At 32.3% G+C, this 144,179-nt stretch overlaps 11 protein-coding genes, 1 long non-coding RNA gene and 2 other non-coding genes across 20 annotated transcripts; 11 read left to right on the forward strand and 3 right to left on the reverse strand.

Moving 5' to 3' along the window:
- The first annotated feature begins 16,609 nt into the window (after positions 1-16,609).
- Positions 16,610-17,506, forward strand: LOC131183165 (uncharacterized). Its single transcript, XR_009151314.1, has 2 exons — positions 16,610-16,775; positions 16,983-17,506. It is a non-coding gene; the product is annotated as an uncharacterized LOC131183165 (long non-coding RNA).
- A 3,683-nt stretch (positions 17,507-21,189) lies between these two features.
- On the forward strand, positions 21,190-23,077 carry LOC110662168 (putative glutamine amidotransferase GAT1_2.1). Its single transcript, XM_021821056.2, has 4 exons — positions 21,190-21,418; positions 21,540-22,270; positions 22,353-22,559; positions 22,662-23,077. Exons 1-4 carry the CDS (start codon positions 21,331-21,333, stop codon positions 22,911-22,913), a joined length of 1,278 nt encoding a protein of 425 aa, XP_021676748.2. The 5' UTR covers positions 21,190-21,330; the 3' UTR covers positions 22,914-23,077.
- A 4,008-nt stretch (positions 23,078-27,085) lies between these two features.
- Positions 27,086-41,173, forward strand: LOC110662167 (LEAF RUST 10 DISEASE-RESISTANCE LOCUS RECEPTOR-LIKE PROTEIN KINASE-like 1.3). 4 transcript variants are annotated; one of them, XM_058153335.1, is made up of 5 exons: positions 34,013-35,116; positions 39,063-39,095; positions 39,186-39,506; positions 39,618-40,513; positions 40,843-41,173. In XM_058153335.1, the coding sequence occupies exons 1-5, from the start codon at positions 34,291-34,293 to the stop codon at positions 40,864-40,866; spliced, it is 2,100 nt and encodes a 699-aa protein (XP_058009318.1). In that variant the 5' UTR covers positions 34,013-34,290; the 3' UTR covers positions 40,867-41,173. The 4 variants fall into 4 exon arrangements, with proteins under 4 accessions (XP_021676747.2, XP_058009318.1, XP_021676746.2 ...); XM_021821055.2 differs by lacking the exons at positions 34,013-35,116; positions 40,843-41,173 and adding an exon at positions 27,086-28,043 and having other exon boundaries at positions 39,618-40,774; XM_021821054.2 differs by lacking the exon at positions 40,843-41,173 and having other exon boundaries at positions 34,015-35,116; positions 39,618-40,774.
- On the forward strand, positions 28,050-29,956 carry LOC131183167 (LEAF RUST 10 DISEASE-RESISTANCE LOCUS RECEPTOR-LIKE PROTEIN KINASE-like 2.7). Its single transcript, XM_058153336.1, has one exon. It carries the CDS (start codon positions 29,099-29,101, stop codon positions 29,933-29,935), a length of 837 nt encoding a protein of 278 aa, XP_058009319.1. The 5' UTR covers positions 28,050-29,098; the 3' UTR covers positions 29,936-29,956.
- Positions 41,174-42,628: 1,455 nt separating the features above from the next.
- Positions 42,629-43,437, forward strand: LOC110662161 (uncharacterized). Its single transcript, XM_021821046.2, has 2 exons — positions 42,629-43,049; positions 43,361-43,437. The coding sequence occupies exons 1-2, from the start codon at positions 42,629-42,631 to the stop codon at positions 43,435-43,437; spliced, it is 498 nt and encodes a 165-aa protein (XP_021676738.2).
- A 6,504-nt stretch (positions 43,438-49,941) lies between these two features.
- On the forward strand, positions 49,942-78,419 carry LOC110662169 (uncharacterized). 2 transcript variants are annotated; one of them, XM_021821059.2, is made up of 5 exons: positions 49,942-50,734; positions 53,290-53,326; positions 76,660-76,896; positions 76,986-77,033; positions 77,733-77,807. In XM_021821059.2, exons 1-5 carry the CDS (start codon positions 50,430-50,432, stop codon positions 77,805-77,807), a joined length of 702 nt encoding a protein of 233 aa, XP_021676751.1. In that variant the 5' UTR covers positions 49,942-50,429. The 2 variants fall into 2 exon arrangements, with proteins under 2 accessions (XP_021676751.1, XP_058009320.1); XM_058153337.1 differs by having other exon boundaries at positions 49,947-50,734; positions 77,723-78,419.
- Positions 62,979-63,086, forward strand: LOC131183612 (small nucleolar RNA R71). Its single transcript, XR_009151654.1, has one exon. It is a non-coding gene; the product is annotated as a small nucleolar RNA R71 (small nucleolar RNA).
- LOC131183168 (uncharacterized) lies at positions 70,885-73,706 on the forward strand. Its single transcript, XM_058153338.1, has one exon. The coding sequence runs from the start codon at positions 72,134-72,136 to the stop codon at positions 72,872-72,874; it is 741 nt and encodes a 246-aa protein (XP_058009321.1). The 5' UTR covers positions 70,885-72,133; the 3' UTR covers positions 72,875-73,706.
- Positions 78,420-79,298: 879 nt separating the features above from the next.
- Positions 79,299-81,938, forward strand: LOC131182832 (LEAF RUST 10 DISEASE-RESISTANCE LOCUS RECEPTOR-LIKE PROTEIN KINASE-like 2.4). Its single transcript, XM_058152167.1, has 2 exons — positions 79,299-80,889; positions 81,895-81,938. Exons 1-2 carry the CDS (start codon positions 80,412-80,414, stop codon positions 81,936-81,938), a joined length of 522 nt encoding a protein of 173 aa, XP_058008150.1. The 5' UTR covers positions 79,299-80,411.
- A 288-nt stretch (positions 81,939-82,226) lies between these two features.
- LOC110662171 (LEAF RUST 10 DISEASE-RESISTANCE LOCUS RECEPTOR-LIKE PROTEIN KINASE-like 2.1) lies at positions 82,227-95,206 on the forward strand. The gene is made up of 3 exons (XM_021821060.2): positions 82,227-83,553; positions 93,662-93,700; positions 93,804-95,206. The coding sequence occupies exons 1-3, from the start codon at positions 82,728-82,730 to the stop codon at positions 94,979-94,981; spliced, it is 2,043 nt and encodes a 680-aa protein (XP_021676752.2). The 5' UTR covers positions 82,227-82,727; the 3' UTR covers positions 94,982-95,206.
- An 8,511-nt stretch (positions 95,207-103,717) lies between these two features.
- Positions 103,718-103,824, reverse strand: LOC131183607 (small nucleolar RNA R71). The gene has a single exon (XR_009151649.1). It is a non-coding gene; the product is annotated as a small nucleolar RNA R71 (small nucleolar RNA).
- A 15,551-nt stretch (positions 103,825-119,375) lies between these two features.
- LOC110662172 (delta(7)-sterol-C5(6)-desaturase) lies at positions 119,376-124,034 on the reverse strand. The gene is made up of 3 exons (XM_021821061.2): positions 123,607-124,034; positions 121,125-121,430; positions 119,376-119,997 (listed from the first exon to the last, which is right to left on the reverse strand). Exons 1-3 carry the CDS (start codon positions 123,824-123,826, stop codon positions 119,702-119,704), a joined length of 822 nt encoding a protein of 273 aa, XP_021676753.2. The 5' UTR covers positions 123,827-124,034; the 3' UTR covers positions 119,376-119,701.
- A 494-nt stretch (positions 124,035-124,528) lies between these two features.
- LOC110662173 (uncharacterized) lies at positions 124,529-127,482 on the forward strand. The gene is made up of 4 exons (XM_021821062.2): positions 124,529-124,867; positions 125,693-125,747; positions 125,815-126,004; positions 127,040-127,482. The coding sequence occupies exons 1-4, from the start codon at positions 124,730-124,732 to the stop codon at positions 127,080-127,082; spliced, it is 426 nt and encodes a 141-aa protein (XP_021676754.2). The 5' UTR covers positions 124,529-124,729; the 3' UTR covers positions 127,083-127,482.
- Positions 127,483-128,330: 848 nt separating this feature from the next.
- On the reverse strand, positions 128,331-135,138 carry LOC110662174 (plastidic glucose transporter 4). 3 transcript variants are annotated; one of them, XM_021821063.2, is made up of 14 exons: positions 134,883-135,138; positions 134,460-134,745; positions 134,235-134,349; positions 133,947-134,014; positions 133,448-133,580; positions 133,263-133,362; positions 133,071-133,183; positions 131,466-131,559; positions 131,188-131,341; positions 130,459-130,605; positions 130,285-130,358; positions 129,355-129,443; positions 129,133-129,247; positions 128,331-128,805 (listed from the first exon to the last, which is right to left on the reverse strand). In XM_021821063.2, exons 2-14 carry the CDS (start codon positions 134,737-134,739, stop codon positions 128,623-128,625), a joined length of 1,665 nt encoding a protein of 554 aa, XP_021676755.2. In that variant the 5' UTR covers positions 134,740-134,745; positions 134,883-135,138; the 3' UTR covers positions 128,331-128,622. The 3 variants fall into 3 exon arrangements, with proteins under 3 accessions (XP_021676755.2, XP_021676756.2, XP_058009322.1); XM_021821064.2 differs by having other exon boundaries at positions 134,887-135,113; XM_058153339.1 differs by lacking the exon at positions 129,355-129,443 and having other exon boundaries at positions 134,883-135,114.
- Positions 135,139-144,179: the final 9,041 nt, after the last annotated feature.

The raw sequence follows: 144,179 nt of genomic DNA on the forward strand, positions 1-144,179 counted from the left end.
GATTAATGGGGTTGAAATTACTTTGTCGTGATGTACAATACGGCATTGATTGAAAATTTTATGTCATGATCTAAGTTGTGTTATTGATTGACAACATTATGATTTATAAATTATTTTGATAAAATGGTATTATAAATATTGACATCAATTTCATGAAATGTGACTGTGAAAGGGTTTAAATATTTGTTTATTGATGTATGCTTTTATATTTAACAATTTAAAATTTTTATTATGCACCACTGAATATAATACTCAGCGATGGCTTTTTCTTGCTGTCGCAAATAGGGGGAAAGATAAGGCAACAGAGTGAGCTACTTTTAGCTGCAGTGAAGCGATCTTGCTGTGAATCTTGTAAGAGTATAAAATTTTATACCCTTGTAGATTTATTTTGGTATAAATTAGTTGTTCATATATATTGTAGAACTTTATGAGCAGTTGTACCTTAAAGTTTGTATTAATAATATCTTTGGTTTTCCTTTTTGTAAATTGAGACTTTTATACGTAATTTGAGTTAAATTAAATGACCGTGAGGTTTATTGAAAATATGTTGCATTGTGTTGATTGAGGTGAATTATGTTGGAAATTATTGGAGTTGTGGTTAAAATACACATTGGGAGTGTTTTTAACAGGTTTTGAAGAACTGTTTTATCAAATTACAGCTGACATTCTGTCGAAATTTTTATAAAATTTTCAAAATATTGAATTAATCAAAATTCAAACTTGTGACCTAAACTCCAATTAAAGACTTTTAATAGTTATTCAACTTCACTTTACATCTTAATAATGAATTGAATTTGGTTTAAAATCCCTTGCAGTATATTTAATGAGTTATTGGTAGGTGAAATTCGGTAATTCGTTAGGTATACTACGGGATCATGTTACGCCTTACGGAGGGGTAAGGTGTGACATGTTTTAGTGGTATCAAAGCCATGTTTTGAATGAGTTTTGAACTATGCATTTGAATTATTTTCTTTGATAAGTACAACTGCTCAAGTGTTCTTAATTGATACATATGATATATTTACATCATGAATATGAACTAATGAGGATAATCCTCCTTGTGTTGGCTGACAGGGAGTAGAGAATCTCTATAAGTGAAATGGAGGAAGGAGACCGCTCTGTTGAGCAATCAGTTGAGGCTGAGGCACAAGAGGAAGCCCCAGCTTTATAGAATGTTAGTGGGTCAGTTACACTAGCTCCACCCATGCCACAGTTTCCTGCTCTGTTCACTCAGCAGATGGCTGCATTATTTCAACAAATGGCCGGAAGTATGCCCACCCAAGTCCCAACTCAAACACCAGCAGTGCAACCCTAACCTCTAGCCAGACAGTATGATAAGTTAATAAAGTATGGGGCTACTGAATTCAAGGGAACTGTGGATCCGCTAGAAGTTGAGCAGTGGTTGGAGAGAATGAAAAGGGTGTTTAAGAAGCTACACTGTATAGAAGAATTAAAGTTCGAGTACACTGTTTCTTTGCTGCAATGGGATGCATATGAGCGGTGGAAGACCATCCCCCACAGTCTAGTGTAGCCTCCAGTCCTCACATGGTTGGATTTTCTGAGGAAATTTTGGTAGAAATGGGTCCCTGACACATATGTTGACATGAAGTTGCAAGAATTTCTGAGCTTGAAGCAAGGGGACAGAAACAGTGGTAGAATATGAAAGGGACTTCTCCAGGCTGAGTCACTATACAGGAAGCCTGCTTGCCACTGCTAGAGACAGATGTGAACGTTTTGAGATCGAGTTAAGGCCTAGTTTGAGAATGCAAGTAGTTGGGTTCAGACATCAGAATTTTTCAGAACTGATTTCGCAAGCTCTGGAACTAGAGAGAATTGAATTGGAAGGGGTACCTAAAAAGGGTACAGAAGAGAAAGAGAAAAGTGGAAAGACTATTGGTCAAGCTTCTAATAGTGGGTCAGGAAAAAGAAAAAAATTTGGAGGATCCAATTCACGTAAGTCTGGTAGAGGCAGATCTTCTGGACAGAGACCATCCCGATTCGGTTAGCAAATTCAGCAGACACCCAGAAATGCCCTGTCGGTTCAACTTTGTGAAACTTGTGGTAAGACACACAGTGGGGTATGCTATAGAGCCACAGGAGCATGTTTTAATTGTGGAGGGACTGGTCATTTTGCTAAGGATTGTACGAGTGCTCACCGTTCTGGACCACCTGCTATGTCAGAGATATCAGCCCAAGCTTTTACACCCAAAGGTTCACCATCAGTTAGCAGAGGCAGAGGTAGAGGTAGAGGTAGAGGTAGTACACCTAGTAGCCAGAGTACAGTAAACCAGCCAAAACAGGGGAGTACTTCAGTCAGAGTGTACACTATAAAATAGAGAGAAGAGGCCGAAACTTCTGACTTAGTTACTGGTACTTTCTTAATCTTTAACCAAGATGTGCATGTATTATTTGACCCGGGGTCTACACACTCTTATGTCAGTGCCAGCATTGCTTGCTTTACTGTTGTCCCTTATATGAAAATGGATTTTGAGGTGTTAGTGACTAGTCCTTTGGGACAAGAGGTTAGGGTAAACAGGATGTATAAGGATTGTCATTTGATGATCCAAGGACATACTTTTTTGTCAGATTTGATAGAAATGCCCTTCAGAGATTATGACATCATCTTGAGCATGGTTTGGTTAGCCAGACATTATGCTATGATTGACTGTAGACTAAAGACAATCACTTTTGGCCTTCCTCAGTATGGTGATGTGGTAATATATGGGGAGAGGCAGTTATTGCCATCAAATCTCATTTCAGCTATACTAGCTAGAAAAATGATTCGAAAAGGGTGTGAAGCATATTTGGCCCATGTGAGAGACACTCAGGTAGGGAGTCCAGCAGTGAGGGATATTCCTACTGCATGTGACTTTCCGGATGTGTTTCCTGAAGAATTACTAGGGCTACCTCCGGAAAGAGAAGTGCAATTTGAAATAGAGGTTATGCCTAGTGTGGACCCAATCTCCATTACCCCATATAGAATGGCACCTGCTGAAATGAAAGAGCTGAAGGTACAGTTACAGGAATTGCTTGATAAGGGCTTCATTCGCCCCAGTGTGTCACATTGGGGAGCACCAGTCCTGTTTATTAAGAAGAAAGATGGTACTCTCCGTCTGTGCATCGATTACAAACATTTGAATAAGGTGATAATAAAGAACAGATATCCATTGCCCCGCATAGATGATTTGTTTGATCAGTTGAACGGTGCAGCTGTGTTCTCCAAAATTGACTTAAGATCCAGGTAATATTAGTTGAAGGTGCAAGAGCAGAGCATTCCAAATACTGCTTTTAAAACTTGATATGGCCACTATGAGTTTCTGGTTATGCCATTCGGGTTAACCAATGCTCCAGCTACTTTTATGGACCTGATGAACACTATCTTCAAGCCATACCTAGATCAGTTTGTTGTGGTATTTATTGACGATATCTTGGTGTATTCTAAGAATGCAGAGAAGCATGACAGGCACCCTAGGATTGTGCTACAGACTCTAAGGGAGAAACAGCTGTATGTTAACCTATCGAAGTGTGAATTTTGGCTGAAGGAAATTTTTTTCTTGGGGCACATTGTATTAGCTGAAGGTATAAAGGTAGATCCCAGCAAGGTTAAAGCAATCCTTAATTGGAAGCCACCCAAGAATGTTACAGAAGTTCACAGTTTTATGGGTTTAGCTGTGTCACACCTTATCCCTCTGTAAAGTATAACATGATCCCGCAGTATACCTAATGAATTACTGAACTTCGCCTATCGATAACTCATTAAATACACTATAAAGAATTTTAAATCAATTTTCATTTCTTTTTAAAGTGGTGGAAAATTTTGAACAGGTATTAAAAACCTTTAATTGAAGTTAATTCATAATCAAATTTTTAATTAATTTAAAATTTTTGCAATTTTTACAAAAAATTCATCAGAGTGCCGCCTATAATTTGGGAAAATAGTTCGTTAAAAACCTGTGAAAATACTCCCAATATATATATCTCAACCCCAAACTCTGATATTTTCAACTTAACTCAATCTCAACAACACAATCTCAAGCAATTCATTATAAAAAAAAATAATTTTCAAACATAAACTCAGGAATTTTCATAGCTGGGGAATAGCAGTTTCATATTACAAGAATTTACATTGATCAACAACAAAATTTCAAAATTTTTGTTTTACAACTGCTCATGTCTTATGTACATACATACAGTTACATATACATCGAAATAACAATTTACAAGGGCATAATTTATATACCCGGAAGTAATACAAAAATTCTGATCACTTCAGTCTCAAGCAGCTTACTCTGCTACTTTATCCGTTTTTTTACCTACGACAATAATAAAAAGCTATCATTGAGCCATTGACTCAGTGGTGCACAACTTAAAGAAAATAATAAATTAAACAGCAAATAAATCACACTTGTTCAAATTAAATCAATTGAGATGTTAACACATATAAAATCATATTTTATTTTTAAAGCCAGAAAATTTCTTAAAATAAATCAAATCACAGAACAATTTCTTTTGAAATGTCTCGCAGCTTAATCATGACCCAATTATCCAATTCATCCCAGTAGCCAAAGGCTAATAAGGAATACCAAGACTAGGTAGCACAAATATATGAGTAATCATTCAATTCATCCTCAACTGGCACATACCTCAACACTTCAGCCAGAGAGAGAATTCAAATCAATTCATCCCACTAAGCAAGCTAATGAGGAATTCAAACAAATAATCACGATTGCTGTGGTTTTAAACCATTTCAACCAATTTTCAAACATCAAAATAGCCATTGATCCACATTTAAACTAATTTCCCAACATTTGGGCCAACAAGACATAAATTGTATTATTTCAAATATTTGATATAAATGAGGTCATAAATTAAATAATTTAATTTCAGAATTCATTCAAATCAAAATCCAAATTGAAATTTGAAAATGAACTAGTTGTTGTGCACAAACATCAAATGAGTCACCTCTTGGCCTTGACTCACTTTTTCTTGATCCTTCCCAATGTCTCTTTCTACTGTAACACAAAATTTTAAAATGTTTCAGTACTCATTCAAATCACTTCTAGTAAGTAATCCAACAATTAAATTTTTATAGACTTAATCTACACAATACGATTTATAAAATTTGGGTCCTTTACATTTTTAGTTATTGTGGTACTATTCATTTTACTATTCAAGTCAAAATATTAACTTTTTTCATCTTTAATAGGTATGTTAATTCTAAATTCACCCATATACCACATTTTGAGTTACAATTATGTTAGCATTGATTGCCAATTAAAATTCCAAACTCTCTAAGTGAAACTTTAAATTTTCAATTTTTGTCTCTTGGGTTTACTATTCCATTAGCCTATGCTACAGTGAAAATTTGGCTAACTTTCCTTCATCAAAGTTGTTCTTTAGTGTGTCTAGTTTATTTCTCCTTTTGAATCACTTCATTTGGAGTTTTGTAGCTCAAGTTATGGCTATTTAACCATAACTGGCCGGATTGACTAAAGTCCAGATTTCTGGGTAAGTTTAGGGTTCTGGCAGTTTTAGTGAACCAAATTTGGTTGGCAATTTGATTTGGTTCTAGTCAGAATTTGGGTTTGGTTTCTTCATGAAAGTTGTTCTACTATGTCATATCTTTCTAATGGTATAAAAATCAGGTTATTTGGACCTTTCTATGCTAAGTTATGAGCATTGGAATAAGTACTGTTCATATGGTCAGTTTTGCCTAGTGGCAGGACACCTAATCCATATTTGACCAAATTTTTCACCCACTTGTAGTCAGTTTTAGGGCAAGGTTTCTACATGAAAATTGTTGCATTAGATCTAAAGTTTCATCTTCAATTGGTCTCACACCAATTGGAGCAACAGAATTCAATTTATGGCCACCTAAGTGGACCAAGGTCAAACTATCTAGATTGGGGCAACACCACATTCACATGTCAATCCAATCTATACATTCAATCAAACTTCTAACCACACCAATTGATCAATTTAAGCATCAATTAGGTCAATTGGGCATCAACTTACCAAAATCTCCAATTTTGTACTAAACCCTAATGTCAAGAACCCTAATTTCACCAATTAGCTCAATTCATGAAATTAAACTATTCCAATAACCTCTACACACTCAATTGGACCTATATACATGATTAATTGAAATAAAACACACCATCTTCCCCAACATCCCATGGCTGCTAAAATTTCATTGTTTCCATAACATGTCATTTTTGTTTTATTTTACCCAAATTCTAACTTAGTTGAAGTGCCTAAGCATGAATATAGAGAGAGATTTGAAAGAACTATCACTAACCTCTTTGTTGGATTTTCCCAAGTCTTTAATTCTCCAAATCTCTTCTTCCTTTTGTTCCCAAATTGCCTAGCAAGGTCCAAAAGCAAGATTTACTTAAGGAATTTATGAAATTTATGACTCAATTTAAGAAGCTTTAAAGTAAGCTTCAATGGAGGAAATGAAAAAAAATGAGAGAGAGGAGAGAGAGATGAGGGACGGCCAAACGTAGAAGATAATGGGCATTTTTTTTTCCTTTTAATTGTCTTTTTATGTAGGCATTATCCCAAGTTAAAAAAAATTAGAAATTAAAATTATTAATCGAGTCATGCTTACATAAGCTTGATGATGTCATAAAGCTTTTTCATTTGAAATTTTCTTTTTCTTTTTCTTTTTCTTTCACATACCGCTTCACTTTGAATCTATGTTTCATAATTTTAATTTTCCACATTTTATTGGACATTTAGGCTATGAGTCACCTCTAAGGGTGAATTGACCAAATTGCCCCTTACCGGTCTGATCTATTTTTCCAATAACAATGTATTGCTTCCTGAACCCTGATTCAATTATTTGACATTGTTCTCAAGTCTTTTTCGTGGTTTTCACATTTTCCATAGCTTCGCAATAATTCTTAGGCCTGGGGTGTCACAATGTCCCACTCAAAAATAGGGCAGTGACTGATCTCGCAGTCACTTTCCGGTACGGTCACCCATCACTGTGGCCTTAGCTCATTTAACTTTTTATACTTTATTTTTCTTATTTCCATTTTTCCTTCATATAATTTCTATTAATTTTTGTTTATAGTTTTTCTAGGTGACTTAAATATGGTTCTAAGCCTCTTAACTGTCCGGACCGGCACTGGTCACCAGAACAATGAAATGTATAGAACTTATGAACATAAAGGTGTTAAAAGTTGGTTACTATCACCGTTTTGTGAAGGGATTTTCTATGTTAGTATCTCCACTGACCAAGCTACTTCGGAAAGATGTAAAATTTTAGTGGACTGATAAATGCCAACAGGGTTTTAATGAGTTGCAGAGATGTTTGACCGAAGCTCCAGTCCTGACTTTACCTACTTCGGGTAAAGAATACACTGTTTATAGTGATGTTTCTCACAATGGGTTAGGCTGTGTACTAATGTAAGACCAAAATGTCATTGCTTATGTATCACGTCAGCTGAAGCCACATGAGAGAAATTACTCTACATATGACTTGAAGCTAGCAGCTATTGTATTTGCTCTGAAGATCTGGAGACATTATCTGCATGGGAAAAAGTGTTATATTTACACAGATTATAAGAGCTTGAAATATCTAGGCACACAAAATGAGTTGAATTTGAGATAGAGTAGATGGCTAGAACTGATTAAAGACTATGACTGCTTGATAGATTATCAGCCAGGAAAAGCAAATGTAGTGGCAGATGCCTTAAGTCGTAAGACTATGGCTAGTTTAAGGGTTTCTCCTTTGTCTATAATGCATGAGTTAAGAGCACTACATGCAAATCTGGAGATAGATGAGGAAGGGCAGATGATAGCCGCTTGGCAAGTGAAGCCAATGTTGATTGATAAAATAAAAATAGCTGCACAGAATGATGAAAAGTATCCGAAATTGATGGAAGAGACTCAGAATGGTAAGAAGCCAGATGTTACAGTGAATGATGATGGCTTACTGTTATACCAGGGCAGAATGTGCGTTCCAAATGACGTGGAATTGAAGCAAGTCATTATGAAAGAAGCACATGATTCTCCTTTTGCTATGCACCCTCGTGGTACTAAAATGTACAGAATGGTGAAAGAACATTATTGGTGGAATGGGATGAAAAAGGACATAGCAGAGTATGTGGCCAAGTGCTTAACTTGTCAGCAAGTAAAGGCAGAGCATCAAGTGCCAGCTGGTTTGCTACATCCACTGCCAGTACCCGAGTGGAAATGGGAAAGAATCACGATGGATTTTGTGATGGGACTTCCGAGAACACAGAAGAATCATGATGCAGTATGGGTCATTGTGGACAGATTGACCAAATCTGCTCACTTTCTGCCTGTGAGGATGGATTATAGCTTGGACAAATTGGCTAAACTGTACCTGGATGAGATAGTGAGACTTCATGGAGTGCCAGTATTGATTATGTCAAACAGAGATCCAAGGTTCACTTCTAAGTTCTAGGGTAGTTTGCAAAGAGCCCTAGGAACTAGATTGAACTTCAATATGGCATTCCATCCACAGGCAGATGGCCAGTCTGAGAGGGCGATTCAGATATTAGAGGATATGCTACGAGCTTGTGTAATTGAGTTTAAAGGTAGTTGGGATATGCATTTGCCTCTGATTGAGTTCGCTTACAATAACAGCTATCAATCAAGCATAGGAATGCCTCCTTATAAAGCTCTGTATGGTAGGAAGTGCAGAACTACTCTGTGTTGGGATGAAGTGGGTGAAAGGAAACTAATTGGCCCAAAAATTATTCAGCAGACAGAGGAGAAGATTAAGCTTATCAGATATCAACTCAAGGCTGCATCAGATCACTAAAAGTCCTATGTTGATTTGAAAAGAAGAGACATTGAGTATACAATGGGTGACAAGGTATTCCTCAAAGTTTTCGCTTGGAAGAGAATTATGAGATTTGGCAGAAAGGGAAAACTAAGTCCTCACTTCATTGGACTATATAAAGTTCTAAAAAGAATGGGTCCTTTGGCATACCGATTAGCACCACCTCCAGAGTTGGAAAAGATACATAATATCTTTCATGTATCTATATTAAGGAGGTATCGATCAGACCCCTCTCATGTGTTACCAGTAGAGGAGATTGAGGTGAATTCAGACCTCACTTATGAGGAAGAACCCATAGAGATTCTGGCATATGAGATGAAGCAGCTGAGGAACAAACAGATACCACTGGTGAAAGTGCTGTGAAACCACCATTCAGGCTAAGAAGCTACTTGGAACATGAGGAGGACATGAGGAGGCAGCACCCATAGTTGTTCAGAGACTAACACCAGGTAAAATTTCGAGACGAAATTTATTTTAAGGGGGGAAAGAATTGTAACACTCCTATGTTCAGTAGTTCCGTACATTCCACTGTTCCAGTGACCAGTGTCTGCCCGGACAGTTGGGATGTGTAAAACCATCTTTAAGTCACCTAGAAAAGTCATGAATGAGAATTAACAACAACTACATGAAGGTAAAATGGAAATGAAGAAAACAAGGCATAATGGGTTAAATGAGCCGAGGCAACAGCGATGGGTAACCGAACTGGGAAGTGATAGTAAGTTCAGCCGCTGCCCTATTTTCGAGTGGGACCTTATGGCACCCCAGGCCTAAGGATTATTGCAAAGTTAATGGTATTGTGAAAATCACAGAAAATAATAGAGAACCAGCTCAAATAATTGAACCAGAGTTCCGAAAGCAATTTAATGCTATTGGAAAGACGGATCAGACCGATAAGGGGCAAAATGGTCAATTCACCTTTAGATTTAACTTTTGACCTAAATGTCCATTAAAATGTAAGAAATTAAAATAATGAAAAATAGAATTAAATTAAAGAGGTGAATGGAAGAAAAGAAAACAAAAAGAAAAGAAACTCAAAAAGTAAAAGCTTTATGACATCATCAATGATGTAATAAAAATTTATAATTTAAAATTTTGAAATTATGAATAAATGTTGACATAAAAGACCAAATAAAAAAAAGAGAAAAATCATTTCTATCTTCTTCTAGCCATCCACTCTCTCTCTTCTCTCTCTCTCATTTTCTTTCTTCCACCATGAAAGCTCATCTCAAGCTTTTATAAACCCAAATTTTAGCCATAAATTTCCTAACTCCCTAAAGTAAAACTTGTTTTTGAGTCTTGATTTGAAGATTGAAAGTGAAAAGAAGGGAAAATTGAAGAGTTTGAGAAGAGGAAAAGAGCTTGAAAGAGGTTAGTAAAGATTCTTCCAATTTTCTCTCTATATTCAAGAGTAGGCACTTAAATTAAGTTATAATTTGTTGAAAATGAAACAAAAATGACAAGTTAGGGAACCCTATGAATTTAGGCAGCCATGGGGTATTGGGGGAAATAATGTGTTTTTATTCAATAAATCATGTATACAAGACCAATTGAATGAGTAGGTGTTTGTGATACACTTTAGTTTCATGAATTGTGACAATTAGAAATTAGGGTTCTTAGCACTTAGGGTTTTGGTTGGAAATTAGGGATTTTGGTAAATTGATGAACAATTGACAATGTTGATGCTTAATTTGGTCAATTGGTGTGTTTATGAGTGTAATTGAATGCATGGAATTAAATTGAAGTATGCAGGTGTAATGCCCAAATCTGGACAGCTTGACTCTTGCCCATTCAAATGGCTATAACTGATATTCTGTTGCTCCAATTGGTGTGAGGCCAATTGGAGATGAAAGTTAAGACCCAAAGCAACAATTTTCATGTAGAAACCTTGCCCTAAAACCAATTACAAGTTGGTGTAAAATTTGGTTAAATACAGATTAGGTACCCTGCCACTGGACAAAACTGACCATATGAATAGTATATATTCAAATGGTCATAACTTGGTGTAGAAAGGTCCAAACGACCTGATTTTTATACCATTGGAAAGCTTAGAAATAGTAGAACAACTTTCATGATGAATACAAATCCAAATTCTGACCATAACCTAGTCAAATTGCCAACCAAACTTAGGTCACCAAATCTGCTAGACCTAAATTTGCCCAGAATTTCTGGGTTTTGACCAATCTGGCCAGCCTTAGTAAAAATAGCATAACTCGAGCTACAAAACTCTAAATGAAGTGATTTAAAAAGGGAATTAAACTAGACACAATAAGGAACAACTTTAGTGTAGGAAGTTTAGCCAAATTTCCACTATAGATTGGTCTAACGGAACAGTAAATCCAAGTGACCAAAACTGAATTTTTGGAATTTCTCTTAGGGAGTTTGGAATTTCAATTGGCAACCAATGCCAACATAATTGTAACCCAAAATATGATATGTGAGTGCAATTAGAACTAGTATACCCCTTCAGTATGAAAAAGTCAACATTTTACCTAATTAGCCAAATGAATAGTAATCACCATAATAAAAAACACAAAGAATTTGACTTATGAAAACTTATAAGTCAAATTAGTGTACAAATATTCAATTGTTGGACTTATTATTAGAAATAATTTGGATAAATCTTGAAACACATTAATTTTGTGTTTCAGTGGGAAAGGAGCATTCCGAAGAAGGAAATAGATTGGAGTGAATTAAGGAAAAGCTAATATATGAGATTTGTGCACAATAATTTTTTATTTCTTGCTGCTACTTGAAAATTTATTTGAATATGTATAGTGAACAATTTGTATTTATTATAACTTTGAGAAATGCTGTGTTGCCTATTTTACAAATAAAATATTAGAATGAAAACTGCTTAGTGCTTTGCATAGAATGTTTGAATAATATGATTTTGAATTTGGTTTTGGATTCACACTTGGCATGGCAATATCATTGTGTTCCTCTTGAAGGAGTGGAAGCATGAAAATTATTAGATTAGAACATTAAATTCAAAAATTTTCTTCTAGGGTCTCATGCATCATACAAGATTCATTATTTACCTAATTGATTTCAATGTTCAATTATAAATTAAAACACTTTTAATATGTATTAGGATCTACATTTGCCATTTAAGATTTTTGAATTAATAAATTAATTCATTAGAACCCTAGATTAATACAAGAACATGTGAACTAACTTTTTGATGCATTGTAGATGTGTTTGGTACCTTTGTAAAGCACGTAGGACCCCAGATGTTGTCCCTCTAGCTTGTCCACACCAAGATCACTAATGACAGCCCCTTGAACAGCTTCTTAAGCCTTTCCAACCAATTAGAAAATAGGGATTTGCCTTTAGAGAGGTTGTAGATGTATATAAAACATTAGAAATAATTTCTAGCAATTTTAATTCAAGAGAATATGGGCAATTCTCTTTGAATTGATGAGAGATGAAGAAGAAAGGAGGAAGAGAGAATAGGGGTGGCGACACCTTTTTGATAAAAATCAGAATTGTGTTTTATTCTTTCATCCTTTCCCTTTTATAATTAGGCCATCACTTAAAAACCTTGCCACATGTCATCTTCTGATTGCATTTTAGTTTAATTGACCCAATCACATTATGCTAAGTGTCTAAACTAGATTTAATCTTGACTTTAATCATCTTACATGATTAGAAGACAAATGGCAAGCTTATATGGTGCCATGTGTCACCATCTCATGGTGCCATATGTCACCCTATAAAATGACCAAATTACCCTTGTGTTTCAATTTTGAGTTCTCAACCCAAAATAATTATTTCTCATCTTCTAATCAATTTATATCAAATATAAACTAATTAATTAATTAATCTCTATTAATTAATTTCTCATAATTAAATTCATATTTAAACACTTTAAATATAAATTTAACTTATACTATACATCCAATAACCTAAATTTGGTTTCAAGCCTTGCTAGGGACTTTGCAATCTAATTGCAAACCAAATATATTTAATTAATCAATTAAACTCTTTAACTAATTAATTAAATCATATTTAACTTGGTGATTACTTGTGCATGTGTGTGACTCACTAGGCTCATCACTAATTGGCAATAAGATATGATATCAACTCTTAATATCATCAGAACTTTTTCTTACCATAAATGATTTCTCTAAATCATTTTAGGCACCTCATAGACTATGGTTAACACCTAGCATAGCATGCCATAGCCACCCAATTAGTAATAAGGAATACCTTAAATGAACCTATAATCATATGTTACCATGCACTAAAATCTCTCTATTACAAAATCTCAATTCGAGCTGGAGTCATGGTTTATGTCAAACCCCATTTGCTATGAATATTATGTTCTCTTTTAATTCTAATTTTTTATTAAAAAGATTTTATCATCAGAAACTCTTTTCTGATTAAATATGTCTGTCCTAGCCAAGAACTTAAAACATCAAGAACAATTAAATGAATATAGAATTTTATCCCTATTTACTTAGGGTAACAGATTCCATCTTGATCAATACCTACCTCCATATATAACTAGTAGGAGCCAACACATGCCCATATACCCATACACAGTACAAGTATGAAAGCATTATCAAACTCAAACCACCTATATACAAGATAACTATGTTATCTCAGGTCTAAAGGTTATATGCACTGATATGATTTATGATAATGCATTGACAAGAGTAAACTCCACGTGCTTGTCATAAGTGTCACTAGTTCGGCCTACTTATCATGTATAAGTGTCTATCATGTTTGTTATATGGCATGAGACTCACCATTCCATCTTATTTATATCTCATATAAATACCTTGGGAACAAATATGAATACAATCTTTCTGGATAAGTCATGTCCTGTATGAAGTATCCTCGATTGTGAACCAATTTATGATACTTTGTGCTAGAAATACTGTCACTCATATTCTTAATAACTTAAGAATAGAATTTCTAATAAAATATCAATTGACCTTTTCTATTACACATAAATATATTATATAAAAGAAAAAGTGAAATTATCTTTTTATTAATAAAACATGTATAAGATACATACTAAATGATATGCTCTAGGGCATACTACTAACACTTCCTCCATTCATGGGGTTGAGATTGACTATGTTCCTCCCTCTCTGACTTGCCAGTCTGAGATTGAGATTGGATGAGTACTCATATAGCTAGCTAGCCACCTACCTCATTGATTTCGATAAGTAGGGTTGAGATTGCTTTGTCGTGGTGTACAATACGACATTGATTGAAAATTTTATATCATGACCTAAGTTGTGTTATTGATTGGCAACACTATGATTTATAAATTATTTTGATAAAATGGTATTATATACATTGACATCAATTTCATGAAATGTGACTGTGAAAGGGTTTAAATATTTGTTTATCGATGTATGCTTTTATGTTTAACAATTTAAAATTTTTATTGTCCATCACTGAGTATAGTACTCAGCGATGACTTTTTCTTTTTATCGCAGATAGGGAGAAAGATAAGGCAGCAGAGTGAGCTGCTTTTAACTGCAGTGAAGAGATCTTGCTGTGAATCTTATACGGGTATAAAATTTTATACCATTGTAGATTTATTTTGGTGCAAATTAGTTGTTCATATGTAGTGTAGAATTTTATGAGCAGTTGTACCTTAAAGTTTGTATTAATAATATCTTTAGTTTTCCTTTTTGTAAATTGAGACCTTTATATATAAATTGAGTTAAATTAAATGACCATGAGGTTTATTGAAAATGTGTTGCGTTGTGTCGATTGAGGTGAATTGTGTTGGAAATTATTGGACTTGTGGTTGAAATACATATTGGGAGTGTTTTTAATAGGTTTTGAGGAACTATTTTCTCAAATTACAGTCGATAACTGCCAAAATTTTTATAAAATTTTCAAAATGTCGAATTAATCAAAATTCAAACTTGTGACCTAAACTCTAATTAAAGACTTTTAATAGTAATTCAACTTCACTTTACATCTTAATAATGAATTGAATTTGGTTTAAAATCCCTTGTAGTATATTTAATGAGTTATCGGTAGACGAAATTCTGTAATTCATTAGGTATATCATGGGATCATGTTATACCTTACGGAGGGGTAAGATGTAAAATGTGACAACATCTTTTTATTATTAACTCTAAATGCTCTAGCTAGGACAGAATACAAATATCGATTTCTGCAGTTTTACCCTTAAAATTCTTTTGCCTGGCTTTAGTTATTTATTTTTATTTTTTGTCAGGCGGAAAAAGACCATTGGTATTTATTAAAGTGATCGAGTTGAAGCTGCTACATCTATCATGGTTGTTGGTAGGCTAAAAATTATACAATTAACTTTTCAAATATAAATTACTTCCAATAGGGTTACTTCTATTTTCATATAGATTTAAAAAATACTAAATTTTGTTTAATTTTTTTTAATATTTCTTTATTTATATTGCTTCATTAAAAATTAAATAGCTTATATTATTAAATATTCTTTAAATTAACAAATTATTTTTTCAATGTATATTAAATAGTACATATTAATAAATTAATAAATACTTTCTATGTTTCATTTATTTAATAATCTATCTCAAATTGTAGACCAGGTTACTTTTTAAAATTGAAGTTTAATACCATCGTTCATTTTTAATTTATTGTTTAAGATTTTTTGCATAATGATTAAAAATTAATCAAATCACCTAAATTATAACAAAATCCTCTTAATCTATTTAAATTACTCTTTATCTCACATAATTAAGAAAAAAAAATGAGAAATAAAAAATTATATAAATAATTATTATACTAAGTAAAGATAATAGCAAAATTGACAAAAAAAATTAATGCACCGTAATATTTTTAAAGTGACAAATAGTTTTAGACAACGAATTTTGAAAATAAATTAAAAAAAAAAATCTATTAGTTCTAAGAATAATTTAGTAAGATGAGTTATTTTTAATTTTAAATGGGGCAAATATGAGAGGAGGGTATATTAAAAAAATATTAAATAAAATTGTTTTAATTATATTAATTATATTTTTTAATTCATGTAAAAATAAAAATTTTTGGAAATGGAAGAGTAAATTACTAGCTTTGTCCATTTTTTATCTATTACATTTAGATTTTGCATGGCGATCAAGAAAATAATTGGATAATTTTTTTTTATAAAAAAATATTAGTAATTGATTAAATTACCCTTTATCTTACATAATTATTATTTGTGTAAATATTTAATATATTTAATAAAAATACAAGATAAAATTAAAAAAAATAATATTATTTTTAATATAAATACGATAAATAAAAATAAATAAATAAAATATTATTTAAAAAAGTGATATATAATTTAAAATAAATAAAAAAACAAACATATCCTTACGAGGGAGAGAGGGAAAGAACACATAATCATTTGAACATTTTAGATTGCCTCTATTTAAGTTCAAGTGTTTCCGGATTTACAATAAAACAACAGACCACCGATTGAGGAATTTTATTTTTTTAATTAATTTGGCAGAGATAAAAAATTGGAATGGATTGGTGAGATTTATGCGAAAAATTATATGTTATTGCAGTGGTTTCATATAAAATAATTTTATATGAAATAATAAGTCAATTAAAATTAAATATACCAATGATTATACATCCTATAAATATAAAAGTGAGGCTTAAAAAGAAAAATTATCAATTAATTTTATTTTTAATTATGTTAATTTTTTAATGACCTGTCATTCCATGTATTTGTCTTACATGGGAATCACATAGCCACTATAAAATTTCTCGATTTATAGAGCCCATGAATATCTCTATACAGATCATATACAATTATTTTATAATATTATTAAATTAATTAATTTAACAAAAACTTTAACATTTAAAGTACATATGTGGTGGAGTACTATCTACAGTAATAATAGGCGTTGCCCAAGAAAGAATCGAGCAACGCTAATAGCCTTTTGGTCGAACAGGCTTGCTCCTAACCTCCTCTAGATTTGCTTTTTCTTCTTCTAAGGTTAGCTCTTACTCCTGCCATATTCTACGGTTTTCTCCTGCCCTTCTGGGCTGCCTTCCCCATTCTCGGTTAGTGGGTCCCCTTCCCCCCTACTGGGATGGGTTGTAAATAGTTTTTGGTTGGTCTAGTGGGCAGCAATGATGAAGATGGAGGGAAATCTTGGTTGCCAATGGTTTTTGTGCTCTCTGATTTTGCTTTTGCTTGCAGATTAGGTATGTGTCTTTGAATCGCCGAGGAGATATAGCTTCATCAGTTGATCCGAAGAAAAGAACCCCGAGGGTTCAAGTCTCGGTAACCCATCCTAAACCATCGCCTCCCTCTCTGGCCAAAAGAGAACAAGATGCTATAAGGGCTCTTTCTCTTCTTTCTCTATTTTCGCCTCCACTACGGTGCGCGATTCTTGGATCCATAAGGGCTTTGCTTTTCATCCCCTCTTGTTGGGTATTGTTATGCTTCTAGTTTGCTTAGATTCTAAAGGTCAATAAACAGCTCTGCGGGCTCTACTAATGCTTGAAGAGCTGTTTAATTCTGTGTATGAACTTCTTGCTGACGTCCCAATCTTAGGTGTAGAAGAAAAGTGGTGCAAGCTTACCATCCTTGGTCTTCATTGTGCCTGATCTAGGATTCCTCAATTGTAGGCCTTGGGCTTTGTTTAGTGTTTGTGGGTTTTAGGCCTATTAAATGTGTTTTCTGCAATATTTGATTGGAGTGGAGGTTTTGATTTAACTGTAGATACAGTTTATAATTGTTAATTAATAATTATTATTATTAATTGATAATTGCTAATTAATAATAATTAATTTATATTTAATATTTGATAAAATTATATTTAATTGTTAATATTATTATGTAAAATAAATAATAAAGGCATATATTATATAATTTATTTTATTTTTAAAATAAAAATAAAAATATTAATATATTATATTATTTATTTTATTATTAAATTAAATATATAATTTTTAATTTAATATATTATATTATTTATTATATTATTAAAATAAATATTTAATTACTGATTTAATATATTATATTATTTATTTTATTATTGAAATAAAAAAATAATTAAATTTTTTTAAAAATAATTAAATAACTTTAAAATTGTAATTATCAAAATAATAAAGTAATTATTATTATGGATAAAAAAAACTTATAACTAATTTTAAGTTTTTAGATGTAAAAAATGTATTTTTTCATGATAAATAAGTATTTTATATTTTATGTTATTAATAAAAATATTTTAACAAAGTTGCATTAATTAAGATTTTAAGATTGTAAATAAAAAAATAAAAGTATTAATAATATTAATATTCAAATTACATGAAAAATAATAATATAATTTAAATAAAAAATAAAATCAAATCAGCTATTAAGAAATAGCTCTAAAAATAGAACTAATGCAAACTGCAACTGATAGGTATCATATCAGTTACTCATCAATTATCAACTCTATTTTCTTTAATTTACCAAGCATTCTAATTCACCTATTTGAATGTCTATTAACTATTAATTACGCTTAAAAGGTGAGTCAAACACCCTCTAAGTGTTTGTATTGTTTTTTTTTACGTTTCTATTATGAGCCTATAATACTTGACTAATCAATGAAATAATCTTCTATCTTTGAAAAAAAAAGAAAAAAGGAAAACGAGTCTCACAGCTTCAGGATTATCTAATAAAAAGAGTTAAAATACTACTCAATGGATAATTGATTAGCACAAATTAAGGGAGAGGCACAGCAGAATTAGCGCAGTTTTTGTGTTTTAATCATTTTCCAAAATAAACAAGAAATTTTATTTAGCATGAATTCATGCACTTTAATTCTAAAGTATGCTGGCATGGGTCTACTTATAACTGTTGCGTCTACAATGATTTGTCATTTATTATAACGAGTTTCAAATCTTATCATAATTAACGATGAAATCCATTCGTGGAACATAAACAATGAATCAATTTTTTTTTTTTTTTTATAAATTTTGGTATAATAAAATCCTATCATCCTTATATATATATATATATATATATATATATAAAATGCTCCCGTTATTTTTGTCGACGTTTGAAATCCCTAATTGAGGAAAAACCTATGAATTATTGTCAAATTAATGAAACAATCCATTATTTAATCGTGACAACTCTATATATTTTGCAGTCCGCCATACATTTGTGTTGGTTTGGTTGGTCTTCTAGAGTTAGATTTTTGGTCTTTTAATTACTCAGTGTTAATCATAATTGCAATTTTTTTTTCAATTCATTAGATAAGTTTAGTCGAAGTGTACGTATAAATTTTGAATTTGAATTCTCAAACATAACTTATCATATTTGAACAATCTCATTTCTTAAATCTAAAATAAATAGTTGAGTTTTACTAAAAATTATAATTTAATTTTTTAAATAATAGTATTAATTATACATGTGAAGGTAAATTCCCTATTATTCATTTTAAATTCAATGATTGAAATCATTCAAACATGACAAATCACATTTGAATAAACATAAGTTCATAAATTTCGCTTATTGAAATTTTTTTCTTTTTTTTTTTTTTTTTTGACTTATATGAGACACGAAAAGTTGCGTAATCACTTAAAGATTATATTCTGTCCTTTGAAGAACTCCCAACATAAATAAAAATAATAAACTCATGAGAGACTTAAATTAAAGAAGAAGTTTGTCGTCTTGTGATAAGACTAAGGAATTGTTAGATTTTAAATTACAAGCGAAATTTAATTAATTAAAATAAAATTCTAACATTTTATTTTTTAAATTTGTTAATTATCTTGTTTATCATTTCGTTTAATTAAAGTGGTTGATCAGACTTTATCATTTTTAATTTCTTTTTATATGTAAATAAATATTATTGGGAGTTATAAATTAGTTTTTATATGATTGTAAAGATTTATTTTTTTTTTCTTTTATTTGAGTCTGGACATCACGGACTATATCTATATGAAATAATAAGTAGATGAAGGCGGTACCAAATTTCTACTTGCCAGGCTGTATGACACATGGACATGGAAAGACACGTGGGGTGCATCGAACAGGGTCCTCGTTGGTGATAGTCACGTGGGCGTGCTGCATGGATGCATGTTTAAATTCATCGTAAGGAAACCTAGGAGGCCTGAGGAGTCATGAGAATTAAGAGCTCACTTCACCAGTATCCCAGGCACAAGCTCACCTAACCTAACCCAACCCCACCACCTTTTCTTCTTTGGATTTTCCTCAATATTATTTAATATTCTTGTATTATGGTCGAGAAAGCCGATTCTTCGCTAATTATTGAACGTATTAAAATCTTAATTCAAATCTTTACTCCAACATTGAGATGAAAAATTATCTCTCATGGATGAATTGATTGTGGTATCCATATCCTCGACATCATGAAATTCACTATGGCTCACTAACAAAATTTTTTTATGGGATGAATTAAATGAGGAGCTTGGTGGTGGTCTATAATTCTGTGGGGAGATGGCTTGACTTGCATTAATTATTTATAAAGCCAAGAAACGATTCGATTTGTATTCCTAACATGCCTCACCCAGAATACTCTGACAAAAAGTGGGTAAGTAGGGCAGTGACCAACCGACTCCACATCATATATTCTGATCCAATTAAAACCATTGAAGGTCTAATATTCCCATCCCAGGTCATCTCCTCCTCAGCATTGACCCGTCTTAGACGTACCTCCCCAAGATAATTAACACTTGCTTTCCAATCTCTTTAATTACTTTCCAGTATATATTAGCTGTAACCAATTTTCCTTTTCCTGTAATCATATTACATTGCATGCTATCCAAGCCAACTTATTACTATTACTGTTACCCTTCTAATTTTGTCAATATAGTTAATCTTGGCACCCACAAGTTTAGCTTATTGTAAGTCACCTATTAATTTTAGTACGATTTCAAATTCCAATTCTCCTCTTCATATATAATTTAATTAAAAAAATAATCAAAATTTCAAATTCTAATTCTTTTATATTATAAAAATAACATTGAATACTACTAATCTAAAAATATGACCTCATCAATTACATACTTTAAAACCATATTACGATAAAAAACTGTAAAATGAGCACATGCATTTTCATCCAAAGCCACTTCACCTTTGTTCTATCCTCATCCAAAATTGTATATTAGAGATTAATTGAAGTAAAAAAGAAAAAAGAAAATCTAATATTAGAATGGAAACTAATTCATACTATTATCTGATTATATTAAATAAAATTACATTCATGCTGACATAAGTGATGATAACTACAAATGTTTTCCTTTTTTGGGTTATTAGAGATGATAACTATATCAAAACCCACTAGCAAAATTTTATATACTAAACCCTAGTTCTTGGAAATGTGAATTCAACGAGGCGCCACGACTATGCGCACGTGTTACGCACTCCCTCTTTCTAGAGCATAAACAATTAGACACCTTATCTTCCTCCATTTGTAGCGTATAAATAGCTAACAAAGCTTAATGAAAACCAATTTGTTAAGATTGGATCCAACTTTAGTTCAGAACTAATAATCTTACACACAGTTCCACACTTTGCTTTCTTTACTTTCATGGCTTCTGATCTCTCTGTGATCCTCCCTCGTGTCCTCATCGTCTCTAGACGTAGCGTTCGAAAGAACAAATTCGTAGATTTTGTGGGTACGTAGGTTGATTTTCCATTTTGAATCCTCCATTATTTCTGTCTTTAATGTATAGAATATATACCCTCCTGCATTTTTTGCAATGTTTATTGATTTCTTCTTTTGCTATAATATTTCAGGTGAATATCATCTTGATCTTATAGTAGGCTACGGTGCCGTACCAGTTATTGTGCCTCGTGTTAGTGGGGTGCATATGTTGCTGGACAGTTTCGAGCCGATCCATGGTGTTCTTCTTTGTGAAGGAGAAGATATTGATCCATCTCTGTATGAATCTGAAACCACTAATCTTTCACCAGAAGAGTTGGAAGAAATCAGGAGGCTGCACGCAAGCGATACAGCTATTGACAAAGAGAAAGATTCAATCGAATTAAGGCTTGCTAAACTTTGTCTGGAAAGGAACATACCTTACTTGGGAATTTGCCGGGGTTCACAGGTTCTAAATGTTGCCTGCGGGGGTACCCTTTATCTAGACATAGAAAAGGAGGTATCAAACAAGTGTGTGGAGCCCAAAAGAGTGAAGCACATTGATTATGATAATTATGATGGGCATAGACATATGGTTAAGGTAGTTGAGAGCAGCCCTTTGCACCATTGGTTCAAGGATTCTTTGGAAGAAGGTAAAATGGAGATTTCTGTTAATAGTTATCACCACCAAGGCGTTAAGAGTTTGGCCCAAAGATTTGTGCCTATGGCGTTTGCACCTGAAGGACTGATTGAGGGATTTTATGATCCAGATGCCTATAACCCTGAAGAGGGTAAGTTTATAATGGGACTCCAATTCCATCCAGAGCGAATGAGGCAGGCAGATACCGATCATTTTGATTATCCAGGGTGTCCAAAGGCTTATCAGGTATCTATGTGACCAAATTTAATAAATTAATGTATAATTGGTCCATGTTTTTGGAGTAACATAAAGATATGCACGTATACAGGAATTTGTGAAGGCAGTGATTGCCTATCAGAAGAAGCTTAATAGCACCATATCTGTGCCAAAGCCTCTAAAGCTAAATCAAGAAATGGAGAAGAAAAGAAAAGTTATACTCAGAAGCTTCTCACTTGCAAGAAATATGTACACCACTGGCCAAGAGCTGCACCCATCAAAAGAATCAGAACTGAAAGCTGGAGCAGAATTTCTAGAGGTAAATATTATATATATTTGATAATGAAGTTGTTAATTAGATTCTTTCCGGAATTTTATTTTTATTATACATATCATTTGATTTATTATATATGTATTGCAGTCCAACACAGCTCTGAGCTTCCAACAAGAGAATAGGTTAAAGCAGATAGGAGCAACAGTGAGAAACGGTGGATCCTACATTGAGAGATTGAAGTTGAATGAGGAAAGTGAAAGACTAGCAAAAAAAGTGATGGGGAAAAAGTCAGTAGAGCAGTTGTCTGATCTCTTGTCTTTCTACCACATGATGGGCCAGATTTGCTCTGAAGTCCTGGAAAGAAAGCTTAATGGCATTTTCAGTGAGATTGCTTCCTGATATATCGACTTTTTCTATTAATTCATCACAGTTCACAGGAATCCCCTTGCTTTCCTATCCTGTGTTTTCTTTCCCGTTTCTTTTTCACATGATATGAGTGATGATGCAAAAGAGCAATCGTATTTATTCATAAATAATTATAAGAAGCTTGCTCATTTGCCTAATTAGTCCTTTCTTGATTAATTATTGACTTAACATGATTTAGAAGATTGTTAAGAGAAGTGAAAATATACTTGAAAGGGAAGGATTTTACAAGTGAGGAATAATGTCCACATGCGAGTACTGTTCGCGGACGCAGGCACTATTATAACAATATGTACATTGTTGTTTTTATCAACAAAGAATATTATTAGAATATCTTATCCACCTAACACTAATAAATGGATATAAAATGGGTGATTGGGATTTTTAAATAAATTGATGGAATTCTTATACTTGATGGAATTCTTTACTCACCTGGAGATAAATTTTAATTTCGTGATATTATTATAATATCAATGTATATTGAGAGGTTTGGAGAATTTACATCCAAGTCTTTAAAGCGGGCACAAAAAGAACTCTCTCAAAGACACTGATCATATGGGGCAAACTAAATAATATTTCAGTAGTTTCTTTCATCAGAGTTCTTTAGTGCAACATAATTTTATTGGGCTACAAATAAATTGAAATTTCACTATTGTAGCATTATTAGATTTGTTTAGTCTATAAAAGTTAATAATAATTACATTATCATAATATATAATCTTAATATAAATGCATTTTATTTATTTTTAATTAATTTCATCATTATTTAATTATTTATTTCACAAATATAAATTGCATATTCCCCAAAGCAAATGATTTTGATTTTATTAGGAAAAAAAAAATTATACCACCCTAGTCCTATATACTCAATGCATGTTTGAAAATTGTTAATTTTTAAATTTACCGATTTATAGTCATAATTCATAATATTATCAATATGATTTCGACTGTTAAAACAAAGTTCTCCATCGTGATTTTCATCATGTAACGATTAAATTACAAGAAAAAGGTAATTTTAAATTTTCATAAAATTAATCAATTTGATAAGCACACAAACATATAGATAACAATAATTAATAAGTTTTAATTCAATAGTATTAGAGTAATTTTAGGTAAAAAGTCTATTTTTAACCCTTAAAGTATAGACCAATAGTTATATAAGTCATTACAACGTTTTGGAATCTAAATAAGCTTTTTAAGTTTTAAAAAAGTTCAAATAAGTCCTTTAAATTTTTAAAATAGATCAAATAAGTTCTTTTACTATTTTGAAGATAAATAAATCCTTTACTTTTTAAAAATATATTAAAAAAAATTAACTATAATCCTCATCAGTAATCCTGTGTATCTAATTTACAATATCATAGTAAGTATCTAGTTCATTTTGAAGCATATAATTAATAAGTTATTTTTCACCGAATGATTTAAGAAACTTCTCTATGGTTCAAAAAACTTTTGTAGATAAGCTTCTTGAATATTTTATAAATAACAACTTATTAATCTGCTTTAACATGTGGCATATTTCCATTAGTATATTATAAATCAAATACACAAGATTGCTGATGAGGTATCCATTACTAAAAGATCTAATGCATAGCCTTACCTGGATTTATAGCCTTACCTGGATTTATATTAAAGATAAATTATATTTCAGTTTTTTTATTTATTTTTAAAAGTTAAAAATTTTATTTATTTATAAAATAGTAAAATGACTTATTTGATATATTTTTAAAATTTAAATGACTTATTTAATATAATTTTTAATTTTTCAATTTATTACATAAATATTTATAATAACTAATAACTATAGCACCTCAGTCCCAAAACACAGTTTGCGGTGAAGCCACTTAGATGGGGTTAGACAGAATTTTTTTTTTAATGTATTTATCTATTTTTCTCATTTTTCTTTTATTATATTTTATTCATTCTTGTTAAACCTAAATCAGCTGGTCCGAAAGGTTTAACTAGCAATCTTAACCAGATTTAATTTGATTTAACCCTTAAACTCTTTTATAAAGGAAAAAAAAAAAAAAAAACCTTACACTCTGATTTTTAAAAAATTGAGTCGATATAAATTGACTAGATAATCAATAAATTGAAAATTCTGTAAAATTTGAATCTAGTAATTTAGTCTGATTATGAAAAAATTATATAATAAAATTGATGTATATACAATAATTTTATGGTAATCGTTGATTATGATAGATTTCACATTGATTTCACAATGATTAATGATTATAATTAAATCGTTAAATGTACCATAATTGTATCAAATATAAATTCTTGATTATGAATTTTATTTAAAAAAAATACAAAATTATAAAATTTTTCTGTACATTATAAAAATTATAAATACCCTCTATATAGAGTCATATAGGGAAGCTTCGTGGCTCGTACAAAATGTGCAAACGTGAAATTGAAACTAGCGCAAATAGCCTTCTTCCACTCCCTCCTTTAAAACCTTGTTTTTTCCCTTCTAAAAATCATAATTTCAAGACGACCTGACTCTCCTGTCCACTCTCCACATTCCAAAGAGATTTTTTCCCATAGTTTTGAAATTTGGAACTTTTCAGCCAGATCCAACAGTGAAAATAAATCGTGAGTCTATTAATAAAATGATTTAGTTCACTTTTAAAACTTGAATATCGTTAAAATAAAATAAAAAAATTGACAAATCAGTTAATATCGATTCGACCTATTGTTGGTTCAACGGGTTGAACATGTCTTCATTATTATTTCCATTAAGCCAATTTAATTAAAATTGTTAAATCCTTATATTCAAAAGATAAAAAAAAAAAAAAAAAATACAGCTCAAATGTTCAACCCTTTTGTTCTTTAATTTTTAAGTCATTATTATATTATAATGACTTATTTTAAATATGATTTGTATGAAAAAATTATATTATATTTATTTTTTAATTAAATATAATATAAAATATTATTTATTGATATTTATATTAAATACGATAATTTGTATTAGATTAATAATATTATCATATAGAATTTTATGCTGTAGTTCAGTTCGAACTTGGATCAACTCTAATTGAATTTTAAATTTTAACCCTCTGCCTTCACTAGCTTTTATACCAGGCCGGACATGAAAACCATTTTTTTTTTCCCTTCTTTTCTATTACCTCCATCTTCAAGCTAAGGCTGGAACCTGGAATTAGCAAGTCTATTTATTGCTTGTGTTTACACTAAAAAAGTTTTTTTTTATGTTCAAGTCATGATTAATTAAATTAATTTTTTTTATATTAATGTCATTAATTTTATTTTATTAATTTAATTATGGGACCTAGGAAATATTTATTAACTGATTTTGGTGTAGATAATGTGGAGAAAATTAACTAATAATAGGAAGACAAGGAGTTAGGAAAAGTTATAAGCTGTAGCTATAAATAATTATTGCTGTGCTACAGGAAGAGCCCCTATTACTCAATTAATCGAACAGCAAACTAATCAATTTAACAAGACTCCGATAGTTTTTTATCATTTATTTTATCTTTCATTTAATTTTCTAAGTCTTATATTTAATTTCCTTCAAATTTAAATGTAATTTTCAAGCAAGCAATATAAGTTGCTTTCAATTTGTTATAAGATTTCGATAAGCCCAAATAAGTGTATTTAAGTTTTTACAATTATTTAATTAAAAGTTAGAAATGCACTAACTGACACATTTTTTAAACAGTTAGCCTCGCAGAACCAGCTTGATATCCTTCTCTATAAACATTTTCTGACCCTAATATCCGAATCTCGATGAGGAAACTATATACAGGAATGAACGAAATTTAAGATTAATTAACTCCAACGAATACAAATTTCATAAATTTGCAATATTTTTTAAATCGAAATATGGTTCATGGTAGTTGTGTATTTTATAAAAGACTTTAATATTATTAGCATTAGGTGTTTGGAATTGGATAAACAGGTGGAAGTTGGGATACATTAAAATTTCTTTGTCATTGCTTTTATTGTAATTGAATGCGCCGATTCTTCTTCTTCTTATCAAGGTTCAATTGGCCTTGGCCCTTGGGCCCTTAGACACTAGAAAATATAATAAACTATTCCTGTCCCATGACTATGAAACGCGAGTGGAAATATGCTTACACGTATTTTAAGTCAACAACAGCATTCAATAATCCTTTGCCAAACCAAAAAAAAAAATTAAGGCATTCAATAATCTCAAGTCTCAGATATCTTTGGATTCTTTTCTTCCAGTTTCTGTCAATTTTATTACTTTAATTCCCGTTCAAATGTACCATTTCTGTAGCTCCTGAAAAGCTGAAAAAACCAAACTCTAGCTCAGTCATCTCTATTTTCATTCCAGGCCTGAAATGAATTTTTCACTTTTCCCATTCCCTCCATTTCTGTGGCTTCCAATTTTTGTGTTCTTGTTTGCTACTAGAATTCCTTGTTGTTTAAGCAACCCTGACTTCTACGCTTCCTGCAATACCTCTCAGTTCGTCTGTGGCAGTATTGCCGCTGGTTTTCCTTTCTGGGGGAAAGACAGACCAGATGTCTGTGGAATTCCAGGCTTGAAGCTCAAGTGTAAGAATGATACCCCCACAATTGAGATCAAAGATGAAACGTACCGTGTTTTGGAAATCGATGAGCAAAGTCAAACTCTGAGAATTGCAAGAGAGGATTACATGGATGGACTCTGTCAACCTCAATTAAAGAACACCACGCTTGATCCTCAGCTTTTTGAATATGTTCCCGGTTACAAGAACCTTACAATTATTTATGGTTGCCCGATAACTGTAGTACCAGCACTATTCAATTGCCGCATAAGTGGATCTGCGTCTCCAGAAGGTTATGTGTTACCGGATGCTGTTGGCCCTGGATATTGTTATCGCAGTGTCTTTGTGCCTGTTTCTGAATTGAATTTGGCAACGGCAATAATCAGTTTGTCAAGTTTAGAAGGAAGCTTAAAACAAGGATTCCAGGTGAAATGGAAAGTGGATGACACAACATGTACCAATTGCATCGGGTCCAAAGGAGTTTGTGGTTATGATCACTTGTCTAAAGAAACAACTTGCTATTGTCTCGGTCAATTTATACCAACAAAAACATGCACTTCTTCGCCGGATATTGTTCCTGATATTCCAGGTATTCATCTATTAGCACACTTCATTAGTTACTTTCCAGTTTTCTTTATTTATTTTATTGAGACTATTATAGAGAATCAAACTCTGAAACTAGACTGAATTAACAAGGAATATTTAGGCTTACGTATGGTAGAGGCAATTAATGGCCACCCCTCCATTACTAAATTATAGTTGTTCAATTGTTTTCAATGGTGTCGCTATCTTACCAAGTAGTCAAAAGAAATTTTGGTAGCAGATTTTTGTCAATTTCTATCACAGCACAGAAATTTGTGTTTCTGGCATCAAGCATTTTACTTGTTGCTGACTGGGGAAAATTATCCAATGGCAATGACCTTTAACACAGTATAATACCCATAGCTAAGGTCAAGTAACATGTTTAATCAAGAACATCTAAAAAAGACTATTATATTATACTATAACATAAAAGTTGAGTAACTCTTCTATTTCCTACCTTTGAATTATAAAAATTCAAAATTATGCAAGTTAAATAGTTGAAAGTTGTAGGATGCAGAATCAATAGTCATGCACTTTTTTTTTTATTTATTGATATCTATTTTTACACTCCAACTAGGATGTTTGGTTGCTCCCTGTGTCCTGGATTTGGTGATTCTGGCTAAATTTTCATTTTTGACTTCTAATATTACGGTCATTTTTTTAACTTTTGCGGTCGGAACTTATTAGTCCTAGAATATTACACCAGAGGATATGGTCTTTACTTTGTCCCATTATCACGTTTGTTAGCTACTAAAGATACTGACATTAGCATTTCTTTGCCATGTGCTCAACAGAGGATTTTTCTTGGTTGTTTTTGCTGAGTTGCTCATAGTTTGACTCTTTCCAGTCTCTTTTAGTTAATAACGAGCAGAAATTCCAAAACAGGATTCAAAAGCTCCCATTTTGACATAATCAGAACTAAAATTTCATAATGATCACTTGTTGATGTCTGGTTATTCATGCAGACAAGAAATGGAATTCATTTGATTTGCAATTTCCAATCATCCCTTTCCTAGTATCCTTTATGTACCAGGCCTTCAAGCCCTTTTCCTCTCGCTAACTATGCAAACCAATACCTTTCTTTTCCTTTTCCTCATTTTTCTCATCTCAACCAACATTCAGACATCCTTTTGTGCTGATGATTATAGATATGCTAACTGTAATCAGGCATTTGAATGTGGAAACATTCAAAATATTGGTTATCCTTTCTGGGGTATAAACCGAGCAGGTTACTGTGGTCAACCAGAGTTTGAGCTCAAGTGCCAAGACAATGTGCCAATGATCAAAGAGGCATCTAATACCTACAGAATTCTTGACATCAGCCCTGAAAATCAAGTCCTTACAGTAGCCAGGGAGGATTTTTACTCCAGTATTTGTCCTGATCACTTCTATAACACCTCCCTAGATTCCGCTATCTTCAGATATGCCCCAGACCTCAGGAACGTGACCTTACTCTATGGTTGCTCTTCTACGCCCAAAGCTCCGTTCTCAGAAATTCTTCGTCAACCTGATTGCTTCGTAAACGGAACAAACATCAACGTTTTCACCGTCACTGGAGATTTGCCATTCAATCCGTGCAATAGCAGTGTCATTGTCCCCATTCCGGAAACAAGTGCTCAGGCCTTAGACAACAATAGAATAACAATTAATGATGCACTAAAGGAGGGGTTTGGATTGCAGTGGCAAATAAGTAATGATCAATGCAATAGGTGCATTGATTCTGGTGGGAGTTGTGGATTTAATAGGACTACAAATGAGTTTGTTTGTTTTTGCCAAGATCAACCCACCGCAACTTCATGTTCTTCCTGGCCAGGTGCGTGTCTCCTTTTCTTAATGTTTCGTATGGCCAAAGCCAATGTTTCATTTAGCAGCCACAGATTGCAATACCTCTGCAAGTAATGATTAATTTGGTTTTGCTCACATTGGTCGCTTTCGCACCCTAGAAAAGTCCTACTTTTCCCTTCTAACTCAAGGTTTGGCAATGCTATGGCCTATGAGTTGTTTCAACTTTCAACCCCATTATTTTAGTGCTCTTTTAAAATTAGTTCTCTACTAAAATTATCGCCACGCTTCGCTCGCAAGAGGCAATTCGTCAAATATCTTCAGAACTTGAAATTTGGCAGGGAATTAAAAAAAATTAATAAAATAAATCCAGCGGTAGTATCTTTTTGTTCTGTTTTTAATTAAAGATTATGAAGGAGAAATGTAATACTAACCGTAAAGAAGAAGAAGAAATTATTAGGTGTATATATATCTCTAATAATTATATAAGATTCACTTTTTATATTATAAGAGTACTCATTTTTTATGAGAGAGAGCACTATTTTCTAGTGCTCTCAGTATATCTAATAATTAACTATTGTACGAGAAATTATTAGGTACATCTGATATACATATAACATATCTCACAATTATATATGATCCACTCTCTATATTATAAGAGAGCTCACTTTTCTGTAAGGAAAAAAGTACTACTTTTTAGTGCTCCCAATATATTTAATAATTAGTCATTATATGAAAAATTATTAGGTATACTAAGTGTACATGCACCATCTCTTATAATCATATAAGACTTACTCTCTATATTATAAGAGAGCTAACTTTTCTATGAGAGAGTACTATTTTTAGTATTCTCAATATATTTAATAATTAGTCATTATATAAAAAATTATTAAGTGTACCTAATGTGCATATGCATCATTTCTCACATCCATGTAGTTAGAGATTTTGAAAATGTGTAAATAAAGAGATTCTGTTAGATTATGAGGGGTTGTTCTTCTTTAACTCCAATTGGCTTTCAGATTAGGCAGCCTTGATTTGCAGTGGGAAACATAAGATTTGACTCCAACATACTTAAGATTACTTACCTCTCATAAATATAAAATTTTTTTAAATATTTATACAAAAAAAATCGGAATTTTTTTTTTAAAAAGATATAAAGAATAAATTTCTCATAAATATTATTTTAAAAAAATCACATAATATGAAAGAGGCTACATAAACGAGGTTCTCACCTTGTCGTTCTTTTACTCTCTGGGCTAACGGTAATTTTATGCAAGATATTTTACATAAAATGATAATTTAATAAGAATTGAAAATATTTATATATATATAAATAAATAAATAAATAAAAGTGAATCTTTTAAAATTATAATTATCAAATAACTATATAATAATTTTTTTTATTTTTAAAATTTAACAATTATTTTTATTTATGTGTAATTCATTCACTAATTTATCATTTCATATAAATTTGTGTATATGGTCTCATTGTGTTATGATATAATTTTTCCTAACTATTGCCATTAAAGCTGTACAAATGATCGAATCATAATAATTAAAAATTAAAATATAAATAAATAAAATTTGAATTCAATTGAATTTACATATACAACCCAGTAGAATTATTTAATTGCTTTAAATAATTCAATAATTTAGTTTTTTTATTATTGTCCCTTTTCAATAACAGAACAATAATTAACAGGCAAAATAAGGGTTAATTATTTTATGAGTTTTTAACATTGGATGATATAAAAATATAGTTTAACTTTTAACCCTATAACATCTAAAATTTTCTTTGAAGGTTAAATGTTAACTTGGAAATTAAGTTAATAAAATTTAATAAATAGAATAACATCATGCTTTATTTAAAGGTTTTTTTTTTTATTAATCTGTATTAAATATTATTAATTATTATACTATTAATTATTATTCACTCTCTTAATAATTACTCTTTTAAAATTTATAGGAGTAAAAATCTTGTACCAAACACTTCCTTAGAGTTTAATAATAAGGCTTGACTCTTGGGCATTAAGCTTGTCTTTTGGGTTGGAGTGACTAGGTTTAAGAAACATGATTGAACTTAAAACAAAATCTATATAAATATAATAAAATTGATTTCAAAATGAATTTCATGAGAAGTTACACTCTATTAATTTTTTTTTTCATATTTATCTATTTTACCCTTATTTCCCTAACAATTTTACAATATCAATTGATAATATATAATGATATGTAAATTCCAATAGATCTATAACACATTTAATAAAAAATATATAATAATAATTAAATTTTAATTAATATTAGAAAAATTATGGGTCATAATTATAAATTATATAAACCAAAGTGATCTTTTGATTTTCCACATAATTATAAAATTATGTACTTAATTTTTTATAATAAAAAATTTATGATAATAATTACAATTTAATTAACATTAGAAAAATTAAAAATCATAGTTATAAATTATATAAACCAATATCATGTATCAAAAATCAAATTAGTCACCTCTTAATGCATATAGAAAATACAATGCATGTTCAATCAAGATTTTCTCTTAAATTTACTAAATGATATTGTAATAACCAATGCATTAAAAAAAAAAAAAGAACAATTTGCACAAATATCACTAAGATAATCTTTATCTTATAAGAATTTATTTATATAAATTTTAATGGTATTTTATTATTTATTTTTTATATTTATTTTAATTTATATTTATTATTCATATTTATTTTTTTTATATATTTTCATAATTTTTTATAATTTTAAAATTTTGATCCACGGTTATTTTGATTTTTTTATTAAATTAATGAAATCAAAATTCTTTAAAAATAATAATTAAAATTGAATAAAAAAACCAAATTAAAACTATTCAATTTGTTTTTCGACAATAAACAAAAGCATGGCAACTAATTTAATTCTTTACGTGCCTCCCACTGGGAGGGCCGGATGGGGGCCTATTTGTGATTCAGTGGGCTCAGTTAGCTTCAATGAAGCTATATAAAAATGGCCGAAGCATTGAAAAATTCTTAAAATTGGGGTGAATAATTAATTTCACCCCAACATCTGATTTAAGTTAACTGACCCAAGTGTGTGTTCTATTAAAAAAAAAAAAAAAAAAGAAAACTGAACCCTTGAGGCTTCAATAACTAACCATTTCCTGACATCGCGAATTTTTGCCGTTTATTATAAAACTTTCACAACTAGTTCTCCATCTTCTCTCAAATTCACTCTCATATGCAGACGAGACACCATCACCAATTCACTCTCAAACTTTCCTTGCCGTAGAGTTTTTATTTTCAGGGAACTACCACCATCACCAATTGTGTTCTGAGTCGCTTTGTTATGGAAGGAGGGGCTAGTTTCAGAAACCTATCATTGTCTACTTCTCCAAACTCTGCGAGGTTTTAATTTTATGATGCAAGATTTGAAAATCATCAAACACATTTTCTGGAAGTCTATTTTCTTTTGCAAGAAACTATTGGTGACAACAAAAGAAAGGTACTTTTTTTCTTTTTCTTTTTAAAAAATTTACATCATCTAGAATTTTACTTCTTTATATTAAATTAAAATTTATTTATCATTATTATAATATATTAAAAGTTATTTTAGTATTTAACAAAATAAATGTTTTATTAATAAGAAATTATTCAATATTTTAAAAATATGTTCGATCTCTTTCATATATAGGGAACTTACCCCACAAAACCCAGATGAAAGGCAGCATTCATCCCATCTCTTTGAAATTCGTCTTCTTGGATAGTTCCTTTCACATCATGAAATTAGTCCTGCTTCTAGTCTTCCATTTCATATTTACCAATCACACCAACCAAACTTTTGTACAACAAAGAAAAACATTTATTTGGGGCAGGACATTGTATTATTATATATATGTGCTGATGTGTATAGCTAAGTTTTTCTTAATTAACTTACAAGTCGTAAACATACTTTACAAAAAAATAGATTAAAATATATCAAAAACGTAGGTCTTAGTTTATTGACTTTATTGGTTTCTGAATTATAAAATCTTTACAAAATGTATTTCGAAATTCTTAATTTTCAATATACGATTAGGCTAAATTTTCTAAGTGGCTGTTTTATTTTGACTCTCCAAGAGGCCCATTGAGCTTCCGCGTATTGAGTTTTGCAGCTATCTTTTGAGGATTCCTGCGACAAAAGCTTGGAAAATAAGGTGCTTAGTCACTGCTGCAAATATTATTTCCAATTTGTATACCAACCAAGTCCAATATTAAACCATTCAATAGAAGCTTCCTCTGCTAAATTTCACGCCCTTCTTGGTCAATTGCAGCCGATTTCATTATGTGAGCAGAAATTTTTTTATCTGAAATTGCAAGCTTTCTGCCTTTCTTAGCATTTTTGTCAAATTTCAAATTAGATTTCCTTCTTCTTCTGTCATATGTAAACTGCTTTCAAATTGTTTGTGATCTCCATCTCCCTGTCTGCCTCTGAAAATGGAACCCCATCTCTTCCCAACCATGCCTTTGATTTTCATCATAACCATAATGTTCCTCTGTCCTCTGTTTGTGTCTGCTGTTGATGAGCGACATCAGAACTGCACCGCAACATTTGATTGCGGAAACATCACAAATATCGGCTATCCCTTTTGGGGATCGAACCGACCTGATTATTGCGGCCACCCGAAATTCTGGCTTAATTGCACTGACCAAGAGGCGCTGATCACCATCAAGAATTTAACTTACCAAGCTCTTGAAGTCAACAGCGAGGCATATAATCTTAAAGTTGCTAGAAGAGATTACATAGGAGGCATCTGTCCAAACCTCCTTTTAAACACCACTTTGGATTTTTCCTTTTTCAGTTATGCTTCCGATATTCAGAATATAACCCTATACTATGGTTGCCCCCAGCTGCCATCATTTTTAAATCCATTAGCCGGAATTCCAGGGCTTTCCACTCAGTTCACTTGCACATTAAACAACAGCGACAGCGGAGGTTTTTATTTAACTAGGAACCTAGGTAACTTCAGTGCTACAATACTCAACAACTTGGGATCCTGCGCCAATAGAGTTATTGTTCCGGCGACTCAATCATCCGTTAGCACTTTAGAGAGCGGTCTAACCCAGGATAATTTGGTTATAGCTCTGGAAAAAGGTTTTGGGTTGCAGTGGGATGCGAATAATTCCGTTTGTGAGACGTGTAATTTGTCAGGTGGATCGTGTGGTTACAACACGAGTACTAGTTTATTTGCTTGTTATTGTGCTGATCAGCCTCAGCAGTTTAGTTGTGGAGTATCTGCACCAAATCAACCAGAATCATCAGGTGCGTCGTCTCAATTTTTTTTTTCCTCGAAATATCACTCATTAGAATACTTAGGTATAGCTATTGTCATAAATGCTTTTTAATGGGTACTAAAAGCTAGATAGAAAGCTCCCATGAAGATGCATTTTTCCAGGCTAGGGGATGCACAACTAAGATCAAACATTGAAATTGTTGCTGGGTATGGCATCCTTGACTGTTCTTCCATCCAACCACCCCAGAATTGAATCGGAAGCTAGAACCGTTCCTTTGATTAATTAATTAATTAATTAATTAATGAGTTGGTAGAGAGAGCAACACATTAGGCAACATTCAAACGTTCATCAAACTTAAGCCCATACAAAATTTGGCATCCGTTTTACATTAGGATAAGCCAGCTGAAATTTCCTTATAGCTTTTAATTTAGTAAAAAGCATATATGCTTCATCCCGAAACTATTCATAATTAACTTGTGAAATTTATGAAGTTCTACATTGGAGGCAACTCAGCCCTGCTCCAATTCTAATCAAGATTTTTTTTTTTTAATCTGATTTAGATCAGATTGAAGACTTCAACTCCATAGACGGAGTTTTAAGATTTCTGCTGCTATATAAAATTTAATAATACATTACCATCCCATGTGTGTCATATGGATTGATACATAATAATTTGCTAACAATAACTTGAATATTACTTCACTGGCACGATAAATTTGCCAAGTCTTATTATAGTTTTTAAAAATTAGAATTTGCCATGTTTTAGTTTATCCTATCTATAATAAAAATCACTCAAATTAGAAAACATAGATGAGCATATATTTAATTTATTTTTCCCCATCAGAGTGGTTTCTGTAATCACTAACAACTCCACCTGCCTTCACACTTCACAGTTGCTAGTAAATTTCAACGCGTCATTATCAATCCTAATGATGAATTATAAACAGTATAGCACCTCTACCAGTGCTTGTGAATTCCTATTGATGATGGTTATTGCTAATTTGCTAACAGTAATTACTAATTTCTATTTTTATTGATATCACCACTGCTCTGATCACTGCATTGTTATTGTTGTCATTGATACACCAACATTAATTAATCCTTGCTAATAAGCCATCTCTGCCATCCAACTTTTTACGGCCATCATAACCATTAATAATATAGATCATAGTCTGTAATTTCGAGTTTAATAAGTTTTCAATTGTTCTACTAGCACATTTTCTTCCCCCACCATAGTTTCAAGTTGGGTTGAACTTACATTAAAATATAGGCCCATCCACTGTTTCCGAGGAGTTGGGCTTGGCAGGGTATTGACTTGAACCACAAGTTGTTTTTGAAATTTTGATAATCGGAATTTTCTTATAAAATTACTTCCACATAATGTGAATCGGGAATTAATTTAAGGATATTGCATAAGATATTTGCTATGATAAATTATTCTTACTTTTATGCTGTTTTCATCCTAGAAATTTAATATCATACTTTCACTAAATAGACTTAGACCTTACAAAGGAAAAAGAAATTTAATTTAATTAGGCTATTTTGCTGTAAAAATTAACAATTTTCTTTTGTATTAAAACAATTGTTCTTTGAATAGAAGCCTTGAACATGTTAATGCTTCTTCTACATAATGCTTATGCATTCACAAATTTAATAATCAAACTGGAAATAGAAAACTATTTTTGTTTGACTAGTAATAGTAGTTATCTAGATTCTAACTTTTCTTCTTGTGTAATTTAATTATATTATTAATATTTTATTTTTTTGTCAATGATGAATATGTGTTTTCTAAAATAATATAACATTGTCAAATATGACTGCTAATTTTGTACATCATTTAGAATATATTGTATTTTGACCAAATCAATTTTACTAACAACTAATAAAATTTCACAAAACTTCATATACTCTGAACTTGGCTGGGCTGAACATGACATCAGCTCTACCCTATTAAAATGAGATAGTAGTTCAGCTAAACTCCACTTCTGTACCACAACAATTATGGAATAACATATCAAAAATTTTTTACATCAGCTCTGTTAAAGATGCCAATTATTTATTTAGTTAATAATTGGCTGTTTATATTATTTTATTTATTCAGAAGGTTATATGGTGGCTGTGGAAAGGTTGTTCAATTTTGGGCATCCAAACACACCAGAAATTTCAACAACCATTGCGCTTGACATATGTGTATTCCAACCACTACTATATTAAACATATTTATATATATATTTCTTGCTTTTGATTTCAACCATCCTCATCAATTATTTAATTATCCAAACCCAAATAAGCAGACAAAAGATTAATGGAGAAAAATAGAAAAACACTTGGACCCGAGCCGCCATTTGCAGGTTGTTGCATGGATTCGTCAATTTCTAACCACGAGCCTCCGTGTAAGAGAACCTTAAAACACATCACTTTGGGTCCAAGTCAACCGAAGGCAGCCATTACCGTCTATGCTCTAACTACTCCATCACCCCATCATTATTTTTCTATGCCTTTTCACACACAACTCTCGTTCCTTCTTCCCCTCCACCAATGCAGCCGCTCACCTCCCTCACCTTCACCATCACCATTTTCATTTTCTTCGTCGACTTTATGGCGTCGTTTCCCTCCAATGACACTCTCTCCGGCTGCAACCAGACCTTCTCTTGTGGGAATATCACAGACGTCTACTACCCTTTCTCTGGCGGCCCACGTCCGCCATCCTGTGGCTTGCCTGGCTTCCAACTTACTTGTGCTGACGATTCCACCACTCTTCTAACAATTAACTCGCTGACTTACAGAGTTATCCAATTGGACCAAATCAGACAGACTATGATTCTGTCGCGATCAGACCTCTACAATTCTACATGCACTCAGCAATCAGCTAATACCACTTTCAATGGCACCCACTTCAGTCTGGCCTCCAACAATGAAATGCTTTCTCTGTTTTATGGTTGCAACGATTCTATCATACCAATTAAGGCTGAAAACTTATTCACTTGTGAAGTAGACGGGAAGAAAGACGCGTATTACTTGTTTGGTCCGGTTCCCAGTGATCCCATTTTGAATATATTTCAGTGCACTGTTACTATGACGGTGCCAATTCTTGTTAGTTTAGTCCATATTCTTGAGGCTAATAGGTCCTTACTTGGGGAGGTTCTGAGGGAAGGGTTTAATGTGAGTTATAGGAATCCTTACGCTGGTGATTGTGCCAAGTGCTATCGCAAGGGTGGGTTTTGCGGGTTCGGTGCAAGCTCTGATAGTTTCCGTTGCATTTGCGGTGATCGGCCTTGCCCAGGTAAAAAATGACTGGCTTTTCACTAACCAAGGTATTTTCTCTTGATTTAGAGAAGAAAAAGAAAATTGGAGAGTTGAATTCTTTTTTTTTTTTTTTTTTTGTGAATTGGGAGAAGAATTCAACTCACCTGTACCATTTTACCCTCTTTTTGGAGATTGAAATCTGTACACAACTTGAAATTTGCTATAGAGGCGCCATTGCAACATATATTGCGGAACAGAAAGAAAATTTTTTAATTAGAATCCTTGATGCAATTACCTGTTTTTGGAATCTGAAATTAATCCTTTGTTATTTCATTATATTCGTTGGTCATTCTGAAGATTGGCTTAAATTTCACATTCTATCTGCTATTTTATTCAGTCAATAAGTATAGGTAAAGGCACTATGTCTAGGATTGATTCATTAATTGAAGAACATCAGTCTAGTAGAAAGTTAAGAGTTCTCTTTTGTTTCATTTTTAATATATGACTCTATGCCCTGCATCTTTTGCAGTAGCAGGCTGTTTGAACCAGTAACATGCCTATGATCTGATTGAATTCAATAATCATTTTTTTTTTAAAAAAAACCAACAATCAAAAAACTCATTTTAGAAGGAATGGTCATTCTTTCTGACCAAATAATTTCCTTAAATTTGTTTCATTTGGGTCATTCACGTCTTAACTGATGTTTTTCGATCTTATGGTTGTTGCAGGAGGGAAATCTAGCAAAGTTGGACTTGGAGTAGGTATAATTTCATTTCCCTACAAACGCATTTTTATGAAGGCTAGTAATGCAGAAAGAAAATCTTAGCGATATATTTTTTTACCATTTCCAGGAATCGGTATAGCAGGTGCAGCAGCTGTCTGTATTGGTTTGGGGTGTTGGTTATTGCTTATCAGACAACGCAGGAAAAGAATTGCTGCCCAAACAAAGAGTAAAGGCCAGCCTACACCTCCTTCAAGCAAAGGCGAGCCTGCACCAATAATTAATTTCTCTCAAACCACCCCTACTTATCCCTCTTTAAATTCTGACCTTGAAAAGGGAAGTACCTACTTTGGAACTCGGGTATTCAGCTATGAAGAACTTGTTGAAGCCACGGACAATTTCAACCCTTCGAAGGAACTTGGTGATGGAGGCTTTGGCACTGTTTATTATGGTTAGAAGATGAAACCGATTTTATGTTGTGTTGTTAGCTGTACAACTTAGCATCAAATGCTTTTTGGTGTAACTTTTCTTGATTGTTGTTTTGAATGTTTTGATTGATTAGGTGTTCTCAACGATGGGCGTGTGGTTGCTGTCAAGCGTCTATTTGAGAACAATATGAGGCGAGCTGAGCAGTTCATGAATGAAATTGAGATCCTAACTCGTTTAAGGCACAAGAACCTTGTGTCACTGTATGGATGCACCTCAAAACGTAGCCGAGAATTGATCCTTGTCTATGAATATGTTCCTAATGGAACTGTTGCTGATCATCTTCATGGAAACCGGTCCAAGTCTGGTTTGCTCTCTTGGCCTGTTCGGCTGAGCATTGCCATAGAGACAGCTGATGCCCTAGCTTATCTTCATGCTTCAGATGTCATACACCGTGATGTCAAAACCAACAACATTCTGCTAAACAACAATTTCCAAGTGAAAGTGGCTGATTTTGGATTGTCACGGTTGTTCCCCAATGATGTAACCCATGTCTCAACTGCTCCACAAGGCACACCTGGCTATGTTGATCCAGAGTATTATCAGTGCTACCAACTCACAGATAAGAGCGATGTTTACAGCTTTGGTGTGGTCTTGATTGAGCTGATATCATCTTTACAGGCAGTGGACACTAACAGGCATAGGCTTGACATCAATTTGGCCAACATGGCAGTTAACAAAATCCAAAATCATGCAGTAAATGAGTTGATAGATCCATGTCTTGGTTTTGAAAAGGATTCTGCAGTGAGGAAGATGGCAACATCAGTTGCAGAATTGGCTTTCCGATGTCTGCAACAGGAGAGGGATATGAGGCCTACTATGAGAGAAGTCTTAGAGGCACTGAAAAGAATTGAGAAAGAAAATTTTGTATCAGAGAAAGCGGATGTTGTGGATATTAAGGAGGATGATGTTGGGCTTTTGAATAATGTACCTCCATTTTCACCAGACTCGATTGGGACGACTGACAAATGGGTTAGCAGCTCTACTACTACTACTACTACTAATACTTCTAGTAGTTGAGATTTGCCATCCTTTTTTTTTCCCCCCATTGAGTGGGTTAAAGTGTCACTATCTTTCCATTTGCTTGGTTTTGTTTTTAGTAGACTAAGTTCAGGCAGTGTACATATTGAATCATCGATAACCAGTCGCAATGTTATTCTTCAATGGGATGTATTTGTACCTCTTTAATGGTGGTTTTGAATATAATATACATTTGAGTTTTGACTCGGAGAAGTAATTTGCACTTGAACCTGGTGGAAGACATTCTAAAATTTTGTTCCTTTGTGTATCTTTTGTAACAGGGGAAGATGATGAGAACGCTGTGACCAGAGTTCTTGCGAGCTAGGATGGCAATATTTATCAGTAATTTTGGTAAATATGATTCCAGTTTTGTGATCTCCAGAGCAATTGCTCATGTTTGAGGCTTTTTCTGCTACAAAATTTGCTCCTTTTCGTCAATAAGTAGCGCTGCAAGGCACACTAACAATCCTTAATAATGGGAATCCGTCGTCCTCGCTGGTCTGGGATGCAGCAACCGGGAGATGTACAACCTTTTTTTTTTTTTTGAGCTCTCAAGTTTCTGTATCTGTATATAATTGTGATTAATTAATTTTACCAGAGTTTGTCCCTTGATTTTTTTTTTTTTAACGGGAAAGTTAATAATCATTCACGAAGAGGAACATCCATAAAACCTATCCTGATCAATCATATCAGCTAACTGGGAAGGTGGATTGGTAAACCAACCGGCACAAGAAAGCCTAATCTTACATTGTAAGCAAGCCAATTAGCACAACAATTAGCAATTCTAGGAATGTAGCCAACTCTTGATGTCATGAACAATAGCCTCTTAACTCCCAAGGTGTCGGAGCTGAGGAGGAAGCCTGCAACTTAGTCAAAAGGAGAGAGTCTGTTTCGAAAAACACCGCAGAAAATCCTTGGGATATGGCAAACTGAAATGCAGCTGAGGGAAAAGCCTTCAGCTACTAGAGGGAAGAGACAAGTAAAAGTGGTAACACATCCATCAATGACATACCCGAAGTAATTTCTAATAATAACTCCAAACCCAGCAGAAGACTACCTGTCAAACGAAGCATCAACACTAATTTTAACAGCATCCCGACGAGGAGGACTCCAAAGAACTTGATGAGGCAATCGAGGGATGATCGAAGATGGCAAAGAATGATGTTGATGGGCAACCATATTTTGCAACTCATCATCGGCATTCTGAGCCTTGGTAATAGTGGACATGGGGTCAGGTTGAATGGAGTCAAAAACAGCATCATTTCTCGCCTTCCATATATACCAACACATCAAACCAGCCAAAGCAAGCCGTCTACTGTCAACTGAACTCAGAAAATTAATAAGATTCTGCCACCGATCAACAAAAAAAGCCAAAGCCATTTCTTGAGGAGAGAAACCCAACATGGAACCGAACAAAGAATCTTTAGCATGGTCACAGAAGAATTCGAAAGTTTCCAATGATAACCACAAATGGGTCAAGCAAGAGAGTCCGCACACTTTCTGTTGAACAGATTAGTTCTTTGCAGCTAGAGAGTTGGCACTTGCTCTCCATGTGAGCAAGATTCTGATACGTTATTGTTACCTGTCCATTTAATGTGTATTGGAGAAAATAACATTATCATTAATTTATTTCTTTCCATAATAAAATTTACTAATAATAATCATAAAAACTTTTGGACTTGCACATGTAATTCTCAAAACCTAAGACTTAATTATATAAAATCATCCTTAAAACAAACCCAAATTAAAATTCCATTTTCGATACTTCGCTGGACTCATTCAGCTTAAAGTTCCAAATCCACCACAGAATGCCACGTGTGCACACGCAATAAGAACTTACAGTTCCAAAGACCCATCCGAAAAGACACAAAGCAACCCACACAGAGACCCATCCTCATATATTCCAAACCCGCTCTTATTCTTATTCCCATCACTGGTTTTTGTTATTTTTCCAATAAAATTTCAATTAGGAATTTAAAATCAAATGGCAAATACATTAATCTCTCTCAGATCTCACTTCCTCTGCTAATCAGATTTTCAATTGGTACCCAGCAATCGACGGATTCAATGGCCTCCCTTCACAAATTCAAGCTCCTCGCCACTCAATGTGCAGTAGCCGGAAGCCCTACGCAAAGTCCCACTACCAGCCCTGTAATCCACCTCCGCCGCCGCAAGACACTCCGCATGCTTCTCTCTCGCTCCGCTGACCATCACCGCCGCCGGCTTCCCCGCCGTGATGAACAGCCCGAGCTCCAGAAAGATTCGCCGGAAAAGAAGAAAGTTAGAAGGAAATTGAAGGACTTGTTCGTTTCGTCGCCACCTTTTGAAGATAAAGAGAAGGATAATCCGGATGGTGCTGATGGTGAAGTAGAATTGTTAACCGTTACCGATAGTGATGATGGCAGTGGTGGTGGTAGCGCTGGAAGTTTTGGAGGTGGAGGTTTGGCTGCTCGGCGCGGTGGAGGTGGCTCGCTGAGACCAGTAACGGGTATGTTTAGGTATAGGTTACTGAGGAGAGCTTGGCGGCCAGTGCTGGTAACCATCCATGAGTAGAGAAATATCTGGAAAAAAAAAATCAAATCGGGTAATTGATAATAATTTTCCAATTTTGTTTATTTCATAAGGCATTTTAGAATTTTTTTTTATTTTAATTTTTCTGTTAATATTTATTTCGTTATCATTTAATTTATGTAAAAAAAATTTTATAAATCCGAAGTGAAAAAATAGGTGTTAATATCTTGCTAACGTGTACCGGTGCTGTTGACTTGTTGCTGGCATAAGCGTTAAATGTTCACACAGCGGCTATGGAAAGTGGGTGCAGTGTCAAGTCGGCGCATTTTAGCATGAGTGAGCATTTGGACGATAACGGACGATGAGAAATTTGGGCGTTTTAGGGTTGTTGGAATTGGACAGCATTGAAATAGGGCAGCTCAGAGTCATTTTCAAAACCGTAATAAAAGTAATAAGTATAAATTTAATTTCTAATTTAAATTCAGTAAAAAAAAAGAATAGAGTAGTCTAGAAGAAAATAGAGAAAGAACAAGAAAGTGCTTTTTATCATTCTCTACACATTTTGATACAAAAATATAGGGATTTGAATTAATTGGGTTGATTCTCATTTATTTGTATATAATTATTTAATTTAAGAAGGTGCTATTGATCATGAGGACGAGCACCAGACAGAGATATGTGAGAATTAATAATTTTTAATATAAAGTCTGTCTGAGTTGCAGCTTCCATGTGTTGGTGGTCGTGGATGTTTCATAATTGGGTGAACTGTTGATACTTTAATTGCGGGGTTGCATCTGGCAAATGGTGGTCTGTACTTTTGAAATAAATCTTGCCATTTTTAATGTGGTCCACATTTACCAATTTTGGGGTTTAAATATAGATTTGATTTAATTTTGAGGTTAAAGGTACATTAAGATAATATTTTGGGTTAGTAATTAAAATATCTGGAATAAAAAGTAGAAACTTTTAGGGAAAAAATGTCACATGTTTTTTAACAGAAGAAGTTACTATAATTCATTGCATAAAAATCCAGAAGACAAAATTACATAATTTAAGGTCCAAAGTATAAATCACATATAAAATATCCAAACACAACTAGCCAGCCCATCAAGAAAGACCTATGGTTCCTAGAGCTTGTGCGACACCACCAAAGTCAGGAACAATTAGACCAATGATACACACAGGAGGCTAGAAAAGGGGAGATTCCTTCCACCAAAAGTCATACATGGTTGGGCAAGGCCAACCAAGGCCAAGAGAGAAAAATCCTATAGCCCGATCAAACGTAACAATGCCTCCAGGAGGATACACAGGGCGCTCTAGCTCTAGGACTCAGGAGAAAAGAGACTCAGAGATTGTAGCATCTCAGTCTCAACTAGCCATGGGAACCATCAACCACTTTTCTACACCTATGCAAATTAGCTTTATACTATGTTGATAATTTTTAGATAATATTGTTATTTTTCAAGAGATTTCTCATTCTATTTAATCTAAGAATAGTGGGGTTGGTTATATAGTTTTGAAGATTGATTTTGCAAAAAAACCTATAACAAATTTTTTTTTTTTTTTGGCTATTTATTGAAGTTAATCTAGAAGATGTTGGTTTCTCTTCGAATTGAATTAGAAGAATCACGACCTGTGTTACTTGGTGTTCTATGTCTATTCTTTAAAATGAGGAAAGTTAATAGTTTTCAATTACAGAGGGATGTCCGACAAGGCAATCCCTTCTCTCATTATTTCTGTCTTTGTGTATTGAATTCCTCCCTCATATTATTAATATTGTTGTGGCTGAGGGTATTTGGAAGCCTATAAAAATCTCTCACACGTCTTGCTTTGTTTCATATCTCTAATTCAATCATATTAAAATAATTTCTAAAATTATACTCAAAATCAAATGAAAAAAAAAAAAGACATAAACTCTGTTTGAAGTTCTTTTTGGCAATTGCCTACCGACACTTAAGGGCTATTAACTTGGGAAGACCAAGGTCCGCTCGTTTGTTGCTTTGAAGGAAGCTAAACAACTTTGGCTCTTTGCTTTCCCTTTGCTTGTTTTACATTCACAGGACGTTAAACTGCAAAGTTCAGCCTGGCTATATTATATAATAATATAATAAGGTTAATGGTAAAATTATACACAAACTTAGCAAGTAATGCAATTATTGTAGTTGAAATTAGTTTTTTAGAGGTATAATATGCTTATGAGGACATGTTAATCATGTTAAAAATTACATTAAAATATTAAAGATTAAAAATGTTACTTTTATGGTACATTTTAGGCCTACTTTATTAAAAAAAAATCTAAACTTTTTTTTTTTGTGTTTTTGTTATTTAATCCAATTTTAAACTTCATAAAAATTTTATCTAAATTTTTAAAAATTTTAAAATTATTATAATTTTATCCAATTTTTTTAAATATATTTAACACTTTATTTATAACTGATTCAACTTACCATTGTTATAACTACTTTCAAACTTTATTTTGATATTCTTAAATTAAATGATTTTAGTCACACTCTCTCTCATCACTGTTGGATGCTCAATAATTATTAAAATGAAATTATAGAAAAATTGGTGAATATGGTAAAATTGAATTTTTAATGGTACCTATAAACAAGGATAAAAATGGAATTCAAAGTTCAATTTGTCAAAATTGAGTAAAATTTTAATAATTTTTAGAAATTTGATTAATTTTACTAAAATTTAAATATTTGAATTAGATTATCGATTATTTTTTAATGAGGCCTATATTTTATTTTTTTTAATGAATGGTCATTTTTTTAAAATATATTTCTTTCCCTAAAAGCACGTCTCAAATAATCCAACATATTATAGGCCATCAATTATATTACATATTTAATTACGTTATTTGATAATATAAAAAAAAAATTTACGTAATAGAATGATAATTATATAATATAATTAATTATATTTAAATTAACATAATAATTATTATATACAAAAAATAAACATATAATCACTTGTTTTAATTGTTTTGTTTTTTTTCTTAATTTATTGTCAATACTATCACTGTTATTATTACTTAGCCACTAATACTATTACCGCTATCATTCATACTCTGTCACCACTACCACTACCACTAACACCACCATCACTTTACCACTATTATTACCATTTAGCTATTGTCATGTCACCTCTACCACTAGCTAGCCACTACTATTACCACTATCTTATCTTGTCGCCATGATTACCACCACTATTTAATTAACGTTGTGAGTACCACTACCACAACTTAGCCATCACTACCACTTCACTACCAATTACTGCATACATTTTACCACTTATTATTAATATTATAAATAAATTAAATATTAAAATAAAAATTATTATTACATCATGCTACTTATATTTTTATTTTGTAATCAAATAGAAAAATATAATGACAGTTATATTACATTATAATTTTAATTATATTATATAATTGATTATATTAAATTACGTTACGCTCTATGAAATATAACTATAGTTCTAAATTTTAATCCGTCTTCTAAAGACTTAAGATTTGTTTGATATTGTTGTTGAAATTGCTATTGAAAAATTTACTTTTTTAAATATACATGTTAGAGAGTATTAAAAAATAATTTAAAATTAAATTTGATATGTTTTAGTCATGAGAATATTAAAATAATAAAATAATTTTTTTCAAATTGTTTTTTTCAATAATATCTAAAATGATACTTTTATTCAGAAAAACAGTTTTGACTTTTAAAAGCAGTGCCAAACGCTAACGGGTGAAACTATATATTTAGAGAATGATTGACACCAAAATTAAAATATTAATTGTTTGCAGCAATTTCTTCTCTAATACTACAAATTTTTTTTAAGAATAAAAAACAATTAAGAAATATTTGTGTGCAATAATTATTAGCTAGGTAGTATTTACTATGTTCTTTAAAAATAACAATAAAATAATCAAATTTAATTTTGGTTTCAATAAAAATATGCACTGCATATTACTAAAGTATAGTATAATTCTGCATATGAAAAATAATTTTGCAAATACAAGTAGATTATATGACTCTCATACTTAATTAGCTCACAAAAAATTTGTTAAATCTCTATAAAAAAAAAATAATAATAATTTTAGTTAAAACAAACCATATAATGTAACATTGTTTTATTAAGAACAATTTTAGAGCATTTATTAATGCAATTTAAAATTCGATAAACGTGCTAAGAGGTAGGAATAAATTCAATGACCATGTATCTAATTAATTAGCCCCAAGCAAGTTACAACCACAACAAAAGCCCAAAACTATTAATTTGATCTGCTCATATTGTGAGCCCAAACCCAAACGTTAACACAATCTCATATATTAAGCAATTTTTGATTTTTTTTATCTGAATTAGTAAAAAAGTTTCAATATCAAAATAAAAAAAAAATTGAGTTTTTTTTCATTTTTAGATTTAAATCAAGTAATCAATAAATTTAGTACATAAATTTTAATTTTTTTAATTAAATTAAGTTTAAATTAAAACTTTTAAATTAATTTAGAAAAAAAATTAAAAAAAATTAAATATGTTTCTCCTAAAATTGATTTTATTCAATTTACACATATCAAAAACACATATAACTTTTCCTCACGTGTGAACTAGATTGCGGGCATGCCAGAGAGACATACGATCCCAATATGAAATAAATATACACCAATTTGACGTTTGAACAGAACGATTGATGGAAAGAAAATGATCGAATATTCTCTTGATTCTTTAACTTCACTATGATGCACTTTATTAGGATCTTTACTTATTCAATTTTTGAGATAATTGAAGAGAACTTGATTGTTTAAGAAAACTTAACATGAGATTTGTGCATTGAAAAGTTGAAGTATGATTGAAAAGTAAATTGATCATTGCTAAAAATATAAATATTATATTGAAAAAGTAATTTGAGTGCTTGACTGAAAATTAAATATATGCATTGAAAAAGTAATTTGATTATTTTGTGGGAAAAATATGATTGAATATTCTCTTGATTCTCTAACTCCACTATGATGCACTTCATTAAGATTTCTATTTATTCAGCTTTTTAAATAGTCGAAGAGAACTTGATTGCTTAAGAAAACTTAATAGGAGATCTGTACATTAAAAAGTTAAAATATGATTGAAAAGTAAATTCATTGTTGCAAAAAATGTAAATATTACATTAAAAAAGTAAATTGAGTACTTGACTAAAAATTAAATATGTGCATTGAAAAAGTATTTTGATTGCTTTGCAAGAAAAGTAAATTAATCGCTTTGCAGAAAAATAAATATATGTATTGAAAACGTAAATTGATTGTTTTATAGAAAAGTAAATTAATCACTTGAAAAAGTAAATATGTGCATGAAAAGTAAATGAGCGCTTGACAAGAAATTAAATCATTACTTAGAAAGTGAATTGATTGAAAAAATAAATGAGCTAATTGCTTAAAAGGAAATATGGACAAAAAAATTATAATTTAGGTTGAAAATTAAAAAAGTAATTTATAACAATTGAAATATGTGTAAAGAAAATATAAATTGATCACTTAAATTAAAAATAAAAGATTGATTATTTGGCTGAAAAAATAAAAAACATATTAAAAATGTAAAAATTGCTAAATTATAAAAAAATTAAGCTAAGACGTTGTATTTGTCAAGTGTTATTGATTGGTTATGTCTTTGTTACTTTGCCTAGTATATCAATTTATAAAGAAATTTTGTTTGGTGTCTACTATCTTCTCCACTTTTCTCTTTTCATTAGCTCACTACTTGCAACTTTCATTAACTACTTGTAATCACTTTCAACTTCCACAACCACCCACTCATACTACTTTTTCCCCTTATCTACTTATTCACTACTCTATTTTTCATGTATATTTTTAATAGATACTTTCAGATATTAAATAAATAACACCCACTTGTATTACTAATTATTTAATTAGTCGGACTTCACATAATTAATAATCAATAACTGTTGGTCTCCTATCAGCTTAAATTATGAGTTAGTCACATTAAATTAATAATTTAATTTAATATTATAGACTTATTAATTAATTGATGTTTAAAAATATTAAAATTAAACTGTGTAAACAAAATCCCAACTTGACTTTGGGGCCGATCCACCATTTCTGTCTTCATTTTCACTCCACTTTCTGGAGAAGGTTTATAAGATTTTGTTAACACTCACTTCATGTCAATTGGAAAACGACCCTTAAAACTCATGTGCTACACGAAGGATCAACTTAACAAGAAAAGGAGAGAATTTTTTTTTTCCAAGATAATGAAACAAGAAATTCCGAAGGTTTTATAATTTGATTATTACCAAAAAGTCGAGTAATTAACTTGTTATATATGTACACCAGCATGCATTAAAAATTCTTAATCAATAAGCATCCACATTCCACTAGTTCAACTATGTATTGATATTGATTTTCACCTCTTAATTTGAAAGGATCGAATAAATTATAAAAAAAAATTAATATAAAATATTTTCATTGAAAATTATTACATAATAATAATAAAATCATTTAGTTATCAATTTAGTCTATTTTATTTATTATTTTTTAAATAATAAAGTATATTTTAAAAGTAAAAATAAATAAAAATGAACATTTTTGTTTAAAATTGAAATAATGACTTTTCTAAAATATAGTATTATATATGACTTTTCTGAAATTACAACTTTATAATACAATCACCTCGTATGATACATGAAAAACTCTGTTCCTTAAGGAGAAGTCGGATAAGTCAGCTATACAAATTATTTTTTAAAAGATTTTATTTAATTATAATCATGATCAATTATTGAATGTTAAAAAAAAAATCCTAATTTATTTATGAAAGAATTTATTTAAATTAATTATATTGTATATCACCACTCTGTACATATACTCTAATAATAACAGCACACTATAGTGTCGTTTCGGTATGGAAGGTATCGTCCTCAGGCGACGGTCTGTACTGAGTCTTAAAAACAGTCCAAAATGATAATGGAATGCTGATTGTTCAAAAAGTTGGAATTCCTTGCCCAATTTTGACGCGATTCTTTCTTCATTTAGTTCTACGCGCCGCCCTGTCACTGGCACGCGCCGCCATCTTCCATTTGTGCCCTTTTCCCTTTCTTTCCCTTCTTTTTTATCTTCTTTCTGTCTACTTTCTCTATTTTTCTTTTCTCGTTATTTATACTATCTTATTTTTCATTTCTCTCTCTAATCACCATCCCTGCCAACTCCACCGATACCACCATAACCAGCAGCAGTAGCACCACTTCTCCCTGATCACCATCTCTCTCTGGTTTCTGAATTTGTCTAAGATCTGAAACTTTAGAGGAGGGAACGCAGCAATAATTTATGAATCCACAGCTTCTGATGATTACAAGATGGGCGGAGTCACCTCGTCAATCGCTGCAAAGTTCGCTTTCTTCCCGCCAAATCCTCCCTCATACACTGTCATAGCAGACGAGTCCACCCCCGGCAGGCTAGTAATTCCAGAGGTCCCGAGGACAGATGAGGTGGATGTTCTGAAACTCCGGACTCGACGGGGAAACGAAATCGTGGCCGTTCATATAAAGCATCCCAGAGCATCAGCAACTCTGCTATATTCGCATGGAAATGCTGCTGATTTGGGACAGATGTTTGAGCTTTTCGTCGAATTGAGTAAACGCCTTCGCATTAATCTCATGGGGTATTATTAACTTCTCTTCTTTTATTTTCTTTACTTTTAATATGATTTTTTTTTTTTTTTAAGGTCGATGAGCGGTCATGTTAGACTAGATAAGGATAAGGAGAATATTAGAGAAAATGTAGGAGCAGAGAAGTTTAGAGAAGTTTAGAGTGGTTTGATCATTTAAAGCCTAGCCTAGACTCTAGTTAGACAAGTAGAGTGGAGAAAGTGAATATACAGCTGATACTAAATTTTTTTTTTTTATGAAAGTTTAGTTGAGTTGAGTTTACTTGGTCACGGAAAGTGTAGACACATGGTGTCTCCGGTTAGACAAGTAGAGTGTAGAAAGTAAATCTATATATAGCTGATACTAATTTTTTTTTCGTGAAAGCTTAGTTGAATTGAATTGAATTGATTTGAGTTGAGTTGACTTGAGTTTGACCATTGATCATAGATCTCACCATAATTAACTGTCAGAGTGCAGTGCAGTGTATTCCTTGTATATATGAGGATTTCATTGTACCAAATAAATTCTCATTAATTAATTGTTCTGAAACAGTTAATTAAGTTATTGGAGAGACTTTCTGCCTGCAAATGTAGAAGAAGAAAAGTTCTTTTAATTTATTTGTTAACGAAAGAATTTTGGTTTTTCAAATCTGCAAACTTATTCGAGGGAGTTTCTGTTGCAATCGTTGCTTTGTGTAATGGGGAAGTTAACTATATTGGAAAGTGAAATCAAGAAATACAACGTTGGAAAAATGAGTTCTAGTTTTGTCAGTGCTATTGGTGGGGCTATAAACAAACTGAGCCGTTTACGAGTTGCTTTTATAAGTATTCAGAGTCTGTATCATATTAATATCAAAGTTTTTATGGATGAGAAATTCTAGAAGCTTTACCCATTTTTAGGATGTGTTGAGAAAATGGACTAGACCTAACTCAATTTTAAAAGCTGGCTAAAGGGAGGATTGCCGAAGTCTATATAGTTAGCACTCTTGCCTTATATCTGGCTGATGTGGGACAACAAGGTTGGCCTTGATACCATGTATCAAGAGGAAGGAGTGACCAAGGCTTTATAAGGACACATTATCTCTATTCCAAAGCGATATGGGATATTAACCAAACACCTCTAGCGTGAAATACTCATGGGTTGCCCAACATCATTTAGGAGACTCTGATATTATCCTAAAAAAATGGGTTGAATCTAACTCACTCTTAAAGTTAGCTTAAAAGTTAGCTCAAGGAGAGGAGTGCCTAAGGCTTTATAAGGGGCACATTACGATGTGAGATATTAACATGATGGAACCCCTAAGCTAGGTGTAGTGGTCATAAGGCCTTAGGTGTGAATTGTGATTCCAAAGACTTTTAGAAGTATGGCCCAAAACTTTCAATCTTTTCTTCAAATTATCAAGCAATGAAGAGTGAAATGCAGATCTGCAATTTATTTTACCAAACTCATGAGTGAAAACCTAATTCCTTTTTCTACTATCAATTACCATGAAAATTTCTCTAAACTAGAGAAATTTATTATGCTGTTTTATAGAAGCTGGAAGCATCTCTACATCTACCTTTGGCCATAATTTTTTTTTTTTTTGGTAATTTTAACTCCTAACTAAATCCTATCCTTGCACAATCCTTAATCAACCAGCATGATTCCTCCTCAATTGGATGCCCATAGGAATTTTAACACCTTGAGAGATTGCTAGAAAGGTATTCTCATTGCTGTCTAAAGACCTTCTGTAAGCAGTGTGAGAGATGTGGTTACTTGACAATTGGCATTTGATCTTGGATGTGTTGTCTCTCCACTTCCTTGGCTGGATAATGAGAAACTTCATTCACTATTGGAGAAAAAAAAGGGAATCTAGTCTGGCAGAGTAGAATCTGTTCAAAAAGGGCTACCTTATTATCTATTGAGAATTTCAAGATCTTTTTCTACCTTATTGTGAAGGCTGATGGTTCTTCTAGTGAATGTTGTTTTTGTGTATAGGGATTCCATAAGAAGTTAGAAAAAGTTCGACTTGATGATATATTTCCTGATATTTTCACTTTGTTTAGTGCAAAGTAAAATATTAGCATTCAGGGTCTATGTATTGCAAATGATAGCAATAAAACACCATCTTACAGTTGATTTTATGATAGTGTTCTTTTTCCCTCTGCTTCTTCTTCTTCTTCTTCCTCCTCATTTTTTTTTTCAGATTGCAGAACTAATATGAGGTCTGCCTTACAAATAATAACTGCTTCGTGTCAAACTATGTCTGACTAATGAGATTGGCCACATATAAAACACATATTTTGTGTTAGTTCTGTTACCGTTCCCTAATATTAATTTGATAAAAACTATGAGACTGTTCCATGTATTAAATGCTTACACTGCTAAATTTTTTGATGAATATGTATAGTAATCTGATCGGCCATGCACATAAAACACACATTGCCTCCAACAAAAACAGAATGCATTTTGCTTCAAAAGCAGACTAATATCCATATTCTTGATGGTTTTTTACCCCACTTTTGGAACTTGTAATACATTTGTTTGGCTATCGGCTAATTCCTTCTCCTGTGTGCATGGTCTTATCCAGATATGATTACTCTGGCTATGGACAATCAAGTGGAAAGGTTAGATTCCAAGCTTCCCCATGCTTAGTTCCTAATGATTGACTGGGAGTTTTATGCATGCTATATTCGCTTTACAAAATTCATGTGCCTTTTTGAATATCTGTCTTTGATCGCATACTTAGATGTCTTTGTTTTTAAACACCCTTTGCAATTTGAAGGTTTTTATCAATATTTGAAGCACATAGAATAAGGTCATTTTATTTTGTCTTTGACTCGTTGCACTTTTGATGTGGCCCAACCGCAAGTGCACGGGTCGTACAAGTAATACAGTAAAGATATCGTTCCCACGAGGAGTTGTGTTAATGATTGAATTTTTGATATAAAAAGTTGACTAAATTGAGCTAATTTCGAAATTAAAACAATAGATTGAATGGGTATTGGAGTATGAAATCTATATGTGCAAAATTAATAATCTATTCAACTATGTAATGATTTAACTAAAATTGCATCAAATTGAGATAAGCAAGTTCAAATATAGAAAGATTTAAAATGGCAAGCAATTAAATTCAATAGAAAATTAACAATGGTAAAAAGGCGATTCCGGAGTTTGGGATTTCATATTCGAGCTATTTTGGGATTTTAAATTGGTTATCCAATCTTGTGAAACTAATGGGTTTTAAGGATATTAATTCTTAAATCCTTTGAATTCCCTTTCGAGTGAGACAAAGAGTGCCTTAATCAATCTAGTCCTACTTTTGTGGACTTAGAATTAATTAAAACCCATTAAGTTCTTTAATTAATCTGTGAATCCTCTTAATCCTTAGCCTATTTCTAGGTCTAAGTTAATTAAGTCCAATTTCTTGATTATCTATCACAAGGCCTTCTCCTTTCGGTGCTTCAACCATGGATTAAGAACATTACTTAATGGGATCCTACACTAAGCATGTCATTAAGCACACAAGAAATGAATAAAACTCATTAAGACCACAAAATATGGATTACCCAATCAAAATCCACAAAATATCTCAAATATTACAACTCTTACTCCAGAATCAAATTGAAACTACTCACTATCTATAATGTTTACAAGAAAATCTGAGTTTATATGAAAATAGGCTTTAATCTAAGCTAAGAAACAAGAAATTAAACACTAGAAATGTAGGAAAAATGTAAGGAAGGAAAGAAATCTGCAAATCTTGGTTGAAAATGGTGTGGAAGGTGAAAGTGACTCTTCAAATTCTGCCTCTCCTCTTCCTTTCCTTTTCTGCTCCTTATCTCCCCCTCTAAAATGGGAAAATGAGACTATTTATAGCATTTTTCTGACATGGAGCCCTAAAATGGTATGTTCTAGGAGGAATTATCTGAGGGAATCTTCTGCCAGCTCATTAATGAACTCTTTATGGGACTGCATAAGTGGACTGCATAAGTTATGCAGTCCCTTATGCGATTTGATGATCTGGTTCACTTATGCGAAACTGCATGACTTGGTGCATAGGCTATGCACAATTCCGTGAAGGTGCATAAGAGAGGCGAGAATGTGCATAAGCTATGCAGTCTCCTTATGCACATTTCGGTTGGTTCTGGAACAGTGATTTTTCTCCTTATGCAGATCTGCATAGCTTATGCGGCAAGTTATGCACAATTTGGTCAATGCATATTTCAGCTTGAAAACTTGTTTTTGACATCTTTGGCTGTAGAAGTCACTCCTCAGTGGCCAAATTTCTCTTCAGTCCTTCAAAAACACCATTTTTCCTACAAAACAAAGTAAAAATTACAAATTAATCCAAAATCTACAATTATGAAAAACTAACTAATTAACTAATGAAATTAGCTAAAAATGACTAATAATCAAATAAAATGGTTATGAAATTAGACCTAAATGACTATGCAAAATGTATGCATCAAATACCCCCAAACTCAAGCTTTTGCTTGTCCTCAAGCAAACTTTAAAATGTGATGCAAAAATTTTAGGGGTGCCTTATCCAAAGAGTTATGAAAATCACCCATTAAGGTAACTTAACACCCTTTTAGCCATACCAGCAATCCATATACCCATCATTCAAAATGCAAAGAATTTAATGCTTATCCAAGCTTTCACCGCTTAGCCATCAAGTCAATTATCATTCAAAATCCCCAAATCAACCAATCAAGAGAGAGAGTCATGCTCAAAAGGAATTCTAGAACAATCAATAGTCAAAGTGTCTCTATATGGAATGATGGAATTGAATGAGTGAATGAATAGTTTTCCAATCCCATAGGCAAATTCCCTACTCCCATCTCCACTAATGTAGCAAGTACTATCTAGAAATCAAAGGTCTTTTTAGGGATGTAATGGGGCCATGGGGTTCAAAATGAGGCTAAGAAGAAGAATGGGTAAAAAAGGATTCAAAGCATGAGAATATTTCCAATCTTAACAACATAAGGTACACTTCTTATTTTATTTTTTTCTTTTTTTTTTTCTTTTTTTGTATATATGGAGGAGAGAAGTACACAATGAGAATTGTCAAGTGCTAGCATAGTTTACAAAACACAAAATGGAGGGACATTTTGATACTTTAAACTTGTATTTTGCATTTTCTTTTGATGATTGTCCCTAAAAATGCCACCCCCAAACTCATTTCTTTTAATACTTTGGGTGGATTTCTTTCATTTTGAATGGCAATAGTGAAAAGCACATATACTAGCACTTTTACAAGATGACAAGCATTTCTTCTCCCTTTTATTGTATATTTTTTTTTTATTTTTATTATTATTTTTTTTAGAAAGTGTACCTAATATTCAATATTATTCTCATGAAAATGGTTGGAGTGTTTGGTTCATTGGCTAGATAGCAATAAGGATTTCAAGAAAAATTAGGGATAAAAAGGCTCAAAGGGGTTTTCAAAGGTCAATTTTAATTAGGAAAAAGGGCCAAAGGTTTAAAATGAGAAGGTTTAAATCAAAGAATGCCTAATCATCTCTCTTTTCAAGTACAAGCTGGTATTTCGCCTTGAAAGGTTTAGAAAATTTGTTCTAGGATTGGTGAGACATCATTTGACTACCTTATATCCAATAACTCCCTCTAAACACTCCAATCTCTAAAGGACTAGTTGGGTGGCTTTTTGGCTAAGAAGATATAGGCAAGGGATAGACATTTCAAAACCTTGCACCTCTTAGGAAACTTTCAATCCACAAACCCAACTAAAAGGTGAGTCAAATCACTCTCATAGGCAGCTTTTCAATACTCAAGGGATTTGGCAAAAGATTTTAATGCATGGTGCATGATTCTTAAAATGAGTAATGCATTAACTAAATGGAGGAAGTCTATTTGTATGCAATGTGTACAATTTCTAAGTGATGTATAATGTGTGTGTAAATGTGTTATGTATATGTATGTGTGGATGTATATGTAAAATATTTACAATATATGTAAATGAAATGGGATGAGATGTTCCTATACTCAAAATGTGAAAAATGAAGCAAAAATCAGAATGTGCACCCCCAAACTCAAAATTGGACATTGTTCTCAATGTCTCATGCAAGGCATTATCAAATGTCAAGGCAAATAGTAATTACCAGGAATTGTAAAGATTAAGAGCAAAAAGAAAGAGTTACCTGGTATAGAGCAGATGAGAATTCAAGAGATAATGGGAATGCATGAAAAGCTGCACAGGTTATGCAGAGTAAAGTGCTGTCCAGAATAGGTGCATAAGTAGGGTGCATAAGCCGTGCGGTTCTGCATGAGTGGCTATAAGGGCTGCACAGGCTATGCAGGACATTTGCATAAGGGGATTACAGCCTGTGCAGTTCTGCATAAGTATCAGAAAGGGTTGCACAGGCTATGCAAAACAGTTGCATAAGGAAATTCATAGCCTGTGCAGTGTATACAAAAGTTGCTGCATGAGGATTGGCAAGGGAAAATGTACAACCAGCAGTAGAAGCATTAAAATATATACAGAGTATGGGCAAATATGTACAAAAGGGTAATAAGTGCAATGAAAATCAAAGAAGACTAATGTAATAGCTATCCAATAAAACTTCAAGAAAAACAGAATTTAAAACAAACTAATTCAAAACAAACATAATTCAAAGCAAACTATAAATGTATGAACATATTTACAAAGAAAAGGTCCTACAAGATTGAACAAAAGTAAAACAGAAGCTAATCTAGTTCTATTGTTTTGCCCTTGTCCAAAGATGTTGCTAAGGGGATGGTGGCTGCCACTGTCGAAAATGATGGTCTTTGGAGGAGGTGATGGAGGTGGGGTGGCATGCCCAGAAAGATCATGAGTTGCTTCACCATTTCCTTCAATTCTTTCTGCTTGTCCCTGGTTTCCATGACAAGGTCAAATAGGTGATCATGACGATCCTTGAGTGTATCAAGACCAGTGTCAAGCTTCCTATCCACAAAGTATATATCATCACTAAGCCTGTCAAGATAGGTGAATAAGGCTTTAGTGTTGAATGCAGGAGGGGCTGTGGATGAGGAAGGTTCAGCTGTAGGAGGTATGGGCTGAGCAGAAGCTGCTGGGGTCTCCTGTGCAGGTGGAGGGGGTGGGGTAGGTGTAGTAGGGTGCTGTGGGACTGATGGGAAAGGTTGGGTTTCTGGTTGTGCAATGGGCTCAGTTTCTGCTGCAGGTTGGGCAGTATCAAAATATGACAAATTGAACCCTGTTTTGGTTAAGTGTGCAGTATCAAAATATAAAGTGTCCACAAGTGCTGGTATTGAGTGCTCTGCAGGATTAAAACCAAAATGCTTGGCTATGACAGTTATGAGCCCACCCAAAACAATGTCACCTATGGATTTGGTGGCAATATGCAGCACATGCTCACAAAAGAAATAACCAGGAGAAACCTTAACTTTGTGAAATGCACACCATAACATAAATAGTTCAGATTTCCCCACAGCACCAGAACTAGTCCCTCTGCCCAATATGGTGCTAGCAATCAGCCTATGAATAAACCTAAGTGCAGGGTCAAGTATTTGGGAGGTTTTTGATCTTCCAGCAGAGAAAGTTTGAGGTTGGTTTGTGATAATTCTCCAAAATTGGGCAGCATTCCAAATACCCTTGTTGGCTACCTCTACTCCAGTATGTGGCACTCGAAATAACCCATCAATTGCAAAACCAAAAATGCTATGAAATTGGTCCAATGACAGCTCTCTATTTTGCCCCAAGCATCTAAATTTCATAATTGGCTTATGGTCTACATCATGCAATTTAAGGGTAGCAGAGAGTGAAGAAATAAACTCCAAAACTAGAGCTGGGTAAACAATCTCCTGCTTATGCACAAATTCCATCCAACCCATACCATCAAGATATGCAACTACATTGTCAAATAAACCAAGAGATTGTAGAGAATCGGCAGAAATATACCTAGTGGGTTGTACCCTCCTATCCTTGAGTCTCTTAAAAGCTGCCTTTTGAATTGTATCAGGAAGAGGCCAAGGTAGCTTTGATACCTGTGAAGCTACTGAAATTGTCTTTTTGCTGGAAGAGGGTGTGGAGGCTGGAGCTTTTGGCTTTTTGGGTGGTGGTTCCGACAATGGGGTAGGTGGTTCTTTGCGTTTGGATAGAGGAGGGGTAGAGGACATGGGTCGCACAGATTTTGACCGGATTTTTCGTTTGTACGTGGTTGTGAGAGGTGGTGGGGGTGTCGCTTGTGGAGGGGAATCGGGATTGGGAGGTATCGTTGACAATGGTGAAACCTGGAGAGGGGAAACTGGACGGGAATGGGGAGGCGACTCCATGGGATCCCGATAGTGAGAATGGAGGAGGTGAGGGAAAAGAAGAAAATTGAAGAAGAAGGAGAATTAGGGCAAATGTAGTGAGAATCGAAATGGAGAAGAAGGTGTGAGGAGGAATTATGCGGGAATGAGGATTGTGAGAGGGGAACAGTGAACAGGGATATCGGGGGGTGAAGGTGGGAAAGAAAAAAAAAAAAATTTTGCCGAAAAGAAAAGTTTGATTTAAACGGGTTTTGTAAAATCTGCATAAGGGGAAAGTGAATGTGCATAGCTTATGCAAGTTTCGCCTTGTTTTGAAGTTCAGAAAAATATGTCATGCGGAAGTGCATAAGCTATGCACTCTCCTTATGCACCTCTCGGCAGCTTTTGGAATTTGGGAAGTGAAGTTATGCGGGAGTGCATAAGTCATGCACTCCCCTTATGCACCTCTCGGCAGCTTTTAAAATTTGAAATTTTCGGTTATGCAGTAGTGCATAGGTTATGCACTCTGCTTATGCAGGTCTCGGCAGCTTTTGGTGTTTGGGGTTGGTGGTTATGCAGTTGTGCATAAGCTATGCATTCTGCTTATGCACTCTTCGGTGGATTTTGAGATTCAGAGTGTGAGGTCATGCAGAAGTGCATAAGCTATGCACTCTGCATATGCACCCCTCGGCAGGTTTGGAATTTTTGGGTTTTTGGTTATGCAGAAGTGCATAAGTCATGCACTCTGCTTATGCACCCCTCGGCAGGTTTGGAGATTCAGATTTTTTGGTCATGCGGGAGTGCATAAGTTATGCACTCTCCTTATGCAAACTTCGGCAGAGAGAGAAAATGAAGAATTTGAAGTTATGCAAATGTGCATAGGTCATGCACTCTGCTTATGCAAGTTTCTAAAGATGTGAAATTTGACAAAATTAGGCTATGCAGAGTTGCATAAGCTATGCACTCTCCTTATGCACTTGCAATAAAGGTGAAAAATGGCAAGAATTGTGGTTATGCAGGATTGCATAAGCTATGCAGTTGCTTATGCACAATTCAACAAGATTAAGATTGCAATGGAACATGAATTGCAACTGTGAAAAATACCCTAAAATGAGGAAATATAATTCTATGAAGCATAAACCATGAGAATTTTCACCAAAAACACATCAATATATACAAAGTTCATCAAAAATGCATCACACAAGCATGTAGATATGGATCCTACATAAAAGACCTTTGAGAACTATGCCATTTTGACTCAAATTGAGCAAATCAACATTTTGCACATTAAAACTCAATAAAATCTGCATAAGGTTGCATCTATTCACAAATGATGAAATGAAGTCTCCAAGTTTTGCCAAGAAAATGCACCATACCTACCTTGAATCCTACAAACCAAAGAAGCTCAAAACTGCAAAAATGATTCACTTACCACCATATTAGCATTATAAGCATATATACTTAAAAGTCACACACCCAACCTCACCAAGAACATAAGCCATCTACTGCAGACACCCTCTCTGTTGCAGATTTCATTTTTCCTCTGCATAAACCAGATTGCAGCTTCTGCAGTTCACCAACCTTTCTTCATTGATATACATTCAACCTCACCAAAAATACAAGCCATTTGCTGCAGACACCCTTTTTGCTGCAGATTTCATTTTTCCTCTGCATAAACCAAATTGCAGCTCCTGCACAGGTTATGCAGCAAAAACCAATCAGTTTTTGGGAGAATTTGAAGGACAAAATTTTCAAGTTAAGAATCACTTCCCCAACAGTTCACCAGCCTTTCTTCATTGAAATACATCTACAAGGGACAAGCTTTAACAATGTCAAAAATTGAATTTGGGGGGGATTCAAGATAAAAAAAAAAAATCAATGAAAATGAAAGTAAATCAGCAAAAGCAAAATAAAAGAACTTGGGGTGCCTCCCAAGAGCGCTAATTTATAGTCCTTAGCCGGACTCTTTTCATGTTTCATGGTGGCTGAAATTGGAATTTATTGCCTCTGTTTTCAATAGGTGCTTCAATGAATCTATACTTCATTTTCTTTCCATCACATGAGAAGATCCTTGTTGCTTTGTCTAAAAATCCGACCATTTCTTTCTTGACAACCTTTGGTGCATCTTTTTCTTTGAGAGATGGTTGCTTTACTTCACTTTTCTCCACTTGCTCAACTTGAAAGATTGGTGCCATAGGACAAGGTGGATTACTATTCAAATCTTGTGCAAATGTAGCCTCTTTTGGATTTTCATCATTGATACTCCCTTCATGGATAAGACAACTTTCAAGAGAAGCCTTCGGATAGCTTTTTCTAAAGTGCTCTTTTACTAACTCATCAACTATATCAATTCTCAAACAAGAGTCTACATCTTCATGTTGCTTCTTCTTATCATTGCCAATGTTGAAGACTAAATGATCCTCTCCGACTCTTAGAGTAAGCTTTTCACCTTTCACGTCAATCAAAGCACCAGCTGTAGCTAGGAAAGGCCTCCCCAAAATGATTGGGATATTAGAATCCTCTTCCATGTCCAAGATGACAAAGTCAACAGGTATATAGAATTTCCTAACCTTCAGAGGCACATTCTCTAAAATCCCTTCAGGATACTTAATTGATCTATCAGCTAACTGAAGAGAAATGTGGGTTGGCTTAAGATCTCCCGTGTTGAGCTTCTCATAGATGGAGAGGGGCATAAGGCTAACGCTAGTCCCTAAATCACATAAAGCTTTTATAGAACATGATTCCCCAATGTGGCATGGAATTGAAAAACTCCCTGGATCCTTGAGCTTTGGGGGAAGTTTCCTTTGGAGGATAGCACTACATTCTTCTGTCAAAGCTACAGTTTCATCATCTTCAAGTTTCCTCTTGTTTGAGAGAATTTCTTTTAGAAACTTAGCATAAGAAGGCATTTGGGAAAGAGCATCAATAAAAGGCACATTTATGTATAGCTTCTTCAAAACCTCTAAGAACTTCCCAAATTGCTTATCAAGCTTGGCTTTTTGAAATCTCTGTGAAAAGGGAAGCTGTGGTTTGTAAGGCTCTGGAGGTATGTATTTCTCTTCCTTCTCTTCAAATTCCTCTTTACATTTTTCTGCACTCTCTTGTTTTTCACTCTCATCAGTTCCTTTCTCATTTTCTCTCTTCTCACTGTTTTCACTCTTCTCATCATTTATAACTTTCCCACTTCTTAAAGTAATAGCTTGACACTGCTCTCTTGGGTTTTCTGGTTGACTTGGAAGTTTTCCAAAAGATTTAGCACCTGAGGAAGATGCTTGTTGTGCAATCTGGTTTTCCAGCATTCTGTTGTGTGTTTGCATCTGTTCCAGCCTTGCTTTCATCTCTCTCATCTCCTCATCATGCTTATTTTGGTTAGCAAGAATCTGTTGCAATAAAGCTTCAGTGGTGGAATTTCGTTCTTGCTGTTTTGGTGGAGGGTTCATATTTTTCTGCTGAAAATTAGGCAGTGGTTGCCTATTTTGCTGATATGGAACTCCTTGTTGCTGATGTGGTTGAAAATTCTGATTTTGAACTTGATTTTGCTGATTTCCCCATGAAAAGTTGGGATGATTCCTCCAATTTGGATTGTAAGTTTGAGAATAAGAATTCCCCATTTGTTTGTTTCCATAATTACCAACATATGCTGCTTGTTCTCCATAATCTACTCCACAGCTGGTAGTTTCCTCTGCATAAGCCACTTGTTGTGAACTTCCAGCTGATGATGATGAACTAACCAACATACTCAGATCTTCCATCTTCTTAGCAAGGACATTTGTAAGTGCATCAAACTTTGCATTAATCATGTTGAATGGATCAAGATCATACATTCCAGCAGCTTGCCTTTTTTGAGTTGGAGCTGGTCCTCTTGGACTACTCCAAAGATGAGTATTCTTTGCAATTTTCTCCAATAGCTCATAAGCTTCATCTTCATGCTTCATAATAAATTCCCCTCCTGTTTGAGCATCAATAATCCCTCTGATTGCAGGAGTGACATTTGTGTAAAAATTCTGATTTATCATCCATTTTGGAATGGCATGATGTGGGCATAATCTCTCTAATTCCTTCCATCTCATCCATGACTCATATAAAGTTTCATCTTCTCTTGGTCTGAAAGCTGTCATTTGATTCCTCAACTCTTGAGTTTTTCCAGGTGGAAAATATTGTGCAAGAAATGCATCAGTGAGTTGCTCCCAATTTGTAATGGAGTTGTGAGGTAAAGAGTCAAGCCAATCCAATGCTCTATCTTTCAAAGAGAACGGGAATAGCTTCAATCTTGCTGCATCATCTGACACTCCAGGTTGTTTTTGCATGTCACAAATCATAGCAAACTTCTTCAGATGAGTATGTGGATTTTCAGAAGGATGCCCTCCAAATTGAGAATTCTGAATCATTTGAAGGACTCCAAAATCCATCTTGTAACTATTTGCATCAATTCTTGGTCTTGCTATACTCTCTCTCAAGTCATCAAAACGTGGAAAAGCATGATCCATCATACTTCCCCTAGGCACGTTTGCATTAACAACTTCTTCTCCTTGGGCTTCATTTTCATTGTTTTGACCATTTCCAGCATTACCAACACCAATTCTAATTCTTTCATCAGCCATGTCTGCTTCTAATTCAGTTTCTCTCAAAGCTTCTTTCCTTCTTCTGGTTTCTTTCTTGTTGGCTTTACAAAATTTCTCAATTTCAGGATTGAACAATAAGGATGTGTCACTTGTGCTTCTAGCTCTTCTCATAAAAGGTTAAAAGTACCTGAAAAAAAGAACAAACAAACACAAAATGAAAATATAACAAAAATAGAACTATAAACAACTAAAATAATCAAGAATTCAATCTTAAACAAACAACTCCCCGGCAACGGCGCCAAAAACTTGATGTGGCCCAACCGCAAGTGCACGGGTCGTACAAGTAATACAGTAAAGATATCGTTCCCACAAGGAGTTGTGTTAATGATTGAATTTTTGATATAAAAAGTTGACTAAATTGAGCTAATTTCGAAATTAAAACAATAGATTGAATGGGTATTGGAGTATGAAATCTATATGTGCAAAATTAATAATCTATTCAACTATGTAATGATTTAACTAAAATTGCATCAAATTGAGATAAGCAAGTTCAAATATAGAAAGATTTAAAATGGCAAGCAATTAAATTCAATAGAAAATTAACAATGGTAAAAAGGCGATTCCGGAGTTCGGGATTTCATATTCGAGCTATTTTGGGATTTTAAATTGGTTATCCAATCTTGTGAAACTAATGGGTTTTAAGGAGATTAATTCTTAAATCCTTTGAATTCCCTTTCGAGTGAGACAAAGAGTGCCTTAATCAATCTAGTCCTACTTTTGTGGACTTAGAATTAATTAAGACCTATTAAGTTCTTTAATTAATCTGTGAATCCTCTTAATCCTTAGCCTATTTCTAGGTCTAAGTTAATTAAGTCCAATTTCTTGATTATCTATCACAAGGCCTTCTCCTTTCGGTGCTTCAACCATGGATTAAGAACATTACTTAATGGGATCCTACACTAAGCATGTCATTAAGCACACAAGAAATGAATAAAACTCATTAAGACCACAAAATATGGATTACCCAATCAAAATCCACAAAATATCTCAAATATTACAACCCTTACTCCAGAATCAAATTGAAACTACTCACTATCCATAATGTTTACAAGAAAATCTGAGTTTATATGAAAATAGGCTTTAATCTAAGCTAAGAAACAAGAAATTAAACACTAGAAATGTAGGAAAAATGTAAGGAAGGAAAGAAATCTGCAAATCTTGGTTGAAAATGGTGTGGAAGGTGAAAGTGACTCTTCAAATTCTGCCTCTCCTCTTCCTTTCCTTTTCTGCTCCTTGTCTCCCCTCTAAAATGGGAAAATGAGACTATTTATAGCATTTTTCTGACATGGAGCCCTAAAATGGTATGTTCTAGGAGGAATTATCTGAGGGAATCTTCTGCCAGCTCATTAATGAACTCTTTATGGGACTGCATAAGTGGACTGCATAAGTTATGCAGTCCCTTATGCAGTTTTCGGCTGATTCTGGTTCACTTATGCGAAACTGCATGACTTGGTGCATAGGCTATGCACAATTCCGTGAAGGTGCATAAGAGAGGCGAGAATGTGCATAAGCTATGCAGTCTCCTTATGCACATTTCGGTTGGTTCTGGAACAGTGATTTTTCTCCTTATGCAGATCTGCATAGCTTATGCGGCAAGTTATGCACAATTTGGTCAATGCATATTTCAGCTTGAAAACTTGTTTTTGACATCTTTGGCTGTAGAAGTCACTCCTCAGTGGCAAAATTTCTCTTCAGTCCTTCAAAAACACCATTTTTCCTACAAAACAAAGTAAAAATTACAAATTAATCCAAAATCGACAATTATGAAAAACTAACTAATTAACTAATGAAATTAGCTAAAAATGACTAATAATCAAATAAAATGGTTATGAAATTAGACCTAAATGACTATGCAAAATGTATGCATCAACTTTCATCTTTTTACCTCTTTCATTTTTTTGGATAAATTTTCCGTTTCTCATCTAGAAGATTGAATGATCCTGAATTATTTCTCTTCTCTATTATAATTAACATTTTCAAAGTTTACATGGAATCATGGACTTGATACAGTTCGTAGATGCATATCATAGGCAAATATTATTGCACATTATCACATGTATTATTAATGGGACCTACCAGATTCATAATTTTATCTCTCTCTTTCTCTCTAACTCTTTCTCTCTATTTCTCTCTCTCTCTCACACACACACACACACAAGCATTTAGAGAAGTAGATATCTTATTTATGCTAACTAGATTCCGAAAGGGATGGGAACAATCTTCTGAGGCATTATTATGGGAATGACTTGTCTCAATTTAAGAGATTTATCATTCTAATTTTCACTTCATATTTTAATGTTAACCATAACTTGGTCCTTATTAATGAATTCTAATCCCTTCACTTTTCCCTTATGGAACTTCAGTATTCATTTTGATTTCAAATTATGGTGTTTAATTACTTGTATGAAAGTTTTTCAGTTCCTTCTCTCTCTCTTATATGGAATTTAAGTGGCATGCCACTGCTTAGCAAAATTTCTTGAACATTTGTGTACTGAAAACTTGAATTTCTTGTTAACTCTAAAATCAAATGGTTTCACTTTTTAAGCCTTGATAGCTAAACATTGAATTATGTATGCCATAGCTAGAATAATTTTGATGTTGGACTGCAAATTAAAAGCATGGCATGAGATATCTGTTGGAATCCTATTAGATTGTAAATCCCTAAATTAAAGGGATTGTATTGTATTTCTTCTTTCCTTCTTGTAGTTATCTTCCTCTTTTATTAGTTTCCTACAATATCTAGACTTCTTTTATATTCAGGAATGTTGTATATAAATAGGAAGAGTGCAAAAGGTAAATATATACTAAAATAAAAAACTCTTTTCTCCAAGAATTCTTCTCAACATGGTATCAGAGCATAGCCACCCTTTAGTGGCGTAATTTGCTTTTGAAAGGAACTAGGGTTTCTAAGTGCGTAAACTTCTAAGCGACCTGTAGAAGGAGATTGAGCTGTCACCACTTACCCTAGGAGGAAGCTCAACCTTCGATCGGTCTGTCACCAAAGACTCGTCACTGTCCAACGAAGTGTGTGGCCTCACACGCCGACACAAGATCTCAGTAGTCTTCCACGTGCTGGTAAGTGAGCCCCTCTTTCGGCCACTTTTTCTGGCCGAACCTTCTTTCGGTGGTCTCCCCTGACTATCGCACCTCTACCCAACCTGTTCCTCTCGCCTGGTTTGCACCTTGATACCTGGACCTATTTGTTTTTTACCCTATACTGCTACGTCTTTTTTTTTTTTTTTGTATTGTTATCCTACTGTTCCTTTTTCTGATGGTTGAGGGAAAAAAGGGAAATTTCAAAAACCAAGATAGGTACTATGACTGATAATCCTTCTTTACAAATCAATCTCATAAAGCTTGACAGTACTATCTATCTTGCATGGTCAAGATTTTGTTTGTTGGTCATTCAGGCTAGAGGACTGCATGGATATGCCATCGGGGATAAAACAAAACCGAAAGTTGAGAGTACCACTTATAGTCAATGGGAATCAAAGAATTCTCTTGTTTTTGTCTTGGCTTATAAATTTGATGCAACCTCAGATAGCCTGTGGATATTTGCTATTGAACAGTGCAGTAGCTATTTGGAATGCAGTCTCCCAAACTTATTCTCACATGGGCAATGATGGACAGATCTATGAGCTTCATAGTATGAAACAAAGAGAGATGATCATTGCTTAGTACTTTGCTGAACTAATTGGTTTGTGGTTGGAACCATAGTTATCAAAGGCTCAAGGCGCACCAAGGCGCTAAGGTGTCTTGGAGCCTAGGCGCAAGGCGCAGGCGCGCGCCCGAGAGAGTCAAGGCGCAAGAATAAAAAATATATATTAAAAATAAAAAAAATTATAATTATGCTATCACACCTCAAATAACATAAAACTATATAATAATAACTAACAAATATGCAAGTAATAATTAGTTTATAATCCAAAAGAGATAAAAATAAACTACTAAAAGTTAAAAACACTAATAAGCAACTAAAAATTAAAGTTTAATAAACTAGCAAACTACTAAATGTTCAATCCACATCAATAGAAATATCAAAATCCTCTTCATCTTCTTCATCATCTTCATTATTCTCTTCATACTCATCTTCCAAATCAACATCTTCTTCAACATCATCATTTTCTTCCTCGTCTTCAAGAAGTGAAGAAGGAGAGAGCATGAAAAGAAAAAAATGAAAAATTGCAGCTGCTGTAATAGTGCAGAAACCAGAACAGAGAGAGCATGGCATTGGCAGCAAAAAAAAAAAAGATGCAGAAGAAAAAAATGTAGAGTAGAAACAGTGCAGGAACAGTGAAGAAAAGAGAGAGAGAGCATGGCAGCAAAAAAAAAATGCAGAAAAAGAAAGTGCAGTGCAGAAACAGTGCAGGAACACTGCAGGAGAGAGAGAGAGAGAGGGGGAGAGAGAGAGAGAGAGAGAGAGAGAGAGCATGGCAGTCTAAAAAAAAAAAAAAGAGAAGCAGAAAAAGAATACCCAGCACAGGAGAGAGAGAGAGAGAGAGAGAGAGAGAGAGAGAGAAAGCATGGCATTGGCAGCAAAAAAAAAAAAAAAAGGAAACATTGAAACAGAAAAAAAAAAAATGCAGCACAGGGGAAGAGTGCAGAGGAGAGTGAGAGGAGAAGAAGAAGAAGAAGAAGAAGAAGAAGAAGAATAAGAAAAAATACATGCCAGGTTTGTTTGACCGCTCCCTTCACTCCTCTTCTTCTCCTTCTTCTTCTTGTTCTTCTTTTCTTCTTTTTTTTCCTTTTTGCTGGCTGCTGGCTGCTGGCTGCTGGACAAACTTGAAAAAAAAAAAATCCTAGCAGCCTAGCACCTTGCCTCATTGGGGCGCGCCTCGCGCCTCGTGCCTCGGTGAGGTGGTGCGCCTTGGTTGTCCGAGGCGTTTGGGGCTGCGCCTGGTGCACCTTGCGCCTGAGGCGCGCTTGTGATCACAGTGGCTGGAACTAGACCATTACCAAGACTTTCAAGCCACCTGTATTACTGATACTGTTAAATTCCAAAAATTAATTGAGAAAGAACGGATCTATGACTTCCTTGCTGGGTTAAACATAGAGTATGATCAGATTTGGGTCCAAGTGCTTGGTAAGGATCCCATGCCTTCCCTAAGGCAAACTTATTCATATGTACAAGAGGAGGAAAGCAGGAGAAGTGTCATTATCCACTCTTTACCTACGGATAAGGTAGGGTTAGTAGTTGCTTCCTCTTGAGAATAGTCACATGTCTCTCTTAAGTGTCTATCAGATAAGGATCATTTACATTGTGATTACTGTGAAAAATCAAGGCATACAAAGGAACATTGCTGGAAGCTATATGGTTGCTCATCCAAAAGGCAAGGAGGTAAACGGATGAGCTCAGCAAGACAATAAGCAAATGTTTTTGAGATAGTGGATTTTTCTGAAAACAATGCTCCTACTGCCACCACTAGAATCTTCTCCAATGAAGAAGTACAATCCCTGAGACGTTTGCTATCATAGCTAGAATCTCAAACTGCCACAGTTGTCTCTTCTAATTTTGTTAAATGCCAAGTGGCAAACTTAGATTCAATCTTGACTTTGATCATCTTACATGATTAAAAGACAATTGGCAAGCTTATGTGTAGTTCCATGTGTCACCATCTCATGGTGCCACATGTCACCCTGTGAAATGACAAAAATACCCTTGTATCTTAATTTTGAGTTCTCAACCTAAAATAATTATTTCTCTTCTTCTAATCAATTTATATCAAATATAAATTAATTAATTAATCTCTATTAATTAATTTCTCATAATTAAATTTATATTTAAACACTTTTAAATATAAATTTAACTTATACTATACATCCAATAATCTAGATTTGGTTTCAAGCCATGCTAGGGACTTTGTAATTTAATTGCAAACCAAATCTATTTAATTAATCAATTAAACTCTTTAATTAATTAATTAAATCATCACTAATTGGCAATGAGATATGATATCAACTCTTAATATCATCAGAACTTTCTTACTATAAATGATTTCTCTAAATCATTTTAGGCACCTCATAGACCATGGTTAACACCTAGCATAGCATGCCATGGCCACCCAATTAGTAATAAAGTTTACCTTAAATGAACTTATAATCATATGTTACCATGCACTAGAATCTCTCTGTTACAAAATCTCAATTCGAGCTGGAGTCATGGTTTATGTCAAACTTCATTTGCTATGAATATTATGTTTTCTTTTAATTCCAGTTCTTGATTAAAAAGATTTTCTCATCAGAAACTCTTTTCTGATTAAATCTATCTGTCCTGGTCAGGAACTTGAAACATCACGAACAATTAAATGAACATAGGATTTTATCCTTATTTACTTAGGGTAACAGATTCCATCTTGATCAACACCTACCTCCATATATAACTAGTAGGAACCAACACATGACTATATACCCATACACAGTACAAGTATGAAAGCAGTATCAAACTCAAATCATCTATATACAAGATAACTGTGCTATCTCAGGTCTAAATATTATATGCACTAATATGATTTACGACAATACATTGACAAGAGTAAACTTCATGTGCTTGTCATAAATATCACTGGTTCGGCCTACTTATCATGCATAAGTGCTTATCATGTTTATTATATGGCATAAGACTCACCATTCGATCTTATTTATATCTCATATAAATACATTGGGAACAAACATGATTACAATCTTTCTGGATAAGTCATGTCCTTATTGTGAAGTATCCTCGATTGTGAACCAATTTATGATACTTTGTACTAGAAATACTGTCACTCATATTCTTAGCAACTTAAGAATAGAATTTCTAACAAAATATCAATGGACCTTTTCTATTACACAGAAATATATTATGTAAATGGAAAAGTGAAAATACCTTTTATTAATAAAACATGTACAAGATACATACTAAATGATATGCTTTAGGGCATACTACTAATAGATTTGCACCCAGTTTAATGCACAGGTCAAGATTCTAAGAACTGACAATGAGACAAAGTATATGAAGAAAGTCTTTCAGTCTTATTTAGAGTCTCATGAAATCCTACATCAAACTAGTTGTGTGAATTCAAGTGCATAAAATGGAGTATCTGAAAGGAAAAATAGGCATTTACTTGAAGTGGCTTGATCACTCATGCTTACAATGAACCTTTCCACGTCATATTGGGGGGATGTTGTTCTTTCTGCAGTATATCTTATTAATCGAATGCTCCTTCACACACTAAACTTTAAGACTCCTTTGGAAGTTCTTAAGGATAAGAATTCATATGCTATTCCTCCAAAGGTTTTTTGGTGTGTTTGCTTTGTTCATAGGTAACTTCGCCTAAGTAGTTTGTGCTTAGCCGGTCCCAAGCCCGGATAAAGGAGGAGGGTTGCGGTAGGTGACAACCAGCGTAAAAATTTCGTCACACCCTATGATATGGATTCAAATGATATAAACGTTGGGGCGTCCTCTACTAACGACGCACTACATCGGAGCCCGGTGTAGTGATAAATATGCAAGGGTGTAGGGCGTTCACCGAAAGCGACACGCCATGCCGGCGCCCGGGTGTGGTGTTAAGTGAGCAAGGGTTCCCACATCATGGACGGGTGTGGGTAAAGAAGTTAGTCCATAGGACAGATAGTAAAGCAAATAGTGGAACAGAACACAAGATAGACATAGAAAATAATAGAAGATATCATAGAAGGAGACCAATTAGGAAGGAGCAGGATAGGAGGAGTATCAGGGTTGGTACTTGGAATATTGGATCACTTACAGGAAAATTAATGGAGCTTGTGGATACCTTGGAAAGGAGAAGGGTGAATATTGCTTGCATTCAGGAGACTAAATAGGTAGGAGAGAAAAGCAAGGAAGTGGGTAATTCAGGGTACAAACTGTGGTTTACCGGAAAGGAGAGAAACAAGAACGGAGTGGGTATATCATAGACAGAACATTGAAAGACGCAGTAGTAGCTGTGAAAAGAGTAGGAGATAGAATTATACTAGTAAAGCTAGTACTAGAAGGAGAAACAATAAATATAGTTAGTGCTTATGCCCCATAAATAGGACTAGACAGTGAGAGTAAACAAAGGTTTTGGGAAGATATGGATGATTTAATGCAAAGCATACCGAATGAAGAGAATGTTTTCATTGGTGGAGATTTGAATGGACATGTAGGAAGTGATAGACAAGGTTATGAGAATGTTCATGGAGGTTTTGGTTTTGGCAGTCAAAATGAGGAGGGAAAAAGCATCCTGGATTTTGCTATGGCATACGACCTAATACTAGCAAATACCTACTTTATAAAAAGAGTCACATTTAGTGACTTTCAAAAGTGGGCAACATAGAAGCCAAATCGACTTCCTCTTAACCAGGAAGACAAATAGAGCTCTATGCAAGGATTGCAAGGTCATTCCAGGAGAGGCTTTAACAAGTCAACATAGGTTGGTGGTCTTGGATGTCAAGTTTAGGAACAATTCAAGTAAGGTCAGAAGAAATAGTGTAGCTCGAACAAAGTGGTGGGAGTTTAAAGGAGTAAAGCAAGTGAAGTTCAAAAATGAGCTTCTCGAGTCCGAAGTATGGAAGCTAGATATGGAGGCCAATGATATGTGGATACAGATGGCATCAAAGATTAGAGAAGTAGCTAGAAAAGTACTTGGAGAGTCTAAAGGACATGGACCACCCTCAAAAGAGAGATGGTGGTGGAATGAGGAAGTACAAAAGGCAGTGAAGAGAAAAAGGAAATGGTATAAGAAATTACCTAAATGTGATAATAATGAAGCATATGAACAGTACAAGATAGCAAAGAAAGAGGCAAAAAAGGCAGTTAGTCAAGTAAGAGCACAGGCCTTTGAAAAGTTATATGAGAAACTTGGAACTAAAGAAGGGGAGAAAGATATTTATAGATTAGCAAGGAGTAGAGAAAGGAAATGTCAAGATCTCAATCAAGTTAGGTGCATTAAGGATAAAGAAGGAAAAGTGTTGGTGAAAGATGAGGACATTAAAGAAAGATGGAGAAATTATTTTAATGATCTCTTTAATAATAGTCAAAATGGTAATAGCGTGAATATAGATTATAGAACAATAGAAAAGAATGTAAATTATACTAGAAGGATTCGATTTTTAGAAGTAAAGGAAGCACTTAAGAGAATGAAAGTGGGTAAAGCCTGTGGACCCGATGAAATACCAATTGAAGTGTGGAAGTATTTGGGAGATATGGGAGTGGCATGGTTAACTAAATTATTTAATAAGATTCTAAACTCAAAGAAAATGCCTGATGAATGGAGGAAGAGTATTTTAGTACTTATTTTTAAAAATAAGGGAGACATATAGAGTTGCTCAAACTATAGGGGAATTAAACTCATGAGCCATACTATGAAGTTGTGGGAGAGAGTGGTGGAGCATCGACTACGTCATGATACTTCTATCTCTCTCAATCAATTTGGTTTCATGCCCGGTCTTTCAACTATGGAAGCGATCTTTCTTATTAGAAGCTTGATGGAGAAATATAGAGATGTGAAGAAAGATCTACACATGGTTTTTATTGATTTGGAGAAGGCTTATGATAGTGTTCCAAGAGAGGTCTTATGGAATGTGTTAGAACAAAAGAGGGTATCTATTAGGTACATACAAGTATTGAAAGATATGTATGAAGGAGCAACTACTATTGTGCGCACAGTGGGAGGGGACACAAGAGATTTTCCGATCTCAATTGGATTACACCAAGGATCAGCCATAAGCCCTTACCTTTTTATATTAGTTTTAGATGAACTGACGAAACATATACAAGAGAGTATTCCTTGGTGCATGATGTTTGCGGATGATATTGTTCTGATAGATGAGACACGAGAAGGAGTCAATAGAAAGCTAGAACTTTGGAGAAGTACTCTAGAGTCAAAGGGTTTTAAGTTAAGTAGAACAAAGACAGAATACATGCATTGCAAGTTCAGTGAAGGCAAAACTGGTGATAGGGAGGGAGTTAGTTTGAATGGAGTGGTACTGTTACAAAGTAATCACTTTAAATATCTAGGCTCAGTCCTTCAAGTAGATGGGGGATGTGAGGAGGATGTTAGTCATAGGATTAAAGCCGGATGGTTGAAGTGGAGACGTGCCACGGGAGTTTTATGTGATCGTAAGATTCCCAATAAATTGAAAGGAAAATTTTACCGTCTGACCATACGATGGCTATGTTATATGGTAGTGAGTGTTGGGCACTGAAAGAGTCGCATGCATATAAGATAAGAGTTGCAGAGATGAGAATGTTAAGGTGGATGAGTGGCCATACTAGACTAGATAAAGTCCGTAATGAGAGTATTAGAGAAAAGGTAGGAGTGGTTCCAATTGAAGATAAGTTGAGAGAAGGGAGATTGAGGTGGTTTGGTCATGTGAAGCGTAGACATACGGAGGCTCCAGTTAGACAAGTAGAGCACATTAGGTTAGAGGATAGAAAGAAAAAAAGGGGTAGACCTAAATTGACTTGGAGGAGAGTAGTACAACATGACTTAGAAGCATTACACATTTCTGAGGATTTAACCCAAAATTGTTCAGAGTGGAAAAAGCGAATCCATATAGCCGACCCCAAATTTTTGGGATAAAGGCTTAGTTGAGTTGAGTTGAGTTGAGTTGCTTTGTTCATAGGTCAAATGTTGAGAAACTAGAACCTAAGGCCCAAAAATGTGTGTTTGTGGGCTATTCTAGCACTTAAAAGGGTTAGAAGTGTTATCATCCTCCCTTTAGGAAATATTTTATAAGTATGGATGTTACCTTTACGGAACTTGAACCTTGTTTCCAATCACCTCTTCAGGGGGAGCATAATAAGGAAGAGGCGTCTATTTTACCTATCTAGGAGGAGATGTTTTTTGAACTTAATCATAACATTGAGGATAAGGACATTGAGGATAAGGACTATCCATCACCATTAGTTCCTCAACCCCAACCTCAAATCACGGGAGATTGAATAGATTGGATTTAAGAATCAACACTCGTTGGAATAGACAGATATAGCCAATGAGCATAATATGACTGATCAGTCAGAACCTCTGGATTCAGCTCTTGAACATTCTGAGCCTAAAGAGTTATGTGGTGAGTCTCCTTCTTTTGACACTTCTTCTAATAGTGAGTCTCCTTCTTTTGATACTCCTAATACTTCTGTTGATAACTTTGATATGTCCATTGCTTTTAGAAAAGGAGTTAGGACTTGCACTAAACATCTTATTTCTAAGTTTGTTACCTATGATTCTTTATCTCCTTCCTATAGAGCTTTTCTCTTGTCTGTTTCTATCTCATAGGATTGGAAGGAAGCATACCTTGATCCAAATTGGAAGGCAGCTACGGTAGAAGAGATGAAGGCTTTGGCAAAAAATGAGACATGGAATCTTGTTACTCTTCCTTTGGAGAAGAAACTGATTGGATGCAAATGGGTATTCATTGTAAAGCATAAAGCAGATGGTTCTATTGAAAGATATAAGGTCAGGTTAGTGGCAAAAGGATTTACTCAGACATATGAGATAGATTATCAAGAGACTGTTGCACTTGTTGCTAAAATAAATACAATCAGGATCTTACTATCATGTATTGCAGTAGTTTGATGTGAAAAATATTTTTTTTTGCATGGAGATTTGGAAGAAAAAGTATATATGGAGATCTCTGTAGATTTGAGGGTGAAAAGACCAAAGGAAAAACCTGTAGATTGAAAAAGGCACTATATGGCTTGAGGTAGTTATCAAGAGTATGGTTTGATAGATTTAGTAAGGCTATGTTTTTTTTTGGGGTTCTATCAAAGCAATGCCGATCATACCCTATTCATGAAATGTCGTAGACATAAGATCACATTGCTCATTATTTATGTTGATGATATAGTGGTGATAGGAGATGACAAGGAAGAGATTGCTCATCTAGAGGAGCGATTGGCTTAAGAATTTGAGATTAAAGACTTGGGTAGATTAAGGTCTTTCTTAGAATAGAAGTTATCGGATCAAACAGAGGGATTTTTATTTCTCAAAGGAAATATATGTTAGACCTCTTAGATGAGACTGGCATGTTGGGCTGTAAACCGGCAGAATCTCTCATTGAAGCTAATCATAAGCTGCAAGCTGGAATTGGGGAGGCAATTGACATAGGAAGATATCAGAGGTTAGTTTGGAGATTAATTTCTCTCTCATACTAGACCAGAAGCTTGGTGAGCCAGTATATGCATGATCCTCTATTTTGAAGTATTTAAATTCTGCACTTGGAAAGGGACTTATTTTTTCAAAGTGTGGCCATCTCCAGATAACGGTCTTTACAGATGCAGATTGGGTTGAATCTCTCGATGATAAGAGATTGACATCAAGTTATTGCATCGTTGTTGGGGGCAATTTAGTCACTTAGAGAAGTAAGAAGCATAATGTAACAGCAAGATCTAGTGTAGAGGCAGAATATAGAGCCATGGCACAGGGTATATGTGAGCTATTGTAGTTGCGAAAATTGATGGAGGAAATGCGATTATTAGAAACAAACAATTTGTCCTTATTCTGTGACAACAAAGCTGCTATCAGTATAGTTCATAACCCAGTTCAACATGATCGGACTAAACATATAGAGATTGATCAACACTTATAAAGGAGAAAATAGTTGATGGGTCTTTAAGTGTCTCTTATGTGACTTCCAAAGAATAAGTGGCCGATGTGTTTATTAAAGGTTTAAACAGCAAGATATTTCATATTCTAATTTGCAAGTTGGGCATGTGTAATATGTATGAACCAACTTAAGAGGGAGTGTTGGAATTCTACTAGATTGTAAATCCCTAAATTAAAGGGATTTTATTGTCTTGTATTTCTTCCTTTTTATAGTTATCTTCCTCTTTTATTAGTTTCCTAGAATTTCTAGACTTCTTTTGTATTCAGGAGTGTTGTATATAAATAGAAAGAGTGTACAAGGCAAATATATACTGAAATAAAAAACTCTTTTCTCCAGGAATCTTTCTCGGCAATATCTCTGCACTTTGGAGCTGCTATACAATTTCCAGTGTTCCATAGGAATCAGAAACTTAAATGTCATGGTTTATCATACTTAGTGGTTAAATTTGATTAAGAAATTATCTGATGTTGTTCTTAACAATCTCTGCTCTTCTGAAACAGCCAACTGAATGTAATACATACGCGGATATAGATGCTGCATATATTTGCCTCAGAGAACAGTATGGGGTGAAAGATGAACAATTGATACTGTATGGTCAGTCTGTTGGTAGTGGACCTACAGTTGATCTTGCTTCACAGTTACCAAACTTGAGAGGTGTGGTTCTACATAGCCCAATTTTGTCAGGAATGAGGGTATTATACCCAGTCAAGAGGACATACTGGTTTGACATTTACAAGGTAATGTTTGTGATAGTAAATTCAATTCTATTATATGTTTCTGCTTAATTCTGCAGCATATGAGAACTTGTGTTACTTCTTCTTTTCAGAACATTGACAAAATTGGAATGGTGAACTGTCCTGTTCTGGTAATTCATGTAAGTATTGTTTCCCTTGTGTTCATTTGTCACCTTGTTCGGGCAGTTCAGGACATAATTTTATCCATTGATTAAGTTGGCTGCTTGAATGAAGGATGTCTTGTGCATTATCTATAGGCATTCTTGTTTTAGATTATGATTTTATAGATTCAAGGATTGGCAAATTTTTAATATTTGTAGTATAGTCTTTAGGAGATATTGATACACAAACGTTTTAAACTATTGAAAATGTGAAGAATTTCTGGCTGGAGTCGCAACTTGAAACAAATATTGTGCTATTCTAGCTAGGATTCTAGGTGGACCTATATCTTGTGGTGATACAAATCAATCTAGATCTGCTTTGTTATTCTGGGTATAATGAAATGATAAGTAAGTCTTCAATGCGGGCATTATTGCATGCAATGATACAAATCTAAAAAGATGTTTTAATGGTAAATTAACCAGGATGCATCTTTGGCATGAATATAAAGTCACAACCCAAACTTTGTTATTGTTGTTATTGTTCACTTTACATTTTTGGCATTTTTATATTTTCTGAAAATATTCATCTGATCCATTCCGCACAGATTCCACCCTCAAATGCTAATTATTTTGACAGTATTGTTGAAGGGAACTAGGATAAAATCTCTATGGCATTAGTTGGTTATATTAGAGGTGAAATTGTTATTATATATTTTCTTCTTTTCCAGGGAACAGCAGATGAAGTTGTTGACTGCTCCCATGGAAAACAGCTTTGGGAGCTTTGCAAGGAGAGGTATGAACCATTATGGATAAGTGGGGGCGGACATTGCAATCTTGAGCTATATCCAGAGTTCCTCAGACATCTGAAGAAGTTTGTGTTAACCGTAGGCAAAACTAAAACAGCTACAAATGGTTCTAAGAAAACAACAGTGGAGTTGGAAAATCAGAACAAACCATCTGAGAGTGGAACATCAGATACTTTTGAATTGGGTGCTGACCTTCCAGAAATCTCTAGAAATAGTTTAGATAGTAGACTTGAAAAGTCCAAGAAACCAAATAAACCTGAGAAGTCTCGGATGAGCACTGACCGTGTTGATAGATTTAGGAGAAGTAAAGGCTTGGTCTGGTAATTGCTTATACGAGGAGCTTCTTCAATAAAATCTGTGCCTGGGTCCAATTGAGGAGGTAATTTATTTTTCACTCTTGCTTTTGTAACATGCGTCAAGTTTCCTACAAATTATCAAGTCTCAGTGTAATTTTTTTACATAAATGTCATATTTGTATGTATGTATCTTTAGAAAATGAGTCAAATTAAGCTAAATCTTGCATTTTAACTCTCCTGTAAAAGAAGCTTCTTATTTGAAGATGATAATGTTGTAATTTCACCATTATGTCTTAAAAAATTCCTGGCTTTTATTTTTCGTACTCTGTAGTTCTAGCAGACACAGGGCATACATGGTGAACAAATTATTAAGATTTCTTGCCTATTGGGCAGAAGTGACGAACAAAAAGTCTTTTATTCATTTATATTGTGACCTGGGTGAAACTAAGGCTTCTAGGCTTATCTTCTTTATTCTTCATTATCGCAAGTGAAAATTCAGCTTGATTTTCCTTCTCTCTCCAAATTCTTCCATTTGAATATCTATTCAATAGTTGAATCAAACACATCTTTATGAGCTCCTTACAAGCCCAGTAATAAGAGTTTGCCAGTGTGCTTCTGTAAGATTTTTTTTTTTTTAAGAAGATGCTACTACAAAAATCTTTACTCTTAAGCAATTGGGACAAAAAGCTTTTTGAAATATTCATATACATACAACACGGACACAAATTTTAAATTATTTTAAATTTAAATTTTGTAGGAATATAAATTTTATTATTTTATTATTTTACTTTATTACGAGCTGAATTTGGTTTCAATCGCAACTTAGTTTGAAAATAAAATTTTAATTTATAAGATAGAAGATAAAAAAAAATTATTTTATATTGTTTTATCTTAATACTTTAAAATTTTATATCAATATTGCTAAATTAAAATTTATCAATTATTATTATGGTATTATATTAAAAGCAATGCTTCGAGTCTTCCATTTCATATTACCAGACACACAAATCAAACTTCAGGACAACAAATAAAAACTGTTAACTTAGGAGGACATGAAGTGATGTGTATGGCTAGATTTTTTTTAATTAGCTTAGAAGTCGTAAACATACTTAAAAAATTATATTAAAATATCAAAAACGTGGGTCTCAGTCTCATGATTTTATTGGTTTCTGAGTTATAAAAATAACTTTTTTTTTGTCAATCTGAATTTTAAAAATCATTACAAAATGTATTTCAAAATTCTTAATTTTCAATATACGATTTTGCTAAATTTTCCAAGTGGGTGTTTTATTTTGACTCTTCAAGAGGCCCAATGCGCCATAGCTTTCCGCGTATTGAGTTTTATAGCTCGCTTTTGATCGTTTCTGCGACAAATGCTTGGAAAATAAGGTGCTTAATCGCTAGTGCAAATATTATTTCCAATTTGTATACCAACTAAGTACGATATTTAAACCGTTCCAATAGAAGCTTCCTCTGCTAAATTTCACACCCTTCTCCTTAACTTGGTCAATTGCAGCCGAGTTCATCATGTCAGGAGAAATTATTTTATTTGAGATTGCAAGCTTTCTGCCCTTCTCGGTATTTTTGTCAAATTTCAAATTAGTTTTAATTCTTCTTCTGTCATATGTAAACTGCTTTCAAATTGTTTTTGATTTCCATCTCCCCATCTGCCTCTGAAAATGGAACTCCATCTCTTCCCAACCAGATCTTTGATTTTCATCATGACCATAATCTTCCTCTGCCCTCTGTTTGTGTCTGCCATTGATGAGCGATATCAGAATTGCAGCGCAACATTTGAGTGCGGAAATATTAAAGGTATTAGCTATCCTTTTTGGGGAGGGAACCGATCTGATTATTGTGGCCTCCCCAACTTTTGTCTTAATTGCACTGACCAAGCGGCGCTGATCACCATCAAGAATTTAACTTACCAAGTTCTTGAAATCAATAGCGAGGCACATAATCTTAAAGTTGCTAGAACGGATTACATAGGAGGCATCTGTCCAAAACTCCTTCTCAACGCCACTTTGGATTGTTCCTTTTTCAGTTATGCTTCCGAGATTCAGAATATAACTCTATACTATGGTTGCCCCCAGCTGCCTTCATTCTTAAAACCATTAGCCGGAATTCATCTCTCACCTAATAATTTCTCGGCATTCAATAATCTCAAGTCTCAGATATCTTTGGATTCTTTTCTACCAGTTTCTGTCAATTTTATTACTTTAATTCCCGTTCGAATGTACCATTTCTGTAGCTCATGAAAAGCTGAAAAAACCAAACTCTAGCTCACTCATCTCTATTTTCATTCCAGGCCCGAAATGAATTCTTCACTTTTCCCATTCCCTCCTTTTCTGTGGCTTCCAATTTTTGTGTTCTTGTTTGCTAGTAGAATTCCTTGTTGTTTAAGCAACCCTGACTTCCACGCTTCCTGCAATATCTCTCAGTACGTCTGTGGAAGTATTGCCGCTGGTTTTCCTTTCTGGGGGAAAGACAGACCAGATATCTGTGGAATTCCAGGCTTGGAACTCAAGTGTAAGAATGATACCCCCACAATTGAGATCAAAGATGGAACGTACCGTGTTTTGGAAATCGATGAGCAAAGTCAAACTCTGAGAATTGCAAGAAAGGATTACATGGATGGACTCTGTCAACCTCAATTAAAGAACACCACGCTTGATCCTCAGCTTTTTGAATATGTTCCCGGTTACAAGAACCTTACAATTATTTATGGTTGCCCGATACCTGGAGTACCAGCACTATTCAATTACCTCATAAGTGGATCTGCGTATCCAAAAGGTTATTATAAAATTATAATTTTTAATTTTTTATAATAAAAAGTTTATAATAATAGTTACAATTTAATTAATATTAAGAAAATTAAAAGTCATAGTTATAAACTATATAAATTAATATTATATATCCAAAATTAAATTAGTCACCTCGTAACGCATATAAAAACTACAATGTATGTCCAATTAAGATTTTCTCTCAAATTTATCAAATGATATTTTAGTAACCAAGATATTAGAAGAAGATAAATAATTTGTATAAATATCACTAAAATTATGTTCATCTTATAAGAATTTATTTTTATATATTTTATTATTTATTATTTATGTTTATTTTTAATTTATATTTATTATTGATATTTATTTTTTTATATTTTCATAATTTTTTATAAATATTTTGAATAAATTAAGTGTAAATACATAGAAAAAATTATATAATTATATCTTTATTTAATTAAATAATATTTTAATAATAATTATACCGCACAACACAGCCGACAAAAGTTTACAACTTCAAAACTTTAGTCGAACCAGTTACATTGATTTTTTTATTAAATTAATCAAATCAAAATTCTTTTAAAATAATAATTAAAATTAAATAAAAAAACCAAATAGAAACTATTCAATTTGGTTTTTCGACTATAAACAAAAGCATGGCAACCTAATTTACTTCTTTACGTGCCTCCCACTGGGAGGGTCAGATGCGGGCGTATTTGTGGTTCAGTGGGCTCAGTTAGCTCCAATGAAGCTATATAAAAATGACCGAAGGATTGAAAAATTCTTAAAATTGGGGTGAATATTTAATTCCACCCCCTATGTTTCATTTAAGTCAACTGAACCCTTGAGGTTTCAATAATTAACCCTTTTCATGACATCGTGAGCTTTTGCAGTTTATTATAAAACTTTCACGACTTTTTCTCTCTTCTTCCCTCAAATTCACTCTCATGTGGAGACGAGACACCATCACCGGTTCACTCTCAAACTTTCCTTGCCGTAGAGTTTTTATTTTCAGGGAACTACCGCCATCACCAATTCTGTTCTGAGTCGCTTTGTTGAGGAAGGAGGGGCTAGTTTCAGAAACCTATCATTGTCTACTTCTCCAAACTCTGCGAGGTTTTAATTTTATGATGCGAGATTTGAAAATCATCAAATACATTTTCTGGAAGTTTATTTGAAAATCATCATATTACCAAACACACCAACCAAACTTTTGTACAACAAAGAAAAACATTTACTTGGGGCAGGACATTGTATTATTATATATATGTGCTGATGTGTATAGCTAAGTTTTTGTTAATTAACTTACAAGTCGTAAACATACTTTACAAAAAAATAGATTAAAATATATAAAAAACGTAGGTCTTAGTTTATTGACTTTATTGGTTTCTGAATTATAAAATCTTTACAAAATGTATTTCGAAATTCTTAATTTTCAATATACGATTAGGCTAAATTTTCTAAGTGGGTGTTTTATTTTGACTCTCCAAGAGGCCCATTGAGCTTCCGCGTATTGAGTTTTGCAGCTATCTTTTGAGGATTCCTGCGACAAAAGCTTGGAAAATAAGGTGCTTAGTCACTGCTGCAAATATTATTTCCAATTTGTATACCAACCAAGTCCAATATTAAACCATTCAATAGAAGCTTCCTCTGCTAAATTTCACGCACTTCTTGGTCAATTGCAGCCGATTTCATTATGTGAGCAGAAATTTTTTGATCTGAAATTGCAAGCTTTCTGCCTTTCTTGGCATTTTTGTCAGATTTCAAATTAGATTTCCTTCTTCTTCTGTCATATGTAAACTGCTTTCAAATTGTTTGTGATCTCCATCTCCCTGTCTGCCTCTGAAAATGGAATCCCATCTCTTCCCAACCATGCCTTTGATTTTCATCATAACCATAATCTTCCTCTGTCCTTTGTTTGCGTCTGCTGTTGATGAGCGACATCAGAACTGCACCGCAACATTTGATTGCGGAAACATCACAAATATCGGCTATCCCTTTTGGCGATCGAACCGACCTGATTATTGCGGCCACCCGAAATTCTGGCTTAATTGCACTGACCAAGCGGCGCTGATCACCATCAAGAATTTAACGTACCAAGTTCTTGAAGTCAACAGCGAGGCACAAAATCTTAAAGTTGCTAGAACAGATTACATAGGAGGCATCTGTCCAAACCTCCTTTTAAACACCACTTTGGATTTTTCCTTTTTCAGTTATGCTTCCGATATTCAGAATATAACCCTATACTATGGTTGCCCCCAGCTGCCATCATTTTTAAATCCATTAGCCGGAATTCCAGGGCTTTCCACTCAGTTCACTTGCACATTAAACAACAGCGACAGCGGAGGTTTTTATTTAACTAGGAACCTAGGTAACTTCAGTGCTACAATACTCAACAACTTGGGATCCTGCGCCAATAGAGTTATTGTTCCGGCGACTCAATCATCCGTTAGCACTTTAGAGAGCGGTCTAACCCAGGATAATTTGGTTATAGCTCTGGAAAAAGGTTTTGGGTTGCAGTGGGATGCGAATAATTCCGTTTGTCTGACGTGTAATTTGTCAGGTGGATCGTGTGGTTACAACACGAATACTAGTTTATTTGCTTGTTATTGTGCTGATCAGCCTGAGCAGTTTAGTTGTGGAGTATCTGCACCAAATCAACCAGAATCATCAGGTGCGTCGTCTCAATTTTTTTTTTCCTCGAAATATCACTCATTAGAATGCTTAGGTATAGCTATTGTCATCAATGCTTTTTAATGGGTACTAAAAGCTAGATAGAAAGCTCCCATGAAGATGCATTTTTCCTGACTAGGGGATGCACAACTAAGATCAAACATTGAGCTTGTTCCTGGGCATGGCATCCTTAACTGTTCTTCCATTCAACCAACCCCGAATTGAATTGGAAGTTAGAACCGTTCCTTTGATTAATTAATTAATTAATTAGTTGTTAGAGAGAGCAACACTTCTATATATATATATATAAAATCTATATAAATATAATAAAATTGATCTCAAAATAAACTTCACTAAAAAGTGACAAGTGGAGCCTTATTAAATTTTTTTTCATATTTATCCATTTTGCCCTTGTTTTCCTAATAGTTTTACAATATTGATTGATGATAGGCTTATAAGATATTTAATAATAGTAAATATTTTATCATAATAGTTATGATTTAATTAATAATAAGAAAACTAAGAGTCATAGTAATAATAATAAAAATTATGATAATAGTTATAATTTAATTAATATTAAAAAAAATTAATAATCATTTTTATAAATTATATAAAATAAATCTTAAATCTATCTTTCTTAAAATAAAAAAATTATGACAATGATTACAATTTAATTAATATTAGAAAAATTAAAAATTATAGTTATAAATTATATCAATCAATATCACACATTAAAAATCAAATTAGTTATTTTTTTAAGGATAAAATGTCTAATCAAGATTTTATATCAAACTTAATAAATGATATTTTAATAACCAACACATTAGAAGAAGATGAAGAACAATGTACACAAATATTATTAAGGTAATTTTTATCTCATGAAGGTATCTTGTTATTTATTTTTCATATTTATTTTATATATATATATATTCACAATTTTTTTATAAATTATTCTAAATATAAATATATGAAAAAAAGATATATATTCATATTTCTATTCAATTAAATAATATATTAAAAATCATTAATTCCACGCGGACAAAAGCCTAGTTAAGAAATATTCAAAGGTTCATCATACTTAAACCCAGACAACTCAGCAATTTTCCAATTCTAATCAAGGACTTTTATTTTCTTTTTTTTTTATTTTTTTATTTTTTTTTTATTTCTACTCTTTTCCTCTTAATCTCCATACAACTTCATAGACGGAGCTTTCAGCTTTCTGCTGTAATATAAAATAATACATCACCATCCCATTTGTGCCAATTGCAGTCGAGTTCATTGCGTTAAGAGCAATTATTTAATGTGAAGTTTCAACCTTTTTGTCCTTCTTGTCATTTTCACAAATGTCAAATTAGATTTCCTTCTTCTGTTATATGTAAACTACTTTCAAATTGTTTGTGGTCTCCATCTCTCTATCTGCCTCTGAAAATGGAACTCCATCTCTTCGCAACCATATCTTTGATTTTCATCATTACCATAATCTTCCTCTGTCTTCTGTTTGTCTGCCGTTGACAAGCGACATCAGAACTGAAGCGCAACATTTGAGTGCGGAAACATCACAAATATTGGCTATCCCTTTTGGTGATCGAACTGACCTGATTATTGCGGCCACTTGAACTTCTGGCTTAATTGCTTTGATCAAGCAGCGCTGATCATGTTTAAAAAAAAAAAAAAAAACATTCGAGGCTTAATACATATATTTAAGAACAAAAATGAAAACATAATTTCCACAGTATGCGGAATATGGAGCTGAAACATAAAGAAGGAAAGAACTTTACCAAACCAAAAGCTTCACAATAAGAAAACAAAAATAGAAATAGAGTGAAAAAAATAAATTTCATTAATAAAACAGAGGAATACAAAAACAAGCACTGAAAATTTTTTTTCTTTCTTCTTTTTCTCATTTTCTTATCTCTCTCAAACTCACTTTCAGTTGTACTACAAAGCACATTCAGCATTTTCATAGCAATGCTTCCTTTTTATAGGCAAAAGAATGACTTTTGCTATGTTGCTTTTCTTGTACTCAAACTACAAATCTCATCAACTTCCAACAGATCATCTTCAAGAATTTAACCTACCAAATGCTTAAAATCGATAGCGAGGCTTATAATCTTAAGGTTGCTAGAACATATTACATAGGAGGCGTCTGTCCAAACCTCCTTTTCAACAGCACTTAGGACTCCCTTTTCAGTTATGTTTCCGATATTCTGGATATAACCCTGTATATGGTTGCCCCCTGCTTTCAACTCTATTTCTGGGAGTTATTGGGTTTTCCAATCAGTTCACTTGTACGTTAAACGGGAGTAGCAGAGGTTTCTAAGTGACAAGGAGCGTTAACCTAGGCAACTTCAATTCTACAATAATCGACCTCTTGGGATCGTGCGAAAATAGAGTTAATTGTTCCGGCAACTAAATCAACTTTTCATCCCGTAGAGGTAAGTCCAACGAAGGAGAATTTGGTTATAGCCCTGGAGCAGGGTTTGCAGTGGGATGTGAATAATTCCGCTTGCGAGACATGTAATTTGTCCCTTGGGTCGTGTGGTTACAACACGAGTACACGACTACTAGTTCATTTGCTTGTTATTGCACTGATCAGCCTGAGCAGTTCAGTTGTGGAGGATCTGCAACAAATCAAACCGAATCATCTTGCGAGTCTTCTTCTCTGGTGTATTTTTTTCCTCCTGAGAAGAATCATCACGCTAATAAATAGTATATTTATTAAAATAATTTAAACTTATTTATTTAACCATTTACTACACTAACTTGAGCTATTTATTAAATTTAATTTTTCAATAAGTAAAATATATTAATAAAATAGCAAAGAAAAACGTGGCATAAACATGGTCGATTAAACTTTCCTAATGCATTTAGTTTAGGCAATGGCATACTAAATAAAAAAAAAACCTTTATATATGTATCTATTAAAAGCAATATGTTTCTACTAAGATTATGTATATATATACTAGCGTTCCATCTTTAATACACAACGCTAAGCAATTAAGAGGAGATTCTAAAGTTAAAGGTAAAAAAAAGGTATTTCTTTAAGTACATGCAAGTAACATTTATTTCCGGGAACAGTAGCAATACGAAGGTTGATTCTTCTTTTTTTTTTTTTTTTTTTCCTTTGCTCTCTCGAATAAACAGTCCATTATCTGATTGTATGATTATTCGTTGTGAGAATCACATCCTTGTGTATTTCTATGATTTCTGGAACCATCTTAGTTTCATTATTTATTATCTGATATCTAAGTAGAATTTAACATTAAATGTTTCTTTCGTGACATACTCATTACAACCGTTGTTAACAACATAAAACGGAGTGCCTTTTTTTGCGAAGAGTCCTATCTGCTTTTTCATTTATTCAAAGTTGCTTTTGATTTAATCTTTCAAAAATTTTGCTCTAAAAATCTGCGTGTTTCAGATTCCTGCTTGACTTTTTTGTTTTTCTCAGAAGATAATTCGTTAAAAAGCAAAGCTTGGAACCTAATACAGAAAGAGACTTATGGCCTAACTTACTCAAAACTAATTAAAAATAGGGCCTTGAAAGTCAAACCGAAATAGGCCCATGACCTTAAAAAAAAAAAACCAAAAAACTGCTAGTTAAAACTAGTCCCAACCCACAACAAGGCTCAAACCCACTAGAAGAAATCCTACCTGAGGCAAGTTTTGCGCTCCAACCCAATAACTGGCAAAGACGAGGAGCAATGCCACAGCTTCGTTGGAAGTCTTTCACAGAGGGAGACAAAAGATATTGAAGCACACCACCAAGGGCCTTGCATGATTGAACCTGAATCTCCTAATCCAGAAGGTCCCTAGCTCAGTAGCACCTTAAGATTCGAGCAGCAACAGCTAAACTCTAACTAGAACATCAAGAAGCTTGAAACCCCGAAAGCCAAGAACCATAGAGACTCGTGGGGAAAAGACAAAGAGGAAGAAACAAAGCCCAGATGGCTTCTCAATTTCTTATAGTTGGAGGGGCAACCACAGTCCATAGGCGGTCGGCTAGCTCTTATACCCTTAAGTTCCCACTAACACAACAATTGACCCACACGCTCACAGTCCAAAACTATCACATACATAAAGACAAAGCAGATTAGATACAATATCAGTGCACGCATCCCAGATCCAACCGAAAACACCTGTAATGGCACTCAGATCTAAACCCAAAAACAAACCCTCCTATTTAAATCCCAACCCGAATGTGGGAAGGGAGAAACCCACATCCGGATTAGGGGGAAACCTTCCCCTGCCCATAAAGGGCAAAGGAAGGCCAAAATATTTAACAGGGGAGGCAATAAAGTACCGCAGAGATGAAGAGAAAAGGAAGAGAAGTTTATCTCTACAAAATTTTAAAATTATAGTTCACTCTTTTCTTGATTCTGCTTGACTAACAAGATAAAATCTTCATTAGTTATATCAGATTTAAGATTTTTATTTATTATTATTTTTTTTGCTTTTCACTATATGCTGCCGTTCTTCCTTTTTTTTTTTTTATTTGCAAATGCATTACATGGCCCTACAAATTTGAGATAGAGAGGGAGGCAAATTAACAATCCAATTACATGGAAGAGCCTTCCTATAGCTAAGATTTGCAATCAGATGGGTTGCTTTATTTGCTTCTCTTCTGACATGCTTTATGCTACATGTGTGGAATTGCTGAGTTAACCTTCTAATAGTCCCAACATGCATAAATTTCCCAGATCTTAATAGTGGGGAAACTATTCACTGCATGGACCAAATTTGTCGAATTAGACTCAACAATAATATGGGATCTCCTTGCTTTTAGCTAGATGTATGGCTTGCAGCACGACCATGGATTCTCTTACCAAAATTGAGAAGCAATTGACTTTCCTAGTCACACCTTCTGCAACCTTCCCTTCTGAATCTCTACAAATCACAGCTATAGTTGCCTCAAAATCCCCTTCCTTCATAGCCACATCACAATTATATTTGAAATGGCCCTCAGGTGGACAAAGCCAATGTGCCCCATCAGAATTTACAAGACTGAAACTTGATCTTGACAAAGAATGAGTTCCAAGGCCTACAAGAATTTGCTATTCAGTGACCAATAAATTGATTCTTTTAGCAATGTCAATAGGATTAGGAGTGCAATGTTCATAAATGGCCATATCTCTGGCCTTCCATATGAACCAGCAAGTAGTAACAATTTGAACCAAAGTGTCTGAATTAAACCAAATATTCTGGTCACTTTAAACAATATGAAACCACCACCTAGCAAAAAAGTAGAAACCCATCTCATTTGGCTTATAAGCACAAGGACTAACAAACCATGAAGCCCGAGCATCATTGCATCAAAATAAGCAATGCTCAATAGATTCATTTCCTGCATTACAAATTGCACAAATTGGTTGACACTTAATACCTCTTTTAACTAGATTTTCTAATACAAGAAGAGCATTCTGAATAACTTTCAATGGAAAAACTTTTAATTTCGACAGTAAAGGCAAACTCCAAGTTTGCTTCCAAACCTAGGCAGACAACTAGTGGGATTGCATGGGACCCCAGCACATGTTACTCAATCTGATATTACTTAACAACTCGTAGCCTGACTTAACTGTATGCTAACCTGAATTCTTAAACTGCCAAATCAATTCATCCTTACGACCTTGAAAACCCATCGGTATCGAGAGAATATCATTTGCTATTGACGGGTTGAATAGCTGAGACACTAACTGTTTATTCCATTCCCCTTTATTTTGATCTATGATATCTGCAACCCAATTTACATGTAAAGGGTGGTTGTTTGGTCTATTAACTCTGAAGTTTGATGGCGAAGGTTGCCAAGGATCTTTCCACATAAGAGTACTACTTCCATCCCCAACATTCATTCTCACTCCTACTTTTAAAATTTCCCGTCCAGCTAAGATAATCTGCCACATCCATGAACTTTTCCACGTCTTAGAAGCTTTCCAAAAATCTGAATTTGGGAAATACACCCCCTTCAACACTCTAGCCCACAAAGAAAAGGATTAGAGATCAATCTCCATGCTTGTTTGGCAAGACAAGCAAGATTAAAGTTCTCAAACTTCCCAAACCCCATACCACCAAGAAATTTTGGAACAGTTGCTCTTCTCCGGCTCACCCAACTTAATTTCTTTTCTTTACATTTCCTGCCCCACCAGAAACTAGAAACTAGACTATTTAGCTGGTTACAAAAACTTCTCTTGAATTTTAGAATTGTCATTGTATAAGAAGGGATGGCATTAATAACAGACTTTCTGAGGATTTCCTGATCAGCTTGTGTGAGAACTTTCTGCTTCCATGCTTGGGTTTTGGCTTCAATCCTTTCTCTTATAAAATTGAGTGCTTGCATTTTTTATCTACCCCAAAAGGAGGGCAAATCCAAGTATCGCTCATCGGATCTCATTTCTATCATCCCCATCATCGATTGAAAATCTCTCCTCAGGTTTAAGGGAGTTAATCTACTAAACTGGGTGCTTGACTTATTATAATTTACCCTTTGGTCTGTAGCTGCAGCAAATTTTTGAATGGTTGAGAGCAAGCACTGAGCGTTGCTTCTTGATGCCCTCCCAAACATCAGAGTATCATCAGCAAACAGAGAACTAGTAATAGTTGGAGCATGTCTAGCCAACTTAATTCCTTTTATATTGCCGTCCTGCTGCGCTCTGCAAATAAGACTAGATAAAGCTTGAGAGACAAATAAGAACAAATATGGGGATAATGGGTCCCCTTATCTTATACCTCTCTTCAGAGAGAAGGGAGGATTAGGAACTCCATTAACAAGGATTTTGAGAAACTTACTGTGGTCACACACTGCATTCTTTTGCTTTGTTAACTTTTGAATGAAGCATTAATGACCTTTTTTTTTCCTTTTTTTTTTAATTTGTTTCAAAATAGAACTGAAATAAACTATAAGAAACGACCATGAAATAATAATTGGAGAGTGAAAAAAAATCTCTGAATTCTAGGAGGATATGTTTTTATATTTAAAAATAAAGGAAAATTTTTTGCATTTGAAAGTAATAAAAACCCCATTTAAATGTGTTGAGGATGCAAGTATTATCATTGCAAATGTTCTGTTTTTATAAATATATCTATTTAATTTAACATTACAAAAATTTATCAAAAGATTTTAAAATTTGTTGGTAAATTAAGACATAGAAAAATTGAATGTTTAAATTATTCGTCGGTAAATTACCAACAGATTCAAAATTTGAAATCCATCGATAATTTACTAATAGATTCAAAATCCGTTAGTAATTTACTAACATATTCAAAATCCGTTTGTAATCCTACTAATGGATTCGAAATTAATTAATAAATTTTAGAGGAAAGATCGCGCATTTCTTTTCTAACAGCTCACCTTTTTTTTATTATCAAAGGATTTTAAAATCGGTTGATAATTCTTAGAGGGAAAAAATCTGATTTTTTTAAAATTTAATAATGAATTTATAACTCGTTGTTAAACTCATTAATAAATTACGTATTTATATCTACAATCACCGCCTTTTCTTTTATCATTTTATTAATTTAATAATTTTCTTATCTCTCGACCCATTTCAATATTTCTTTCCTCTCATTTCCTTTTTTTTCCCTCTCATTTCCTTTCATTTTCTTTTCTCTTATCTCATCATTTTAATCTTTTTTCTCTCATTTTTTTCCCTCTTTTCTCATTATTCTTTTTTCTCATTTTCTTCCATTTTCTCTAATTTTCTTTTCTTCTCTCATCTTTTTTTTTCTTCTCTCATCATTTCTTATCTTTTCTCTTATTTCATTCTTTTTTCTATCACTTTCTTCGGTTTCACTTTTTTCCTTCTCCCTTTCAATTTTTACAATATATTTTGAATTTCATTAGTATAATTTCCTCTCATTTCATTTTCTCATTTTTATTTTTTTTTCAAATACCATTTTTCCTTTCATTATAATGTATTTCTATCATCAAATAGAAACATATTTATAATAATAAAATAATTTTAAATCTAAAAAATTTAATCTAAACAATAATAATAAAATTTATTATTTTAATTGAAAATAATTTTTTTTAATTTTTAAATTACCAAAGGATTTTGAATCTATTGGTAAAATTACCAACGAAAAATTTGTTGGTAAATACTAATGGACTTCAAATTCATTGGTGTAAAAATTACTAACAAAATTCACTGCAACCAGTCTAATTCTTTGGTTTATAGAATTACCAACGGGAAAAATCCGTTGATAATCCTTAAAAATCTTGGAGTGTAATATAATAATATTTTATTTTCTCATCAATTTCCCTTTTTACAGATTTTTTATGCAATGAATTTATTATGTTATTAAATAAGTATGCATTATTTAAAAAATGAGTGTTAGGCTTTTTTTATTTACTCTAAAAATAACTTTTTTGAGAAAAAATAATTTATAGCATGAAATAACAAAAAATAAATAGAAATTAAATTATCAAGCTATTTTGTAGTTTTTTTTAGTATATATTATGCACGATTGGCTCGATTCAGCTCTCAGTATTTGTATACTCTAAAAAGTCAGTTGATAGCTGATAGAATATCCATCGGTTGATAGAATATCCATCAGCTGCCTTTTCCATTAGCTATATAATGAGCTATTCATGAACTGCAATACTTTTTGTTGTTATTTTGACAAAAATATCCATAAGTACAATTTTTTTTTTAAATATAATAACATTATAAAAATATTGAAAATCACACTCTTTGAATAACTCTTATATATATATATATATATATATATATATATATATATATATATATTAATTTTTACAAAATTTTTATAACAATTAAAAAATAAATAATTTGTTTAACATTATTAGAATTCATTTTTCCTATTTTTAATTTATCATTTTAATTTTAATTTCTTTGTAACATTTATTTTTTTATTTTTTCTTAAATTGTTAAATTACATTTTTCTAAATTTTTTATTTATCTAAAATAATATAATATAATAAATTAATAATTATATATTTATTTCAATAGTAAAATAAATTACAAAATATACCTTTATCATTAATTTTACATAACAATAATAATAACTTTTGATTATCTGTTACATTTAACAGCTAAATCAAACCAGCCCCAAAAAGGTTTCGACCGTGTGCTCCCACTTGCGGTCTGGCTCATATAGACATCAGATGAAAACTGCAATTTAATTATTTTAATTTTGAAAGCATTTAAGAGTATACAACATTTCATGTAGTTTACCTATTATTAAGTATTTAAACCAAAACATTTTGTACCAAAAGCAATTAATATCTGCATTCCATGCGTAGTGCAGAATGCAAAAATATAACTTCTGCGCATCATTCACCCACCCTGGCACTCCATATTATAGTCAAGCTCTCTTATTATTATTTTTTTTTTACCAATTTATTTTAGTTGTCAAATTTTCATCATTCTCCATCATTTATTTTCCTGTCAGACTATGAGAAAATATTAAATATACAGGAAAAAGAGATTATATATAGATAGGAAAGTGAAACACAAATATTATTTTTTTTATTTATTCTTAATATATATATATATATATATTTGTTGTGAGCTAAAAAAATTAATTAATAGCATGAAACTAAAAAATTAAATATAAATTAAATTATAAGGCCAACAGAACTCCCAATATGTTACTTCGAATGTTATGATGTGGGAATCAATAGTAGTGCCTATATTTTTATATGAGCTAAACCAATTTTAACATTCAACTGATCTAAACCACAATTCAAGCTCATTCTATCAGTAGTGAATTGCATCTAAAAAGCTACTTAATTTTAAAATTTAAGTCTCGGGGCCAGCTAGTAAAGATTAAAAATCTTACTTGATCCTCATTTCATGCATTTATTTGATGCTGACTATAACTTCATTTTTGTGTTATAACCATCGAAGATGGTGGATATTTTCTTCTAATTTTTTTTAATTTAATTTATTATAAATTCAAAACATAAATATATAAAATTTATATATAAAATAAATAAATTTTATTATATATTTTGTGTATTAAACTATATAACAGACCGATGAAGAAAAAAAAAATCCCCTTCTTTTGTTGAAAAATGTCCACATTGAAAATTTATATTGATATGTAATTCATCTATTGGTTAATGTTTTCGGCTCTAATGATAATTGCAGGGTCAGGGGGCATATCTAATAAAGTTTTACTTGGAGTAGGTAAATTATGCTCTTCTAAAGACACACTTTAGAATTTCAATAATTCTGAGCCAGATTAATAACATGCCAAAGGAAATCTGAGCAATATTTTGTTACATTCCAGGACTTCCCATAGCAGCTGTCACTGTTCCGACCCTTCTTTTAGGATGCTACTATTGTTTCAAAAGACGAGGATCTTGGAGTGGCAAAGCATTGACATTGCAACGGAAGAATGCAACACAAGCACAAAAGATAGAGGCATTTATTATGAACTATCATCGTCTCATGCCAAAGCGATACTCATATTCAGAAATAAAGAAAATGACAAAGTCATTCAATGATAAGCTAGGTGAAGGGGGATTTGGAGGTGTCTACAAAGGAAAGTTACCTGATGGTCGTTTTGCTGCAGTAAAACTCCTAAATAAGTCCATGGGTGATGGAGAAGAATTTATTAATGAAGTTGCAAGTATTAGTAGAACATCCCATGTGAACATAGTTACTCTTTTGGGGTTCTGCTACGAGAGGGCCAAAAAAGCTCTGGTATACGAGTACATGCCAAATGGATCTCTAGATAAGTTCATATATAATCAAAGTTCTGAGCATAGAAACTGTCATTTAGAGTGGAAAACATTATATGATATTGCATTTGGCATTGCTAGAGGTCTAGAGTACTTACATTGCGGTTGTAATACCAGGATTGTGCATTTTGATATAAAACCTCAAAATGTTCTTCTAGATGACGATTTTTGTCCAAAAATATCAGATTTTGGTCTTGCAAAGTTATGCAAGGGAAAGGAAAGTAGAGTGTCAATCTTAGGTGCAAAAGGAACTGCTGGGTATATAGCTCCAGAAGTATTCATGAGAAGCTATGGAGGGGTTTCTTACAAGTCTGATGTATATAGTTATGGAATGATGATTCTCGAACTATTTGGAGGAAGAAATGATATTAATGCTGGAGGAGCATCTCAAAGCAGTGAATTGTATTTTCCTGACTGGATTTATAAGCACATTGAATTGCGACAGAATTTTGTACTTAATGAGAATATTACAGTTGAGGAAGAAGAAACAGTCAGAAGAATGATCACTGTGGGCTTGTGGTGCATTCAAACCAATCCGTCCGATAGACCATCAATGACAAAGGTGATAGAGATGTTGGAAGGCAATCCACAATCCTTGCAAATTCCACCAAAACCCTTGCTATTTTCTCCAAGTACACCTCCAGAGTACTCTGCAGTATCATCAACAACATATGAGTGGTCACAAGTAGATGAAGCGAACGAAGAGAAGGTTGTCATTCATTGAAGTTGAATAAGCACACAATTTAAAAGTGTAACGAGCAATCTGCAAGTGTCAGCAACTAAGAATTTGAGCACTACTAAAAAACAGAAAATTAGCTGGTGTTTCTAAGAGCTTAATTGCTTTCGTAAACGTAGCTGTTGTTATCATCTGCTTTACATTAGACCCTTATATTTCAGACAATTGCATCTGATACTTTTATAGCAATCTCATAATTTTGGTTTTAAAATAGCTAAGGGGTGGGCCTACGTTTCATTTAACCATCAACGCCCACATTTGTAAGGAGAAAGCGATCAAAGCATTCATACCACAGCTTACTTCTGATTGGCAGCATTTAAGGAACATATGCCAGCTTCTGAACTGCTTCTATTACCTCCCCATCAGCATGGTTCATGAAATTATGTTCCAAATGTAAGTTTTCTTACGCTTATTTAGAAAGCTATGTATTTCTTTGGATGGAGCGTATGGATTTTTTTTTAAAGTAAGGCAAGGTATCAAAACCTCTCAATTGAAAAAGTAGGGACCTTAGCTCTTTTAAAAATACTTCCTCCCCAACAAAGTCACTACTTTAGAAATCTATATCTTACCTCCAAAAACTTCATCCTCGATGAAACCTAAAATGACAAGGTAAATTTTTGAAAACAGGGGTTTAGGAAGAATATTTATCAAAACCAGAATGAAGAGAAACTTATTTTGCAAATGAGGGTTTTCAACCCCTTGTTCGCCACTATGACTGGCAAACAATGGGTGAGCTGCTATTCACCATGTCTCACTGAGAACATTGGTGAAGAATCAGGTTGTTCGCTAGTGAAAATGGCAAACCTTTGAAAAGCTAGCAACGAATGGAATCCAAGCTGAGGAGGATAAAATTGATGCATGCATTTTATATCATCATTTAGGTATAATTTTTGCACATAATTTACCCTTATTCATAACTATTATTTTAGATATTAGTATATATTTAGTCAATTTTACAATTTTCACATTTCTTAGTTTAATTTTTGGAATTTATTTGTTTTGTAGGTTAAATCTGGAGAAATTTGATGTATTTTGATCAGAGTAGCCATTTGGAGGAGATTAAAATCGAATTGCAAAAATTTTGAATTTGAAAAAAAAAAAAAAAGGCCGAGGCGACACAACTGCGGACAACGAATTAGCTCATGTCGCAGTTGTGTCGATCGTCGAATATTCACGCCGAGCGACACAACCCGCGACACAACCGGCTTTATGTCGTTTTCTTGGAAAATTTTTGACGTGGCATTTCCGTTACTCCAGCCTTTTTACCTCACTTTCTCTGGATCCTTCCCCCTTTTACCCATTCTAGAACAGTCCCCTTGCCTATATAAAGTGCCCTTTATTACTTTCTTTCCATATGGAGAGCAAGGGAGGCATTTTTAGAAAGATAGAAAGAGGGAAAGGGAGGAGCATCTTCTGCATCTTCTTCCAGCAGCAGCAAGGATCACGTTTCTGCACTTTTCTGCAGAGATTCTTACGCAATTTCTTTGAGTTTTTCTACCCCTTTTAGCTTACATTTCCATTATTTCTTCATTTCTTCATTTGGGTTTGTCTTTAAACAATGATTTGTGAGTAGTTTATTGAGATTCTAGAGATGGGTTTGTAAATATTGATTTGTTTTGTGGTTTTGAACTGATTTAGCCATTTAAATGAAGATTGTTATATTTTGATTTATTGCTTGTGTGCTTATTTCCTTGCTTGATGAATGGGCCCTCATTAAGTTAAGTTTTAATCCTTAATAGATGGACTGAAAAGTGAATATTGGGGATGGATAATCTTGCAATAAACTTTATTTTCTTGGTGTTAGAAATAAGCTAAGAAGATTAAGGGGAACTTTCCAAAAATCAATTAGAGTATTAATTGGGTTTTTGTTAGATTTGAAATACCGTGAAAACAGGGTTTGATTTAATGAAAACCAATTTTGAGATGCTTGAAAAAGGTTTCAAAAATTTAAGAATTGATTTCCCTCAAAATTGCAATTCTCATGTGTTTGGCTAAATTAGGGAAAAATCACATACAAACAATATTGAAAATCCAATCTCTAGAATCAATTTATTTTTCATTGAAATTAGATATAAATTCTCCAAACCTCATAAATAGCAAATTTCAATTTAAATCCAATTTAAATTTAATTCCAATTTAAATCCAATATCTAGAATTACTTTATTTTTTTTAGATTTAATTCTTCTTAATTTCATAAATAGAAATTCCAAATTAATTTTTGGTAATCTAGTTTAATTAATTTTAGTTAATTGATTAATCTAGTTTTAATTCCTCAAATACCAATTTTAATTCCAAATTTCATTTTACATCTTTAATTTTTGTCTTAATTTTAATTTTTAGATTTTATTTTTAATATCTTTTAATTTTTGTCATTCTAATTAGCTTATACTTTTATTTCCAATTTAAGTACAATTCCCTGTGGGATCGATATCAATTTTTAAAACTATACTACTGTGACCCGTGCACTTGCGGACACACCGTATCAAAAATTCATCCAAATGGAAGGGCTATCCAGATGGAAGGGCCATACGCATAAAATTCATCCAGATAAGGGCTATCCGGATAGCCATTATGCATAGCAGCCCTGGTCCATGGAAACTGTTTTTTATTTTTTAATTATTTTCTCAACATGCAATATTAATTTAAAATAGTTTTATGCATCAGAAAATTATGACAAAAAATATTTTTAAAATCCTTATAATATTTTTTTATGTGAAAGTTTTTATTTTTGAAGTAGGAATAATTTGGGCATCAAAAATATTATTTTGTTATATGTATTTAGGTTTAAAGCGATGCAAAAATATTTTTATACATAAAAAATTATGGAAAAATATATATTTTTTCCTTTCTAAGACAAATTTTAATTTTCTTTATATTGTTGACCATTTTCACTAGCAAACAACTTTACAGCATGACATTAAAAGTGAGATTCTCTAGCAATGTTGTTGATCAGACTAGCAAACAGCAGCTCACCCATTGTTCACCTGTCATAGAGGCAAACAAGGAGTGAAAGCCCTAATTTGCAAAATAAGTTTCCATTCACCTTGGTTTTGATAAATATTCTTTCTAATTCCCTGTTTTGTAAATTTTCTCTTATATGACATGAAAAAAATTGGTATCAAAAGATTCACAATTTTTTTAAATGTTGATGCGAAATTAGCACCAAATAGAGTAAAATGCTGAAAAAAAACAATCATAATATTGACTCAAATAATTTAGATTAATGTTTAGTTATTATTACTGAATGTACACCTAATAAATAATTACAATAGTTATCAGGTATAAATGTTGGATTAATTATAAAAATAATGTAATTTAAAAAATTATTTATAAATCTAAAATTATTTATAAAAATAGTGTTTGTTTAAAAAAAAATGCCACTTGAAAATGCAATTTTAAGTGATGTCACACGGCATTAGAGTGTGCTTAAGAAAACGGTATTTGAAATAATCTTTTACAAATCAATATCACATCATATAAGAAAATACAGAAATTACACGACAAAACGCCATTTGAAATGGAGTTTTTTGAAATGCTGTCATCACGCCCAAAAATGCAGAAATTGCAAAAATGGTGTTGTCTGTAGTATTTGTCCAAGTTCACTCAAACTCTTAGAAATACGTGAAGTTCACAAAATTTATTCTTTACCCATTGATTATCTACTCTACAATCCTTATTTTTTGTATAACTCACTATAGGCAATGATTTGTCTAGCCATTGATAAAAATATAAATAATATAAAAAATAATAATTTTATTTTATTATTAATATAAATTGAACTTTTTTAATTATTTGGGAACAAGTTTTTAATTAGAATTTGTTGTGTTATATTTACTAATTTTGTAATTATTTATCATATTAAATAAATATAAAAATATTTTTGGGTCATTATTCCTTAGAATAAGAATTAAAAGATGAAAGGAATAATTCCAAATAAATTAATGCCAAATTCTTTTTACTTCCTAAAAAAATTTAAAATTTATGAATTTTAAATTTTAAATTAAATATTTAAAATTTAAATTTCAAATTTAAATTCTAAAATTTAAATGCAACTTTAATATTTTAGTCATAGTTATGTTAAAAAAACACTATAAAGTATTTTATATATATATATATATATATATATATATATAATACATATATTAAATGCTGAAATTTTACATAACTAAAGTTTACAATAAAATAAATTTATTTGTAATTATTCCTTTCATCTTTTAATTTTCATTCTAACTAACAACAACACAAAAATATTTTTGTGTTTATTTAATATGACAAATAATTATAAAATTAATAAATACAACACAATAAATTTTAATTAGAAAAGGTTCCCACATAATTAAAAAAGTTCAATTCATATTAATAATAAAATAAAAATTATTTTTTATATTACTAACGTTTTTATTAATGGCTACAGAGATTATTGCTTATAGTAACGTTTAGATTACAATGGGTAGAAAATAAATTTTATGCGCTTCACGCATTCTTAGGTTTCAAATTGTAACACCCTTCACCCGACTGCAGTGTAGCCGAGCAAGACATGTCACACTCGGTGCCGGAGCACCCTAACTTATCTTACTTTATTTCTTTAAAAATATTGAACTCGTTATATTTTAATATCAATTATTTTTCTATGGAGAAACTAGCGTAGTTTTCCCTATTTTATTATCGTTTGACGTGATTTACTATTCACCTGCTTGAAATTTCAATAATATTTTCACAATAAAATCTCATCAGTTATTTTCATAATCATCTCATTACACATTCAATTCTTTCAACTCATTTGAATACATATCCATTCATACTCAATTTATGTATCAAAATTATCAAACTTCATAATTTATATGATTTACAAGCTAATTTTATAAATTCACAATTTACATAATATACAAATTAATTACAATACCATAATTTACATTACAATTAATAACTAATTATAAATACATAAAATAACTTTTGTGAGTCCTATCTACATGCATTGCTGAGGAGGTGACAACTTGAATACTTCTGACACTTTTGCAGATCCAAACTCCAAAATCCTAGTCTAATATCCACTGGACTTTATCTTCAGTACCTGTGCAAAAGAAATAAATCCATCGCGCTAAGCATTTCTGCTTAGTAGCGCAATAAGATAACAAGAAAATAATATATACAAATAAGAAAGACTGAAATATAATTCTAAAGTATAATTTAAATCCTCGGGTATCAATTAAATTTGATATAATATTTCTAATATCAACTATCTTATATTCTATTTTGTCCCTCTTTGGAAGTACTGAGTTTATACAGTAATAATATTCGATATACAGATTAATTCTAGGAGTATTGTATTTTTTGTTCCTACAATTCTGAAAAATTCATTTGTATTACTTGATTCAGTTATGTTTCCATTACTAATCTTTTTTCTCATTTTATTCAATACTTTCTAATGTTTTTAATTACTAATATTCTTAAATAATTTCAATAATTTACATTGCCCAAGTAACCTATCACAGGCTGACTAAACTAGATAACGGTTCGTTGGCACTAGACACCGCGATGCCTCGGGTCGTCATGCCATGGGACGCGAAATGTCAACCACGTATGCAGTCAGTATGGCTAAAAAGTCATGATAATATATAATCGGGCATAAAAGCCATGAGTGAGGGTATAAAGCCATGAGTGCGGGCATAAATCCATGACTACGGGCATAAAGCCATGAATACAAGCATAAAGCCTTACGTAGTACTGATAAAATAATACCCTATTGGCATGTCAATCTATCCAATCTGACACACGTGTCTATGCAATACATGGGCACATAAGTACCATTAAGTGTTAATATGTTTTGTTTTATTATTTAATTATTTCACGATAAATTCCAATTATAATTTATAACATTTCAATTCTATTCGTAACAGAAATATAAATTTTTAGAATACAATTTTATATAAATTATGCATTTATCATAATTTATACATTCATTTATTATATCATTTGTGTTTATCACAATTCACAACAATGGTTCACATGTATCATTGTACTCAAAACATTCTTTTTGTTTCTCATATGCTATTAATTATGTAAGGTATTAATTTCTAATTGCAAAAGAGGCATAAGCCCTAGTGATAATTTCACCTCATTTTCACATTTAACAGTCCATATATATATAATTCACATTTTATATTCCCAGTTGTATTATGAATATATTATGAGGTCCAGAACTGAAAATTAAATTTTCCCTAGCAATGTAGTTGAGATATAAACTTATTTATGTATTAATTTTAATTTCTCTTTTTCCTCATGATGAGAACAAGTATTCATAATTCACCTTAATTCCTCTCATGTACCACTTATTGGGTAGGATATTATTATTGTTCTAATTACAATGAAACATAATTCCTCATATTGATGCATGCATTTTAGATCATCATTTAGGAGTAATTTTTGCACATAATTTACCATTATTCATAGCTATTATTTTAGATATTAGTATATATTTAGTCAATTTTACAATTTTCACATTTCTTAGTTTAATTTTTGGAATTTATTTGCTTTGTAGGTTAAATCTGGAGAAATTTGATGAATTTTGATCAGAGTAGCCATTTGGAGGAGATTAAAGTCGAATTGTAAAAAATTTTGAAGTTGAGTTAAAAATGGCCGAGAGCGACACAACCTGCAGCACAACCGAATTAGCTTATGTCGCAGGTTGTGTCGATCGTCAGATATTCACGCCGAGAGCGACACAACCCGCGACACAACTGACTCGGCTTATGTCGTTTTTACTGGAAAATTTTTGACGTGGCATTTCCGTTACTCCAGCCTTTTTACCTCACTTTCTCTGGATCCTTCCCCCTTTTACCCATTCTAGAATAGTCCCCTTGCCTATATAAAGTGCCCTTTATCACTTTCTTTCCATAGAGAGCAAGGGAGGCATTTTTAGGAAGATAGAAAGAGGGAAAGGGAGGAGCATCTTCTGCATCTTCTTCCAAAGAAGAAGGATCACGTTTCTGCACTTTTCTGCAGAGATCCTGCTGCAAATTTGCTGGGTTTTTCTACCCCTTTTAGCTTACATTTCCATTATTTCTTCATTTCTTCATTTGGGTTTGTCTTTAAACAATGATTTGTGAGTAGTTTATTGAGATTCTAGAGATGGGTTTGTAAATATTGATTTGTTTTGTGGTTTTGAACTGATTTAGCCATTTAAATGAATATTGTTATATTTTGATTTATTGCTTGTGTGCTTATTTCCTTGCTTGATGAATGGGCCCTCATTAAGTTAAGTTTTAATCCTTAATAGATGGACTGAAAAGTGAATATTGGGGATGGATAATCTTGCAATAAACTTTATTTTCTTGGTGTTAGAAATAAGCTAAGAAGATTAAGGGGAACTTTCCAAAAATCAATTAGAGCATTAATTGGGTTTTTGTTAGATTTGAAATACCGTGAAAACAGGGTTTGATTTAATGAAAACCAATTTTGAGATGCTTGAAAAAGGTTTCAAAATTTAAGAATTGATTTCCCTCAAAATTGCAATTCTCATGTGTTTGGCTAAATTAGGGAAAAATCACATGCAAACAATATTGAAAATCCAATCTCTAGAATCAATTTATTTTTCATTGAAGTTAGATATAAATTCTCCAAACCTCATAAATAGCAATTTCAATTTAAATCCAATATCTAGAATTACTTTATTTTTTTAGATTTAATTCTTCTTAATTTCATAAATAGAAATTTCAAATTAATTTTTGGTAATCTAGTCTAATTAATTTTAGTTAATTGTTTGATTTAGCATTAATTCCTTAAATACCAATTTTAATTCCAAATTTCATTTTACATCTTTAATTTTTGTCTTAATTTTAATTTTTAGATTTTATTTTTAATATCTTTTAATTTTTGTCATTCTAATTTGCTTATACTTTTATTTCCAATTTAAGCACAATTCCCTGTGGGATCGATATCAATTTTTAAAACTATACTACTGTGACCCGTGCACTTGCGGACACACCGTATCAAGTTTTTGGCGCCGTTGCCGGGGAATTGTTTGTTTTAAGTTGGATTTTAATTGTTTTAAGCTAATTAGAATTTTTATTTTCTTTTATTTTCACTATTGTTCCTTGTGTTTTTCAGGTACTTTTCTTGTTTATGAGACGATCAAAAAGCACAAGTGACACTGAATTGTTGTTCAATCCTGAAATTGAAAAATTATGTCGAGCTAACAAAAAGGAATACAAGAGAAGAAAGGAAGCAGAAAAAGAAGAACAACAAAGATTTGAGCAAGAGGAGACAATCGAAAATATGGAGAATCAAAATAGAGCTATTGGTGGAAACAATGGAGGAAATGAGCAAAACGGGCAAAATGCAGTTGCTAATCAAAATGATCCTCAAAGAAGATCCATGTTAGACTATGCTTTTCCTAGATGTACTGATGTGAGAGATAACAGACCTATTATTGGAGCTAATCAATTTGAATTAAAAACTGGTCTTATTCAAATGGTTCAGAATTCACAATTTGGAGGTAGCCCACTTGAAAATCCTCATTCTCATTTGAAGAAATTTTTGATGATATGTGGTACACAAAGACAACCTGGAGTTTCTGATGAAGTTATTCGGCTCACCTTATTTCCATTCTCTCTTCGGGATTCAGCATTGGAGTGGTATGATTCACTTCCACAAGCTATTATAGCTACTTGGGAGCAGCTATCTCAAGCTTTTCTATCTCAATTTTTCCCACCTGGGAAAACCACTCATTTGAGGAATCTGATGGTAGCTTTTAAACCAAGAGATGATGAAACTTTGTATGAATCTTGGATGAGATTTAAGGAGCTTGAAAGGCAATGTCCTCATCATGAAATACCCAAATGGATGATTGTTCAGAATTTCTACACCAGAGTTACTCGACCATAAGAAACACAATTGATTCACAAGCGGAGGAGATTTCATGAGAATGACAAGTGAAGAATGCTATGATCTATTAGAGAAGATTGCTCATAATACCCATTTATGGGGAAATCCTAGAGCACTTGAGCCAAAGAAAGCTGGGATCTATGAACTTGACTCAGTTAACTACATGAATGCAAAATTTGATCGATTGACTCACTTCTTAGTGATTTTTGCACAAAGGCAACAACCTCAACTCCTACAACTATGCAACAAGTTGCCTTCACAAATGGAACTCAAAGTTGTGGAGTTGATTATTCTTCTTATGGTGATGATTATTTGCAAGAGCAAGCTGCTTATGCAGGAGGTTATCAACAAAAACCTATGGGAAATTCTTATTCTAATATGAACAACTCAACATGGAGACCACAAGCAACTTTTGCTCAACAAGGCCAAAGCTCAAATTATACTCATAACCAGCAGTTTATGCAGCAGAACAAGCCTCAATTTCAGCCTCAATTTTAGCCCACAAGACAACCACCACCTGGATATCAAGCAAGAGCACAACAATCCCTTCCACCTCATGAACCGAAGCCAACCTTGAGCATGATGGAGAAATTTTTCTGACCAAAGCAAGATGAATAACAAATTGGAGGAAGAAATGCAACACATGAGACAAACCATGGATCAATTACAAGTCCACAACCGCATGTTGGAGACTCAATTGGCGCAACAAGCAAGCTCATCAGGAAGCAATTCCTATGGGAAACTACCTAGCCAACCACAAAACCCTCATGAACAATGTAAGTTTGTAACCTTGAGAAGTGGTAAAAAAGTTGGTCAAGAGAGTGAAAACAAGAGAGAAGAAAAGAGAGCACAAAAGAAGAAAATTCGGTTGAGAGCAAGAAAAATGAAAAAGAAGAAGAAAGCAAAAGTGAGCAAGATGAGGAGAGAAACCATACATCCCACAGACCTTACAAACCCACCCTTCCCTACCCTCAAAGATTCATCAAGCATAAACTAGACAAACAATTTGGCAAGTTCCTTGAAGTGCTAAAGAAATTGTATATCAATGTGCCATTCACTGAGGCACTATCCCAAATGCCAAGTTATGCCAAGTTTTTGAAGGAGATTCTTTCCAACAAGAGAAGACTAGAAGATTATGACACCATCAACTTGGGAGAGCAATGCAGTGCTATAATCCAGAAGAAGTTACCTCCCAAACTCAAAGATCCGGGTGTGTTTTCCATCCCTTGTCATATTGGTGATAATTGTGTGGCAAATGCTTTATGTGACCTTGGAGCTAGCGTCAGCCTAATGCCTCTTTCAATATATGAGAAGTTGAATATGGGAGAATTGAAGCCCACAAACATGTATCTTTCATTAGCTGACCGTTCAATTAAGTATCCAGAAGGCATTCTTGAAAATGTGCCTATCAAGGTTGGGAAATTCTACATTCCGGTAGACTTTGTCATTTTGGATATGGAAGAAGACACAAAAGTTCCTATCTTATTGGGAAGACCCTTCTTGGCAACAGCTGGTGCATTAATTGATGTGAAGGGTGAGCAATTGACGCTTAGAGTGGGAGATGATCAAATGATATTCAACATCAATCCAGCCATGAAAAGGAAACATGAAGAAGTTGAGTCTTGTTTGCAGGTAGACATTATTGATGAGATTGTTCAAGAGCATTTCAGAAAAAGCTACCCACAAGACCCACTTGAAAATTGCTTAGTCCATGGTGGGAGCATTGATGATGATAATCACAACATAGCTGCTTTTGCACAACACTTGGAGAGTTCTCCACCACATCCTGAAGCCACAATTTTTCAACTTGAAGGAGTGCAAAATTTGGAGATCAAACCACCATCATTAAAGGTAGAGGATGCCCCAAAGGTAGATCTTAAACCTCTTCCTTCCAACCTCAGGTATGCTTTTCTTGGACCAAATGAAACATATCCTGTTATAATTAATGCATGTTTGACTGATATTGAGATTGACAAATTGTTGAGAGTTTTGAGAAAATATAGGAGAGTTTTGGGTTATGCAATTGATGATATAAAGGGAATTAGTCCAACAGTTTGTATGCATAGGATTTTCCTAGAGCCAAATAGTAAACCTTCCATTGAACACCAAAGAAGATTGAATCCTACAATGAAGGATGTTGTGAAAAAGGAAATCCTAAAATTACTAGCTGCTGGAATTATTTACCCTATTTCTGACAGTGAGTGGGTTAGTCCTGTGCATGTTGTACCAAAAAAAGGTGGAGTGACAGTTGTTAAAAATGAGAATAATGAATTGATACCCACTAGAACTGTTACAGGTTGGAGAATGTGCATAGACTATAGGAAGTTGAACAATGCCACAAGAAAAGACCATTTTCCCCTTCCTTTTATGGATCAAATGTTAGAGAGATTAGCCAAGCATTCATTCTTTTGTTACTTAGATGGATATTCTGGTTTCTTTCAAATTCCAATACATCCTGATGACCAAGAGAAAACTACCTTTACCTGTCCCTATGGCACCTTTGCCTATCGAAGGATGCCATTCGGATTGTGTAATGCGCCTGGCACATTTCAAAGGTGCATGATGGCCATTTTTTCTGATTTTATTGAAGAAATTATGGAGGTCTTCATGGATGACTTTTCAGTATATGGCACTAATTTTGATTCATGCTTGACTAATTTGTCTAAAATTTTGCAGAGGTGTGCTGATAATGATTTGGTGTTGAATTGGGAGAAATGCCACTTTATGGTCCAAGAGGGGATCGTTTTAGGGCATTTAATCTCAAATAGGGGAATTGAAGTGGATAGAGCTAAAATAGAAATTATTGAAAAAATGCCCCTCCAACCACTGTCAAAGGAGTGCGGAGTTTCCTTGGACATCTTTGGGTTTCTGGCGATTTATTCAGGATTTTCTAAACTTGCTAAACCCTTAACAAATCTTTTGAATCATGATGTTAAATTTGATTTTAATCAAGATTGTATGGTTGCTTTTGCAGTTAAAGGCGGCATTAACAATGACTCCTATCATGCAACCCCAGTTGGACTTTGCCATTGAAATCATGTGTGATGCAAGCGAGTTTCTTTGTTGGGTATCGCCAGCGTGAAAAGATAGAAAACCTTATGCCATTTACTATGCAAGCGAACCCTTGATGAAGCTCAAGTCAATTACGCCACAACTGAAAAGGAGTTCCTTGCGGTAGTATTTGCACTCAATAAATTTCGTTCTTATTTGGTCAACTCAAAGGTAATTGTTTTCACTGATCATGCAGCAATAAAGTATTTAATGAGCAAGAAAGAAGCTAAATCTAGGTTGATTAGATGGATATTGTTACTTCAAGAATTTGATTTGGAAATAAGAGATAAAAAGGGTGTTGAGAATGTGGTGGCTGATCACCTTTCTAGGATGAAAACTGAAAATAAAGATGATGAAATTGTGCCAATTGATGAGTTTTTCATGAATGAGCAGTTGTATGTGTTGAATTCTGCACTTCCATGGTTTGCTGATATTGTGAATTTCTTATCTTGTGGTGTCTTGCCACCTGATTTATCTTGGCAGCAAAAGAAAAGATTCTTGCATGATGTTAAATTTTATTCTTGGGAAGAACCTCTTTTGTTTAGGAGATGTAATGATGGAATAATTAGGAGATGTATACCAGAGGAAGAAATGCATGATGTTATTTACCATTGTCATTCCTCTGAATATGGTGGTCATTTTAGTGTCTCAAAAACTGTTGAAAAAGTCTTGACATCAGGTTTCTATTGGCCTAATATGTTTAAACATGTGAGAAATTTTGTAAGCAAGTGTGATAGGTGCCAAAGGGTAGGCAACATTTCCAAAAGAGATGAGATGCCCCAACAATCCATATTAGAAGTTGAATTATTTGATGTGTGGGGAATTGATTTCATGGGGCCATTTCCATCTTCTTATGGGAATAAATATATCTTGGTAGGGGTAGACTATGTATCTAAATGGGTAGAAGCTATTGCTACACCTACCAATGATGCAAAAGTTGTGGTGAAATTTACGAAAAATTTGTTTTGACCAGGTTTGGTGCCCAAAGTGCAATATTCAGTGATGATGGTAGCCATTTTTGCAACCACCAATTTTTAAAATTGATGAGAAAATATGGGGTAAAGCATAGGATTGCCACACCATATCACCCTCAAACAAATGGCCAAGTAGAAATCACAAATAGAGAAATCAAGCAAATCTTGGAAAAGCTCAATAAGTCCAGAAAAGATTGGTCCCTTAAATTAGATGACACTCTTTGGGCATATAAAACAGCATTTAAAACCCCCATAGGAACTACACCTTATAGGTTAGTTTTTGGGAAATCATGCCATTTGCCCGTAGAGTTAGAACATAAAGCTTATTGGGCCATAAGAGCAATCAATTTTGATTTACAAGCTGCTGGACACAAAAGACTTTTGCAACTTGATGAGTTAGAAGAATTGAGACTTGATGCTTATGAAAATGCTAGGATCTATAAAGAAAGAACAAAAAAATGGCATGATAAGCATATCAAGAAAAAGGACTTTAAAGAAGGAGATTTGGTTCTCTTATTCAATTCAAGGTTAAAATTTTTTCCAGGAAAATTAAAATCAAGGTGGTCCGGTCCATTCAAAATTGTGAAAGTTTTACCTCATGGTGCTGTGGAAATTTTTGGTGAAAAATCTGGTAATTTCAAGGTAAATGGACAAAGATTGAGGCACTATTCAGTTGGTGAGCCAATCGAGAAGATAGCAACTTGCTATCTCTCTCATTCTCCATGAAATTTTGAGTAAGTATGGTCAAGCTAAAGACCTAAACTTAGCATTTTTGTGCATAACTCCCAATTTTTCTTTCATTTGTTTTAAGTTTTTTTCTATACTCCTTATTCAGAGTTTAACATTGTTCTAATTTCCTTGTGCAGATGGGATGCAATGCATTGCAAGCAAATGAGCATAAAAAAAAAAAAAAAAAAAAAAACATTTCATGTCTTTAATTTCGTTGCTTAATTAATTAGTATTTTGAACTTATTTAGTTAATATTTTGTTTGTGTTGTTTTTCTTGCACTGTTTACTTATTCAGTTTTTTTTTAGTTCCTCATAACGTACATTTTTCTTTTATATCTTTAGTACAATTGCTCACTTGCTTTGATTTGCTATTTCGGATTTACACTTGATGGCTATATTTTTGCGCTTAACTTCCTATTTCAAATTTTTGAGATTAATCGATTTAATGGATTCCATTGCACTGTTTCTTTTGCAATGAGTGCAGCAGCTGTCCAAATTTTACCTAATTAAATTGGCTGCACTTCAATGAGGTAACACTTCTTATCTCAGCTTGTGTCACTTTCAACACAAGTTGTGCTATCGCTTATGCAACAGGGTAATAATTTCTCTATGCACATATAGCCAAATTATCCCATTCCTTGCACATTTTTTTTTTTTTAACATTGAGGACAATGTTCATTCTAAGTATGGGGGAGAGGGTAAATTTTTTGCAAAAAATATTTTTCCTTGCAAAAATTATTTTTCTTTTTCATTTGCATATAGCGACACACTCATTACTTCATACTTGTACATATTCACGTATATACACTGCATATAGCTTCATATACTTAGTTATGCATACTTAGTTGCATATAGGTTGACTATACATTTACACTCATGCATTTCATTTAAAATTTTTGGATTTTTAAACTAGTCTTTGAACTACATAAGCCACTTATTCAAGCAATCCAACTTGCCTTTAGATGGTTAGTGGAATGAAAGTTCTAGCTGGGTACAAAGTCTTAAGCATTATTCTTTCTCTTACTTAATAGCTGAAAATTAATATATCAATCTAGGTATGCAGTGCAAGTTAGTTATTTTGAGTTTTGAGTGTCTGGATAAGCCTTTAAGGAAGAAAATGGTCCTTGTCGTCTCACCATTCCTAGAACAAGCATCTTAGATCTTTCAAAGCGAAATTTTTAACTTGCATTTGATAAGAATATGATTTAGGCATTTCTTCATATTTTAAACCTCGCATTTAGCCTTAACCTACCTTAATTTCATTTTAACCCTTGCAAACCCCCTTGAACCTTAATTCCCTAATTTCTTTGGAACCCAAATCATTTACCTAGCCATAAAACCTAAACACTACCACCTATCTATGAGAATAATATTTTAGCAATTAAGTGCATAAAATAAAAAATAAATAAAAAAAAAATTTCGGAGGATTGAAACATCTTGAAAAGTGCTAGAGTAATTATGAAAAGTTGAAAAGGTCACCAAAATATCCCAAAGATAATTTTGGGTGTGACATGAAATAGGGACACATACAAAATCAAAATAAAATAAAATAAATAAGCATCAAAAGTAGTCCCTTTGTATAATCATTGTGATAAGCACTTGAGATTCATTGTGAATTTCTTTCCTCTTGACTTCATAAAAAAATAAAAAAATAAAAAATAAAAAATAAAAAAATAAAAAAAAAGAGAGAGAAAAAAAAAAAAAAGATGCACTTTGAGTTTCATGATTAATATTATTCTCATATTTTGTTTACCTTATTCCCTTTCTTTGTTAACCACAATCTTACCTTATTAGACCCCATTACAACCCTTAAAAAGACCTAATGATTCTTTGAAAAATGCTTGTTACATTAGTAGAGTTAGATCTTTTATGCTTGCATATGGGTTTGGCAATATAATCTTCCATACATTACTCACCATCTATTTGAGACACATTGGCTATTTATTTCATTTAGGTTTGTTTTGGCACAATTGACTCTTGTAGCTGGTTGGTATTTGTTGCTTGGGTTGATTGGTTAATTCTTAGCTATTCTGTAATAGTTGAGAGTGCTTGCTTCATTCTTTGTGCTTTTGCTGGTGGGAATTTGGAATGTTGGTGGCTAGAGGTAAGTTGGTAGTTTGGATTTGTGATTTTTGTGTTTTCAAAGACTGATTCTATTCCCTTCCAAATGAGTTTTAATGAAATTTTGCTTGAGGACAAGCAAGAGTTTGAGTATGGGGGAATTTGATGCATGCATTTTAGATCATCATTTAGGAGTAATTTTTGCACATAATTTACCATTATTCATAGCTATTATTTTAGATATTAGTATATATTTAGTCAATTTTACAATTTTCACATTTCTTAGTTTAATTTTTGGAATTTATTTGCTTTGTAGGTTAAATCTGGAGAAATTTGATGAATTTTGATCAGAGTAGCCATTTGGAGGAGATTAAAGTCGAATTGCAAAAAATTTTGAAGTTGAGTTAAAAATGGTAGAGGCGACACAACCTGCAAAGCAACCGAATTAGCTTATGTCGCAGGTTGTGTCGATCGTCGAATATTCACGCCGAGCGACACAACCCGCGACACAACCGGCTTATGTCGTTTCTTTGGAAAATTTTTGGACGTGGCATTTCTGTTACTCGGCCTTTTACCTCACTTTCTCTGGATCCTTCCCTTTTACCCATTCTAGAACAGTCCCCTTGCCTATATAAAGTGCCCTTTATCACTTTCTTTCCATAGAGAGCACGGGAGGCATTTGTAGGAAGATCGAAAGAGGGAAAGGGAGGAGCATCTTCTGCATCTTCTTCCAGAACCATCACGGATCACGTTTCTGCACTTTTCTGCGAGAGATCTGCTGCAAATTTCTTGAGTTTTCTACCCCTTTTAGCTTACATTTCCATTATTTCTTCATTTCTTCATTTGGGTTTGTCTTTAAACAATGATTTGTGAGTAGTTTATTGAGATTCTAGAGATGGGTTTGTAAATATTGATTTGTTTTGTGGTTTTGAACTGATTTAGCCATTTAAATGAATATTGTTATATTTTGATTTATTGCTTGTGTGCTTATTTCCTTGCTTGATGAATGGGCCCTCATTAAGTTAAGTTTTAATCCTTAATAGATGGACTGAAAAGTGAATATTGGGGATGGATAATCTTGCAATAAACTTTATTTTCTTGGTGTTAGAAATAAGCTAAGAAGATTAAGGGGAACTTTCCAAAAATCAATTAGAGCATTAATTGGGTTTTTGTTAGATTTGAAATACCGTGAAAACAGGGTTTGATTTAATGAAAACCAATTTTGAGATGCTTGAAAAAGGTTTCAAAAATTTAAGAATTGATTTCCCTCAAAATTGCAATTCTCATGTGTTTGGCTAAATTAGGGAAAAATCACATGCAAACAATATTGAAAATCCAATCTTTAGAATCAATTTATTTTTCATTGAAGTTAGATATAAATTCTCCAAACCTCATAAATAGCAATTTCAATTTAAATCCAATATCTAGAATTACTTTATTTTTTTAGATTTAATTCTTCTTAATTTCATAAATAGAAATTTCAAATTAATTTTTGGTAATCTAGTCTAATTAATTTTAGTTAATTGTTTGATTTAGCATTAATTCCTTAAATACCAATTTTAATTCCAAATTTCATTTTACATCTTTAATTTTTGTCTTAATTTTAATTTTTAGATTTTATTTTTAATATCTTTTAATTTTTGTCATTCTAATTTGCTTATACTTTTATTTCCAATTTAAGCACAATTCCCTGTGGGATCGATATCAATTTTTAAAACTATACTACTGTGACCCGTGCACTTGCGGACACACCGTATCACATATTCACTTTATCTCATTTATACATTTGACAATTCACTTATGCTAATTACAATTGCATATTTCCAATTGTATTACTAATGTATCACGAATTCTATTTCTAATGGGCATATAAGTCCTAACTATCTATTTCTCATAATTTAGGTAAATTTTCATTCATATTTCAAGTAATCCATGAATATTTTATGGATTTCAAATTTATCTAAATTTTCCTTAAATCCTAGTGTCACTCAAATTCACCATTCACAATTTACCTACCACATCCTATATTAATAACTATAATGATTCTTATAGTTTGATTTTCTACTTCACATAATTTAGTGGTTACTATTCATTTGATCATTTCCATTCAAAGGTTGACTTTTTGATTTATAATAAATTTGTTTAGCCTCAATTCATCAAGATACCACATTTTACATTTTATTTTTGTTGGCATTGATTGCCAAACTCAATTCCTAGCTTCCTAGGTTTTATTTCAATTTTTCAAAATTTGTGGTCCAAGTTTACTATTTCATTGGACCTTGCTACAGTAGAATTTTGACAAAACTTTATTCATGAAAGTTGTTCCTTTATGTGTTTTCTTTAATTCACTTTTTGAATCACTCCATTTGGAGTTTTGTAACTCAAATTATAACCTAAATACCATAATTGGCGGATTGGTCTTGTCCAGAAATTCTAGACAGAATTTGGTTTTGCCAGATTTAGTGTCCTAACTTAGGCTAGAAATTTCAATTGGTTAGGTTCAAAATTTAAGTTTGTGTTCTTCATAAAAGTTGTTCTAAATTGTCTAAGCTTTCCATTCATATAAATTTTAGGTCAATTGGACTTTTCTACAGTGAGTTATGATCAAATGAACAAACAACATTGTTCATTTGGTCACTTTTACCAAATCCAGAATTGGTTATCCGGATTTGGTCAATTTTTAGGGTATTCTAAGTTTATTTTCTGGGCAAGGTTTCTCCATCAAAGTTGTATAATTATGTGTCTAGTTTCATGTCCAATTGGCCTTGCACCAATTGAACCTACACCTCTCAAGTTACAGCTGTCCAAACTTACTGGACTCAAGGTCCAGAATTTCCAGCACATAGGCAGCATCTCTAATTCCTAATTCAATGCCACATTCAACTTCATTTTATGGTCAAACTATGTCAAATGGTCACTAATTGACCTTAATAACATCAATTCAACAGCAATTTAACAAACCCCAATTTTGATTCAAACCCTAACCATACTTATCAAATTTCCTAATTAAGTAAGGTTCATAGCACTAACCTTTGTGTGCTAGCTTCAATCAACTCCAAGCTGCCCCAATTAATCTTCAATTCATTCAAAACACTTTGATCTTCTTCCTTGGGCTGTCCACTGAATATCTTTCTTCTTTTTCTTCCTTCTTTTTCTTGGTTTTTCTTGCTTATTCTTGGAGTTCAGGCCTTGATGCAAGTTTTTCTTTAAATTTCTAAAAATTTTGGTCAAGAAATTTAGATGGTTTGGAAGCTTAAGCAAGCTTCAATGGAGAAAATTTTATTTTGAGAGAGAAATGGGAAAGTGGGACGGCAAAGTAATGGAAAAGAAGAGAAAATTTTGTTTTCTTTCATTATTATAAGATATTTATGTAAATTTAAATATTAAATAATGTATTTGTCTTATTAGGAAAATTTGCTAATTAATTTTTATTTAAAATATGTAACTAATTTTTCCATTTTCCATCCACTTTCTTTTTATTTATTTTTAATTAATTTTTTATCAATATTTATTCATATTTTATGTCATATAATTCACTTACTTAAATGGACAAGTTAGTAAAAAATTATCTCTAAAGGCGACATGACCAAAATACCATTCGTTTGGCTTAAAGAGCCAAAATCGTCTGTACCGATTGATAAAATTCTCCTAATCTTTTCTTAGCATTCTAATGCTACCTAGGACTCCGTAACTCTTATCTGGAGTCTCAAAAATTATTTCATGAATTTTCTCCCAGGTTTAGAGCTCCTAGCTGCGAGGACCGCAACTTCCTATTGGGTTACCCATCGCTAGGACACCAGCTCATTTAACTTGGTTGTATTTTATTTTTAAAATTTTTTCTAAATTTTTCTTATCATTTTTTGAGTTATTTATTACTCCTTACTCTAGTCTAAATATAGTTCCAGACATTCTAGCTATCCGAACCGACATCGATCACCGGAACAATAGAATGTACGGACTTACTAAATTGAGGGTGTTACACGAATAAACTTAGATAATTACTTTAGAAAATATAATTTTAAATAATATTTTAAATTGTAATTTCTATATTTTCCGACATGATATGGTAACACTTAAACATCATTTCAAATGGTGTTTTTTTTAGTAATTTTTGTATTTTTTAACATAATGTGGCATAGTTTCAAAAAAAGTCATTTCAAATAATGTTTTTTTTAGTATTTTAACGTGATATAATATCACTTAAAAATGTGTTTTCAACTTACCTTTTTTAAACAAATACTATTTTTATAAATAATTTTAGATTCACATTAGATTTATAAATAGTTTTTTAAATCATATTATTTTAATAATTAATTCATAAATGTTGAGGCTAAACCCTTCCCAATAAAAAAAAGGAAAAAAACATTTTATGGCTGCTTTATTTCAATACAACTCAACTCAACTAAACCTTTATTCCAAAAATTTGGGGTGGGCTATATGGATTCACTTTTTCCACTCTAAACATTTTATGGCTGCTTTATTTCAATAATTAAAAAAAATTGAATAACTATTTAAGCAGTAAACCGGTGTAATATTGGCTTTTTGTGTACGAGTGCAATATGATTAACACTGCAATTTACCTGGTTCAAAGATGATTTAGTCGCACGCTGGCAGACTTGAAATCTAAAGCCTACCACTAAGAGCAATTGCATGACATGGAACAGTGGCTTTCAATTCTAAATGGAGTGAAAAGAAATCAGTTTAAACTGTTCTTTGCTTACTCACGAATTTAGAGTTCTTCCATTTTTGTTGCTTAAACGAACAAATGTTTATTCTATAATCTTCATTGAGTTGTTACTTGTCAGTTTGTTGGAAAACGCATAAAAAGGAGAATTTCTTTTCTCCTTATTTTCAGATATAGCAAGTTATGGTTTGTTTATTGCCTATATTTTTATGCTTCATATTTCATTTGGTGCAACGTCTGGTCATTAGGGCAGTTATTTTAACTTTTTTTTTTAATTAGGTTATTATACAGTTTATGTGTCTCATGTGCAGGTACTTTTGTTAGCCTGTTTTACCTTACCTTAAGAAAGTTAGAGTTTCTAAAGTATTATTTATGTTAGTATAAGGTTAGTTCCATGATTTCTGATGTAATTTTCTGTGACTAATTAGAAAAAGTTCAAAGTTCACATTGTAAGATTTTTTCAGACAAATATGGAATTTATAGATTTTTCTTATCTAGATTTGATCTACCATAGATTTAAGACACAATATATATAATAAGATTTATTTATTAAATATATAAAATTTCATATAATTGGATCTTGAATTCATAATAAATCAAATTTAAATAAGAATTTTCTGAAATTTATAATGTAAATACTAATAGCCAATTGTCATTTTCTGTGCCCAGTGGGCCGTTACTACTTTACTTGCAATTATTGTTAAAGAGATTACATTGCAGTTGAGGAATTTCTTCAAACATATACTATGTATACCATGCTGTTTCTATGTCTTTCGTAACGGTTCGGCAGTTCTCTACTACTATTTTTGACAGTTGACAAGGTCGTCACAAGTTAACTATTACCCTATAGAGCTAACATCTATGAATCTGTATAGGTACGTGCAGGAAACCTAAAAAGGGACCCTGGCCAAGGGGGACCTAGGCGTCCCATGGGGCTAGAACTCCTGTCCCATGACACTTTATTTAGAGGAGATTTTTTAAAAAATAATGGAAGGTTTTTCAAGATTTTTTAACCTTAAATTTGTGTTTGGAAGGATATAAAGTTTTTGTAAAATATGATTTTTTTGAGATTTTTTCAACTTTTATTTTTCAATCCTCCAAATTAGCGGATTAATAAAGTTTTTTCTTTTAAAACCTTTAAATACTTTTAAAACTTTTCCTTCCTCCCATATGAAAGTTTGAAAACCATAAAAAAATCTTACATCGAAAAACTTCAGGTTATAAAATCTTACTTTACCATATTTCCTTCCAAACGGGGTACAAAATCCATAATCCATCTGGGAACCAAGTTACCACCCCGGCCATTTTGGAATAGTCTGGAGGCAAGCAGTCAGTGTTACCATCCGGCCAACACATCATTGGCATCTGCTTCTAGTCTAGTCTAATCTAATCATAGGCATGCAGTTTGAGTATAATCCATCGAATAAACCGAACATTAAAGCTTACGCACCTCATTTCGCAAGCAAAGAAGCAGCCCCTCATCCAAAGGCGAATAACCTCATCACATCAAATATGCGCGTCTATGCTGTGACTGATTTGAATCACCAAGTGCCTATGGTAGGAGATTGGTATCCAAAGTCTATAGCAATACGTCTAAGAGGCAGGGGCGCGTCTTACGAATCCATTGCGATTAACTGTCAGAAAGTTCGGCTGACAGTCATGATATTAAACTTTGTTTGGAATGTTAGGAACGCTGGTTATATAGCTCTAGAAGAGTTCATGAGAAACTACGTAGGGGTTGCTTACAAGTCTGATGTGTATAGTTATGGAATGATGATCCTCAAAACAATATTGATGTTGGAGCATCTCACGGCAGCGAAATGTATTTTGCGGATTGGATTTATAAACGTCTTGAATTGGGACAGAATTTTGTATATGATGAGAATGTAACAGTCAAAAGGATGATCTTGTGGGCTTGTGGAGCATTCAGACCAGTCCTTCAGTTAGACCATCAATGAAAAAGGCGGTAGAGATGTTGGAATGTAGTCTTCAATCTTTGCAAATCCCAACAATTTCTACAGCTATGCCCCCGAAGCACTACACAAAACACAAGTGGTCACAAAGCGATAAGGAGAAGGTTTTGTCATTAGCTGAAGTTGAATTAGCAGTTTAGCACCCAATTTAAAACTGTAACTAGTAATCTATGAAACTTTAGGATTTGATGTAAACAGGGATTTTCTGGTGTTTGTAAGAGCTTCAGTAAGACTAACTGTAATCTTCCAATATACACCAGATCCTTTACATTTCAGAAGATCCCATCTGATATACGAATAATATATAGAAATACCATATTTTTGGTTTTCGAATAGCGAAGGAATACGCCCACCTTTCACGTAACCATCAAAACCCATGCTAGTGCGGAGAAAACAATCAAAGGATCGATCCATATCACAGCTCACTTTCCAAACGCATGTTTCCTTTGATGAGGATTAATGTTTGATGTCGAAGTTAAACACATATAATCGCTATTCATAATTTTGATTTCTTAATCAATTATCCTAAAACATTTTTTGACGTGTTAATTTCAATAATCAAAATTCAATTTGAATAACTGATGTTTATCAGTGAAATTGAAGAAGATACAGTTAAAAACAATGAAGCATAATAGTATCCAAGGATGTCATCAAAACTCGAGCGCAGCAAAACTTTACAAGTAGGAGTGAGCATTCGGTTAACCGAGCTAAATTTTTAACTAATCGAATTATTAATTGGTTTTAAAAATATTAATTGAAATGACCTGAAATTAAGAAAAAATCGAAATTAACCAAAATCGAAAATATTCGATCAGTTATTGATTATAACCAAGCTAACAGAAAAAAAAAAATATATATATATATATATTTATATATATATTATAAATTATTTAATAAAATATTAATAAAAATATATTTATATTCTTTTTTATTTATAAAAAATAATAAATATAATTTAATATTAATAAGATAATGATTATAAGTTAAATATTATTATAAAATTATAAAAATAATAATTATAAATGATATAATATTAATAAAATTATAATTAATATATTAATTAATTAAAATTCTGTTATTTCAGTTAGTTCAGTTATTAAATCAAAGGTAACCGAATCGATAATTGAAAATAAAAAATTTTTATTATTATTAATTGAAAATCAAACCTAACCGAATTTACTCTTACCGAAATAACTAAATTTTATTGGTTCGTTTCAATTATTCGATTATGACCAAATAATGCACATCCCTATTTGCAAGCATATGAACAATTCAGTAAGACCACCAACAATCAAGAATTGATACGAAACAAAATTGGCACACCAGAACCAAATTATTTTTCCCATTTCGTTTTACTTTTGTGGTGGGGGTTTGGGAGAGAGAGAATACAGAGAAAGAACGAGCTTCCTTTATGCCAATTGAATTGCCAAATATAGCAGACAGTGTAGCATGCTGTCTCAGAGCATTCAACATATTCTTCCTCCTAGTGATCATTGAACTTAATCAACAGAGTTAGAGGTATGTTATTTCTTGAAAAGTGGTAAAGAGTTGCAATCTCCATTAGCTGCTCTCAATTTCCAATTCTCGTAATTGGGGAAAAAATATTATGAGAAAATAGGAGATATGTTTTTATTATACAATTTATTCAAATTAAATGAATCAAGCCATTTATACTCTAGTTTTCATGCGTGCATATTGTGTAATTTATAATGCAATCCTGACTATGCTAAATTTAAAATGGTCTAACTTGAAAATTCATGTGTTGTAATTAGGTATTGCCATGCCCATCCATAGAATTCACTGTAGAAGCACAAAAATATCATGGTAGTCAATTTATAGACGAGCAATGTATGCATTCAAAATTTTAGCTATGACTTAGGCTAAAACATTTAATTAATTTGATGAAAGAATTTCCATAGGTTGTGGAGGGACATTGGCCAATTCTCTTCACACAAGAACCAGATTTTGAAATGCTCAGGTGATTATAATGCATAGAAGATCTTGGCAAGGAAGTGGCAACCGTCAAATGAATAAATCACATGGTATGAATCCCACTTATCTAATAGGGTTCATCTTTTGAAGAAGATGGGTTTGCTAATTACCAACATCCATCAATTGAAAATACATTCCGCATAAAACATGCCCCACAACTTACACAATACAAATGCATTAAATTGAGTACATGGTTTATGCGGCTTAGGTCTACTCCAGATAGAGCATTTCCCTAGCACCCAATTAGTTCTTCTCTAAAAACAAGAACCTTTACATGTAAAAGACACATATATCATAAGTACTAAAAAAAACAAAGTACCAACAATGTACGAATGATTGTGTCAAGGCATACAGGTGTGTATCACTTCACCTTCTCAAATGCATCTTCTTCAGGATCACGAAGGGTACCTAGCATCCAGTCCATCCATATAGTATAATGGCCATAATTATGCCGGTATGTAGTATGATGAATAGTGTGATAGCCGGCACCCATAATAGGCCATAGCTTACCATGGATGCAATCATGAATGTTCGCTGTCCATATGGCCTCAAGAAATAAGAGAGCTATGTGTGACCTAAAATGTGTAGGAATGATGAAGAGAGCTATAACATGTGGGACTGCTTGCAGTATTCCATCGAGCGGGTGAAATGCCAATCCTAAAGTAAACAATAATTTCTAATTAATCTCTAAAATAAAACCTTGTGAATGGAAAGGTGCTTTGCTAGTTCTGGATCTCGCAAAACTGAAAATACTTCCAAATAGATAACAAAACTAAAGACACTGGTCATTTGACCATTACTGAAAAAAAGAAACTACCATTTCTGAAAAACAACGAACAAAATGCTCCATAATTCCTAGTTTCTCATTCTCATTCCCCTCATCCCTGGACGCAAGACACCAAATACTCAAAAGAAGGGGGCTAAATGACAAATGATCCCCATTCTTGATGCCTTATTCCTAGCAACAAAATGGACCATAATAATAGCTGAAAAAAGAAATTATCAGGGTGCTGGTTTACTCCATACCCCAAAAAACTAAAGTTTACATCATCTGTTTTGAGTAGTCATTATGCTCTTTTGTTCATTAGAAAACAAATAAATTTTGGAAAAGTTCATCTCGCATCACTAGTAGACAGAATATACACAGAAGACCTGAACCCTACATCAACAAATACTAAAAGGAAAATTAAGAAAAATTAAAAAAATGAATATATTTACTTAAGTCCTTAATTCATTTCCACAAGCCCCTCTATAATCAATATCCTAGGAAATGAAAATCTTTAAGTTAAAGGCAAATAGTGGTGATTGTTCAGTCCATATCCTGTTTGCCGTTTTATGCCAACGCAACATTTGCATTGCCATAAAATCTTAAGTTATTCACTACATCACAAATGTCATGTCTCTTACCAATGGTTTTGTGTTTACAGCCACCAATTAATACTATAACCAAAGCATAGACACTCTAAAGTATTCACCCAGGAAGCTCTTCCATTATAAATTATTTCAACTTGGAATATGGTCTAGGCCCACTTAGTACTACCAGGCTACCACTTTACAATCAGAAACATTAGTGTTATAATTTTTAGAGATGAACAACTCCTCCACCTTAACAAAGGTCTATATTTTGAGAGGAAAACAAAGACTTCTGTCAGGCTGTCACCAGTGAGCTTAATCAGAAACAAGTATGAATTTCTATATTGATGTACATTAATAATCCCATAAATGCTCAATTCTGACAAAGTAACATAAACCATAAATTTGACTTGAATGGATTTAGAACTTACCAGCAAACGGAGAAAGAGTATTCTGCTTGTTATAGATGTGATGGGTTGCATGAAGATACTTGTATAGAGGTTTTATATCATGCAATTCTCTGTGCATCCAATAAATCCCAAACTCCACCACAACAAGATATGCAATTAAATACATGATGTAGGCAAACCAACCAACATCAGATACTCTAGCAAAACATTTTGTCCAGCCATTTTCAATCATGTACTCAGAAACAGATGGAAGAGCACAGTACCATGGCATAGCCTTCATAGCAACAAATATTTGCAAAAGTATGGCTTTTGTCGTCGGGATGGCATCTGCAATGGGAATGTTTAAGAGATAAAACAAAGGTGTTAAGTAGAAGACTAACAAATTGTTCATTCAGAGTGAAAGAAGACATGAGATTCTGAAATAAACTACAAATGCTTCTGAAATAAACTACAAATGCCAACTTGGACGCTCCTAATGTGTTTTTCTTCTTTATACTCCTCTAACATATTTCAAAATACAAGTGACCAAGTGTGACCATTTACTTACCAAGACAAAAAAGGACAAAAGATAGAAGTAAAAACAAAAGTAAACAATAAAGATGATTTTAAGAGGACATCTTATACTTCATGCTGTATTTTCTACAAAGGCAAGCCTTGGCACCGTGGTAAGGTTAACCTTTGTGACTAGAAGGCCATGGGTTTAAATCATGGAAACAGGATCTCTGAAAAAATAATGCAACAGAGGCTGTGGTGCTGTGCACAAAATAGATAACCATACCTTCCCCTAATTGTCACAAAGCAGGGAATCTAATGCACTGGGTACACCCCTCAAAAGACTTTTAAAATATAAAAAGAAACTAAATAATGGCCATCTCGGGAAAAAATGTTCCACCAATCAAACAAGCAGAACTCTGATAAAAGAGGAAGTAATGTGTTCTGTGAGTGTAATTACAAAACTTGAAAACATTTGTGTAGGTTATAACTTCTCAAATTGTGTCACAGTTAAGTTAATAGTTAACTCTAGGACCAAAAACAGAAGTATACATACAAAAGTAAGCAATGTTGATTTACTTGACATTCTGTCCATCATGTATAACTAAAAAACCTTTCGAAGTTAAATAATGAATATAGCAATTTGAAGAGTTCAGTAGTCAACAAAAACAATGACACTATTCCTTAGAAAGTAGGAAGCAGTGTGTAAGCATGATACAAGATTACTGTACATCTACAAGCAAAGCAAGGAAAACCTAGCACTGTGTTTGGTTGGTGGTATGCATACAAAGGCAACAAGTGTTCTTTAGTCAACATATATGCTCCTCAGGAATAGAGTTGTAATTTCAAAATGACCATGAATATTTAACAGGAGAATAACTGCCTTTAGCACCCAACATTCAGTATCTCATACCAATACACTAGGGCAATAGGAAGCGAACATCATTGCCAAGTACATCATAAACTTAATGAAATAAGATAAAAGATTGACAATCAGTATTATTTATTTATCTCAAATTTCTCTCATTGGTAAAAAATTCCAATCTAACATTCATTTAGTGGAGAAGAGTGACATTAGGTGAAATAGATCATGATGAAGGGATTATTTCGGCCATATGAATCATCCTTTGACAATGAAAGGCAAAGAAGTCTCCGTTGAAATAAAATAAAAGGAAAAGAGAAGAAGAAGAAAATGAAAATGCAGAGGTAGATATCCATACCTCATCAATAAACTTACAATTCTCAACATAGATCCAAAAATAAACAAATAATTAATAAAACAGAAAGAGAAAAACAAAAATCTGTCATGATGCAGAAAATCAATAGCTAGAACAACAGTGATATCGCCATTAACTATATTCTGAAACAAATATAAATTCCAGAAACGAGAGCAATAAAATTCCAAATGGTAATATTTTTATAATTTTAGAATTTAAACAAAAAAAAACTACTGTGGACACTTTTGACATGGTTTCTCAAATGAAAGTTAATAAAATTGACAAATAAACATGAACATAAGAAATACATTCTACGCGTAGAATTTGCCAGAAATTACAAAGGAATTAAATCTTCGAACAAGCAAACACAGATCATATCATGCTCAAGCTCAACAAGCAACTCCAACTGATATTTTAAATTCAAGAAACTAAGTATAATAAGTAGTAATAATAATATCAATGAACAACGAATAGGGTCCAGATTGAAATCAACAACAGATCAAGCCAGTTAATCATCCGGCACAGAAAAAGCAACTAGTTTGGGGTTAAGGCTCGGATGTTGTAATTGTTAAGAAAACAAACTTAGATTCCTGCATCTGAACAAAAATTTGCCAGTAGAAGCAATAAAGACTGAAAGCAAAAATAAGGTCAAATCAAACAAAACCCAGAAAAAAAAAAACCACACTCCTAATAAGGCCACAACCAATCATAACTGATAGCAAAAAAAAAAAAAAGAGATTCAAATTTCAACAGGTGAACTACTAAACAACGAATCTGAATAACATATCACATACCTTTAGGGAGATACACGTTGCGCTTCAAGTAATAAATGTAAAAGCTCCAGAGGAACCCAGAGATAAAGTAGAGAAGGGTTCCAGCAATGTAGTTACGAAGCCACGTCTGGAAGAAGCGAGGAAGTGAGACCCACCAGCTGGACGGCAGCAGATGGCCCAGCACAATGTCGTTATAAAGCGAGGTCTCATCCAAGAAAAGCTGCAGATATTTGTCCTCCATGGATAACGGTGTATCGAATTCACCAGCAAATTAACGCCGGCAATCGAGCACAGAAAGAAAAAGAGAGAAGGGTCAGTGTTTTAGAGGTGGAATATTGTGGGCGTCGGTGGCGTTAGGAGGAGGAGGAGGAGAGAGGGCGTTGAGTGGGAGCAAAGATAAAACCAAGAGAAGGGAGTGAGTATCGATTTTAGACAGAGAAGCAGAGAATATCTCATTCACTCTAACTCGCGAACCGGTAGATACTCGTGATCGGTTCATCACTTTTACTGTTTGTTCGGAGGGAAATGGATAAAAAATATTTTTTTTTATTTTTCTTTAAAAAGTAATTAAAATGAAAATTAGATTTTTTATTATATTAAAATTATTTTAAAAATAGTAATTAAAAAATAATAAAAAATTATGAAAGCTGAAATTATTACTACACCTTTGATATTATATAAATAGTAAATTTTATTTATTTTATTGAAATTTTTAAAATTAGTCTCAAATAAATAAATAACATATTTGAAATTAAAAGCTATATAATGATGATATATGAGTAAAAATAAAGAGTAAAATTAAATTTCTCTTATATTTTATTAAAATAATTCAATAATATAAAATAGCATAGATATTTTATCTAATTTTTTAATATTTATCACACAATTAAAAAATTAAAAAAAAATTGATAAAATCTTTATCTACTTTTTTTTCAACTTCAAAAATCTTTATATTAAATTTATTTTTCACTGTATCCAGAAAATGTAATTACTCGACTGGATTGTGCCCTAAGCTATGTAAAGCAGCGTCTTTATTCCGTGAAAAATTGGGGATCATATTCAAACCTCCTGGAATCCGCGGCAAAGCGAGCATTCTCGTTGCACACAGAGGTCAAGGAGAGAAAAGCGGTGAAAAATCAACAATATGAGTCGCGAAGACGAAGAAGAAGAAGAAATAGAAGGAGAAGATGAGAGAAGAGAAGCGGCAATAGCATCGACACCATCTTTGCAACCCGGTTTCAAGCCCACCCGTGTTTCCCAAGATCAGGTCTTCAAGCTCCAAGTATGATTGGACTACCCCTCACATCTTTAACACATACAACAAGTATACAAATGCGAATTTCAATAATTATTTGATAGTATGAGAACCCATTTTCTAATTTTTAACGTATTTCTTTAATTTGGTAATCATTATTTTGTGAAAATCACTAAATAAGCTATACGGGGTTCTGTAGCAGTCAATTGGGGTAGTAGTAATAATAGATTTCTTATTGGAAAGCTGCGATAGATCTGGGAATTAACCAAATGCATAATTTTTAAGTCCTCAATAGAGTGTAATGGCTAAGATGTATGCCTTCTTTTCTCCCCTAAAGTTATAGGATCATGTTTTGTAGGATGTAATGGAGTGTATGAAACGAAATTCAATAGAATAATGAACTAATAGCTGCCATTACTATCACCTTCTTCATAGTATTGAGCTGGTGCTGGTTAGGTTATTTTTTGCCACCCAATTTTGGAGTTTTCTGGGTTCTAAGCTTCAAATATGTATAAACAATAATCTCAGGCTACCACCATAGAGTAGGAGTCTAGGACTTCCATTGGCTTCTTGTTTGAGTAACAAGTGTTGCTGTGAGTTATTCCTAATGAAATTGTGAAAAATAGAGTATAATTAGGGTATATTTTCAAAGTTATCATGCTAAAAGTGGTGGATCATTTTGAATTTTTGGTTGTCTATTGTTGACATTAGACCATTTTTTCCATGGATGAATCTCTGCATGTGCAAATATTTTGCTGCTCCCATACAAGTGTAGCAGTTCTCTTCCATATCAATTTTGTGTAAATGCTTTCCTCTCCAATAATTGTGTATTTGAGTTCTTCCATTTTATAGGAGCTACACAAGAGGCGCTTGAAGATAAAATCAAAGCTTCAAAAGAAATCAGAAGGTATTTTTCTCAATTAAGTATTACGCATTGCATATTTGATTATCTGATATCTTCATAAGGATTTCAGATGGCCGTGGCACTAGCAGATCTTATGGTAAATACTTCAAACATGGCGATGATGAAGATACATGTGGAATAATTGAAGACTCAAGCGTCTCCAACTTCACAAAACAGCACAACAGTGTTAATTGCTCAGCACAGCAAGACAATTCAGCAATACATCAAGCACCGAAAAAGCGCCAGAAATTGTATTGGGGGTATGTTTTGGCAGTAGCCACTGGCTACAAATTATATTGCATAGAAGTAGAACTATATACACTTACTGATGGATTCTTCTTAGTTGTGATTCTTTGACTTAAGAGGCTCGTAGAACACATTCAGCTGGAGCTTTCATAAATAGACTAGAAATTTGATGTGTCACAAGCACTTCACTTTTTTACAAGGATACTGTAGGTTTCATCTCTTCCACTTTGAAAAAACAAGCACTCTTTGGGCTGAAAAAATAGTACAAGAGACAGCCATATTCAGTGTGTGAAAAATAGTGCATCACAGTAATGCAAGATGTCCTTTATTCTTTAGGCCAGTCAAGGGGTACATCTGGCATTGTGCTATACAGTGAAGGTTAGTCCTCACCCTTCACATAGGCCCCACGTGACATTCCTATGATATAAGCTTGAGATCTCCAAGTTGGAACTCCAAGCTTTAACCACTGAGTTGTCTCCCGTTAGGGACATTGAGAAGATCCTCTCTGTTTTTGTATGCTTACACATACACTTTGTGTGCACTGTTTTTTAATATGAACATGCGAGAACATGGACGTCATTACAATACAAAAATTTTTGTTTCTCACCGGAAGTGGGACACAAATAGGGAATTCCTGCAATAACCTGTTCTAGGGGATGCTTTGTGGGCCAGATATGGATATTCAATTGAAAAGAAGTCCTTTGGGCATTTTGAGAATGAGAGTCCATTACCATTTGGTTTTTAGTAGTTAATAATTTGGACGCAGCTGTTTCTCACTTTCTAATTTCATTTTGGAGGAATTTTCTTGCTTCTATTATCAGATTTAAAGGATATTGTTAAACCATGAAAAGTCCACTTTGCTTTTGTGGTTATCTGGGAACTTTTCTTTTAATAGCTTTTTTTTTTCTTTGTGACTCCATCTATGATTTATGGCAAAACAAATTGTGCAATGCCCTTTGGAAGCCAAGGTTAACGCTGCTTAATTTTTCTTGGATTCTTTATTTCTTAATGAGCTTTTTTCTTAATTTTTAATTTTTTTTTTTTACCAGGCTTGACACAAAGGAAAGGTGGGAAAGGAAAGCCAACATGTAATATTACCATGCAAATGAAAATCCTGCTTTTTCTACTTCCAAAGTTTGCTCGTATTAAACAATAGGCAAAAAATTGTTGAGGCTGATTTGTGTTGAATTTGCCTCGCATGATAACATGAGCTTGCAACAACTTTCAACCAAGCAATGAGGAATATCTGCTATTCTATCAACATCTCGGGACAAACCATGATACTATTTCAGCGTTGGTAGGTGATAAAACGGTGATACACCTTTATCAGAAGACGGAAAAAAGATTGATTTAGATGTAATGCTACCAGTAGAGCAACACGTTGTCAAAGTCAATTTGTAATATATTTTGCAATATATGCAACTGCTTGGTGTTATTCATCCTCAGAAACAATAATTTTGAAATTTTAATTAATGGAATTATGTTGGCAGCATGATCTTAGAACATGGTATTGTAAGGTACCCACCTCTAGTATTTCGTAAATGACCATCACCTCTTATTTGTGGCTCTCTCTCTCTCTCTCTCTCTCTCTCTCTCTCTCTCTCTCATGTGTATGGGAGATTGGAAAAGTGAAGACTCAAAGTTAGATCTACTAGATGAAGGATAACTCTCCCCCTCTCTCTCTCTCTCTCTCTCTCTCTCTCTCTCTCTTATGTGCATAGGGGATTGAGAAAGTGAAAACTCGAATTTAGATCTATTAAATGAATGATAAGGATAATGCTTGCCACTGAACTTAGCTAGGCTATACTATTGTTGGCTCTCTGCCTCTCTCCCTAAGAACAGTAATGAAGCCATCACATTCCTCTTGCAGCTCTGCTGATTCTGCCTCACATTAATGAGTAAATTGGACTACCAGCAATGTGCATGAAGAGTATCATTCATATTTAAATTCGCCCTTTGAATGGATTAACAGAAAACGGTGTTCCAGTATTTATGGGGTTAAAGAGGGAATTCCTTGTAATTTTATTTTGCGTATTAAATTGCTGCAGTAGCAAGGAGCAATGTTGGGAAAGACAAGTTGGGAAAAACTGGACACCTTTGTACATTGACAAAGAATCATAAAGTGCTTTCAAATTTCCATTACCTGAGATGGTACCCGATCTTTGAAGTTTATTTGTCAGCAGTCAGCAGTGGGATGCCCAGCTGCAACTGCACCTATGGTATATCTTGATCAAAAGTCATCTCTTCAAGCTGAACAACTTACCTCGAAAATTATTACATATATTTCCATAATTCAGATATCGGATAAGATGTCATGTAAAATATGTTGCAAGAATCATATAGCAAAATCTTCGGGAAATTTATCATTCAGCACCAGCTACCCAAATTAGTGTTGCCCCAGTTCTAATTCCAAAAATACATAGCAAAGGTAGTTCTCTCAAAGCTGGTTACAGCTGATTTAACATTTGTAAGGTGGACAGAAAAATGGAGGACAAGAAACATGCCCTTAATGCCATTACTCTCGGTAGAACAAAGAAACCTTTCAAAAAAGGAAAAAAGGCACCACCCATCTTAGGTCAAGCATGAGCCGCAACGAAATTATTACCACAGACACTTTCGACAAATTTCCAAATCAAATTGCAGGGTTAAGAGCATGCTCTATTTCCTCCAAGGATCTTCCCTTTGTTTCCACAACATTACCTGCTATGTACAAGACAGCAAGAAGACAAATGGCTGCAAATCCCAAATACACGGTGCTGATCCCAAACTTGTTTACAACGCTCAAGAAATAGAGACCAATGAAAAAATTTGATATCTGTTACCAAAGAAAACCAATCATAGTAAGCATTTCACAACTTTTATCAGTTTTCCTATCATGAATGAAAGGACCAGTAATTCTCTCTCTCTCTCTCTCTCTCTCTCTCTCTCTTTATATATATATATATATATATATATATATATATATATATATATATATATGCTTTATTTGATGAATTTATGTTTTGCTTTCCACTTTACAAGTTAGATTGCTAGATTCTAAAGGCACTGATCAAAAGCAAAATCAAATCTTTCAAATACAATTTAAATGGTCACAATATCACCACTCACGAATAGTAGGGAAAGTTTTCTTTCATAGACTTACCCAATGCATGCCCAAGGATAAAGCAACTGCTTTTGCTCTGATTCTGGAGGCAAATATCTCTGGAAGAAGAAGAGCAGGCACAGGACCAGCACCAAGTGAAAAGGACAACACATAGCTGCGTTATGAGATAAAAGACATTTAGATTTCACAAGCCATCAGAAGATAAAATTCCAAACACCAAAAGAGCTTCCACTTATCTAGCAAGGAAAATCAGTAGCTTACCAAACAGTCCCAAGAACAGCAAGGGTGCCAGAATATGGTGCCAGGACCTTCCAAGTGAAGGTCAAGGAAAGCAGCAACATGGAAGCAGCCTTTACAGAATAGAATGCAAGATGAAAATGTGTGACATGAGAATATCCTAAAAAATTGGTCATGATTTTTTGTATGTGAAAGTTTGGTGTGAAAGATACACATGCTGAAAAAAGTATCATACAGATGGATTTCAGCAATAACAGGTTCATATCAGGTTACCAAATTTTTTCATACGTACTGGAACAAAAAAGTTACTTGCATTACAATCTACCAATATGAATCTTATCCATTTAAGGGAATATAAACCACTCTGGCATCCTAGCATAAATTTAGAATATCAGATAGCATAGAATCATCCTTTGGACAAGGCAATATAGAAGTATTTCGCACACAAATTGCCCATCCAGACATCTGTTAAATCAGTTCAAAAAATTTACTGAATGCATACCAAAAACAAACATATAGCTACTTTGTCACCTAATTGAAAGCTAATATATATATATATATATATATATATATATATATATATATATATATATATATTACCTATTCTCATTTAATTAAGGAGACAGTTCCCCCAAAAAAGTTTTACTGTTTCAATTCATATTTCATAATACAAATTCAATGGTCAAGATGCTTATTATTTTCTCTATTTTCTTAATAAAATAAATCATATTAGGAATTGGACGAGTAAGAAACTAAGAATACTTCAAAAAAAAAACTTTAAAATACTTTTCAGCAACAAAGGTAAGAGGAGACAAAAATATAAATGTACTGTATGAACAAAATGCAACAGCAGAAGGTAGTTTCAAGAGCTTTAAGCTATGCAATCGATAGGAGAAAATATTTCAATGGAAAATCAAATACTCCATGTATAATTTTATACTAAAATAAGCACACCATTCCCAGAAAGCTTGTAATTAGAAGACTTTTTCTTCCTTGTCTGTCCATTAAAGATGAAGCCACAGTTGTGCCTGGCAGAAGGAAGCCATGTTATGCATGGAATGTAAAATAAAAAACACATATAATATTTTTTTTCCCTATATTTCTGAAAGAAAGACAAAAAGATATTACCAAAGACATTTGATGCCCCAACAAGGGCACTTGCTGCAACATCAGATGCAATTCCAACACTGCGGAACACAGCAGTAGAATAATAAACCACAGCATTTATCCCAGCCATTTGCTGGAAAAAGAAAAGTGCTACACCAACACTCACAACTGCATCACAGCAAACAAGTCAGGGAGAAAATTACCATCATATATCAGACTTAAAAATTATAAATATAGTACAATAAGAAAAAGACTGCACCAAAACTAAGGCACGAGAAAATCATCTTAGGGATTCCATTTATAAATTTATTAGGTACCTTTTCTTGTGAAAGCACTATGTTTTGATGAGCCATAATCACTAAAAACGCTAAGACTCGAGCTTTTGATGAAGTAACACAGTTATCAACCCTAAGTTTTGTTATCATTCATTTTATCAGCACCACTGGTTTCAAGAAGCAGGTAATAACAAATTCAACAGAACCCACGCGCCATCTTCCTTGCATGAAGTTCAGCAGTAGTTTTAACTGATGCATCAATAACTATTTAATATACAAATCGTGCTCACAAATATGTTCACAAAGTTGTGGACCATTAATGAATTTTAAAGTAGCACAAAATTCTGCAAGTCAAACAAAATAATTTCATCCAATCCAACATAATGTTTTGCAATGCTCTAAAATATTCCAAGTCCAACAGCCGAAAATCAATAGTTTTCACATGAAGAGAAGCTTCCATGATTTTTACAGTTACCTTTCCAATAGCGGCTGCTAAATAGATCAAACCATCCTGCTTCTGTCTCTGCAGAACCTTGACCTCCAACTGCTAAATCTAGCATAATCTCAGCAACTCTTTCTTTTCCATAGAGTGTCCTTATGGACTTTTCCGCTTCAGAAATTTTTCCTCGCTGCAAGACAATGTGTTTGATAAATAACAGTTTATCAATGAATGAATAATCCATATTTAGTTACAATGAAACACATAAAAATATTCAAAGACTCCATTGAGGGGATTAAATCCCACAGAAGAACCTGAAAAAGCCATCTAGGACTTTCTGGAGAAAATGCCATTCCCAGAACCAATAGAATAGCAGGGAGAGCAGCAATGCCAAACATTGTTCTCCACCTAGCAATGGCAGATAAAGAGAACTAAATACGATAAAGCAAAAAGCGATCCATGAAAGACAATGTCTATTACAGACGAAGATTTAGGAAGTGAGACAAGAATGAGAATAATACAAAATTAAACCATAACTGGCCATTACTCAATTTACTTCATTAACAAATGTGCATCAACCATACATTCTTGTCGCATGCAACTTGATTAATGCATGAAGTCCAAGCAAAAAAGGCCAATGAGAATCATAACAAAGGTCCATTTAAAACTAAAGCCGCATTGAGTTTCCAAAGTAAAGTTTTATCTGGATGCTAATGAGACAAGTTAATTATTAAATATTTTTCTCTAGCCATGTAAATCATTACCAATTCTTCAGTTGTATTTTATTTTTTATTAAAAAAAAAAACTTTCACTTGATCTTCTACTAAAACTTATTCACACCTACTATCTTCTTAAATAATGTTTGAGCAGTGAATTGAGCATTAAAGTGGGGGTTTCTAGAAGAACTACTTAAAATTAACTAAGGCCACATGATAATTTAATAATAAAGGCGCATTATATGATTGGTTTTTTTAATACTTTGTTTTCACTTTGTTCTTTGTCCACGAGATAGGAATTGCTTCTATCATCTAAGGATAGTTATTGACAAAGTAAAAAAATAAAAATAAAAATAAAAACAAATCATATTTATAAATATGTAAACATGCCAATCTTAACAAGTTTAAAATTCCAAATTCAGTGGATCCATCCACATCATAGTGGCACTAATCCTAATTGCAAATATAGTTCCATTCCTTCAGCTGCAACATGAGTGATCAAGCTTTCTAAACATCCTTACTCCACCAAAATGACAAGAGGAAAACTTATGATACAATAGTAAAAAATGCTCAGTATGAACCAAAAAGTTACATATGGCCTCAGTATATGAAATTTTACCAAGAATCTCCAACCATATTTTACCTCAAGTCTGTATGAGACCAGAACACATCAATTTAAAGAGCAATCCACTTCTTAACAAACAATGTTCGACGTACACATTTCTTCTTTATTATTTCATCAATTTAGAGTTTCTTTAAAGAAAAAGAATTCCAGGCAATTACATAATTTTATACCATGCCAGAAAGTTGTGCCAACCGCAGAATTAATAATGTAATCTCAACTCAATGAGTACCTTGAAGCAAAGGAAATTAAAATAAAAATGAAAGAGCATTTTTATCCTACAGTCTTAATCACTCTACTCATCTGTCTTATGCAGCATTAATTTATTAGAATCATTCCTAATCTTGCAAGCCCATTTCAATAATCTATAATGCAATCATGTCAATTTAGAAGTATTATATATGACACCACCTTTTCTAGTATGTTTGACACTGGATTTTGGGAGCAACATTTTTTATGATGTTAAACACACATTGTGAAGACAGTATGCTATCTTATCATGCTTATATATTCTTTTTCATGTTGATTTAATATTAAAACTAAGCATGCAACCCAGAAAAAAAAAATGCAAACTAGAATACCATAAAGGGTTTCCTGCTAATGGTAGTCCAGCCACTAATGCCAACAGAATCCCAACACAAATGAAAAGTTGGTTTACAGACCCCAGAGCACCACGAATTTCAGTTGGTGAAATCTGACCAAAACAATTAAGTGTTAGCACATCATCTCTTGCAAAATTATCCAGTCAACAATGACCGCAAAATTGAGATAACCTCTGATATGTAAAGAGGCACAATGGCTGAAGATATGCCAATTCCAATACCAGCAAGAAGACGACCAATTATCATAGTCTGTACACTCTGTGCAGTAGTACTGAAAACATTCAAGACAAAGTGAAAAATTAATTTTAGCAAAAGCATCTAAGATGACAGCTCAAAAACAATGGAAGCGGACAGACCAGAGAAATGCTCCAATTATGAGAGGAATTGCATCTAGTTGAAAAGTTCTTGTCCTGCCAAACTTGTCCGCCAATGCTCCCCCTGTAAAAGAGCCAACTGTGGCACCAGCAAGCAGCGTGCTAACGATCCATCCTGCTCAATGTTGCACACAAACGATAATTGAAACAGTAAAAGGTTTTAATCAATGGGAAGGGAGAAAAAATAAAAGAAGTAGAATAAGAAAACCATCATGATCTCCAATCATGCAAGTAGCTAGCAATGACGAACAAAGACTGAGTTACTTTTTCCCCCTAATAGACAAGACTGAATTTATCAATTCACCAATTTCTTTATTCTATGGTGAAAAAACAAGCATCCTGCTGTTTTTGCTGATGCATTCTCTGTCTCACAAAGTTTGAATCAAGTAATAAACACATGATACCAGTACTACCCCCCCAAAAAAAAAAACCAACATTTAAAAGATGTGAAAGCAACATGTCGCATCACAATTCGTCTTGCCTTGTAGAACAGTGTTTTCAGCGATTCCGAGATCCTTGGCAAGATACTCAAGAGCACCATTCACCACCCTGAACCAGCAAAGAGGAAGAGAACGCTACAATGAGCCTCATTCTCGGACAAAGCAAGGCAGAACAATAAAAAAAGGCATGCCAGAAAGCTAATCTTGAATTCATGATCACTTGCCCAAAAATATAGAACCAAATTGACAAGAACACAAAAATACTTGAATTGACAAGTGCAGAACAAAGCAAAGAAAGGTACTAATCCCAATTTAGACTTAAGACATACGCAAGATGATATCCAAATAAAATTGCACCCAAACAAGCAACACCGACGAACGGCAAGACAATTCCAGAAGATTTTGTCTGAGGATGGATAGGAGCAGCTTCTTCGATATCTCCATCTGCAAGTAAGATTCAAAAGCGAGTTGCACGATCACAATTCGGAACAATTCAAAATCCAGAAACTACTAGAATCAATCGAAGCACGAAATTAAGTTCCAGAAAAACGAACCGGAGGACAGAGCCTTAACCAGACGGGACCTAGAAAAGGCAGTACGCACGAGTTCGGTTCCCATGGAGACCGAATCGGCTGGACGCAGTCCACAGAAACTGATCCTGCCAGTCATGTAACTGTTATTATTAAAAGACGACACTGATACCGATAATGAACTACTCTTCCTATAACCACCGGAAAGGCCACACGCAGCGAGCAATCTCCTCCGGTTAAGAGGCTGAGAACCGACGCATATGCTGGTGGCGGTCCCTTTAACCGCACACGTAGATGCCTGCATTTTCAGCTGATTTGGAAATTCATAGACTTAAAAAAAGTCAAAATAGGTAAAAAATAAAAAAAACCAAAAAAGGGAGTGCAGAATTAAAGCAATGCCATTTTGAAGATTATCGAAACGAAACCGTTTCGAAGTCGGTGACTTACTCACTCTTGCGCTTCAGAGAATTTTTCCTTCGTCGTCTGGCAGTGATTGCCTACTCGGCTTGCTTTGGGTTGTGGTTTTATTTATTCGTTGGTTAGAGATAGAGAGGCTTTGGAAAATCCGTTGAGAGAATGAGGAGAGACAGTTCACTTGCTCAACGAGAACAAAGTTGGTGGAGAATTCAACTCTTTCTCATTTTTTTAAAATAAATAAATCATTTTTCTTTTTTTTTTTACTTAATCATTTCCAGTACTATGGAACCCAAGAAATGCGCATGCATTTTCCCTTTTTTTTTAAGAAAAAATGGAATTGAAATGAGAAATGGGTGATTACGGTGAGATTTCGGATTAGATTTTGGGTTTGGGTTTGAGGAGATGTCGCAGGTGGGGTGCACGTGGATCCACACCTGTGTTTTACGTTCCCTGTTCCCTCCGCTGCTTTGCATTGCAGCAGCAGTAGTACGAGTTTCTGCCTTTCTGGCTGTTTTCTATGTTCTCGATTGTTTTTATTTGATTCAAAGCTAAACCTAAAATTTGTAATTAAAAAAATTAAAAAATTAAATTTTTTTATTTTTAAATTTAAATAAAAAATTAAAAAATTTAATTCTCAAATTAAAAAATTAAATTTCTTTATTTTTTATTTAAATGAAGAAATTTGACTTAACTCTTTAATTTTTTAGTTAAAATTGAGTGTAAATTGAAATTTTGAGTTAAATTAAACATAAAATTAAAAATAAATTATATTAAACTTTCTTTAACTTTAGAGATTAAATTCAACATTTTACTCTTTTATTTTTTTAAGTAAATTTTTCCTTGAAATTAAATTAATTTTTTATTTTTTTTAAATAAATATTTTATTAATTTTCTTTTTTATTATAACTAGTAGAATATCAGAATTATATATGATAATATATATATATATATATATATGAAAAAAACTTGAGTGATCAAATGAATTCGTATTAAATATGGAATAATAGGGATAGTAAAATTATTTTATATATAAAAATTAAGTCATTTTACTAAAATATTATTTAGGCCATTTTTATAGGAGAATACAGAAATTTGAAATTTAAATTTTAAATTATGTCTGTTGTATTTATTATAGTTACAATTTCAATATAAATTAAAAGTTTTATTTACTCTCTCTCCTCTTTTCTTTAATCAATGATTTTCTTTTTTTTTTTCACTTTAGGTTTACGCATTTAGAAAAAAAAAGTTATTTATGTAAATAAAAAAAACTTAAAAATAAAAATAAATAATATATTTTTATTTATTTATTTTTATTTTTATGTTTAAATTAATATTAAAAAAAAGTATAATATATATTACTTTATTATAATTAAACAAATGATCGATTTAAATTTAAATTGATTAAATTAACTCAATTAAATTAACATTATAAATTAATTAAATTGATTTAATTAATATATATATAATGATAAATAATTAATTAATATTATAATTTCAAATGAATTCAATTGACTTAATTAAAAAAAATATTTCATATAAATAAATTATGTATTTTTACTTAATTAAATGATTAATTCACTAAAACATACGATCAATCTAACATGTCACATATTTAATTGATTCATTGACGGAAATATATATTCAATTGAATCATTTAAATGATAATTGTTATAAGTAATTCAAATATCTATGAATAATGTGACATAATGTGACATGTCGTATACTCAATTAATTCAATTAACTAAAATATACACTCAATTAAATAATTTAAATAATAATCATCACAATTGACTTCAAATATATATGGTCAGTTGATTCAATTGAATCAAAATATATATGGTCAGTTGACATAATGTGACATATTATATAATTAATTGATTCAATTTACTCGATTAATGACTCAATTGATAAAAATATATGATCAATGTAACATGTCACATACTCAATTTATTCAATTAACTAAAATATATGATTAATGTGGCATGTCACATACTCGATTAATTCAATTAACTAAAATATATGATTAATGTGGCATGTCACATACTCGATTAATTCAATTAACTAAAATATACATTTCATTGAATCATTTAAATGATAATTGTCACAATTAAATTAAAATATATATGATTAATGTGATATTGTACACAATTAGTTGATTTAATTTACTTAATTAAATGTTTAATTGATTAAAGTATATGATCAATGTGATATGTTATATACTCAAAATGATTCAATTGATTTAAATATATATTCAATTGAATCAATTAAATAATAATTGTTATAATTGACTCAAATATATATAATTAATGTGATACTATACATAATCAATTGATTCAATTAATTCAATTAAAACCTCAATTGACTAAAATAAATGATTGAAGTGATATGTTACATATTTAAATTGATTCAATTGATTTAAATATATATTTAATTGAAACAGTTAAATGGTAATTTTCATAATTGGTTCAAATATATATAATCAATGTGACATGTCACATACTCAAATTGATTCAATTGACTCAAATATATATTTAATTAAATTATAATTTTTGCAATTGACTCAAATGTATATAATCAGTGTGACATTATACATAATCAATTTGATTTAATTGGCTCAATTAAAAATTCAATTGACTAAAATATATGATTAATGTGACATACAGCATGCTCAAATTAATTCAGTTGACTCTAATATGTACATTCAATTGAATCAACTGAATTATAATTTCACAATTAACTTAAATATATATGATTAATCTGACCTTGCACGTAATCAATTGATTTAATTGACTCAATTAAAAGTTTAATTGACTAAAATATATAATCAATATGACATATCAAATACTTAAATTAATTCAGCTGACTCAAATATATATCAAATTAAATCAATTAAATTATAATTTTTGTAATTGATACAATCGATGTGACATGTTACATACTTAGTTTATTTAATTGATTAAAACATATATTGAATTGAATTCATACAGATTCATCATATTTACTCAAACCACATAAGCATATTAAGTTATTTGTCACTGTCTAATTCAATTTCGTATCATAGATCAAATTTAAATTAATTTTAAATTGAATAATAATTAATTAATTTAATTTAATTTAAAATAAAATTTCTTTAAAAATCAAATAATTAAATTTAATTAAAGTAAAAAATTAAAATTAAAAATGAGATGAATAATTTGATTTAATGAAAATTAATCCTAACATTAAGCGGTCATTTTTTTTTAACTAAACTAGCCAGATTAAATGGTAGAAAATTTGGCATGTTGTACATTACACGTTTTATATAATATACATTATTTTTGTCAATTGATACAGAGTTAAAAAAATAAAAATAAAAAACCTCCAAACGATAAATATTAACTAAGAGAAAATTGTTTCATTACCAATATTGACTAAAGGAAAAAGTACACGGGAATTGTACTCCTTAAAGTTTTAATAAAGTAAAATTAAAATGAATTTTCAAAATTAAAATTTAAAAATTAAGTATATGTTATTAAAATTCAAATGATTATATATGTTTTTTTCAATGTGTGTAAAGAAGGTAAGTATAAAGAATAAGTTTAATTTTTTTTTTTAAATAAAAATATAATTTATTACTATTTGCTAAAAAAGGTATGTAGTAGGAGGGAAAGTATTGAAAGAAGAAAGAGTAAAGAATGAAGGGAAAATTTACCTCAAAAAATATAAAGGATAAACAATACATTTTATGTTACTGAAAACCCTTTAATCCACATTAATTGTGGATCCACTTGATCCCTCAATCATGATCATATATATATATATATATAATAGATTTTATTAGGTCATTAAACCATTATTAATTAAAAAAATCATTTTTGAAATAAAAAATTTTAATGTTGCTATTTAAAATATTAAAACTCAATAATCTTTGATTAAATAAGTTAACAGTTGCTCTCAAATCAATTAACTTAATAGTCATAAGTTTTTTTTTTAATGGTCATAAGTTATTTTTTGTATATAATAATAATAATAATAATAATGATAATATTTTAAAATAATAAAAATAAAATAATATTAAAGTAAATTAAAATTTATTAAATGTATAAAAGAGATGGAGAAAACTTTTAAATATTGATTTTCCCTCAAAATAAATATAAGTATTGATTTTATTGAGATTGACATTTTTAAATTAAAAATTAAGAATATGATAACGTGTGATAATTATATTTAGTAATTATATATTATAGTTATTTAAAAAACACAGGAAAAAAATTAATGTTGACTATTCTCTTTTAAAAAAAATTAAAAATTAATAGATAGGCATTACCTTTAATAATTAAACATGTTTAAAAGAAAATTCAATCATTAATTTCTCACAAAAATTTAAATATGTTTTGTTCTAATTTAGAGCAAATATTTTAAAGGAAATTAAATTTTCAGTTATGGTAATAATTGGATAGTCATAATAATATTTTTTGAATTTTAAAATTAAATATCTTAAGTTGTTAAATTATCAGTAATTAAATAATAAATTTAATTGCAGTAAATATATTTAAAAATATTTGACTTTCCTTACCGCCATTGATCTTTTTAAATTAAAAATTATGAAATCTTTTGATAAATGATAATTATATTTAGTAATTAACACTTTTCTATTTTTTAAATTTGGAATATCAAAATAATTAAAAATTATATTTAGAAAATTAAATTATATAATAATTGTGTATTATAACTGTTTAAGAAAAAATATAAAAAATTGTAATTAATAAATTTAATTAAAAATTGCTACTTGATATAAATATAATAGATTTAAAATACTATCTTCTTTTGAATTTGTTTTATAAAATCTGGACCATCTTTTTATCATAAAGTAAAAATGAAACATATAAAAAATAACATATGTGTTTATTGAGTATAATCAATAAATTAATTTGATTAACTCTTATTTTTTTCTTATAATTAATAAATTAATTTAATTAACTATTTTTTTCTATCTCTAATTAAATTAGATTTCTAAGTATTTGTAATAATAATAATAATAATAATAATAATAATAATAATAATAATAATAATAATAATAACAACTACTTATTATAATATTAAAGTGTAATAATTAAATAATTCATAACTTATACATAATTAGGGAATTAATAACTTAATTATAGTTTAAAGAAATTGTATAATTAATTAACAAAAAATAGAGAGAATTTAATGAAATTACTTTGTGCACACACACATATATATATATATATATATAATTTAAAAAATTTTCTAAATAGCAATCAAATAATATAACATGATTAATTATTAATCAAAGTAATAATATCAATTATTTATTAATTGTACTATAAAAAGATCAAGAAATAATAAAAATTAAATATTAATATAAATTTTTTGTTTGCAATAACTTTGAAAATAAAATTTTATTTCATTTCATTTTATTTTTTCATAATTCATTATATATATAACATTCAATATATTGAATTGAAAATATGTCTTTATTAAATAAATATTAAAATAAGAGAAATAAAAATAAAATAACATTAAAGTATATTAAAAATTATTAAATATATAAAAAAGTGAGGACAAAGTATTTAACTCTATGTGACTACTTTTTTATTGTATAATTTTAAATTATTTTATTAATTTTAAGATATATAATTATTAAATTTTTATAATTAAATGAAATAATTAAAATTTTAAAAATTATTAAATGAAAAATTTATAAAATTATTGAAATATATCTAATATTTTTAATTAGTTAGTCATAAAAAAATATGGTAATAATGGTAATAGTAAAAATATTTAATAGTAATAATAATAGAATAATTACTTACTTTAATTACTATAATTATCTAATATAATAATTTCTATATGATAAGTGTCATATTGCAGCACTAAAGTTTAGAATTCTATGTGACAGTTGCAAAGAGAAATTTTTTTGTTTTATAATGCCACGTAACAGTACCAAAATTTAGAATATCACGTGGCAGCAGTAACGGAAAATCTTAATGTTTTATATATATATATATATATATATACACTCACACACACACTAGCATAATGCCCATGTTATGCATGAGTAATTTATAATTTTTATTTTTTAACTTAATTATTAATTATATTTTAAATAAGATGAATTATTATTATTAAATTAATTTTAAATTTTAAATTTTCTTTTATTTAATTTAATTTGAATAAATTTTTACTTATTATAATAATAAAATTTTAATTAATTTATGGTGTAATTAATCAAAACATCTATTTAATTCTTTTTATACGTATATTAATAGTAGTTTCCATAATTATTTCATTTAAAATGCAATAAAAGTACTTTATTCAAAAAATAATTTAAATTTCATAAAATTTTTATATTTTATCTCATAATTTATGTAAATCAATATTTATTTTTTATAAATTATAGAAAAATATATTATTTTAAAAATATATAAATATAATATTTTTTGTTATTAATATAATAAAAAATATTAAATTACTAATAATGAATTGAATTATTTAATTTTAATAATAAAAAAATATATAACATTATTATTAATTAAAAATAACATTCTATTATATTATTTTTTAAAAATACTATATTTTAAATTTTTTTATTAATCTAATATATTTTTTATAAAATAATTCTTTGAAAAAAAATGATTATCACTTTATATAAATTTATAATATAAAATAAATACATTTCATAAAAATTAAAATTTTAAAATATTATCATTTTTTATTAATATAATAAATATTAAAAATACATATCATTTTTTAAAAGATAGATTCCATAATTTTAATGTTATAACTTTAATTTCTTTTAATCATCTTTATTTGTAACTAAATTTTTGATGCAATTATATTTACTATTTATTTTTGAAATTTTACTTCTATATAAAAATATAATTGAAAGATAATTTATACATAAAAATATAGATATTTAATTAAAATTTAAAAATAAATCAATTGAAAATTAATGATAATAAAATATGAATAATCAAAATATTAATTATAATTGCATTCAATATATAATTATAATGAAATAAAATATTTAAAAGTTTTGAGAAATATTAAATAAAAAACTAATAATTAAATAAAATTTAATTAAGTATATTTAAATAAATAAATTTTAAAAATGATAATTAATAACTTTTGAAAAAAATAATAAAAATTAATGCAAATAAAAATAAAAAGATTTGAGAGCATTTAAGTGAAATGAAAATATTTAATGAGAGTAGAGTACTTGATGTGTATCAAATATCTTATATGACATGCTATATATAGATAAATAAATAAAAACTATTTAAATAAAAAATTAATTTATAATTAACTATTATTTAATTGAAAACCGATAATAAAAATATTTAAATTTAATTTTTCTAACAGTAAAATATTTCTTATTTACTTGTCCGTTTCAATTAAATAGTCATAAGCTAGCCATAATGATAATAATAATTAGTATTAATTAATTTTAAGAAAGTGAAATAAAAAGAATATTAAATTATTACCATAAAAAATAATACAAACTAATTATAAATAAGTCAAATGTCTATATTTTATTTTTATAACTTTTTTGTAGACTATACTTTTTCTCTCTCAAAATTTTTAACAACGATTTCATAATAAAAATAATAGAAAATATAAAAATGTAATAAAAATATTTATTAAAAAATATGAAATATTTTAAGATTGATTAAATTATATGATAGTTGATTATAATATCATAAATTAATAGTCAATTGTCACACCTTACCCCTCCATAAGGCATAACATGATCCCGTAGAATACTTAATGAACTACCGAACTTCACCTACCAATAACTCATTAAGTACCATACAAGGGATTTTAAAACGATTTTCTTACATTTTGGAAGTGGTGAGCATTTTGATGAGAATTAAAAACCATTTATTCAAAGCTTTAATACTAGTAAAAATTTTTGTCCATTTTACTTTTGCCGCAATTTTTATAAAAATTGTGACAGAGTTCCCTCTGTATTTTGAGAAACCAGTTCTTCAAATACCTGAGAAAAACACTCCAAAAAATGTTTCACAACTCCCAACCTCCAATAATTCACAATTCAACTCAAATCAATTCATTCCAAAATAGTTCCACAATCCAAATCAAATTTGTCAACTCAGAATATTTAATGATTCTATTCACAAAACATAAAGCAGAAAATTCATATGTACAAATATTACATTTACAGAAGAAAATCCAAAATAATATTATTACAATTTATTTACAACTGCTCGACTTTATATTGATACATACAACATTTCCATATTTACATCAAAATTTATCTACAAGGGCATAAAATAATACCCGTACAAAAGATCAATGTAATCCTCGATTTAATCACAGCTCACTCTGCTGCTTTTTCCTTGCTCTTATCTGCGACAGCAAAATAAGCCATCGCTGAGTATAAAAATACTCAGTGGTGCACAATAAAAATTTAAAATGCAATAAATAAATCATTCATTGCCAAACACAATTCAAATATTTCTCAATCACATTTCAATAAGGATCAAAGTTCATAATAACACCATTTTGTCAAATAATCTATTAAACACAGTTTAGTCAAACAATTTCATAAACACAGTGTTGCCAAAGTCATACACAACTTAAGCCATGACACAAAATTTCCGATCAATGCCGCGTTGTACACCACGACAAAGCAATCTCAACCCCATTAATCAAAATCAATGAGGGAGGTGGCTAGCTAGCTAATGAGTACTCATCCGATCTACAACCTCAACTGGCAAGCCAGAGAGGGAGGAAAATAAACGATCTCAACCCCATAAATGGAGGAGGAATAATAAGTAACTGTCATGCTAAGTGTGAATCAAAAATCCATTTCAAACATTTCATTTAAATATTGCATACAAAAATCAAATCAATTTCCAAAGTTACAATTTGATCACAAGGTGGCAACACAAAAGTTCATAAATTCATAATGCGTACTAAATCAAATTTTCAAGGATAAAATGCTTAAGTAGGGTTCATTGTGCACAAACCTCAAGCGAGTCGTCCCTTATCCTCGACTCGGTTCCTCGGGTTCCTTTCCAATATTTTTTTCAACTGAAAAACACAATTTTACAATGTTTCAGTACTAGAACTTAACATAAATCCAAAATAAATTTAGCTTCACAAATACCTAGCTCCATTGCGATAAATTCGACGTTCTCGAAATTTTTGTGTTTCGGGTTACTATTCACTACACTATTCAAATCAAATAGTAGACTTTCTAAGGCTTAATAGGTATGGGAATTCCAGCTTCACCCACATACCACATTTTGGTCACTAAACTTGTTGGTTTTGGCCATTTTCTCAAAGCTTAGGTCATTTTAG

The sequence above is a fragment of the Hevea brasiliensis genome, chromosome 9 (assembly GCF_030052815.1).
Source record: "Hevea brasiliensis isolate MT/VB/25A 57/8 chromosome 9, ASM3005281v1, whole genome shotgun sequence".
In the NCBI taxonomy this organism is placed as follows: domain Eukaryota; kingdom Viridiplantae; phylum Streptophyta; class Magnoliopsida; order Malpighiales; family Euphorbiaceae; genus Hevea; species Hevea brasiliensis.

Coding starts and splice junctions, on each gene's coding strand:
- LOC110662167 (XM_021821054.2), top strand. CDS start 34,291: ATGGAACCCCATCTCTTCCCAACCATGCCTTTGATTTTCATCATAACC. Junction 35,117..39,062: donor AAATCAACCAGAATCATCAG/GTGCGTCGTCTC, acceptor TGGTTGTTGCAG/GAGGGAAATCTAGCAAAGTT. Junction 39,507..39,617: donor CTTTGGCACTGTTTATTATG/GTTAGAAGATGA, acceptor TTGATTGATTAG/GTGTTCTCAACGATGGGCGT.
- LOC110662173 (XM_021821062.2), top strand. CDS start 124,730: ATGAGTCGCGAAGACGAAGAAGAAGAAGAAATAGAAGGAGAAGATGAG. Junction 124,868..125,692: donor ATCAGGTCTTCAAGCTCCAA/GTATGATTGGAC, acceptor TCCATTTTATAG/GAGCTACACAAGAGGCGCTT. Junction 125,748..125,814: donor GCTTCAAAAGAAATCAGAAG/GTATTTTTCTCA, acceptor TAAGGATTTCAG/ATGGCCGTGGCACTAGCAGA.
- LOC110662168 (XM_021821056.2), top strand. CDS start 21,331: ATGGCTTCTGATCTCTCTGTGATCCTCCCTCGTGTCCTCATCGTCTCT. Junction 21,419..21,539: donor CAAATTCGTAGATTTTGTGG/GTACGTAGGTTG, acceptor ATAATATTTCAG/GTGAATATCATCTTGATCTT. Junction 22,271..22,352: donor GGTGTCCAAAGGCTTATCAG/GTATCTATGTGA, acceptor GCACGTATACAG/GAATTTGTGAAGGCAGTGAT.
- LOC110662171 (XM_021821060.2), top strand. CDS start 82,728: ATGGAATCCCATCTCTTCCCAACCATGCCTTTGATTTTCATCATAACC. Junction 83,554..93,661: donor AAATCAACCAGAATCATCAG/GTGCGTCGTCTC, acceptor TGATAATTGCAG/GGTCAGGGGGCATATCTAAT. Junction 93,701..93,803: donor TAAAGTTTTACTTGGAGTAG/GTAAATTATGCT, acceptor GTTACATTCCAG/GACTTCCCATAGCAGCTGTC.
- LOC110662169 (XM_058153337.1), top strand. CDS start 50,430: ATGGGCGGAGTCACCTCGTCAATCGCTGCAAAGTTCGCTTTCTTCCCG. Junction 50,735..53,289: donor CTTCGCATTAATCTCATGGG/GTATTATTAACT, acceptor GGTCTTATCCAG/ATATGATTACTCTGGCTATG. Junction 76,897..76,985: donor ACTGGTTTGACATTTACAAG/GTAATGTTTGTG, acceptor TCTTCTTTTCAG/AACATTGACAAAATTGGAAT.
- LOC131183168 (XM_058153338.1), top strand. CDS start 72,134: ATGGAGGCCAATGATATGTGGATACAGATGGCATCAAAGATTAGAGAA.
- LOC110662174 (XM_021821063.2), bottom strand. CDS start 134,739: ATGCAGGCATCTACGTGTGCGGTTAAAGGGACCGCCACCAGCATATGC. Junction 131,560..133,070: donor TTAGCAGGAAACCCTTTATG/GTATTCTAGTTT, acceptor TGCCATTGCTAG/GTGGAGAACAATGTTTGGCA. Junction 129,248..129,354: donor GCTGTTCTTGGGACTGTTTG/GTAAGCTACTGA, acceptor CTCATAACGCAG/CTATGTGTTGTCCTTTTCAC.
- LOC131183167 (XM_058153336.1), top strand. CDS start 29,099: ATGCAAACCAATACCTTTCTTTTCCTTTTCCTCATTTTTCTCATCTCA.
- LOC110662172 (XM_021821061.2), bottom strand. CDS start 123,826: ATGGAGGACAAATATCTGCAGCTTTTCTTGGATGAGACCTCGCTTTAT. Junction 121,431..123,606: donor CAACGTGTATCTCCCTAAAG/GTATGTGATATG, acceptor TTCCCATTGCAG/ATGCCATCCCGACGACAAAA. Junction 119,998..121,124: donor TACTCTTTCTCCGTTTGCTG/GTAAGTTCTAAA, acceptor TGTTTACTTTAG/GATTGGCATTTCACCCGCTC.
- LOC110662161 (XM_021821046.2), top strand. CDS start 42,629: ATGGCCTCCCTTCACAAATTCAAGCTCCTCGCCACTCAATGTGCAGTA. Junction 43,050..43,360: donor CTCGCTGAGACCAGTAACGG/GTATGTTTAGGT, acceptor ATGTTCACACAG/CGGCTATGGAAAGTGGGTGC.
- LOC131182832 (XM_058152167.1), top strand. CDS start 80,412: ATGAATTCTTCACTTTTCCCATTCCCTCCTTTTCTGTGGCTTCCAATT. Junction 80,890..81,894: donor TGGATCTGCGTATCCAAAAG/GTTATTATAAAA, acceptor TTTTATTTTCAG/GGAACTACCGCCATCACCAA.